Below are 108,753 nucleotides of genomic sequence, written 5' to 3'. Positions count from 1 at the left end.
AAGCAGTGGTATCAACGCAGAGTACTAAATTCATGTGAGCCAGTAAATATATAAATTAATATATTTTTAAATGTTAATATTATATGATACATTCATAAAAAAAGAAGATAATTTATACATACAACATACAATTTGAAATAGATTTATTCAAATGTGTGTATTATTGAGATTATTATTACTGTTGTTATTATTATTAAAACATACAACTTATAAATATAATATAGTATTTCACTGCTATCAATCTTTAACAAATTTGAAGTAGATCTTTTTTAATTATGTCAAAGAAAGTTATGGGAATAGATTTTTTTTTATATTTCAAAATTATGAAGATATTAATAATTATTATTGCTACAAAAATGTAGTAATGAAATAGAGGTAATTTGATAAAAATTAAGGATGAACGGAGCCAATATTTCTTAATTTATTGACTACAGTTTAAATTTATTTTTACCTTATTTAATGTTTACAATTTTTACTTTTCCTAAGTATACCACTCTCTTACTGTATTGAAGTGGCTTTAAGTTTCTTCATTTCTTCTTCTATCACTTCTAATTCGCGCGCATGGGTTCTCATAGTCCTAATAAAAGGAGTTCGATCGGCTTTCCACAGAATATTTTTATCTCTCATAGAAGCATTGAATCCGAGAGCATATTCATTTCCAGGTACCTGTAACAAGAGTAATGATTACATATGATAAATTTAAGTGGGAAATATTAAATGTTAATTTTTTTTGTAATTTAATTTTCATAATATAAACTGAATACATTTTTTTTAACATTCAATTTATTATCTTATAAGTTATTGTATGTATAATTTATTACTATGTTATGATTAAATGGTAATTTATATGGTATATATAGTTGATGAACTTTTATCGTGTAGACAAAACTCCTGTATTCTATATACGTACCGTTAACATCATCATATATCTTTCTTCATCTTGCTCTGCTGTATAGTGCAATTCTGGCACTGTGCTTTCGTTTCTCATATAATCGATATGCAAGAAATATCTATTTGCATAAATTTGTCTCTTAGTTCGAAGTTCCTGAACAGTTTCAAATCTCCAATCTGACATTTTCTTATCTTTCTTATCGTAATCAAAGTTTAACAATTCCATATCCTCGACAATAGTAGAAACATCTCCTTCGTTCGTCCAATCATAGATTAGTACATGAGAATGTGTTATAGCATTGTTCAGATAATCGCGTTTATATATATTTTCGATATCTAGAAGATATTCTGATGTGAAAACCTTTGAATTGACTTCGTATGGGTAACGGGTATACCCCGTTTTTTTATTTTCTCCTGCAAATATTGAACATAGTAGAAATTAACATCAAATATTTTAAATATGGACTATACAAAAGAGAATTAAAAATCTGATTATTCACGACAACAAAATAAAATTACCTTGACCGCATCATCCAAGTAAACGATTAAGTGAGGCCTCAACATCATTAATTTTGCAACATCTACGATATCAGTGTAAAATTTCAATGCCTATGGACGCATATAACAAACAGCGTTTGTCATCGCTTTTGCAAATACATAATCACTGTAGAAAGAGCGATCGAGCACCACTCCTTGACCAGTTGACAGCAAATGCAGTAGAGCAGTAATATACTGATCAAACTTTAATTGGAAATAGTGAAATTGAAACATGGGCACATTGGGATGATACGGATTTGTCAGGAATTTTTGCACATTCCGCCCGCCTTCTACATAGCGTTGAAGAATTATGCTATTGGTGATGGTGAGGCCGGATCCGTTGCTGATTGCTCCGTGGGTGAGGGTTGATCTGGTGTCATCGGAAGCACTGCCAACTTGGTGATAGGCCGCTTGAGTTCTATTGTGGCCGTCTTAAGGGTGATCACTCTGCAGAGACCGTCCGAACCAAGATAAAGCCGTGTGACCCGAGCAAGAGGCCATTCTGATGGAGGGAATCTCTCATCTGTGAGAAGTACAAGAGAGCCGACCTTGATTTGCATAGAAGGATGATGCCATTTCGATATCGCAAGCTGACGTTGAAGACATTCAGCTGACCAACGCGACCAGAAATGTTGGAATTGCTGCTGAATGAGCTGCCACCGAGATAACCTTGTGAGGGGCACTGAGGAGAGAGATGGCTCAGGAATTGTAGTTGGCGCTGCCCCGATGATGAAATGCCCAGGCGTGAGGGCTGCTAGGTCTTCCGGGTCATCTGAAAGTGGGCACAATGGCCTGCAGTTGAGGACTGCCTCGATTTGGACTAGAAGAGTTGTAAGTTCTTCGTAGGTTAGGGCAGTCTCGCCTATAGTCCTTCGTAGATGATGCTTGACCGATTTGACAGCGGCTTCCCATTTACCGCCGAAGTGAGGGGCTGCTGGAGAATTGAAGACCCAAGTGGTGCCGTCATGGGTCAGTAGCTGAGTGAGTTCCGAGAATTCCTTTGATCCCGAGTTGAATAGCCGCTTAAGAGATGTATCTGCCCCCAAAAAATTGGTTCCACAATTGCTAAACAGAGTTTGACAGATACCTCGGCGTCCCGTCAACCGCCGATACGCTGCGATGAATCCTTTTGTTGAGTAGACCGTCACTGCCTCCAAATGAACCGCCGAAGTTGAGAAGCAAACAAAGATAGCTAACCAGCCCTGTGACACTTAGCCCCTCGTCCTCGCCAAGTTTTGGGAGTGAAGGGGCCGGCGTAATCAATCCCTGTGTTGAGGAAGGGACGAGATGGCGTTATGCGAGATGATGGCTGTTGACCCATGAGTTGCTGTGCCCTTACGCCACGTTGTCGAGCACACCGAACGTAGCGGAGAATGTGAGATCTTACTGGAGCTCGGCCACCAACGATCCAGTAAGCCTAGCGAAGATATGTCAAGGTTACCTGAATTCCGCCGTAAAGAGTCCTTAGATGAGCGTCCGATATAATGAGTCGGGACAGATATGAATCCCGTGGCAAGATGGCTGGGTGCTTGCATTCCGGGTCCAATTGAGAGTGCCTGAGCCGGCCTCCGACTTTGAAGATGCCCGAATGATCGATGAAGGCCGTAAACTTGGCGAGAGGATGAGACCTTGACAAGTGTGCTCCGCTTGAGATGGTTCTCAGTTCTGATGAGAAGTACGCCGATTGAACTGACCGAATCCAATATAGTCGTGAGACTTCTAGATCCGCAGGTGTGAGAGGTGTGGCCAGAGAGGACTGTGGTATACCTTCGAGGATCGCGCAACACCGTTGACAGTGAGCCGTAATCCGAAGAAGCCGGCTGAGTGATGAGTAACGATAGAGGAGCTCCCAGAGGTGGTGTTGCCTTACTGTTGAGGAGGTGAGAAGAAGCCCGGGCCGCTCCTCAAGAGTCGCCGCCGAATCTAGCTGTGATACCATGCTTGGCCAATGTTGAGGAGACTGTACTAGCCACGAGGGACCGTTCCACCAAAGATGATGCCGAGAGAGTTGCGAGGAAGAGAGACCGCGAGAAGCACAGTCTGCTGGATTCTCCTTGCCGGGAATAAACCGCCAATGGCCCTGAGGTACGCGTTCTTGAATTGCCGCCACTCGATTCCGAACAAAGTATTTCCAGCGAGAGGGATGACTGTTGATCCAGGTGAGCGATACTGATGAGTCCGTCCATAGGTAGATTGGTATCTCCGCGAGTTCTAGGGTTCGTTGAACATAGCTGATGAGACGAGAGAGTAGAACCGCCGCCGTGAGTTCCAGCCGGGGAATGGTGAGCCTTTTGAGAGGTGCGACCTTGGTTTTGGCGCACACCAGTGTGATGATTGGCTCTGTCGTGTGAGGGGTGACCTTGATGTAAACTGCAGCCGCCATGGCAAGTTGCGAAGCATCCGAGAATCCATGAAGCTCGACCATGGCTGACGGGGTGAAAGACATCCACCGAGGAATCGTGATGGAAATCAGGTCAGTCAGCTCTGAACGGAAGTGCGTCCACCGATGTCGAAGTTGCGGCGAGAGATAGTCATCCCAGCCGACCTTTTCCAGCCACAGTTCCTGGAGGAGCGTCTTCGCTCTGATGATTACCGGAGATAAATAGTTGCGCTACTTCTGAGAGTATAGTCCGTTAGGTGATAACGGGCCGGTTGGAGGCCTTGCTTTGGAAGACGAACTGATCCGAGTGAGGCTGCCGTGTGAGTCCCAAAATCTTGCCCCGAGTGTTATCAAACGAGTGAGGCTCTACTGCGGTGCCGTCCACAGGGAGAGCCTGGAATAGCTCCGGATGATTACTCTGCCACTTCGCCAGAAGAAAGCCGCCCGCCTTGCAGAGGTTTACCAGTTGGTGAGCAATAGAGGTCAGCTCCGGAAGAGTGTCAGCGCCACCACAGATGTCGTCCACGTACCTGCCTTTGAAGAGAGGGGGGACTGCCAGGGGATAGTTTCTACCTTCGTCTTCGACAAGTTGCAGGAGGACGCGAACAACTAAGAAGGGAGTTGATCGGGTGCCATACGTGACCGTCGTGAGTTGATACAGAATGATGTTGAGCTGATCGTCGACCCAAAGGATCCGTTAAAGATCCCAATCGTCTGGATGAACCTGAATTTGGCGGAACATCTTGGTGATATCCGTTATAAAGATGTACCGGTGTCGTCGCACCCAGAGTAAGATATCTGAGATGTCTGGTTGGAGGTTCGCACTCGTGTGCAGAATGTCGTTGAGGGAAGATCCCGTACTGGTGAAGCTGGATTCGTTGAACACCACTCTTAATTTTGTGGTGATACTGTCCTCCTTAAGGACTCTATGGTGAGGAAGGTAGAACACCGGTGATGGTTCTGGAGTGGAAGGGGTAACTCTGACCATGTGCTGAAGCTCTTCATACTCCCGAATGAATGATGAGTACAGATTCTGATAGGTCGGATCCGTTGAAAGGCGCCGTAGTATGCGTTGCAGGCAACGTTGAGCAGTTGAAGAGTGGGGAACGTCGGTTCCTTACACTCGAGAGCCACCAATTTGATGTAAGTGTACCGATTCAGTTGCAGAGAGATTTTCGCTTCGAGATTGGACATGATGAATTATGCTTGTTTTGTCCCCGATGATTTCCAATTGATTAAGTTTCTGAAGAGAGAGTGTCCGATGAGCCGTGCGTCTCCGAGGGTGAGAAAGAGAGGTCCGTATCCCGCGCACGAGACTCACAAGATGGCCATCAAAAAAGGGCGAGCCAAGGCACAGCGTGGCCACGGGAGCGAGAGAGAACGCCCTACGTGTCGCGGAGATCCGTTGCCGAGCGTCCGATTCCGTCCGAGCGTCGCCGAACACGCACGAACTGGCGAATGCGACGGAAATCTGAAGGCGAAAGAGAGAGCACGATGCGGATCGTTCTCGAACTTTCGCGGGTAGCATGTGGAAAGCACACACGCGGTTCTCTTAGTCTTCTCGACCGTAATCGAAGTTCCATTAGTAATGCCAATTTCGAGTATCGAGACGCTGCCACAGCGTCTCAAAACTGACATCACTGGTCTAGTTTCCACCGAAATATTAATTCGCATCTAGTGCAGCGTAGAACCAAATTAAAGTCGATGGAAACACGACTGACCGCGTTCATTTCACTCCCATTTCGATCTACAAGCTTTGTCGGAGTGGCAGCGAATTGACACGAAATTCAGTCGGTGGAAACGGTTGAAATTAAATGGTGTCAACTTTTATTCTTCATTATTTTATAACCATCAATATATAATCGATATATAATCTATATATCGATGTTCGTAACAGTTATCGTTTGTTCGTATTAATCATCAAAACGGAACATTAACAAGAAGATTGTCAAGGATTATGTTTATATACATTCACAAGCAAAAGTTAAGTTGGCTCTACTGAAATATCGATCTTTCTCGCTTCTATTCTACTTCCAGTGGAAACAGTACGTTAAATTCGGTGCGCACCGAAACAGAATCGGATTAACGACTTCGGTGCAAGAAAAATGAAGAGAACAAGAAAAGCTGAAAATTTATCTAGGTAAGCCAAAAAAAAATGGATAGAAGTACAAAAAAATAATAGAAATTTTACTTTTCAGCACAAAAAATATTGGAACACAAACAGATTTTGAAAATTCTGAAATTGCTAAGTTGCAAGAACAATTAAAACTTTTACAGTTAGAAATTGATAATCTAAAGCAACATACGAAAACATCTGATAAATTTGATTTTAATTCTACACAAACAATTTCATATGTCAGAAATTAAAAGTAATACTAAGAAATGCCATAGCTGTAAGTGAAAAGGTAATTGAAATTTTACTTTTTAGCACAAAAAATATTAGAACACAAACAGATTTTGAAAATTCTGAAATTGCTAAGTTGCAAGAACAATTAAAACTTTTACAGTTAGAAATTCGATGCGCAACCGAAACAGAATCGCATTGACGACTTCGGTGCAAGAAAAATGAAGAGAACAAGGAAAGCTGAAAATTTATCCAGGTAAGCCAAAAAAAAATGGATAGAAGTAGAAAAAAATAATTGAAATTTTACTTTTCAGCACAAGAAATATTGGAACACAAACAGATTTTGAAAATTCTGAAATTGCTAATGTTTGGGGGGTTTCGCCGATGGGGACCTCCTCGGTTAGAGTTTCCCCCCTATCGTGAAATGGATCGGAACTGGATCGATCTCTCGTGTATTAGTTATTGCACTGACACAATCTATTTGTTCTTAATGTTCACTCACTGAGTCGCTTTCAGCGCAGCCGAAGGCCTCGCAAGGTCACAAGGAGCGTAAGTTCACTCCCTACTCGGAGGCGCACAGCTATAACGGCGCGAAAGGCGCTCTGATCCCTATCCGGAAGTCATACCGGTCACACACAGCCTTTAGCGTTGAAACTACTTGTCCTAAGTGTATCGTACTATGGTCCGCACTGTTCGAGTTCTCACCTCGAAGTCACAAGCACCAAAAGCCCGCGAAACATTCCGGCTGCGGAACCCTTCGTTCCCACTACCCGCGGGCCTAGCGTCTCGCCGCGGGGCGCGGGCTTCGAGGGGGACCACATCTGCTTGGCAAACACCTCGGAATTCCATGTCCCGAGCAAAACATGCAAAAACGAGGGATTCGGCCGAATACCTCAACGGCTATACTCGACGATCAGCCGAGTTCGCTAACCAAAACGCGAACAGCTAAGTTGCAAGAACAATAAAAACTTTTATAGTTAGAAATTGATAATCTAAAACAACATGCGAAAACATCTGATAAATTTGATTTTAATTCTACACAATACAAACAATTTCATATGTCAGAAATTAAAAGTAATACTAAGAAATGCCAATAGCTGTAAGTGAAAAGGTAATTAAAATTCTACTTTTCAGCACAAAAAATATTGGAGCACAAACAGATTTTGAAAATTCTGAAATTGCTAAGTTGCAAGAACAATCAAAACTTTTACAGTTAGAAATTGATAATCTAAAGCAACATACGAAAACATCTGATAAATTTGATTTTAATTCTACACAATACAAACAATTTCATATGTCAGAAATTAAAAGTAATACTAAGAAATGCCATAGCTGTAAGTGAAAAGGTAATTGAAATTTTACTTTTCAGCACAAAAAATATTGGAACACAAACAGATTTTGAAAATTCTGAAATTGCTAAGTTGCAAGAACAATTAAAACTTTTACAGTTAGAAATTGATAATCTAAAGCAACATACGAAAACATCTGATAAATTTGATTTTAATTCTACACAATACAAACAATTTCATATGTCAGAAATTAAAAGTAATACTAAGAAATGCCATAGCTGTAAGTGAAAAGGTAATTGTTCTACAAGCATATGTGGATGCATGAAGAGAAACATTATTTGCAAATCTTCATGTAGTTGCAAATACAATACATGCAAAAACCAGGTAATATTTATTGTTATTTTTATAAAAATCTGTAAAATGTCTTAAAATATTCTATATAGAAATTAATTTTATTTATTATAGAAATCAGAAAATAATGAAAATATCATTAAAAATAATATAGATGAAGCTGCAAATAATATAGATGAAGAAACAAATAAAAACTCTCAAATAAACGATGAAAATTTGATGGTAAGAAATGAATTAAATAATTTCTTTTCATCTAGTTTCATAAGTTTTATCCAATTAAAAATATTTTTGCATCTTTTTTGCCTCTAATACAATCATATTTTGTATTGCACAAAACGTGTAAAAATATGATGTGAAAAGATATGAATGCATAACATTTTTTTACAGGTTTGTATTTTTACATTTAGTAATATATGGTAGGATAATTTTGCCCATCTTTTTGCAGGTAATGGTTGATCTTAGGAAGCCACGACGATTGTTAGGAGCATCTTTATATAATACAAAAATCGAAAAATCATCTTTTCAAGGTATGTCATTACCTATTATTATTACAAACATTTACAATGTTATTGTTATTATTCTCATCTGTAAATTTCTTTCCTCATCATTTTATTTGTTATACTATATTTTTTTTGAATTTTTAATATGCCGATAATTATGATCTTATTAAAATAAAATCTAGTCAGATTAAAGAAATTAATAAAAAAAATTTTATCGTCTATTATATTTGCTTGTATGTTTGAAGCTTTTGATTCTTTAAATACATCAGATTAAGTTTATTAATTATATTTTCTATATAATCAATTTTAGATATAATGGAAGAAGAAATTGATTGGCAACAACACATTGCGCAACTTATCCGTTGCAGGAAATATAACAGAACCTTTATGCCAAATCGCATCCAGAAACATGAGGCATGCTGTAAAGGGAATATTCTGCAAAATAATTCTTAAAAGAATCGTTTGTATAAGATTGTATCAGATTTTAAAGTTTGACTTTCATGTAAATAAATAAAATATATTTTATGGTTTAATCAAAACAATAATATATATACTGTTTGAGTAAAGTACCCGAGAAGTTTCTGGTTTCGGGGGGTATCGGCCGAACAGCTAGGATCCACGCACACTCACCCTGGTCTGAGCCGCACCTCACAAATATTCCTCGCGCAAACGTATTTCGATGCTTAATTTGCGATTGATAAGTTCCTTGTTTACCGAAAACCTTGAGAAAACCGGGAGAGTGTTCACTTGATCCGATCCAAATAGCAAAACCGAATTCCGAGAGCCTTTGTAAACTTTTCTAAAGGCGACGTGCGTCACGAAAGACCGGTACTAACAAAATGATCGAGAATCTCCGGAAAGGTCGATATCGACGCAGTAGCGCGGATAAGGTCCTGAGAGCCTGCTTGTGATTGGGTGACAGAATGGCGCGATGCTGGTTAGATTGATAGGACAGGCTTCGGGACTGGGTTAAGGCCGCGTACAAGAGAGAAAAGGAAGAGAGAGAGAGAACACTAAAGAGAAGGACCGGAGAAGAGGAGGATATATTATTATTTTAATTTTATATATATATTGTGACGTGACGTTTTTAGGACGTCCGTCACAAGGGCCGAATGGCCCGATCGGGGGCGGTTTTTCGGGGGCCTGCGTCTTCCTAATTTAGGGAGAGAGCGGCCCGATGGTCAGATCAGCGGGATCTGACTTTCGGTTAGAAAAATCGAAAATGTAAGCTCGAGATGAGCCCGTGAATTGGTTGTCGGCACGAGGTCGAGCGGCGGAATCCCATCCGGCGGAAGGAGAGGAAGAGAGAAGAGCGGGAGTCCAGAACACCAAGGACACAGGAGACGTCAGGTCGTAATTGTTAACTATTAAAAGACTTTTGATGGCTAGTAAACATCGCTGCCGGTAATGTATATTTCTTACGGCAGGAAAAGAGAGCGGAGGGCCAAAATAATCCAGCCAAAGAGGAGGCCACTCCACCCGCACGAAGCGAGGGAGTCCCAAAGACGGGGCGACGAGCGGACTTTCAATCCGGAACCTATTCCATCAAATAGGGAAGAGAGCCGATCGGGCGCAGCCGTAAGCCCGCACCTTTAAGCCGAACAAGAAAATCTGGGAAACTCCGGGGTGATAAAACCACCAAAATGGCCGTGATGACAACAAGGATCGCGAGGATCGCAGGACGGCCCTGCGTAACGCGAAAGCGCCACAAGTGGCGCGATAGCGATTTATCGCGCCGGCGTGTCTCCTGCAGGACTCTCGCTCGGCACTGTTCGGCGAGCCGTTAGGAAGGACGCAGGTCGCCCAGAGCGTACGAGCGAGAACGAGATCGCTAAGGGAAAGCCGAGATATTCCTGCCGGTGGGACGAGCGTCGTCGACCGATTTTGTTGCCGAATAATTATAAGTAATTAATTCGGATGAGTCGCGCCCTTAATAGTTGTCGAGCCACGCGATTTAGTGGATTAACTTGGTGAATATTTTTGGTAGATTAAGTCGCACGGCCGACGGGCACATGTCGCTCATCCGAATTAGGTAAAATAGGCTCTCTCTATTCACTTCGCCGCCGCCGACAGTCATTAGTATTATTTTCGCGTTTGTCTGTATAATATGTTGTGAATTATCGGGATTTTTGCGTTCACGCGATCGATATTCCGACTCGCGCAAAGTATTGCGCCACGCGACTCATACACCACAGTCGTTATCGATAGTTTCCGTATTGTTTCTGTGTATTGTTAGCGCGTGTTTATGAGTATTGTAAGAAATTAGAGTCAGGAGGAAGCGAAATCCTAAAAATTCGTTTGAGTCGTACAATCTAGTATTTTCTATTATATCGAAGCGGATTCACGAGCGTGCGTAAAGTAGTTACCGGCGTATTCGAGAGATTTCTTTAGCTGTCGCGGCCTAATTAAGTCTCGTACGGCGGAAATCCTCGCGGCCGAAAAGTCGAGTTAAAGCGCGTAAAACGCCCGGTAATTTGATACTGTTGCGCACGGTCGTGCCGATCTCCGCGGAAATAATATAGCTTATTCGCGTGTAAAATAATTGCTGTCATCCAAGGCTATTATTTATACGAACTGCTCTATACTCTTGTTTCTTTCGTTTTAAATATATTATTGTTATAACCGACCGAATGCTCATTTTGGCTCCCGTGTTCTCGACTCTCAAGATTTTTCCCGTCTCCTCCGAACCCCCCCCCCCCCCTCTACCATTTCGAGTATACTGAATAGCCGCGGAATTTTGCCGTCGCGTTAATCATCGGTCGCGCGATTATCTTTTGGTGTTGCGTTTTTTCGTGAATGGTGCGGCCTGCCGTATCGGGCGCCCAACTTAGTTTATTTGCGATGCCGGGAATTTTTGTGGATCGCGAGATCGATATTCGAAATACGCGCCGAAGGTGTACCGTGGGCATCGGAGAACCGCCCGCCGAATAAATAATTATTAATTAAATAATTTTAAAAGAAATATACGGTTACAGTATATATATATATATATATATATATATAGAGAGAGAGAGAGAGAGAGAGAGAGAGAGATTCTAATATGTATGTGTATATATAATTAAATAATTATATAAAAAAGATGTAAGTAAATAAAATTTAATATTAATTTAATTTAAAGTAAAACGATATAAATAAATATAAATTTAAACATTAAATAAGTCATTTTATTTTATTTTTTTATAAACTCAGGAATTTTATAATCTCAATTAAAAAATGTTTTTGACAGGTTTTCTCCAATTTAAAAAAATTACTAAGAAAGTAAATGTAAAATAATTTTATAATAATTATTTACAAAAGATATTAGAATAAATTTTTTTCATAATTAATTTTGTAAATAAAAATTTAAATTAGCTTACTTTACTTATATATATATATATATATATATATGTGTGTGTGTGTGTCCGTGCGTGCGTGTGTGTACACACAATGTATATTGTATATATATAGGGTGATTCAAAACAACCTTCTGTCGTGACAATGTCATATACTTGACACTATTCTAAGACGATTTTTCCTTTGCCAAAATTTTTTCCGAGGCTTAGTTTTTAAATTATAAGACAAAATAGTTAACATATTACAGGCCGCGTACGCGAGGCAGGCAGGGGCGGCGTAACTCACCGTCCGATGCTAGTGATTACGTGAGGCGCTTGCTGCGATCAACTGTTTGTTACATACGATGGAGTGTATGTGTGAGAGAGAACGTATAGCATATACACACACATACACATTCTCGCTCTCCCTCTCCCTTTCTCTCTCTCTCTCTCTCTCTCTCTCTCTCTCTCTCTCTCTCTCTTATACCCATCGCATGTAGCAAACAGCTGATCGTACACACGCACTCTCTTTCTCTCTCTCTCTCTCTCTCTCTCTATCTATCTCTCTCTCTCTCGCTGATTCTTTTATGTAGTAATTCGTTGCCCTCATACAACTCAATAAGTAATACTTCCGTGTAGCACAACGAGTAACTAGCAAACTTTGTTTCACTCACAAATTGTATCACTTATCGAACTTTTACGAATTAATCCACACACTTTATCGATAAATTGAATTTAATAACGATTATAACGGTTAATCACAATCTACTGTGAGAAAATACTAACGGTCCCGTCCAAGCAGCGCGCCATAGATCACACAGCGCTGCTGCCTCGCGCAGAAGGACGAGGTGGAGGGGATCGTGCTCGTGCGGACAAGATAGCTTGGATAGCGTTGGGTACAGTGTAGCAGAATAAGCGAAGCGAGAGAAATAAAAGAGAGCTTTATATAGTAGCATAGAGGCAATAGGAGAGTTCTTTCTTTTTTTTTCTTACATATCAGAAGTGGGATTCAAAATAAGTACGTGTCTAATTAGCTCGATTCGTGACAACGATTAAAAGTGAGACGTAATTATGGGCTGCCATAAGTCGCGTCACGATTCCGATCGAAGTCGATCGAAGAACAAGAGGCGTCGTTCCTCCTCTTCACCGGAGGACGAGAAAAAACAAAGAGATGAACGTTTTAAACGATTAGAACAGATAGTAGATAGTTTGGACCGACGGTCGCATACAAGAGGCTCGTGCGTACATCGAGGGGACGAGCAAATGATCCCCTTGTTCGACCCATCAAAGGACGATTTAGTAATCGAAAAATGGATCGAACACGTAGATGATCTGGCCGAGCAATACAACTGGGATGATTGAGCAATTATGAGACTGATACCAGGACGTTTGAAGGGCCATGCACGACAATGGTATGACACGCGACCGCGATTAGCTGTTGCCTGGACAGAAACGAAGGAAGCGTTAAAACAGCAATTCCGTAAGTCCGTTCCATTTAGCAAGTTATTTAAAGAAGCCGCTCTTTATGAAAGCGCCCGCGGTCAAGCGCTTGGGTCAAGCTATTGTTTCCAGAAGTTGAGTAAAATGCGTAAACTAGACATAAAGATACCCGATAAATATCTTATTGACGCTTTGGCGGAATTACGGACGAAAATGTCGCGAGGACTGTACGCTCTGCACAACATTTCGACGCGAACGAATTATACGTGTATATGACGACGTTAGGAAATTTACCATCTAAAGTCGAAAAAAATAAATCCACGTCGGTATCTAATTTTAAAAACGATCGAAAGGATCGGTCACTAAAATATGCATCGTCTAATCAATCACGGGTCGTAAATGACGAAAACGCTAAATCAACGGGCGATAAAACTACCGCGAATAATAATTCTATTAAGTCGCGACTCGAACGTTTTAATTGCCGGAAGGCGGGCCATATCGCGAAAAAGTGTTTTATGCCACGCATAGAATGCGAAAATTGTAATCGTTTGGGGCATCGTGCCGAAAAGTGCCCAATGAAGAAAGACGTAAATACCGTAAAGAAAGAGAGAGGTACATCTAATTTATACGAAAGGTATATATTCGTTAATGGACACAAGATTCAGGGTCTGATTGATACAGGAAGTAGCTGCACACTATTGCGAATGTCCGTCGCTGAGAAATATAACATGGTGATATCAGTAGCATCGGATAACGTTTTGAGAAGGTTCGCAGGACAAGTTACAACCAGTAATCGGTCGACATTTTGTAAAATTAGAATTATGGACGCGACGGCACGGGTCAATGCTATTATAGTACCGGATGACTATCTTATTTATGACGTTATCGTCGGTCACGATTTCCTCGAGCAAGAGCATATCATAACTATCAAACGGGGAAATAGGTTAATATTTAAAAAATTAACCGCGATTCATAACGAAAGCGACCATACTAATTTCCTGGATGTGCGGAAAGATGCGGTACGTACGGGTATTATTAATGAGAAAGCGAAGCAATAATGCGCGGATTTGATCCGAGAATTCGAAGATTGTATTGCATGCTCGATAAAAGACTTGGGGAAAACGGAAGCCGCCTCGTTGGATACTTGCAGTGTAGCCAGAAACAGGTCCCGCGGCTCACGGCTCAGCAATGGAGGGGATAACGCACACAAGCGCAAACCGCGTACATGTGCGCTCTGCGCTTCGGTTAGTTTCGGAGAGTAGAGAAGAACAGACATATGTTTCCGTCTTCTTCTCACTTTCTACCGAGCTGGCAACGATGGTTGCGTTCCGATATTCACTGCCAGTACTGAAAATCTATAGTCCACGTCACGTGCACTATAGATTTTCAGTACTGGCAGTGAATATTGGAACGCAGCCGAAAGCAATGTTGATTGCTTGGCTTATTACATACGATAGCGTTAAATGCTTTCTGACTCGTGAACTTTTTATTATGCATATATGTATATATATATATTGTAACCGTATATTTCTTTTAAAATTATTTAATTAATAATTATTTATTCGGCGGGCGGTTCTCCGATGCCCACGGTACGGGAGTGGTGCACTTGGACACAGTATAATTGGACACGGTGCAAATGGACACGTTACAAATGGACACGATATTTTGCACACGGTTCAATTGGACACAGGGCATTTGGACACAGTAATTTTGGATACAGTAGCTTTTGGACACATAAGAAAATACGCATCGTTTACTTGGACACCGCTCAATTGGACACTGTTCATTTGGACACCGTTCGTTTGGACACAGAAAGATGCGCACCGTTCATTTGGACATCGTTCGTTTGGACACGGTTATTTGCCTACCGTTCGTTTGGACACCGTTCATTTGCCCACCGTTCGTTTGGACACCGTTCATTTGCCCACTGTTCGTTTGGACACCGTTCATTTGCCCACCGTTCGTTTGGACATCGTTCATTTGCCCACCGTTCGTTTGGACACCGTTCGTTTGGACACCAAAATTTGATTTAAGTTATACGACGTAATCCACACCAAATTTTTGTTTTAAATAAAAAATAGGTTTGGGTTAGGTTATATCTTCCGGAAGTGGAGCCCCCCCGCAGGGGGGGCGGAACCCACTGTATCCATGCATGACATCCAAATATGCGAAAGGCTAAACAAAGTGCTAAAAGCAATGTAAAATTAATGACATCAGTATCAGAGATATATAAGTATGAATATATTTTATTTTGACAGATATTATAACCTTCAAATGTATCTCCTTTTCACGATTTCATATTTTACATAGATTTACCAGTATAAAGTGTTATAAGAATACTGATTATATTTTCCCAAAATGATTTTTATTTCTCTCCATCTGTTACATATTCAAACAAACAGTGCGCATGTTTCTGTGTTCAAATGAACGGTGTCCAAACGAACGGTGGGCAAATGAACGGTGTCCAAACGAACGGTGGGCAAATGAACGGTGTCCAAACGAACAGTGGGCAAATGAACGGTGTCCAAACGAACGGTGGGCAAATGAACGGTGTCCAAACGAACGGTGGGCAAATAACGGTGTCCAAACGAACGGTGTCCAAATGAACGGTGCGCATCTTTCTGTGTCCAAACGAACGGTGTCCAAATGAACAGTGTCCAATTGAGCGGTGTCCAAGTAAACGATGCGTATTTTCTCATGTGTCCAAAAGCTACTGTATCCAAAATTACTGTGTCCAATTGAACCGTGTGCACAATCTCGTGTCCATTTGTAACGTGTCCATTTGCACCGTGTCCAATTGTACTGTGTCCAAGTGAAGGCCACTCCCACGGTACACCTTCGGCGCGTATTTCGAATATCGATCTGGCGATCCACAAAAATTCCCGGAATCGCAAATAAACCAAGTTGGGCGCCAGGTACGGCAGGCCACACCATTCACGAAAAAACGCAACACCAAAAGATAATCGCGCGACCGATAATTAACGCGACGGCAAAATTCCGCGGCTATTCAGTATACTCGAAATGCTGGGGGGGGGAGGGTTTGGAGGAGACGAAAGAAATCTTGAGAGTCGAGAACATGGGAGCCAAAATGAGCATTCGGTCGGTTAAAACAAAGATAACAATAATATATTTAAAACGAAAGAAACAAGAGTATAGAGCAGTTCGTATAAATAATAGCCTTGGATGACAGCAATTATTTTACACGCGAATAAGCTATATTATTTCCGCGGAGATCGGCACGACCATGCGCAACAATATCAAATTACCGGGCGTCTTACGCGCTTTAACTCGACTTTTCGGCCGCGAGGATTTCCGCCGTACGAGACTTAATTAGGCCGCGACAGCTAAAGAAATCTCTCGAATACGCCGGTAACTACTTTACGCACGCTCGTGAATCCGCTTCGATATAATAAAAAATACTAGATTGTACGACTCAAATCGGTCCGTTGGTCCGGCTCGCGGTAAGCCGATATATGTCTCAATAACAATGACGGTGACCTTTGCGTTGAAATGCCTAATCTCTAGCTCGAATGACTCGCGGAAACTAATAGCGGGCTCAAAGACACCCGATAGATTTCTTGTACGAATTTTTAGGATTTCGCTTCCTCCTGACTCTAATTTTTTACAATACTCACAAACACGCGCTAACAATACACAGAAACAATAAGGAAACTATCGATAACGACTGTGGTGTACGAGTCGCGCGGCGCAATACTTTGCGCGAGACGGAATATCGATCGCGTGAACGCAAAAATCCCGATAATTCACAACATATTATACAGACAAACGCGAAAATAATACTAATGACTGTCGGCGGCGGCGAAGTGAATAGAGAGAGCCTATTTTACCTAATTCGGATGAGCGACATGTGCCCGTCGGCCGTGCGACTTAATCTACCAAAAATATTCACCAAGTTAATCCACCAAAACGCGTGGCTCGACAACTATTAAGGGCGCGACTCATCCGAATTAATTACCTACAATTATTCGGCAACAAAATCGGTCGACGACGCTCGTCCCACCGGCAAAAATATCTCGGCTTTCCCTTAGCGATCTCGTTCTCGCTCGTACGCTCTGGGCGACCTGCGTCCTTCCTAACGGCTCGCCGAACAGTGCTGAGCGAGAGTCCTGCAGGAGACACGCCGGCGCGATAAATCGCTATCGCGCCACTTGTGGCGCTTTCGCGTTACGCAGGGCCGTCCTGCGGTCCTCGCGATCCTTGTTGTCATCACGGCCGTGTTGGTGGGTTCATCGCCCCGGAGTTTCCCAGATTTTCTTGTTCGGCTTAAAGGTGCGGGCTTACGGCTGCGCCCGATCGGCTCTCTTCCCTATTTGATGGAATAGGTTCCGGATTGAAAGTCCGCTCGTCGCCCCGTCCTTGGGACTCCCTCGCTTCGTGCGGGTGGAGTGGCCTCCCCTTTGGCTGGATTATTCCGATGCAGCGATGTTTACTAGCCATCAAAAGTGTCTTTTAATAGTTAACAATTATGACCTGACGTCTCCTGTGTCCTTGGTGTCCTGGACTCCCGCTCTTCTCTCTTCCTCTTCTTCCGCCGGATGGGATCCCGCCGCTCGACCTCGTGCCGACAACCAATTCGCGGACTCCTCTCGAGCTTACATTTTCGATTTGTCTAACCGAAAGTCAGATCCCGCTGATCTGACCATCGGGCCGCTCTCTCCCTAAATTAGGAAGACGCAGGTCCCCGAAAAACCGCCCCCGATTGGGCCATTCGGCCCTTGTGACGGACGTCCCAAAAACGTCACGTCACAATATATATATAAAATATTTTTTTGTTATGCTATATTAGTATAGCATTGGCTATAGTTTATAAGTTTTATTGTGATATAGTAAAAGTAATATATTTACATATAAGGACATATGCAATTTTTTAATTACTTTATATTACTTTAATAATTACTTTATTAATTATTTACACAAATATGTGTTTGTCTAAGATTATAAATATTACAATAATGTAAGAACAAAGTGAATGGACTTCCATACCACCCATGAGGTTCCACTAATGGCGCGTTAGATTTTTTTATTACGTGGATCTTTGCCTGGAGCCCTATTGTACCACATTTTATTCATGTCTTATATAGAAATAATATATTTTACATATCTACTTTATCTTATATCTTATGTGATATCTTTTACGGACAAAATACATGGATGATAAAATTCAAAAAATAAATTTTTCATCAATTAAAATAAATTTTTCCTTTAGACTACCGATATTATTTTTAATGATATTTACCTGAAATATTGTCCAATATTCATTCAACGTTCATTGTTTTTCTCGAGCAGATTACTGCTTGTGTTTACAAATAAACGCACAGCCTGTCATGTCCGCTCGTCTCGATATGCCCAAATCAGCTGACAAAATATTTTTTTCTTGTTATTGTCTCGGAACAATTTCGTTGTTTTTAAACATGTAGAATAGGCTCTCGTCTCTTTTCTCGCCGAAACGTCGACTAGATAAGTAGTACGCGGGCACAGAATCAATAAATAATATCAATTCAAATTTCATTTCAATAGATTATATCAATTCAAACTTATCTGGAATTCTTTACGCTGCTACCTTTCGTTTTAATAATTTTCTCTAAACAGTGCTCTTATATGAAATCTTAATGTTCAGAAAGTTTATTCATGTCCTTTATAGACATAATATATTTTACATATCTACTTTATCTTATACCTTATGTGATATCTTTTACGGACAAGATACGCGGATGATAAAATTTATGGAACTATTCCAATTGTAAGTCTCAAATTTATTTATATTTTTATCTGTTATATTTATATATTTATATTACATTCTTCATTGTATTTATTCATTATATTTATTTATTATATCTATATATATATATATATTTCATTCTTAGAGTCTTTGTTGTTGACAATTCTATATAGAAATGTGTGATACATTAAAAAAGAAACCTAAGCGAAGCTTTTCAGAAGCTTGGCTTAGTGATGATCGATTTAAATTTTGGATACGCAAAGTATCATTTGACGATAGCCTTTTCCATTGTATTATATGTAATAAAAATTTTTCGTGCGGTTTATCGCACGTTATAAGACATGCGGATTCTGCGTGTCATAAAGAAAATGCATTATTATTAAATAATAACAATATAAGTTCAAATACAATAATACGAAAACGTTTTAAACAACAATGGTTAGAGATCGATTTGTTTAAGCCATGGCTACGCGAAGTTATCAGATGACGTTAATTCATTTTTCTGCGCGTTTTGTAATATATCTGTTATTGGTGGTTTGTCTCAAATCTATCGTCACGCAGAATCCAAGCAACATATTATAAAATATAAAGAAAATGAAACAAACAAATCCAGTGAAGATATGAATGTGAACGAATCACTTTTGTCATTTGAAGAACGAAAGAAATCAGCAGAAATTCGCTATGCCGCGTTAATTGCTGATAAAAATATTTCGCATCGAACGGCAAAAGATATTCCTACTCTTTTCCAAGAAATAGGAAAAGATTTTAATGTTTTGAAAAATATGAGTATGGGCCGAACAAAATGTACAAGTATAATTTCAAATGTGTTATGTCCGATTGAGACGGATCGTATAGTTAACAGCATTCAAAACACTAAATTTTCAATTTTTATTGATGAAACATCTGATATTTCAAATGAAAAATGGATGACGTTTCTTGTTCGGTATGTTGATTCGAAAACATTAAACATTTGCTCGCAATTAGTAAATTTAATTAATATTGATGCGAGAGACTGCAGCGCAGAAAAATTGTTTAATGCTTTTAAAGTTGAAATGTGGAAATTGAATATTCCATTTTTAAATATTGTTGCTTTATCATGTGACAATGCATCCGTAATGACAAGAAAACATCTTTCATTTAAAAAAAAGCTGAAAGAGATGTGTAAAAATTTAATTACACTTCCATGTCCTTGTCATTCCACTGCATTAGTTGCGCATGCCGCATGCGCTAAAATACCGGATTATGGCGAGGAATTTAAAAAAAAAATCGTGAATTTTATTAACGGTAGTCCAAAACGTTCGGCAATTTATCAAGAGTTCTGTGAATGTTTTCAGCAAACAAACCTAAAAATTTTAAAGTTGTCTGATACACGGTGGCTTTCTCATCATTCATGTGTTGAAAGACTTCTTGAGTCTTGGGATACTATCAAGTTATTTCTGAATGAAATTACCATAAGCGAAAGAACAAAGTCTGGAATATATTTATTATCTATGATGCAAAATCTAGATATAAAAGCCTATTTCTTATTTTTACAGCATATTTTAAATTTTTTAAATTCATTTAATGCATTTTTCCAAGCTGTGGAAACTAGAATACATTTATTGCAGCCAAAGTCAGTAGAACTTTTAACCACAGTTTGCAAACATTTTTTAAAGTCAGAGAATTTGAATAATTTATGTGATAATATTAAATTTGATGAAAAGGACAATCAAAAATTGTTAGAAGAAGTTTCTTTAGGATCTGAATGTGAAGACTACCTCGATGAATTAATGAAGGAAGGACATGCAGATATAGTTGCAAATGTTCGAAAGAATTGTTTGCAATTTTATGTAACTGCCGCCGAGGAAATTTATAAAAGATTACCAATTAATGATAAATTTTTATCAAAATTAAAAGTTTTCGAACATAACCTAGTATTATTAGATATTGATAGAGAAACATCATTCAATGATGTTTCTTTTATCGCTGAAACTCTTGGCGGGTTTGACGAAAACGTTTTGAAGAAAGAATGGCTTACTTTACATCTAGATTTTACAATAACAGAAAAGGAAAAGCTATTAAAATTAAGCTTTGATGATATGTGGAAACAAATTTGACAAAGTCAGTATTCCACTAATATTGATAAATATCCCAATCTCAAACGTCTTTTGAATGTTGTTAGATCACTTCCAAATTCGAATGCCGATCCAGAAAGAATGTTTTGTGTTTTAACAGATTTAAAAACAAAAAAAACGAAATAAACTTTCGTCTTCCTCTATAAATGCTATTTGTGTTTTGAAATCAGCATTGAAAGCAAGAAAAGAAACCATTCTAAACATGGAGATTGATGAGAAGCATTTATCTCTCATGTCGTCGGACAAATTATATAACACTCCTCCTAAAAAACAAAAAAGCAGTCTTACATTATATGCTGCAGATGTTTGTGATATTGCTGGTCCCTCAACATCTACCGATATGCAATAATAATGTTCAGAAGATAATGACTTATATTTTATGGCCATTATTATTCATATAATGTAATATAATTGTAGGTTTATTTTCGTATCTACTATTATCTAGTGATCGCTATGGAGGTAGGAACGGAGAGTGACTCGTGAGGTTTTTACCAATAAAGTTGATAGTTTTTATAAGATAACATTCTGTATATATTTTCGTGAGATGTTACATGCGATAGTATTGGCGCGAAAAGTAGTCAATCGGAACGTATCGCTGTTGGCCTCCCCGTTTCCGCGTTTGCGTCGCTTGATCGCGATACCCTGTTGAGCCCCCTTGAGTCTGGGTCCCCTGTGTACCCGTGGCTGGGAGCTCCTCAGTTTGGGTCTCCACTGATCGGTATGCCGGGAGAATCCCGGTAGGCAACCACCACGGAATTCGTCCGTCGGGTGATGGCTCTCTCGGCTGAGGCGTTTTGGGTTGCCCGTGACTCTCGTCGGACAACGAAAGGATTATGGGCGAAGCCGGTTGTCGTTCGGTCGTTCCTCCCGTCGTTGGCGAAGGCTCCAATTTTGTTCCTCCCTGGCTCCGCTGTTGCGTCGGGAGTCGTCGTAGAGGAGTGTCGGAGGTGATGCGCACACTTCTTGGCTTCTGTGGTGGTGCGTTATGTAACGTAGATGATGCACCCGAGTCGGAGCGTTTGACGTTTTGCGATGGCGAGACGGCGCCTGAGCTGTGGCGCTTGGCGTCCGGTGTAGGCGAGGACGCGCCGTAGCGTGGGCGCTGAGCGCCAGCTGAAGGCAAGGATGTGCCTAAGTCAAGGCGCTTAGCGCCAGGCGATGGCGAGGATGCGCCGGAGCGTGGGTGCCGGGCGCCAGCCGAAGGCGAGGATGCGCCGGAGTCGAGGCGCTTAGCGCCAGGCGATGGCGAGGATGCGCCGGAGTCGAGGCGCTTAGCGCCAGGCGATGGCGAGGCAGTGCCTGTATTCCTCCTCGCTAGGAGGTGCAGAGGCGTCGGCCTGGTTCGCTGGCGTATGCCGATTTCTCCTTCCAGAGGAGAAATATTCTTCGGGATCTTCGTCTTGGCTGCTCTTGATCTCCTTGATGGCGTAATTCGGGCGACTAGGCGCCGTGTCGCAATGATAAATGTAGCGAGAAATGCGCTAATTAATAATCGTCTTGACTCCACGGGGAGCCTGCTTATCTTCCCTGCGGGTTGACTTTTAATTACGGAAAAGCGTACCCGGCGTATGACGCCTAGCGGAGGTGCCCGGTACTAGCTGTGCGCGGCGTATATGTAGCCGCCTGAGCGTCTTTCGGCTCCCGAGTTAGCTAGCCCGGCGCGCGCCGCGCAGCGGCGGCGCCCGTACTATCGGTGCGGCCGCTTATGTATTTATATGATTAAATTTTCTTCGCCATAGTGCGATTGAACTTTCATCGCCACATAATAAAAATAGTTGCTTTACTTATTTTCTTGTAAAAATATCATGTCGGTAATAGATATTATGTCTCCAAAAGACACCATATTTGTAAAAGGCGCGTCTAAAAATTTTCATGTCTGTAATAGATATTATGTTTGCAAAAGACATAATAAAGTAAATATGTAAAAAAATATTATGTCTACAAGAGACATCAATAAAATGTGGTACAATAGGGCTCCAGGCGAAGATCCACATAATAAAAAAATCTAACGCACCATTAGTGGAACCTCATGGGTGGTGTGGAAGTCCATTCACTCTTTGTTCTTATATTATTGTAATATTTATAATTTTACACAAATATATATTTATGTAAATAATTAATAAAGTAATTATTAAAGTAAAGAAATAAGAAATCGCATATGTCCTTACATGTAAATATATCACTTTTACCATATCATAATAAATAATAAAACTTAATATAGCATAACGAAAAAATGTTTTATATAACTATGTATATATATACATATATATACATAATAAAAAGTTCACGAGTCGGAAAAGCATTTAACGCTGTCGTATGTAATAAGCCAAGAGCCAAGCGATCAACATTGTCTTCGTTGCCAGCTCGGTAGAAAGTGAGAAGAAGACGGAAAACATATGTCTGTTCTTCTCTACTCTCCGAAACTAACCGAAGCGCAGAGCGCACATGTACGCGGTTCGCGCTTGTGTGCGTTATCCCCTCCATTGCTGAGCCGTGAGCCGCGGGACCTGTTTCTGGCTATACTGGATATTTGTTGTACCTCCGACGTACCCGTGGTTTATCGTCCGTATCGTCTAGCCGAAACCGAAAAACGGATAGTACGGGAAATTATACAAGAACTCTTGGCTAATAATATTATACGGGAATCGAATTCGCCATATGTGAGTCCAATCATACTTGTAAGAAAAAAGAGTGGCGAGTACCGTATATGCGTAGATTATAGAAAGTTAAATGCGATTACGATTAAGGATAAATACCCTATGCCATTAATCGAAGAACAAATTGATAAGTTGGGAGGAAATAGATATTTCACAGGACTGGATTTAGCATCTGGGTATTACCAAGTACCAGTGTCAACAGATTCGATAGAAAAGACGGCATTTGTAACACCGGAGGGGCACTACGAATTTCTACGCATGCCGTTTGGTTTGACTAACGACCCGGCCGTTTTCCAACGACTAATGGACAAAGTATTGAGTAATTTAAAGAACTCGATAGCTTTTCCTTATTTAGACGACGTAATTATACCGTCCAAATCCATAGAGAAAGGCATGACACGATTACGTCAAGTGTTGGATACGTTCCGTATAAATCACCTAACCTTGAAACTAGAAAAATGCTCATTCTTTTCAGAATCCATTGAGTATTTAGGTCGCGAAATCAGCGAGCAAGGAGTTCGACCTGGACGACGGAAAGTAGAGGCAGTAATGCGCATGGAAGCGCCTCGATCAATAAAACAAATAAGGCAGTTTCTGGGATTAGCAAGCTATTTCCAAAAATTTATTGAGAATTTTGCAACAGTTGTTGAGCCATTGACGAGACTTACCAGGAAAGACACACCTTGCTATGGGAGGATGCGGAACAACGATCATTCAATACGATTAAAGATAAACTGACGACTCGACTAGTGCTCGCAATATTCGATCCTGATCGACGTACTGAAATACACATTGATGCAAGTGCACTTGGTGTGGGAGCCATATTGTTGCAATAGATAGATGGTAAAATGGCAGTGGTAGCGTATTACAGTAAGCAGACCACTGCTGATCAACGCTACTACCACTCCTACGAACTAGAGACAATGGCGGTGGTATTAGCGCTAAGATACTTCAGAGTACATCTGTTAGGCATGGGGTTCACGGTTGTGACTGACTGTAACGCGTTGCGGGCGACTTTTGCAAAGCGGAATTTATTACCTGTTGGTGGCTCGAAGTACAGGAATATACTTTTGATGTCGAGTATCGCGCTGGATCTAGAATGGAGCACGCGGACGCGCTCAGTCGCAATCCTGTACCATTCTCGTTAGAAGTAGCGCAAGTAGATCTAACTAAGAGTGATTGGATATTGGCCGCTCAATTGCAAGACGAACAGTTATCGCGAATTCGGACAATTCTTCTGGACAAAGGACCGACATACGAGACAAAGCATTACTTTGATGAATACTTAATTAAGGATAACAAAGTGTACCGACGATTAGATGATAAGACCAAGGCATGGGTAGTACCGTGAGATGCGCGGATGCAAATTTGCAGATTATGTCACGACGATGCGGGACATCTAGATGTTGAGAAAACGTTAAAACGTATTAAACGAAATTATTGGTTCGCAGGTATGAAACGCTTCGTGACCAAATATATAAATGCTTGTTTAAATTGTGCGTATTACAAACACACGGCCGGTAAGAGGCAGTGTAAATTGAATATTATTGAGAAGGTCCTGATACCATTCCATACGGTACACGTTGATCATGTCGGTCCTTTTGAGACTAGTCGAAAGCACAATAAATTCCTTCTTGTATTAGTCGACGCATTTACTAAATTTACGATTATAGAGCCGATAAAAAGTCAAAAGGCGAGTTATGTGGTAAAGATCATAACCAATTTAATTTGTTTGTTTGGCGTTCCCAGTAGGATTATTAGCGACAGGGAAACGGCCTTTACATCCCAAGCACTTCGCACGTTCTGCGATACTTATGGAATAAAACATGTACTTAACGCTGTGGCCACACCACGAGCAAATGGCCAATGTGAACGGTACAATAAGATGATTGTACAAGCGTTAGCTACCACGATGGCTGGGCGAGATCCACGTAACTGGGATGTGGTAATTAAACTGAGGCACGACTTTTGTCTCAGATTCAAGATGTTGTAGATCGGTTGGATTTAAACGAGTTACGCCACGACATTAAGGCGCACATTGATCAGGAACAGCTGGCGCAGAAGGAACGTTACGACAAATCACGTCGAGAAGCAACGAAGTATCACGATGGTGATTTGGTCTTAGCACAGATCACAAGCGATCCAGCAACAGGCAGCAGCAGGAAATTACATCCGAAGTTTAAGGGACCGTTTCGAGTCCGAAAGGTTCTCATCAATGATCGTTACGAAGTTGAGGATTTACGGGAAGGGTGCAGACGAAGTCGAACGGTTATCGCTGCCGACCGTATGAAACGCTGGATTACGGTCCAAGGCGAGTAAGCAAGATACTCCTACTTATACGAACTGATCTTGGTTGACGCAACGGCGTTGGCCTTTTCAGTTGTCACGGACTGGTTTCGGCTGGCGCGACGGCGTCTGTCCAAGCTAGTCATTACGAACTGATTCCAGGGGCACAACGGTGCTTCCTGGATAAGTTATTACGAACTGATCTCAGTCAGCGCGACGGAGTCAGTTAATACGACCCTAACTTGGTTGGCGCAACGGCGTTTGACTGACAAGGGGAGGGCGCGACGTTGGGGTCACCGAATTTAAAAAGGTTTTTATATAGCGTAGTACTCTACCAGAAGAGTACTTGAGCAAAGCGACAGGGCGCAACGCTCAGCCATTTTCAAGAAAAATTTATTTAAAAAATACAGAGTTTCTCATACCCGGTTCCGTTAGACTGATTATCGAGAAGTCGGCGTAGGTCGGGCGTTAAGCGCGTGACTATCACGCAGCAGACCCGGGTTCGATTCCTGTCCGTCGCATTTTTATTATTTTTTTTTTTAATACATTCCAGCAACGAATGTTTATTTATATAAAATAAAATTAATTTAACTAACCATTTTTTTTTAATGTGCATTTTCTAAACGCAATTTTTTTTAAATTTACTCCGAAAGTGGGCATAATATTCATTCAACTTAAAAACATTATTTTATACATTCTACCCGTATTTTCTATATAAAATGAAGCAAATAAAACTATTTCAACATAGTTATAATTTAATACAAAAGCTATTTAATTTATCATAATTTTGTTTGGTGTCTAATTTTTTGTCAACTTCGTTATACCACTCCGACCATAATATTTTTGTACCTGATTTGACCATAACTGCTAACGGTACACTTTGAATATAGTTATAATTTATTAATAATACACAATTGCAAAGAAAAATGCGAAGAATATTGTGCCAAAACTTTTATTTATTTTATTATTCATCCTCGTTATCATTCTTATCAACACTTTCTGCAGATCGTTTACAATTGTTCGGATGATACTTGTCATAAAAGCACGTAAAACAAAGGCTTTTCTCACACCATGCGCACTTTACAAAAGATACATCCCGACACGCACAATGCTTTTTCAAAAGTGTAAATTTAAAAAAAATTGCGTTTGGAGAATGCACATTAAAAAAAATGGTTAGTTAAATTAATTTTATTTTATATAAATAAACATTCGTCGCTGGAATGTATTAAAAAAAAAAAAAAAATAAAAAATGCGACGGACAGGAATCGAACCCGGGTCTGCTGCGTGATAGTCACGCGCTTAACGCCCGACCTACGCCGACTTCTCGATAATCGGTCCAACGGAACCGGGTATGAGAAACTCTGTATTTTTTAAATAAATTTTTCTTGACAATGGCTGAGCGTTGCGCCCTGTCGCTTTGCTCAAGTACTCTTCTGGTAGAGTACTACACTATATAAAAACCTTTTTAAATTCGGTGACCCCAACGTCGCGCCCTCCCCTTGTGAGTTAGGCATTACGAGATTCTAGTCAGCAACACGGCTGACAAAATTAACATTCCAAGGAGATGTCAAAGAAGCAAAAATTGGGTTGCTCCTAGATGACGGCATGGTATCCCAACATGATCAGCAGCTATACTAGATGGAACATCGACACCATCAAACGTGCCGGTGGAAGGTGTCGCGGCAACAGAGTAGACGAAATCCCGTGGACGTTGTCTGAGGACAGACACCAGAGCAGAACGGCCGAATGTGAGAAAATACTAACGGTCCCGTCCAAGCAGCGCGCTATAGATCACACAGCGCTGCTGCCTCGCGCAGAAGGACGAGGTGGAGGGGATCGTGCCTGTGCGGACAAGATAGCTGGGATAGCGTTGGGTACAGTATAGCAGAATAAGCGAAGCGAGAGAAATAAAAGAGAGCTCTATATAGTAGCATAGAGGCAATAGGAGAGTTCTTTCTTTTCTTTTTCTTACACTACCGATTACTACCGATTAATTATTAAAATAACTCGAAGAAAGAAACGCGTTATTCGATGCGAAGACTGCGCAACGGCAATAAGTAAGTTATGTCGGTACTAGCGTTGCCGGCTGCCGGCTGCCGAACGACTGAATGTATTACATTACGCGTGATCGACGCGGACGCTATCATGTGTCCTGTGATCGGCTAAAGCCTCTGACATTGTAAATTCGATAGTTTCAAAAACATGAAACTATAAAATATGAAAATATAATGACATCGTCGAAAGTATATATATAACATCGTTTCTTTAATAAATTCAGTTTATTGATAAAGTGCGCGGATTAATTCGTAAAAGTTTGATAAGTGGTGCAATTTGTGAGTGAGAAAAAGTTTGCTAGTTACTCGTATCACACGGAAATATTACTCATTGAGTCATATGAGGGCAACGAATCTCTACATACAATGTAAGAGTTAGTGAGTGAGTGAATGAGTGAGTGAGTGAGTGAGTGAGTGAGAGAATGAGAGAGAGAGAGAGAGAGAGAATGTGTATGTGTGTGTATGCGCGTATACGTTCTCTCTCACATACACACCCCATCGCATGTAGCAAATAGTTGATCGAAGCGAGCACCTCATGTAATCACCAGCATGGGACGGTGAGTTGCGCCGCTTCTGCCTGCCTCGCGTACGCGGCCCGTAATTTGTTAACTATTTTGGCTTATAATTTAAATGGCCATTGGATATTCCATCCATTGGATGGAATTTAGCGCGAGGCAGAGGACGTTCGCGATGCGGGGAACGAGCGTCGACTCTCGGACTCCAAACAATTAACAATCACAAACTCAATAATTATAGAGCAGGTAGTAATACAGGCAATGAGGCGTCTTTCGCACTGAGTTCGAAGTTCGATTGTATGCTAGAAGGTCGGTTGAGAATTTATAACGAGAATGACGAAAGCGCATACGACTCGAGCGAATTAAACGATAAGAAATGCGCGAACGAACGACACAAGCACAAATTACACGAGCGAAAGTCAAAACAGCAGCGCGAATGGTCTATGAGTACTGCGACACGACACGAGCGAGAATATGACACGAAAAATTATGATCGATTACTATCGACCAGCTCGAATCGTCGTCGGCGACAGAATAATTTGTGAGATGTTCCGCGAATTGACCGCCGTGCGAATATGTTCGCGATCGGACGCGAGACAATTCGGAACGATTCTGAGACGAGCAAGCCACTGTAACTCCGATACAAGCGCGAATAAAGAAGAGATTTGATCAAGCTCGCCGAACGTCGACTGGCTCGAAACGTCGTTACAGGCAGACTAAATCGACAGACCGCGGAAACTCGCGCTCTGCCGATGGGAATAACAGGATTTTTTCGACATCGAACCTTCGAGATCCAGCTATTTATCACAGTTTTTCAATTTGAATATCACGCGATCACGCGCTGATCGGCTGATCGACGGTGTTTACTCTCGCTCGTGTTTTGATTTCGGCTCTTACCGTTCAGATTTATCGGTTGATTTATAGTTTATAGTTTAAATTTATTGATTATCTATAATTTATAGTTTAAATTTATTGATTAAATTCAACGTTTCAATCTTGAACACACTCTATTCCTCGCGCATGGTTATTAAATTTTCTATGGATTTCATTCCACATAAAAGCAATGTCGACAATGCGACGGCCTTCAGGCAAACTTTCTTGGATACAAGAAGTGTCTAGAAGAGCTTTATTATCGATAACAAGAGTATTGTTATCATCGCAATTGTCAACATTCTGATTTAACGTACCTGTATTTGATGTTACTTTCAGGCACTGCATTACGTGGGTACTAATTTCCGAATCTGTGTCAGGAAAAGATTCCATTGATTTATTAAAATCAACGGATTCGTCATTAGTACCTTTTGTAAGCTCTGTGCTCTTTTTTACTTGCGTTACCTTTACTAACTGTCGCCTGCAAAAAAATTAATGAATTAGTATGATTTTGTACAATCTTGCTCCAAAAAAGATATGCCACATTTATTATATCATTTTAAACAATTATAAATGATTTCTAATAATACTTAAAAAAGTAAAACCTCTGAAAAATAAGTACAGTCCTTTGTTTATAAAATCTTACATAACTATTACTGAAAATTAATTATGGCAAAATAGATCATATTTTGACAACATAAATGCCATATTTTCAGTAAACCAGAACGCCCATCAAACCGCATCTGGTATAAAATATTTTTCAAAACAACCAGCACACGGATAGATCGTTCTCTGGGATAAATATTTTTTAATAACCATAGCGCTCATGCAAACCGCATCTGGTATTAAATATATTTTTTATATTCACCAGCACACGGATAGATCGTCTCTGTGATAAATATTTTTTAATAACCATAGCGCTCATGCAAACCGCATCTGGTATTAAATATATTTTTTATATTCACCAGCACACGGATAGATCGCCTCTGGGATAAATATTTTTTAATAACCATAGCGCTCATGCAAACCGCATCTGGTATTAAATATTTTTTATGTTCACCAGCACACGGATAGATCGCCTCTGGAATAAATATTTTTTATAAAGACTTCTTAAAAACTAAGCCTTGGAAAAAATTTTGGCAAAGGAAAAATCGTTTTAGAATTGAGTCAAGTATATGACATTGTAAGGACAGAAGGTTGTTTTGAATCACCCTGCTTTCAATTCAACTGTATATATATATATATATATATATATATTGAAAGCATCACAATTAGAGCCTGAAATAGACATGTAAAGTATTAGTCAAAGAAGAGAAATAAAATAATTTTGTTTATAAATTATATAATAAAAGTTATTTATTTTCTTAAATTAAATTCTCTAGGGACAAGACTTATTGTTAATCTATTTAACTTTTTTTGATATAATGGTTAAACTTATTTTTGAAAACAATGAGAAACGTGAAAATTGATGGTTTATTTGGATAGAGCTGCTTTTTGCAATATAATGTTATCAGAAAACATTAGAATATCTGTCATCAACAAATAGTAATTCAAATTTGAATCAAAATGAGAAGGAAAAATTGATTAGTGATACTAAATTGCAGATTTTATTATAGGAGCATATAAAAGTGTATAATAACTTGGCAGTTGATTAAAACAGAAGCTTACAGTGCAGTTCTAGAAAATGTGAAACATGAAGGTGCCAACTATAAAATGTTAAAGCAGTACTTAGAAAATTGAAAAAATCCTAATTTTCTTTTTATTTACTATCTTTAATTTTTTTTTAAATAAGTTTTATATATTCTTGATTTATATTTTATATGTAGAAAATTCAAATATGTGTCTATATATATTATGCGTATCATAGGAACAATGCAAATATGTATATGTGTATATACAGGGTGTTTCAGAACAACCTTCCATCCTTAAAATGACGTATTCCTAATACGATTTTAAGACGATTTTTCCTTTACCAGAATTTGAATTGAAGCGTAATTTTTTAGTTATAAGCAAAAATAGTTAGCAAATCATGCGTCGAATACAGAAGGCAGGCAGGAGCGGCGCAACGCGCCGCAGCTGACCGTCCGATGCGTGATTACCACCGCATGAGTCGCTAACTATTTTACCTTATAACATAAAATTATGCTTTAAATAAAATTTTGGTAAAGAAGAAAATGTTTTAAAATTACGTCAGGAATACGTATTTAAAATAACGTCACTTTAGCGAAAGCTGTTCCGAATCGCCGCTCATCGGATGCTGCGATCAGCTGATTGCTACACGCGATGTGTGTATGGTGGAGTGTGTGCGTAAAAGGAAGGAAGAGACAGATAGAGAGAGAGAGAGAGAGAGGATGAGGAACGGAAGGAGGGAATGAGGGAGAGACGTTTATACACACGCACGCACGTACGCATACACTTTTTTTCGCCCTCTTTCTTTCTTTTACACAACACTTATACACTCTCTCATTCGGTCACTCATTCACAAACTTACTCACTCACCTGCTCACTCACAGCGTAGCGAATCTTCATACTACGTATTATCGTTAACTGCTGCACGATTATTATTTAGCGACGGACCGCGGAGACTGCGCGATCACATTGTTACGTTGCCTAGCGATGCGAGAAACGCGACATGTACCGTGCAAGTTGCGACGTGCGTGTGGCCGTTATTGACGCGAGATAATATTCTTTCTTCTTTGTCTTAATTAATTTAATTACTGAATTCCTTCAATTTTAAATGGCAACCAATTTTGTTCCGTGTCAGCATACAATGCCTTCCTATATGCCTCATCCCTTTTGGCCGCTGCTTCTCTTATTTGATCCAAAAACCACTTTTTCACTTCCCATATTCTCGGAATTCTAAAATTTTTTCTAGGTGCTGTAGCGTCCAACGCATTTACTATACTATCAACAAATTTCTTCGCTCTCACACTGATATTCATATCTTGGTTTTTCTCTAATTTATTTTCCACTAATTTAATAAATTCATCTATATTAAAGTCTCTATAATTCCTAACACTAAGTTCTCTGTATTTATTATCAAATTTATTCGCATTCAGTTCAACTTTTAGCCACGCATGGTCCGTTATTTTAGGTTCATGCATTACCTGCACTTCTATTTTATTATTAGCAAAAATTAAATCTATAATTGTTTTACTATCTTTCTCTGTAATTATCTATTAACTATCTCTATCTGTAATTCTCGTCGGTTTATTTACATATTGTTTCATGCCTAAGCTCAACATTGTCGTTTGTAACTTCCTTGTATAAAACGAATCTAACATAATATCTATATTAAAGTCTCCTATTACCATACATTCTCCCCGTATTATTAACTCTTCTATTATATCCTCCAGAAATCTCACGAAATCACCATGCGATGCACTCGGTGAATAATATATTACCATTATTATTCCTCTATACAATTTTTCTTTCACCTCAATCGCAGCACACCAACAATTCGATTCTAATTTTTTTACTAATACTATTTCATATTTAACATCATTCCTTATATATAAAACAACCCCTCCTGTATTTCTATTTTCAGCATCGCATCTAATTATACTATAACCTGGTACGTTCACTTCACTGTCTTCAATTTCAATAATCAATCTTGTCTCTGATAACACTATGAATATCGGATTTACTTTCTTCATAATCTGATGTTGTATCTCATCTTTATGCGCCATCAAACTTTGCGCGTTTGTATACAATATTATTTCCGCTTCCTTCTGTAGTTGCTATTTCGCATCTTCCCAGCCGGCTCTCCTCTTCTCCTCCTGTATCGCCCTTTTAAATGTTGGACATTCTGGGCTGAGGGCGTCGTGTTCATCACTTATCTTCAGGTTGTATGTTCGAATTTTAAATATATACAATTTACACATTTTTTCTTTGTTGCCGTACATTCAATCGCTTTATGATTTCCCGCACATTTGTGGCATGTTTCATCTCGCGTACAGTTTTTTGCAATATGATAGTATCCCCAGCATTTAAAACATCTTTTAACATTAATGTGATTGAATATAGGACATTTTCTCCATCCTACATTTAGTTTCTCTTTTTTCAACATCAATTCATGCGTTTCTTCATCTACTTCAATTATTATCGAACCTTCTTCTTTATCTTTTCTTCTAAGTTGATTATTATCATTTCTTTTTTCTTTAACTATTTTCTTCACTATTCGCATTTGGAATCCATCATTTATTGCATCAATTCTATTCTGCTTCTTGATTGTAGTTATTAAGTCATCCTCATCCAATCTCATTTCTTCTTCGCTGACATTGATAATTTTTATTTTGGGCTTCATCTGCAGTGATTCCGTAACTTTGAAATTTTCTCCTAGTTTGTCCTGCACTGTGGCTTTCAACGTTTTCATTTCTTTTCCAGTTTCACAACCCATGATCACTATCCCCTTGCTTCCTTTTTTTAGCTTCGTTTTTCCCATCGCCATGTTTTTGATATCTACCTTTTCTTTTATCAATTTTTTTGTAACTTCACTCTCTTGTTGAATCTTGGGTTTGATAATTATAACATTCTCTTTCTTTTTCTCTTTAACCGCTTCACTATAGCTCCTTTGTATTCCTCCTGTTGATCCACCTACTTCTCCCTGTATCATTCTTTTCAACTCTTCTAGCAGTTCCTGCTTAACATTTCCCAATTCTTCACAAACTATTTCCTTGACCATCATTTTAATTTCCTTCTTACATGCTGTTTCATCCTTTATTTCTTTTACAACTTTTACCAGCCAATCTATTTTTACGTCAATAGTCGATGATCCACTCGCTCCTGATATTCTATTTCCACTACTTGGCGTCGTAAACGAACCTGTAGATCCTGTAGATCCTAGCCTGTCCCTGCCGCCCCCGGCCACTGCCGATGCCTTCTTCGTGTCTGCTTCACTTTCAATTGTAAATCTGTCAAATGGGCCAGAACACGGTACCAATTCTTGATTTTTATCGTAAATTCTATGCTTGCTTACACATCCTGGATGGTAAAACAGCTTAATACGATTCACCTGATAGCAAGACTTGCATGTCACCACCTGATTTTTTAATGCCTGTTTACATGCCGAGCATCGATATTCAGCATATTCATCGTCCATGCCGATAATTTTCGGCCGAAACCGCTAATATCAGCGTAAGCGATCAGTCACCTCTGTTCCACTGTCACACGTCAGCACTTTTGTGTCCACCTTTAATATCTACCTTTCGTGTGAGACTTTGGTGTCCCAGACAGAAAATGCACTTCTCACGCCCACAAAACAGCATATCCCGGCTAGATAACGCTCATGGCTAATGCTGGTCTATGCCGCTATGACTTGAATAACTTTCTATCACTCCCCGTAACTATTTAACCGTTTAAAAGTTATTACTTTTGCGGAGCGATGTTTGACACGTCTTCTCCACAGAGAGAGAGAGAGAGAGAGAGAGAGAGAGAGAGAGAGAGAGAGAGAGAGAGAGAGAGAGAGAGCGGGAGAGAGAGAGAAGGGGGTGAAGAGAGGGGGAGAGAGGAAGAGGGGGAGAGCGGGAGGAAGAGGGTGGAGGGGAGAGAGTATGTATACATATTCTTATTTCAAACTGTACAATAAAATATCTTCAAAATTATAAACTCTAAAAAAAAAATTATAAATTTTAGAAAAAATATTTTAATTCCAGCAACAATATATTCTAATATTGTAGGTTTTACAATATTGTTGGAATATATTAACTGAATTTCAGTTGGAACACATACATATCTAAGAACATTAAAATTGCTTAAATTAAAAATCCGACTCAAAAGAGTTAATTAAAACGTTTAAAATATATCAAAATAAATTTGCACAAGCGCATAATAAAATCGCCATATTGATTTACATAGCATGTTCATTGATCCAGACGGTCTTATGCTATGCATATCCAGCTATGTCAATTTGTGTGTGATATGCTTTACCCTTACACGAAGCGTACACCATTATGCTGCATGTGATGGCATCCTTAGAGACGGTAAAGCGGGGAACACACACTTTTGCATAATCATAAGCATAAGGAAATTGATTGGTCCATTTCCAAATTGACTAATCAAATTCCTTATGCTTATGATTATGCGCTTATGCAAAAGTGTGTGCTCCCCGCTTAAAAGCCCTCACACACAAATTGGCATAGCTGCATATGTATAAAACTGTCTGGACTAAGGGAGTAGGATAGTAAGGCCGGTTCTGGCTCAGTTTTGTGTGAGTGTGAGAGAGAGGGTATCGTTGGGGAGTAAGAGAGAGAGATAGTTTCGGAGCAGTTTGTGGGCGCCCGAGGGATGGAGAGCGGGCTGGGCGGGTGCATGGGGGGGTAAGTAGGGTGAGAGGGGAAGCGCGGTCGGGGGGAAGCGGTGGGTACGAGTCGCCGAGAGCGCTCGAGAGATGGCGTTCGGGGGTGGCGGTTCCTCCCGATTCGCGACCTTGACGCGACTCGCGCTTCTAGCGCGCGGTCCGCCGTCGCGATTCTTTAGGGGGGCGCGCCGCTTCTAGCGCGCGATCCGCCGTCGCGATTCTTTAGGGGGGCGCTTCTAGCGCGCGATCCGCGAGCGGGCGGCGGGCGTCCGGCGTCGAGGGGCGGGGGATCGTCGGTGGGCGGTCGAGCGGACGGAGGGGCGTCCCTCGTCGCTCTCCTCCTCTCGAGGCGCGCGTTAGCGCGAGCGCGCTCGTCGCATTTCGGGGGCGAGTTTTTTTCCATTTTTCGGCGACGTCGCGCGTCCGGTGACGAGAGCGAGTATCCGGTTCGGTTAATCGGGGGCGCGTCCTCGCTATTTTCCCCGTTATAAAAGGACGCCGCGATGGTCTCGAGGTATTAGTACGTTCGAGAATATTTCGCGGCGCGATGAAGCGCGCGCCGAGCGCTTTAACGAGATTAGCCGGAAGAGCGGTGAACGTTCGAATCGGAAGTATCGAGGATATATGGAATTTGGAGATACCGAATTGTTTGAAGAAAGAACTACGCGAACGTTATATAGAGGATCGTTTGTACTGTATAGAAGAGATCGACTTCGCGGAAGAGTTCGTGCGAGGGGCGAGCGAGACGCGATTCGACGAACCTTTCGCGAACGTCGGAGCCGATGGCTATTTGCTCTATCGCAATTGGAAACAGCGATACGGAATTCCGAAATTTTCGTGGGAGGTGAATCACGTCGTGCATTGTTTCTTTAAGTTCGGTTGCCGATTCGAGAACGGAAAGTATTTCGAGGAGAACGAGAGTATTGCGCGTATTGCGCGCGTAGCTCGAGTTTCGCGAAAAGCGTATCGACGCACGTGACGAAAACGGTGTATAGCGAGATGGTGCCCGCTTGCGATCTCGTCGACGAGGTTTTCGACGTGTCGAATAATTGGTGCGCCGGCTGCGAGACGAGAGCTTTGTTCTACATCGAGAATTACGACGAGGAGGAGACGTGGTTTATTTGTAAAAAATCTTGGCGTTCGTTAGACGACGAGTGACGAGATGGAGGCGCGCGATCTTCTCGATAGCGCGCGGGACGTCGCGACGGGGGACGCGTATCGCGCGTGGGCGCGACGGTGCGACGAGTGTCTCGAGTCTCTGCGGGAGAGATGTCGAGGAGAGCGCCGAGGGAGATCGACCGGAGCGATCAATTCTCTTATCGCTCGAATCGTTCGATTAACGGGCGCGAGAGACGATCTGCGTCGACGTTCGAACGCGTGGGAGGCGGTGTAGAGGAACGCGAGGGATTCTCGTGGTCCGAGATCGAGACGGCTTTCTCTAGACGCGTTTTAACCGGCGCGGTTATTAATTTCGATTATATCGAACCTCGACGATTTCTCGAGGACGCTAGAGATACCGTGCTCGATCGAATACGCGATGTTATGAATAAATATAACGGTATTAAGGTCAATACCGTGTTTATTGGCGAGTTCGTTTCGGGCGACAAGATCGATGTTAAGACTATTGTCACGAAGAATTATCCGCTTCTACCTCTTTCCGACTTGCGAGAGTGGTACGAGAAGCGAGTGGTCGACGCTACTCTAGCCTCGTTGGAAGAATTTCAGGAGCGCGATAGCGGATGGGCGTTATCGCGAATATTCAATTTAACTGTGAACGTGAACAGATACAATCCTATGCACGCGGGATGTCACGTCAAATTGCCGCGAGAGATCGTGTTGAAGAAAGCGGTGATAAACGTGCAATCTAATGACAATGCGTGTTTCGCATGGGCGGTGGTCGCCGCTCTGTATCCAGCTGAAAAAAACGCGGGTCGGGAATCTTCGTATCCGCATTACACGACAGTGCTGAATCTGAAGGACGTTAAATTTCCTATGAGTTTGAACAAAATTACTAGATTCGAACGTATTAACGACATATCTATTAATGTGTATACCGTTCGAAGTAAAAAGGAGGGAAAAGGCGGTTGTCGCGTTGTTCCTTTGCGTCTCACTGACGATAAAAAGGACAGACACGTTAATCTGCTGTATTTTAACGATACGACGCGACGAGATGACGCGACGCATTTCGCGTGGATCAAGAATCTGTCGCGACTCGTCGGCTCGCAACTGAGCGGTAGACGACATAAGTCGCATATATGCGATCGGTGAGTATTAATTTAAAAAATCGTCGCGCGATGTTGATAATGCGCGAGATTTAAAATGTGCGTTATGTTGCAGATGCATGCACTATTTTCGAACGAGCGATAAGTTATCGGCTCACAGCGTGGACTGCGGAAGGATGAACGAGTGCGCTATAGTCCTTCCTACCAAAGACGACAAATGGTTAGAGTTTCGCAACTATAGTAGAAAGGAGCGACTTCCATTCGTGGTGTACGCTGATCTCGAATGCGTACTGAAGAAGAAAGAGGAGAGGAGAACGTCGAATACATCTATCGTTCAGCATCAGAAGTCTATAGCGCCGGATATTACGCGCGATGCGCGCTGGATGGCGTTAGCTCTACTTACAGAGCTTATCGCGGTGAAAATTGCGTATTGTGGTTCGTTAAAGAACTGCACGATCTAGCGCTTCGCGCGAAGACTATTCTCGATATCGATGCTCCTATGACGAATCTTACATCGGATGAATGGGAGAGATTCGCAAACGCGACGCGCTGCAGCATATGCGAGAAACCGTTCGAATTGGGAGACGCTCGCGTGCGCGATCACTGTCATCTGACTGGACGGTACAGAGGTCCGGCGCATTCGAATTGTAATTTAAATTATAAGGATACTTACGTAATTCCCGTATTTTTTCACAATTTATCGGGTTACGACGCGCATTTTATCATTAAAGATGTAGCTAACGCTTTTCCCGGCGGCGTGGAAATATTGCCGATAACGAAAGAAACGTATATCTCTTTCACGAAGAACGTCGAAGATGCGTGGGACGAGGGAAGGTTCGGAAAACGCTTGAAATTGCGTTTCGTGGATTCTTTCAAATTTCTAAGCGCGAGTCTCGAGAAATTGGCGTCGTATTTAGACAAAAGCGAATTGAGGATCGCGCGTTCGGAATTTTCCGATCTTAGCGACGCCGATTTCGAGCTTCTCGCGCGAAAGGGTGTATTTCCGTACGAGTATGTCGACGATGTAGATAAATTGTTAGAGACTCGTCTACCGCCGCGCGAGGCTTTTTACAGTTCGCTAACCGGTGACGCGATATCTGAGAGCGATTACGCGCGCGCGATAAGAGTCTGCGATTTCGCGTCGAAACGTTAGGCGATTATAGCGATTTGTATTTAAAGACCGACGTTCTTCTATTGGCCGATGTTTTCGAAAATTTTCGTGACGCGTGTATGAGAAGTTATAATTTAGATCCCGCGTATTATTACACGTTACCGGGATACACATGGGACGCTATGTTAAAGTATACGAGTTTGCGATTCGAATTATTAACCGACATTGATATGGTGATGTTCGTGGAACGCGGAATACGCGGCGGGCTAAGTCAATGTTCCAACAGATACGCGCGCGCTAATAACAAATATTTACAGTCATACGATCCTTCGGAACCATCGTCGTATCTCATGTACTTCGATATAAATAATTTGTATGGATGGGCGATGTGTCAATCGTTGCCTTACGAAAATTTTCGATGGGTCGATAACGTTACGAGCGTTGACTTAATGTCCGTGACATCGGACTCGCCTATCGGTTATATTCTAGAGGTCGACCTTGCATATCCGTCCAACCTTCACGATTCTCACGCTGACTTGCCATTCTGCCCGACGCGCGATAAGCCGCCCGGAAAACGAGACGAGAAGCTTCTCGCCACACTGTACGATAAGAACCGTTACGTAACATATTATCGCAATTTGCAGCAATGCGTTAGACACGGATTACGCATTACGAAAATACACAGAATATTGCGATTCGCTCAATCTTCATGGCTGCGCGAATACATCGAACTGAATACACGATTACGAATTAACGCGAAAAACGAGTTTGAGAAAAATCTATTCAAATTAATGAATAATGCCGTGTTTGGCAAAACTATGGAGAACGTACGCAATCATTCGAATGTTCGACTCGTGACTCGATGGGACGGGCGATACGATTTATGTAGGTATGTGTATTCTCGATATATCTAAGATTCGTTTATACGAATTTCACTACGAGTACATGTTACCATTGTATCGAGATAAGTGTAAAATAATGTACACCGATACGGATAGTCTCATTTATCGCGTCGAGTGCGAGGACATATACGAGAATATGAAACGCGATATCGACAAATTCGATACGAGCGATTACGCAATGGGTAATGCGTATGGAATGCCTCTCGCTAATAAAAAAATACCCGGTGCGATGAAGGATGAGAACGCTGGCGCGATTATGACCGAATTTATTGGACTCAGAGCGAAAATGTACGCGTTGCGAGTCGCCGGTAAAAGCGATACGAAAAGAATCAAGGGTGTTAAGAGCGGCGTTGTCGCGAGAACGATAACGTTTGACGATTACGCGCGCTGTCTTCGACAGGGGATCGAGATGAAGCGCGAGCAGTTTTGTATAAGATCCGAGTTACACGAGATGTATACAGTATCGGAATTGAAGATCGCGCTCAGTCCGCACGATGACAAACGATACACGATATCGGGAACTACGGATACGTTACCGTGGGGACATTATAAAATACCGTTGTAGGGAGCGAAAAAATACTATACGTTTCTTAAAACATTTAAACTTTAGTTAGTAAAAATACCGTTGTAGGGAGCGAAAAAATACTATACGTTTCTTAAAACATTTAAACTTTAGTTAGTAGTTTATTGTTAGTATAAACATATTTTATAAATAATATATTACCATTGTATTTTCGATATAATTCACGGTTGCGTCGAAAAAACATCGGTAGACGTTCTACGAATCGTTTCGAAGAACAAATTTGCGCGAATAATATAATTTGAATATAATTTGAATATAATTTATTGTAATAGATTTTAATAAAATAATAAAAATGAATCGGTTTTATTTATAATAGATTTTAATAAAAAATCGTGGAAATGTTCGATCAGTCTTATATATAATAGATATTATAAAATCTATTATAAATAAGACTGATCGTACATTTTCACGATCTTTCTATTATGCTCTCGGAAGTGTTTTATATAGAATAATGTGAAAAAGATGTTAATGCGAGTTTTAGTATTATCATAGTGACGTAATAAAGAATGTATACAAAGCGCGAGAAAGAGTACGTATAAAGTTTGAAAGAGAGAACGCAGGATACGGCGGCCGCGTAGCGGTGCGAGAGAGAACTCGTATAGAACGCGAAAAAATTCGTATATAACGCCAAAAAACGAACTTTTTGTGTTTTTGCGATGTAAAAGTCGTGGAAACCACCATTCTGTCCAAGTCTTGGCAAATCTCGACTCGATTTGGCAAATTCGCGTTCTATCTCATTGGCATCGAACATATATTATGCTACATGCAAACGAGACAGAATGCGAGAATTTGCCATAAATCGAGTCGAGATTTGCCGCGAATTGGACAGATCGATGATTTCCATGACTCTTTATTATATTCTTGAAAGTGTTATATATAGAGCAACGCGAGAATAAAGCCACCGCAAGAATAAAATTACCGCGAGATACGACGTTCAGTTAAGAATGCGATGAAGAATATATATAAAATATAAAAAAGAGTTCGCATAAAGCGCAAAAGAGAGAACGCAGGATGTGGCGGCCGCGTAGCGGCGCGAGAAAGAATTTATATGGAGCGCAAGAGAGAACTCGTACAAAATTACGATTGTTTTATAATTATACGATTTAAAGATTAATAATGGTAATCACTCTAATCGATTATTTAAACGGTTAATCGATTTTCGCAAGTCTTAATTTTAATTGTATTGTGTTATTATTTTTTTCTTTGTTTTATAATTATACGATTATTTTAGTTTTAACATCTACAATTTTTTCTAAGATTTTCTTTGTTATAATTATATGATTATTTTAGTTTTAACATGTCTACAATTTTTTCTAAGATTTTTTGTTTTATAATTATACGATTATTTTAGTTTTAACATGTCTACAATTTTGTATAATATGTATAATATGTATAATATGTATAATATGTATAATATATATAATATGTAGTTTTATTTAATAAAAATACATTTTTATCATAATACAGCTGTTTTATTTATCCAAGAATTGTGCGATTCGTCCATTCCTAACCATTTCACGTAAATCTTGTCACCCTTTCGACGCAGCACCTTTTCTACGAGATACACGTCGGGATCGCCAACGCGCAACAATTCGTGCTCGTAGAATCCTCCAGCGATCGGCTCGCCGCGCGAATCCTTTAATAGATACGTTACGGGATTAGTCCGTTGTATCTTAGTTATTCGAAAAATCTCTGTAGTCCAGTTGGGTGTGAAGCCTTTCTCGAAAATCGCCTTAAATTTACTGATGCGTACCGGATCGGCTACTTTGAATTTCGCCGGAGCCGCGATTTTTATATTGCTGTATACAGTATTTAAAAGTTTATCGGCAATTTTTGGAGTTACGTCGACAGGTCTCATATTTATAGTGCGATGTTTTCGCGTGTTATATTCCTCGACGAGTCGTGGTAATTCGTCGATCCACTTGTACGTTCCATTTAGCGTGAAGTACTTCCACATAGAATTTTTAAGCGTACGATTGAATCGTTCGACTATCGACGCTTTCATCACCGAATATGTCGAATAATGATTTACTTCGTGCTTCTTCGCGAAATTTCGCATATCGGCATTGTAAAATTCTTTTCCTTTATCGGTCTGTAGATTTTTCGGACACCTCTTAGAGTCTCGTATTATTTTAGATAACGTTCGAGTAACCTCGTTCGCGCTTTTACTCTTAAGCGGTACAGCCCATGCGTATTTGCTTAATACGTCGATAACGGTGAGTATGTAGTTGTGGCCTTTGTTGAATCTCGCGTAAGGACGCATCTCGACCACATCCGCTTGCCATAGGTCGTCGTACCCGCGCACCGCAACGCGACGACGCGAGAAGTTTCTTCTCGCGGGCGCGTGCAATTCCTCGACTAGTCTTCGTTTTTTAACGCTCATAATTCTTTTTTCTTTCTCTCGAGAATAACGTTGAATTGAATCTCTTTTTCAAGCGGTTCGCCGCTCCCGCTAATCTCTCTTTCGAGCGGATCGCCGTTCCCGCTAATCTCTCTTTCGAGCGGATCGCCGCTCCCGCTAATCTTTCTTTCGAGCGGTTCGCCGCTCCCGCTAATCTTTGCCAGTTCTCTCACTCTTCCCGATAGCTCGTCCGCGTCTCTCTTCAATCGTGACGTTGAATTTTCCAATTCTCGTATCTTCGTCTCGGATTTCACCGCGGAATTTGCCGCGATACGCGATTTTTGACTTAGTTCCCGTATTGCTTTACGTTGATTTAACATTACTTTATAATCACTCGCGTTTCTCGTCGAGGACTCCGCCGCGTTGAGCGATATAGTTTTTTTCGCGACTTCGATTTGATCGCTTAAACTTTTAATTCGTTTATCTAAAACATCGATCCGTTTATCTAGAGCGTTAGCGCTCGTTTCTATTCTCGAAATAGAATTTTCCACAGCGTCTATTCGTTTACTTAGAACGTTATCGCGCGTTTTTATCTCGGAAACGAAACTCTCCGCGACGTCTATTCGTTTACCTAAAGCGCTATCGAGCTGAGCGAGTCTCGTGAACAGTAGAATGACGCCTTGCCCCGCCTCGTTCGCGTCTTTTCTCAATTGCGATGTGATTCCCTCGACGTAGCTTTTGCTTGTCGCATCGGCGTCCTCCTCAGGTTGAGCCAAGCGTTTTATCTTACGCTCTCTCGCGTCGTATTCGATGGAAGAGCTTAGACACAGCGCGTTATCGCGCACGTAATTTCGCAGAGACTCGATAGCCGGACGTAGTCTTCCGGTTCTCGCATCGTAGCCTCGATTTTTTAAAGGCGAGCCAAATTTGCTCACGGACATCGCGAATTCCGCGTACGACTGCGACGGTCATCCACGCGACAGTTCGATTTATACGATCGCTCCTGTTTCGCGAAGCTCCTCGATTATCGATAGAATCTCGTTTTCGTGAGCGTTGTTGCCGGCTCGACGCGAAGCGTCTAACAATCGCAGACGATCCACTAATTCATTTGGATCGTCCCAATGGACGTAATCAATTTTATTGTTCGTGACACGCATAGTCGACGATACGCGACCCGCGCCTGTTTTTTTCGCGCCGCTGTTGTGAATAAGCGGAGCGATAATAAATTTGTATTTATATCCTTTATTTCCTAAGACAGATTTTTTAGCGTCATGATCACGTCTATGAGCGTTCGTTGTTAACAATATACTTCTGTATGTTAATTTATCTTTTTCTGTATATATGAGACTATTAGGAATTTTCATAAAAATTAATTCGTACAAACCGGGAGTACCGACATATTTAATCTCATCTATAAATATGGAATCATTCGCGTCTACGTCAAATCGCTTATCGCCGAGCATCGCACTTTTCTCGCCGATGTAAATTCCGTAAACGTGATCAATCTCGTTCGGCGCTTCTCCGCCGAGAAGAGTCCCCATATATTTTCGCCCTAACGGTCCTAGTCGACCGTGTGATATTTCGCGATCTTGAGAAATTCGCGAAATTTGTCTAACGGGTATTTCGAGCATCGAGGGCGATTCGAGACTCTCGGATTCGAACGTTTCATATTCTTCGGTTTCGTTTCGCGCGAATGGATCTCTTTCGACGGAAGATTCATTTAATGGAGTAGAAACGGCGTTCAATCGTCGTCGAGCGCGTATTTGTTTCGCTTTAGGTTTTTTCCAAACGGGGGTTAGTGCTTCGTCCTTCCATTTTTCCTCGACGCTCGTCGAAGGTGAAACGTCGATCGCGTCTTGTTTTATCGTTTCGCGCTTAATTTCGTTTCGCTCTGTCTCGTCTCGCTCGGCGCGATTAGCGATGCGCCGCAGCGGTTCGACGATTGGTTTGAAACGACTCTCTATCGCGATCTCGCTTTCCATTTTTCCGGTCTTTAATGCTCTGTGTTTTTTACGAATCGATGCGCGCGTTTTAGCTATCTCTTTTGCTGTCTTTTCGCGTTCACCGATATCTGTCGAGGCCATTGCAACTTCTTCTAACTCGCGAGAGAGCGATCGATGCGTTCGACGTATTCGCGACAACTGATCGCTCTACGGTACAATGAAGTCGTTAAATCCTCGTCTGTATCTACCAGCGCGGAGCGCGCTATCTTTGTCGATCACTAAGAAACCATATTTATATCGCCAACACGCGCGACATAGCGCGTGAAAATTCTCGTACGACATATCCGTGTTCACGTGATCGTTGTATGCGTGACGTAAATTAGTACCATCCTGTTTAAAGAGAATTAACAGATTAGCGTTATCTCGAATAAAATGTTTCGGTATTTTAGCATACGTTTGGCACAGATAGAAGCAATCGACGTTCGAGTGTCGACCCATAGCGAAATATTCCCTGATAGTATTTTGTTTGTCGCACGCTACATCGTCGAACACGAATATCGAATTCGGGAGAGCTTCGCTGGGTGAAATAACGTCAAAGTTATTAGAAAATGTGAAATAACCTATATCTTCCATCGGTGTTAATAAATTTTCTAAATATTGATATTTAGGCTGCTGTAACGACTTCGAGTAAACATAAACGTTCTCGAAGCGTACGCCATGCGGACTCTCCAACAAACTTATTAATGCGTTTGTTTTGCCGCAACTAGAAGGCCCGCAAATGACGCAGCGAATAGCGCTCGGTAATAGACGACCGTGTCTACGCGTTTTTTTCGATGGTCGCGTTTTATTATCGAGGTTCGTCACCTTTATCGCGATCGGTTGCCGCACGAAGCGCATTTCTCTTGCTGCGCGCGTGCGCGGTACACTCGCGTGAGGCAGGGCGAGACCTTTTTATTTATATACGAATAGATCGCCATCAATCGCGCAGTAGCAAATTGCGCGCGGTGAATCGAGATGTTTATTTTACTAATAGATGGCGACGATATTCTCGATTTCACCACCGATCAATTGCGGTATATTCCGAAAATAATTTTATTAAAGCATTTCGGTCGCTACGTAGAACGATTGTGGGAGAAACTGCCTGAATATATAAAAGTAGATCCGGAGGTGCAGCGCTACCGTGGATGCCTAGGGCATTATAATCGCCCTTGGCAACGAACACACATCGACGGTCCGGCGCCGCTTGTTAAAGATTGCGGCGAATGCAATTCGCGAAACAGCAGTACGGTGTGAGTCATGGCGCTGGCTTGTTGAATAGAGCGATAAACGCGCTCCCTTTTGAACTACATATACCTGGATATCAATTTTGCGTACCGGATACTCGTCTTGCGAAACGACTCGCGCGAGGCGATCGAGGTGTCAATCCTCTGGATGCAGCCTGCCGCGAGCACGATATCGCGTACTCGCGGAGCGGCGAGCTCGCTGATCGACACGTCGCTGACCACGCGCTCGCCAAAAGAGCGCGCGAACGCGTCGCGGCTAAAGATTCGACTCTCGGCGAGAAAGCCGCCTCGGCGGCTGTATGAATGGCTATGAAATCGAAGACAAAACTTGGAATGGGTACAACGAAAATCAAGAGAAAAAAGAACAAAAGGAGAATAATCGCTACGAGAAAAAGAACGCTTCCGATAGCGAAACGCGGCGGCTTTTTACCCCTGCTACCGTTATTGGGAGCTCTCGGTTCTTTGGCCGGTGGAGCGACAGGAATCGCGAAAGCGGTGAACGATCGCAAAGCAGCGCGACGACAACTGGAAGAGTTGCAGCGCCATGATCGCGCGATGGAAGGTCGCGGTTTATATCTCGCGCCGTACAAACGTGGGAGTGGCGTATCCTCAACGAGAAGAAGAGCTAAAAAAAAACTTCGCGTAAACAAACGCTAGAGATTCTCCCATCCGTCGGAGCAACGACAAACGAACAATTAAATCGCGCGGCGATACTCTCGCGCGTACCTCACTTTAGAGGTGTGTTTATGCGCAACGCGCTTCCGTCGCAAGCGCGCCGCGATGAGAGCGGCATTGTGAATTTAGACGACGCATCCGGACCGGGTACTCATTGGGTGGCGTACGCGAAAAAGGGGGACGACGCAATTTACTACGACGGTTTCGGCGATCTTCGTCCTCCGCGCGAACTCGCGCGTTATCTCGGGCGCGACGCGAACATTCGATACAATCGTCGCTCCGAGCAGACGCGCGATCAAAATATTTGCGGACAATTGAGTCTTCGATTTCTCCGAGAAGTCGATTGGAGGAAGCGTCGACTATAATATCAACCGTTATTCGTCAATCGAACGCAGTTTGATCGCTCTCGCCAATCATGTCGCTGACTCTCACTCTTTCCGGACGAAGCAGTATTCTCGCGGCAAGTTATTTTCCGCCTCTCGATCTAAACGACGACGATTACGAATTAGGTTTAACCAATTTTGAAACTTATAATACGATACCGAATATAAATTCCACGAATAATAAATTTTACTTCGATAATAATGACGAGATTATCGCGATTCCAATAGGATCTTACGAATTAAGCGCTATAAACGCGTATCTAAGAGCGGCGATTCGTCATAAACGACGAGCGAGAGAGGAGGAACGAGAACGCGAAAATGAAAAACCGAAAACGAACGATGACGATTACATATACGATGTTGATGACGATTATTTCGAAGACAATGAGAATGGCGATAAAAGTGAAAATTCTATAACGCTTCGCGGTAACGATAACACTATGAGAAGCGAAATTAAATGCGCATATCAAGTAAATTTCACAAAACCCGATAATATCGGTTCGCTCCTGGGTTTCTCATCTCGTGTATTACAACCGAATAAATGGTATGCATCCGATAAACCAATAAATATTATGGCCATTAACCTTATTCGAATAGAGTGCAACGTTACAATAGGAGCGTATCATAACGACAAATCCGCGCATACTATACACGAATTCGCGCCTAACGTTCCACCCGGATATAAAATGTCGCAAATTCCAACGCAGATCATTTACCTTCCGATCATCGCACGGACCATTACCGATATAAATGTGCGTGTTGTGGACCAAAACGGAAAATTGATCGATTTTCGCGGCGAAGAAATTACGATTCGTCTACACGTACGACGAAAACGATAGAGAAGCGCGCGATGCTCGTAGTGAACGGATCGAACACGAGAAACGCGTCTATTATCACTGTCGCGCCATCTCTAAACGCAGAAAAGAGAAGAAAAAAGGGAGGAAGACTAACCGCCGCCAACAAGACTTTTCTACGCTCTTTGGGTTTTGTCGTGCCGAGAACCGCTTCTTCGTAAAAAGCGGAATGTGCGACATTTTAAGTATCGGTGGGGAGCCAATCTTCGACGATCGCATCGTCAAGATCGAAACTCACACGTACAACCCTTACGCCAATACTACGTTCGGAAATAGCGATGAGATACGAATTCCTATACAACAACAAGATTTATATACATTACCTTGCGACAGTTTTATCTACATTGAAGGCAGACTCGAGTCGAAGGAAGCATCGAGCGCGCAAGAGGAAATCGCATCGGTAACGAGATTAGTAAACAATTGCGCGGCGTTTATGTTCGAGGAAATTCGCTACGAGCTCGATGGCGTAGAGATCGATCGAAACAGAAACGTTGGAATAACGAGTACGATTAAAAATTACGTGTCGCTGACAGTCGAAAGAAGTAAAATATTAAAAAACGCTGGATGGGACTTATTAGCAACAACTCATTCGTCAATCGGTGATTTTAATTTTTGCGTACCTCTTAACGTGCTATTAGGTTTTTGCGAAGATTACAAGCGCGTTGTGATCAACGCGCGACACGAGCTTATTTTAATACGAGCGCGCAACGATAACAATTGCGTTATATCGCGCGAAACACAAGAACCTAAAATCGTTTTGTTAAAAATACAATGGCGAATGCCTCATATAGTATTGAATGATGTTAATAAATTAAGATTATTGCGCACGTTAGATAGTGGACGATATTTGAGCGTCGCTTTTCGCTCATGGGATCTTTACGAGTTTCCGCTTCTACAGAGCACGACCAAACACTCGTGGGCCGTTAAAGCGGCAACACAACTCGAGAAACCGCGATATGTTATCTTCGCGCTACAATCTGGAAAGAAGAACGTTCTGTCTGAGGAGCCTTCTTTATTCGACGATTGTAAACTAACTAATGTCAAACTGTATCTTAATTCCGATTTTTATCCTTACGATGACATGAATTTAGATTTCGATAAACATAAAATCGCCGTATTATACGATATGTATTCGAAATTTCGAAAAACGTACTACGGATGCGAAAACGACGAAACACTCTTAAATCTAGATAAATTTTTAATTCACGGCCCACTCGTAGTCATCGACTGTTCTCGACAGAACGAGTCAATTAAAAGCGCCACTGTGGACGTTCGCATAGAGTTCGACTGCAAGGAAAACATCCCCTCTAATACCACAGCTTACTGTCTTATTATTCACGATCGAGTGGTAGAATACAATCCGCTTACTAACGTCGTGCGCAGAATCGTGTAAGCGCAACGATACTCGAAAAAATATGGAGACAGAATAAAACGCTTAAAAAAATCTAGAAAGAAACACTTCGAGTATCGCTAACAACGACGATGGACACACCGATTTTTGTCGATCTTCAAGGTTTCGTAGTTAACGAAAAATTCGTCGTGAAAGAAGTAGCCGTGTTAAGAAATGGTGTAGAATTGACGCATCACATCTTTCGCTCGCCGATGTCGTGGGATTTGCTCACGAGAGCGGAAAAATCGCGAGCGTGTTGGTTGATATCGAATCATCATCAGCTAAAGTGGAACGATGGACACACAAATTATGGGTCGATGAAAAAACTCGTTCGAGATGCCATATGTCGAGGATCTAACCCTGATTCGACGGTGCAGATCTATGTCAAAGGTCACGAGAAGAAGAAGTGGTTAATCGAGATCTTAGGAAACGTCGCCGACGATCGCGATATAACCGTTTCTGTCGAGACTATCGACGCCGATTACGAAGATATCGAACGTCTGGAGACTCTGAACGCTTCGCGGGCCTTTCATTGCGGATACCACGCGAAAAATTGCGCGTTAGAAAACGCGTGTAAATTGCACGATTGGTGGTTTGAGCGACGCGATCGTTTGCGCAATATGAGCGATTGATTTTATATAAATTTAAGTTATATAAATTTAAGTTATATAAATTTAAGTTATATAAATTTAAGTTATATAAATTTAAGTTATATAAATTTAAGTTATAATGTATCAAATTAATTATATATTTAAAATTTTAAATATAATTATAATGTATTAAGTCAATTATATAATCTATAAGTTTAATCATAAATATGTTATATATTGTTGCAAACTATACGTTACACGAAAAAACCGCGTTTTTTCTTTATCGCGGTCGCATCCTTTATCGCGGTCGCGTAACAAATTTAATTATAAATTTATAACTGTCCATAGATATTATTTTATCGCGATCGCATAATAAACTTAATTATAGAAATTTTTATCGCGATCGCATAATAAACTTAATTATAGAAATTTTAATTTAAAATAATCTATAAGTTTAATCATAAATATGTTATATATTGTTGCAAAATATACGTTACACGAAAAAACCGCGTTTTTTCTTTATCGCGGTCGCATCCTTTATCGCGGTCGCGTAACAAACTTAATTATAAATTTATAACTGTCCATAGATATTATTTTATCGCGATCGCATAATAAACTTAATTATAGAAATTTTAATCTATTTTAATCTATTTAAATATACTATTTAAATATACTATTTAAATATACTTAATACGGATACAGATGGTTATTACGAGAAGCGCGAGAACGAGAGGATACGGAAGAAGAAAAGAAAAGCGTAAAGAATCAACGTTTCGCTTAATGTATAACATTTATTCATAAAAATTATATCTTACAAATGCGCTTTATTAACGCGTAAAATTACTCCGTGTCGAACGCAGTAATCTGTTCGTTGACCGTCGCCGATTCGGCCTCGTCCTCTATTGATCGTAATTCGCCGATCGGTCACGATTCGGGCTCCTCATCGATCTGTGATGCGACGACTCGCCTAACTTCGGGAACGGCGAAGGGCTCCTCATCGATCTGTGATGCGACGACTCGCCTAACTTCGGGAACGGCGAAATCGCGCTCGCCGCGTCGACGAGCGTCGCGCAATGCGCTATGAACGCTTTGCGCTTGTGCGAGCATAGTTTTCGTTCTATTTATTAAGTCATAAAGCGATTCTCGCGCTGTTTTTACACAGCTCTCTATTTCTTGTCTAAAATGCAAAAATAAAAATTAATAAAAGTAAAAATTAATAAAAGTAAAAATTAATAAAAGTAAAAATTAATAAAAGTAAAAATTAATAAAAGTAAAAATTAATAAAAGTAAAAATTAATAAAATTTATTATAATTTGTTATAATTTATTATAATTTATTATAATTTCAATTAGATACTTACATTAAATGTGCGATATCTATGTCTTCGTTTAACTGAAAAGCGAGTCTAAACGAATCCGGACTATTATCGATAACACCTTGCGCTTCCACACGCAAATCCGTAGCGAGGTCTCCCAGAACATAGGATTTTATCGCAATTAAGTCCCCGTTTACATTAATATAATCGGCCGCGTTAATGATCTGTTCGATTCGTTCCATATCGAACAGTTCACGACCGATTTTAATTCTCGTCACTTCACGTTCCGTCGTTTCGCGCTTCGTTATCTCGCGAGCGAGAATACTTTAACGCTTCTCGAAACGATCTCGCGTTTTATAAAGATCGACGCGCGGGATGTTGCGGTACAATTTATCGATCGCGCCGCATCTTCCTTCCGCGACCGTTTCGTTGCCGGAAAGGAGATATCTCTACTCGCTCATCGTGTCCTTTTTAGAGGACAAACGAATAATAAAAATAGGAATAACAAAAACATCCGTTAGATAATGCGCATTCCGAATACCTTGCAAACAATGAGATCATCATCGCCGGAAAAAAGTATCTAGGGATATTTAAAGGTATCTCTAATTTATCGTTACCGGAAGGAGATATCTCTAATTTATCATTACCGGAAGGAGATATCTCTAATCGCTCATCGAGTGTCCTTTTTAGAAGACAAACGAATAATAAAAATAACAGAAAACATCCGTTAGATAACGCGCATCGTTGAAAGAGATATCTTTAATCGCTCATCGAACGTCGAAAACATCCGTTAGATAACGCGCATCGTTGGAAGAGATATCTTTAATCGCTCATCGAATGTCCTTCTTAGAGGACAAACGAATAATAAAATAGAAAAAACAAAAGAGGAACTCGAGCGCGTCCGCTAGATAACGCGCATTCCAAACGTTCGACATTTTTTTAGAAGACAAACGAATAATAAAAATAACAGAAAACATCCGTTAGATAACGCGCATCGTTGAAAGAGATATCTTTAATCGCTCATCGAACGTCGAAAACATCCGTTAGATAACGCGCATCGTTGAAAGGGATATCTTTAATCGCTCATCGAATGTCCTTCTTAGAGGACAAACGAATAATAAAATAGAAAAAACAAAAGAGGAACTCGAGCGCGTCCGTTAGATAACGCGCATTCCAAACGTTCGACGCCGAAAGAAACGCGTTTCCCTCTCCTTCTCCCCACCCACGCACATTATTCGTCACCGATAAAAATAGGCGTCTCGCGGAACACGCGAATCAATCGCGCTCGGCGTCTCTCAACAGTTTACAGCGTTTTTTCCGTTTCGCGCGATGACTAACACGAGGATGGTTCTCACTCTAGCGACGATGCTCGTCGCTACGACGGTCGCCGCGCCCTTCGACTCGGAGAGAATCGAGGCGCTTCGTTTTCTGCGCGTATACGGTTTTCTAAAAGACGATGGAGAATCACTGTCGTCCGATAACGCGACATCTCTGCGTCGCGCGCTATCGCTGTTTCAAGAATATTATCAATTATCGGGAAACGGCGCGTTAAACGCCGTTACGCTTCACCTTATGCGTAAACCGAGATGCGGTCTCGCAGATATTCCCGATCGCGCGTATAGCCCGATCGCGCGAAAATGGCCGAAGACGCGTCTCGCATGGAATTTTCAGATGGCTAGCGAAGAAATCTCGCGAACGGCCGAAACTGCATTCGCGTTATGGGCGGCGAACTCATCGCTAACTTTCGCACGGGACCCGTTACACCCCGATATATTAATATCGTATCGAACGGGCGCGCACACTTACGCGAATCGCCGAAACGTCGGTATTTGCCCGGCGGCCTTCGACGGTCCGGGAGGAGCCCTAGCTCACGCGTTTTTTCCCTCTGGAACAACCGACTTCACATCGGAGATACACGTCGACGATTCCGAACCATGGCACGTGTATCTAAACAAAAATCCTCCCGACACGCATCATCTGCTACAAACGCTAACGCACGAGATCGGCCACGCATTGGGTCTACAGCATAGTATGCGCAATGACTCTATAATGTTCCCGTATATACCCGATATCGAGAATCAATTTCCAGTTAAGTTGAGCATAGAAGACATTCTCGCTATACAGAATCTGTACGGATCTCACGACGACGGAAACTATCCAACGGCGACTCCCGCGACCACCGCGGCGCCCGCGACGACGAGCGTCGCGCCGACCGACCCAGCGCGCGCGGATCTCTGCGCATTACGACGCGTGGACGCCGCGCTAATAATGAATCATCGATTATATATAGCTAATCGCCGCAACATATGGTCGGTCGACATGACCGAAAAGCGTTACGGTAGACCCATGACGCTCACGGATTACGCGACGTTTCTACCGACGAATTTTACGCGTCTATCCGCCGCGTATCGAAGACCCTCGGGCGATCTCGCGCTATTCGCGAACGATTCGATCTACCTCGCGGAATATCCCAGTCTTAAACTAAAATCGGGCTGGCCGAGATATCTCCACGATATCGGACTTCCCCGAAACGTTAAAATCAACGCGGCGATAAATACGCACACGGGACGAACCTACGCTATATACGACGATGATAAAGTCGCGGAAATCGACGAGTGTCACATGATAGTCATTAGACACGCTCCATTAAAAGATATATTTCCCGGAATTCCGTCCGCGATAACGTCGGCCTTCCGATACATCGATGGCAATCTATATTTCTTCGCCAAACGTCAGTTCTACGCCTTCAACGAATTTACAAATACCGTAACCTCGGCGGGTCCTTTCGATCTACACGCGCTCGGCATCGAATGTCCTACGGATGGACTGCTAAGGCAATTGCGCGATCTACTTAGTCGCGTCTATCGTCTCAGCGACACGATCGAGAAAGAGAGAATCGACGATGAGAACGACTAGAGCGACCCTACCGTTATTTTTTTAAAATAGAATATATAAGAAAAAACGCGCGAAAGGGGAAGAAGCGATCTCTACGCGAGTATATAAAGACCGTCCATCCATTAAGCGCTTCATTATTGACGGAGAACACCGAAGCTAACGCGCGAAAAAGAACAAACGAGAAAAAACGAGCGACAATGTACGCGACAATGGGGGGGCAACCGCAGCAGCAACACTCATTCGACGATCGATCGAGACTAACCGAACGAGACCGCGAAGATAGCGCGGAATACGCTAAAAAAGCTAAAATGGACAATGGGTAAGACTATCGAACATTTATTCGAACTAATAATTCGCTAACACCGTTTCTCTCATCGCTTATATCTATTTTTTTAGATCGCGATCGAACGCCAAAACACGACGCGGACGTCTCGATCGCGCGACCGCTCAGAATCTTAGGAAGACGCTATCCATTGACCAAAACCGCATATAAACATCTGGAAATTAGCGTTAACGTCAGCCGACCCTCTTTCGTAGAAATCGTCCTCGGAGATTGTCACGGCAAAGAGATCTCGCTAACGCCGGATACGTGGAAGGAACTGCTCGATCTACGACCCACGCTCCTGTCGCACTTTCGCTCCGACGAGCGCGACGAGGCGCGCCCGACGCCAATACACATCGGACAATTGACGCTACGATTCGGCAAACTCAACAATCTCCGAATACTTCGTCTCGAAACGCCTAAAATTCGCCTAGCCGTATCGAAGAACACCGTCGTAAATATATTAAATCTGGAACTTTGCGTCAACCGCATCGTTGCATCTTTAAGCGGTTTAACCGCGCGCGTGGACAACAAGCTAATTCGTTTCCTCGACATCGCGGCAGGCGCTCGCGATGAGGCGCTTATTCCCGCGATGATACGCGAGAGCGATAACTTCGACCGCAACGGTATAATCGATTGCGAACTGCAGGCTCTGCTCTTCGGAGAATCGTGATACGCTCGCTCGCGTACTCGTATCGTCGTATTATTAATATATTAATATATTTAAAAAATTTGTAAAAGAAAACAATAAAAACACCTCTCCTCTTTTGCTAGAACGACGATATCTCTTTATTTTACGACCTCTCGAAGATTCGCCATCTCGCTAAAGCGACGAGCGCGCTCGCGCTAACGCGCGCCTCGAGAGGAGGAGAGCGACGAGGGACGCCCCTCCGTCCGCTCGACCGCCCACCGACGATCCCCCGCCCCTCGACGCCGGGCGCCCGCCGCCCGCTCGCGGATCGCGCGCTAGAAGCGCCCCCCTAAAGAATCGCGACGGCGGATCGCGCGCTAGAAGCGGCGCGCCCCCCTAAAGAATCGCGACGGCGGACCGCGCGCTAGAAGCGCGAGTCGCGTCAAGGTCGCGAATCGGGAGGAACCGCCACCCCCGAACGCCATCTCTCGAGCACTCTCGGCGACTCGTACCCACCGCTTCCCCCCGACCGCGCTTCCCCTCTCACCCTACTTACCCCCCCATGCACCCGCCCAGCCCGCTCTCCATCCCTCGGGCGCCCACAAACTGCTCCGAAACTATCTCTCTCTCTTACTCCCCAACGATACCCTCTCTCTCACACTCACACAAAACTGAGCCAGAACCGGCCTTACTATCCTACTTAAGGGCTATCACACACAAATTAGCATAGCTGCATATGCATAGCATAAGACCGTCTGGACCAATGAGCATGCTATGTAAATCAATATGATGATTTTACTTCGATGCTCATTGGTCCAGACGCTCTTATGCTATGCATATGCAGCTATGCCAATTTGTGTGTGATAAGCTTAAGGGCTACCGCACACAAATTGACATAGCTGCATATGCATAGCATAAGACCATCTGGACCAATGAGCATGATTTGTAAATCAATATGGCGATTTCATCTCAATGCTCATGGTCCAGACGGTCTTATCCCAGACAGCACAACGATGTCCTTAGGACGTCCAAAAGACATCCAGGACATACATGTAGAATATCCTCAGGATATCCCATTGTAATCCTCAGATCTCCTCTGGATGTCCTGAGGAAGAGTAAATGATAGCCGTATATTAACCTCTGGAGAATCTAGGGAGATCCTGTGGAACATCCTAAGGATTTTTATAGGATATAATAGGGATATTTTTCGTATGTTTCAAGGAGCAAATTTAAAAATTTAAATATAAATTAAAATTATGTTTTGTTATTTACTGCCAATATTAAAAATCTAATATTAAAAATAGTTCACCGTTCTTTAATATTTGAGGCTTTCGTGCTATACATGAATATTTTAGGTTTGGATCCCGGGTTTGAGTAGTGTAATATTTTCTAAACAATCCAATATCTGAATTCCCTATGTTGGGATTGCATCAGAAATTGAACTGATAGAAAATAATTACATTTGTAATTTCCTGTCAATTGACAAGAGCAACTGCTCTTTGCAAGCTTTATATAATTCTCATGACCAAATCTCAAATACGAGTTCGCGTGTCGCATAACGGTAAACCAACGAGCGGTTGAATACTATTGTTTGTAAAGTTTTTGGAATGTTGCGAACAGTAACATTTCTCATGAAATATTAAATAAATAATAATTTTGGATATATGAAAATGTGCGCATCAAATTCAATTATTAATATTAAACGAAATTAATGTTAACAATTAATTGCACATATATATGTCCTCTGGAAATCCAAAAGACATCCAATATAATAGACAGGGCAGATATATCCTACAGACATCCAGGGGTTATCCAGTGGACATTTATAGGACATTAATACTTATTATAATACTTAAGATTTCTAAATTATATTAAATAGCCGACACAACTAAAAATAATTATGTATGCATATTAAATTTTTATAAATATATTTATAATAATATCTTAAAACATCCTACAAATGTCCTGAACCGTCCTGGACATATTCAGGATGATCCTGAGGATGTTTTGTGCTGTCTGAGATGCTATGCATATGCAGCTATGCCAATTTATGTGTGAGGGCCTTAAAGCCTATCGCATACAAATTGGCATAGCTGCATATGCATAGCATAAGACCGTCTGGACCAATGAGTATGCTATGTAAATCAATATGGCGAGTTTATTTCGATCATTGGTCCAGACAGTCTTATTTTATGCATATGCAATTATGCCAATTTGTGTGTGATAGGCTTTAATCTCATTTAAATTGCACAGATATTTGGATAACATATCTAATAATATGTACGCCAAATTGTAATAATTTCTTATGGCCAGAATGCATATGCATAAGAAAATTGAGTAATCATGTGTCTAATATAAATTCACATTAATTAGTCAATTGTCACAAAATTAGTCAATTTTCTTATACATATGCATTCTGCGCTTATTCAAGTTTGTCTAGATATATCTTTTGTAATATAGAAACTTTAGATAGGCGCATAATCTTAACAATATATTGGTATGTGAATACGTGTTTATTTTAAATATAATATGCCAGAATTTAGGAAATTTGTGTATCAATTTATGTATATTTTATTGTTTAGGTTATTGCATCAACAAGATAACGATATTGAAGTCATAATAATATATTTAAGTTGCATAAAGCTATTTTTCAATATTTTGTTCATTTTTATTGTTTTTTGAGTAACAATTAATTCTGTGTGTAATTGCTGAAACTTATTCTGTGGAAATAATTCAATATTTGAAGTACTGTATACTATTGCACTAAAATATTTCGTTGACTAATTCTATCAATGAGACAGCACATCTTATGGAGTTGCAGTTTATAAAAGCACGAGTCCACTTGTATATTCTTGTAGGAATAAAAAATAAATCCATTTATAAAGCACGGAATTTTTTAAAGCGAGAATTTATTATTAATGTCTCCGCTATTAGAATCTTGTGAAATGTTATAGAGTCATCAACAATTATTGTGTTTTAGAGATATCTGAAAATCAATATTTTCTTTTCTACTAATACATGTTCAAAGATAAGTTATTAAGATCGAATATATTCAGATTAGAATAGTGACATGATTCACAAGTTAAAACACATTATATATTATATGTATGTAATTGGGGACTAAATAACTTTCACATAAAAGTTTTAAATATAAATTTTACTTTCTTCTTTTAGATTACATCAAGCATACAATATAATAATGCTACTTGTTCATTTTATATTTCAATATTACTTTTTGCAGATCTTATATACATAGTTTCTTATGGTAAAATGTACCTTTATTACAAACCATGAATATTCGAAACGTAATGGTAACAATATTCACCTTGTAAATTTATTTGATTTAACAGAAAGCATTCAACATATGTTACCAAATCTGATTTGTTATTATTCACATACTAGAATATATGCCAGAGGCGATCAATTCGTGAGCTGGTTGTTATTTCACACTAGATGCGATGTGCATTTGTGTTAAAAAATATATGCCAGAGGCGATCAATTCGTGAGCTGATCGTTATTTCACACTAGATGCGATGTGCATGTGTGTTAAAAAATATATGCCAGAGGCGATCAATTCGTGAGCTGGTTGTTTTGCATGTGCGTTATGCTAGTTATAAAATATTTTAGAGGAATTTATGTTGTTAAAACATTTTATTGTATTATATAACTAATTTTTAATAGCACTTAGATAAAAAAATGTATAAACAAAAGACTGTACTTATTTTTCAGAGGTTTATTTTTTTTCAAAAATATATTAAATTATATATATAATATATATTATTATATATAATATTTTATTTCTGTAGCTATGTTTTTTAAAAAATATTCATCCATTAATTTTTCTTTGCAGGCGAAAATTATTGAAGCTAACCCAAGAGGCAAATGACTTCCGGCACACTAGCATTACTGAGGGTACTAACGAATCTGAAAATTTGCAAAAATCGGTTGAATTACTTCCCGACATAATGGATTCGATAATTAGTACCCAAAAAACGCAGTGCCTCGAGTCAACTTCAAATACAGGTATGTGTGAAAATGTTGAATTTTGCGAAGATAACAATAATTTTGTTATCGAAAAGGGCCTTCTGGATACAAATCGTATCCAGGAAAGCATGCCTAAAGGCCGTCGCATTGTCGACATTGCTTTTCTGTGGAATGAAATCCACAGAACATTCGATAATCATGCGCGAGGGATAGAGTGCCGATTTAAAGATTGGAAACTCATTAATTCTCGTCGCCGTGGGTTAATGACGCAGTTGTTCTTCAAGTGCCAAATGTGCAATTATGAAGCAAACATCTGGTCAGAACCCACAGAGCCAGAAACATTGGACGTTAATACGGCTGTTGTAGCAGGAACTGTTACAGTTGGAATCGGCTTTGCCCACCTGGAAGAGCTGTGTGCAGCCATAAATATTCCATGTATGTCCGATAAAACTTACATCAAATATCGAGAAGATGTAATTAATGATTTTGAGAAAACAGCCGTGGAAAATATGAAAATGGCTGGCGAAGTTGAAAAGCAACTCGCTCTCGAAAGAAAAGAAACTACAAACGGTATTCCGTACATAACTGTTGTAGCGGATGGTAGTTGGATGAAGAAATCGTACGGCAACGCCTACGATTCTCTTTCCGGTGTTGGTGCCATACTTGGTTACCGCACAAAAAAAGTTCTATTCGTCGGAATCCGCAATAAATTTTGCACGATATGTGATATAGTGGAACGAAACAGAATCGAACCAAGAAATCATAAATGCTACAAAAATTTCGATCGTAACACAAGCTCCACAAGTATGGAGAGCGACGCCATTGCAGAAGGCTTTAAAAGTAGCCTGGAAATGCATAGAATGATTTATAGAACGGTTATTACCGATGGTGATAGTAGCGTATATCAGACCATCGTTGATACTAGACCATATCGCGAACAAATGATAACCGTGAAAAAAATTGAATGTACGAATCATTTGCTTCGCAATCTATGCAAAAGTTGAGTGCTGTAGCAGAAACAACTCAGCCAAAAATGCAAAGAAAGCGTGGTTTCGTGCAGCTACGAAATGTTGTAAAAAGCAACATTTTGAAAATATGAAAAGAGGTGATAAAAGTAATCGATTTGCAAAGAGAAAGAAAGCAACCTGACCATTAAAAGGCAATGGAATTACAAAAAGATATCTTAAATATTCCTAGCCATATATTTGGTGAACATAAACGATGCAACGAACGCGGTCGTATATGTGACCGTGAAACAAAGAAAAATTATGTACCATATCTCAAGTTGCACGGTCTTTACTAAAAAGTAGAGAGTGCTATCGTATATTTAAGCGCTTATTCCGATAGCTTGTTGCTGAAATTCACCAACAATCCTGCAGAATCGTTCAACTCGATAATCTGCAAAGAAATTGGTGGAAAGCGCATCAATTTTGGTAACCGAGGCTCCTACAATGCTAGAATTGCGGGGGCAGTTGTGCAATATAATACGCAACAGGTTCTCACGCAAGTGCATAAAAGCATATGTAAAAATGTTCCTCCCATTGTCGAGACTCTGAAAAAGCGACGATAAACAAAAGTTGCAAGAACCAGAGAATCTCGGGAAATGAATGGAAGGCAAAAGAAATTTAAACGGGAATCTGGAACAGATCGTCATTACGGCCCGCAGTCACAAAAACCAGATCTTCCACCCGATGTTTTCAAGCAACTTCGAGAAAATCATTTGGAAAAGTTGTTTGAAAATGGGAAAAATTGGAGACAAATTAAATGTGATACAATGGAGCAAAATGAATCTGATTTGTAGCATTCATTGACACGAAATGTTGACAGCGTCTAATTTTGGAATCATATGTCGCATGAGACCGACAACGTCTTGTGCCGCGACTGTGAAGAACATTTTATTTCCTCCCTCTATCGATACCGCGGCTATGAAATATGGTCGCAAGATGGAAAAAATTGCAAAAAAAGAATTGGCCGTAACACTAAACAAGGAGATTAGGAGATTAAAACTTGCGGATTATTCATTCATATTGAAAATCCATGCTTGGGTACTTCTCCTGATGGACTCATAAGTAGTATAGCTAGGCCGATTCTAAGCCATGGTCCTCTGAGGGGGGGTAAGGGGCGAGGAGAAACCGGCGCGGGGGGTATGACGACACGGGGGGGCGTTACGGGGGGTATGACGTCACTAGGGGGGTGACGTCACGGGGGGGTATGACGTCACGGGGGGGTATGACGTCACGGGGGGGTATGACGTCACGCGAGGGGACCGCGGCGGAATGGTTGGCCCGGGGTCCGCGGAGAGGGGAGGGGGACAGCGGCGGAACGGTAGGCGCGTGGTCCGCGGAGAGGGGGAGGGGGACCGCGGCGGAACGGTAGGCGCGGGGGTGCGGGGAAGAGGGAACGCGAAGGTACGATGCCGCGAGTAGGTGTGACAGAGATAGCGCGAGGCGTCCGCAATCACTATCGAACGACAATCGAACGGCTATGAACGGCTATTGAACGGCTATTGAACGGCTATTGAACGGTTTTGAACGACTATCGAACGGCTTTGAACAGCTATCGAACGACTATCGAACGGCTTCGAACGGCTATCGAACGGTTATTGAACGACAAAACAATTATTTATACACCATTCAAATATTAAAGTCTATGTGCATGTATTAAAATGTAACATCAGTAGCCTGATAAGGTGGTTGACGCCGCTATCTAACGTCACGTACAGAAATTTAATACACGCGTACTGGGATATAAAAGAGGAAAAGGGAAGAATAAAAGAGAATAACATATATTTTAACAATAGTTTATTCTAAATAATGTTTTGGTGAATTTTTATGATGATTCGTCCACCAATTGAATATTTTAAATACATTTTGTAAAGCGCAATTTTTCAAATGTTTTTCATAACACATAGTATTAGTAACATCTAGCTTATTTAACGAAGTGATATCTTCATAGTCCGCATCTAAGATCTCAATAATAACGTCGTTTCTCGCATCATCGTCAAGTATATCGACGAGTGGCCTTCACTTGGACACAGTACAATTGGACACGGTGCAAATGGACACGTTACAAATGGACACGAGATTGTGCACACGGTTCAATTGGACACAGTGCATTTGGACACAGTAATTTTGGATACAGTAGCTTTTGGACACATAAGAAAATACGCATCGTTTACTTGGACACCGCTCAATTGGACACTGTTCATTTGGACACCGTTCGTTTGGACACAGAAAGATGCGCACCGTTCATTTGGACACCGTTCGTTTGGACACCGTTATTTGCCTACCGTTCGTTTGGACACCGTTCATTTGCCCACCGTTCGTTTGGACACCGTTCATTTGCCCACTGTTCGTTTGGACACCGTTCATTTGCCCACCGTTCGTTTGGACACCGTTCATTTGTACACAGAAACATGCGCACTGTTTGTTTGAATATGTAACAGATGGAGAGAAATAAAAATCATTTTGGGAAAATATAATCAGTATTCTTATAACACTTTATACTGGTAAATCTATGTAAAATATGAAATCGTGAAAAGGAGATACATTTGAAGGTTATAATTTCTGTCAAAATAAAATATATTCATACTTATATATCTCTGATACTGATGTCATTAATTTTACATTGCTTTTAGCACTTTGTTTAGCCTTTCGCATATTTGGATGTCATGCATGGATACAGTGGGTTCCGCCCCCCCCCTGCGGGGGGGTTCCACTTCCGGAAGATATAACCTAACCCAAACCTATTTCTTATTTAAAACAAAAATTTGGTGTGGATTATGTCGTATAATTTAAATCAAATTTTGGTGTCCAAACGAACGGTGGGCAAATGAACGGTGTCCAAACGAACGGTGGGCAAATGAACGGTGTCCAAACGAACGGTGGGAAAATGAACGGTGTCCAAACGAACGGTGGGCAAATGAACGGTGTCCAAACGAACGGTAGGCAAATAACGGTGTCCAAACGAACGGTGTCCAAATGAACGGTGCGCATCTTTCTGTGTCCAAATGAACGGTGCGCATCTTTCTGTGTCCAAACGAACGGTGTCCAAATGAACAGTGTCCAATTGAGCGGTGTCTAAGTAAACGATGCGTATTTTCTTATGTGTCCAAAAGCAACTGTATCCAAAATTACTGTGTCCAATTGAACCGTGTGCAAAATCTCGTGTCCATTTGTAACGTGTCCATTTGCACCGTGTCCAATTATACTGTGTCCAAGTGCACCACTCCCATATCGACCAGCCATTCTCGTTTTTCGCATCCTTTAATGTACACGATAGGAGATGCTCCATTTTCCTCTTCCGTCGCACCCATTACAGCTCTCGTAATCAAACGCCTAGCGAAGCTGTCTGGAACGTTTTCATCCCCCCATTGAAGTCCATGGTGATGTCCGATTAACCATGAAGCTTGGCATTTCTCAGATTTTGTAAGCGCACGCCATGGTACGGGACTTGCAAAAATGAGAGAGAACAGATCCATTTCACAATATCGCTACTTCTTTCACGACAAAGTTTCTCCCGATAATGAATCCCTGCAGATCCACAAACGTTGGCGCGATTATGCTGATAATATTACCGTACGATTGCAAGAACGATGTACGACTGTTACCGATCGTCAAAATCCCAATCTTTATATATTTTGACATTGGAGGGGATATTTGCTGATTTAGGTAATTTTACGAACTACGTTGGTCAATGGGCAATATTCGACAACGCGATCGTGTAAGATGAGACAATAGGCGGTAGTATTTGTCGGTATATCCTCCTTGCATTCAAACTCTAATCTCACATCCACGGTGGAATTTTTGACAGACTCGTTTTGTCGCGAGCAATCGATAACTGCGAGAGGACCGCAATGTAGAAATTTTGAAATGTTTAATAGCACATCATCATTATCACACCCGTAATAAGATTTGCGAAAACGAGAGTACATATCGAACAAGAGAGCGAATCTATTTTTATCGAAATCTAAATTCAAATCATCGTAGGGATAAAATTTCGAGTTTAGATAGAGTTTAACGTTGGTCAATTTGCAGTCGTCGAATGTAGTAATATCTTTTGACACAGCATTTTTTCTGCCAGTCTGCAGCGCAAAGATCACGTATCGCGGCTTCTCCAGCTGAGAGGCGGCTTTCACGGTCCACGAATGCTTGGTCGTATTATGCAATAGAGGAAATTCGTATAGATCCCAAGAGCGAAAACTGATATTCAAGTATCGCCCGCTTTCCAACGCGCGCAGCAAGGATAGTTTATTGACCTCGCTCAATATTACATGTGGCATACGCCATTGTATCTTGAATAATTCGATATCAGCTTCAGCCGAAGCATGTCCAAATATGCAATTGTTGTCGTTGCGCGAACGTATCAGAATTAAATCGTGACGAGCGTTGATCACAATTCGCTTATAATCTTCGCAAAAACCCAATAGTATGCGGCACGCAAAAATTGAAGTAAGATTCAACAGCATTATGCGACATATTCCACGCAGCATTCCCCAAGATTTTACCTTTCTGATTGTTAGAGAGATATAGTTTTTAATCGTGGAAGTAATTCCAACGTTTCTGTTGCGGTCAATCTCCACACCGTCGAGTTCATATCGAAGTTCATCAAACATAAACGCGACACAATTGTTGCCCAATACCACTCTTTCCTCTTCAGCTACTTTACGCACCGTCAACTTTCCTTCGACGTATAGAAAACTTTCACATGGTAACGTGTAGAAATCTTGATGTTGTATCGGTATCCGTATCTCGCGCTATATCCAAGCGTTGTGTTGGCGTATGGATTGTACGTATGAGTCTCAATCTTGACGATACGGTCATCAAAGATCGGCTCACCTCCGATATTCAAGATGTCAATCATATTGTTAAGTATTTCGTACGACGAATCCCAATGATTTTAAAAACTCGCGATTCAACGCGCTCAGCTTCTTTTTAGCGTAACGAGATATTTGATTATTGTCACCCGATACAGCAGTCACTCGTCTTCTCGCAAAAATATTGTCCCTCGCAAAGATATTGTCTGTCGCGTGCTCCGTGCTTCCGTTCAACACAAGCATTTCATTTGTCAAACGCGTTATTTTTGCCGCCGCCGTATATGCAATCTTACGGTAATTTCCTCTCCTTGAAAATCGAGCAAATGTCCTTCTTGATCAACAATGCGTATCGTTAAATTAGTAATCCTCCGTGCGACGATCGGTAGATAAATGATCTGTGCTGGCGTTTCCGATATTTTATATCCTGGCGGCACGCTCGGTGAAAATTCATGTATCGTGTGTACGCGCATGTCATTGCTATACGCGCCAGTGGTTACGCTGCATTCTATACGAATAATAGAATTAGAATTAGAATTAGAATATCTTTATTGTTCCCCAAAGGGGTTACAAATATTTACCTCCCTTAGCGTATCACATATATTTCTTTAATCTAACTTATACTACTTAAACTACTTAAACTAACTTATGCTATCCTTATTCTATCTTTCCTTCCTGCCTATACACACACACACGCTAAATTCCTAACCCTTCTTAATCTATTTTGGACCTCCGCTTCCGGTTTTTAGTCCTTTGCTTCACCTTCTCTCCTCTTTCCTTCCTTTCTCAATCACTCTCTCTCATTCTTTCACTCCCTCTCTTCCTCCCCTTCCCTCCCCTCTGACTTATCCTCCCTTCTCCTCAATACTTCCTTCATCCATTCTTCTCCCTCCCCTTCCTCTCCTAATATTCTTTCCACCGCCTCTTGCCAGCTTTCCTCCCCCTCTCCTTCTCCTCTCCCGCATCCCTCCCATACATGTTCCCATGTCTCTCTCTCTCTATTACACACCCTACATACTTTTTTCTCTTCACTTTCCCAATACCTACTTTCCCTCATTTCATTACCTAGCCTAAATCTTGTCACCCTACCCCACCTCCTCTCCGACCAACCCTTTTTCAAATACTTTGGTATTCCCTCACTCTTTATTCTCTTGTACCATCTATTAAACCTCGACTCCTCTATTCTTTCTTTTCTCTCCTCCCTCTGTAACTCCTTGTCTTTCCTTTCCACTTCCTCATACTCTATCATCTCTCCCTCTCCCTCTCTATTCCATGCCAATTCCTCTAGCCCTTTTTCACTGAAATATCTCTCTCTTTCCTTCTCCCATTCCGATATTCCTCTCTCCTTTTCTGATCTTTTCTTGATTTTTCCAAACATACTTTCGCTAAACCCCCTCCTTTCCCTTCTTCTAGTCTTTTTTCGAAATTCCATGCTCTTCTTGCCGCCCTACTTCTAAGTTTATCTCTTTTTAATTCCTCCCTTACCATGTATCCTGGTGTTCTCCTGTCTACTCCTAGTAACCACTTTAAGAATCTTTCTTCTACCTTCTCTACTCTATCCCTCTCCTTCCAGCCCCATACCTCCGCTCCATAACTTAACACCGTCCAAACTAATACATCAAAAAGCCAGATCCTCTTCCCTATATCTTTTCCAAATTTTCTCTTTCCTATACTCCATACTTGCCCCATAATTCCCACCGCCTTCCTTACCCTGTCTTTTACATGCCCTTCCTGTCTACCATTTGCCTGAAACACGTATCCTAAATACTTTATTTCTTTAACCTCCTCTATCTTCTTCCCTTTCCACATCCACTTTACTCTTTTTCTCCTACCCCCTCCCTTTCTAAATACCATGACCTTTGTTTTTAATACGTTCATCTCCAGTCTCTTATTGTCCATATATCTTTCCGTCCTTGCTAACATTGCCCTCATCTCATCTTCCTCTTCCGCTAACAGCACTATATCGTCTGCATATGCCATGGAGAATATCTTCCCCTCTCCCAACTTAACTCCACCCCAAATTCCCGTGGCAATTTCCTCCTCCATATCTGCTATTACTATGTTAAATAACATCGGACTTAATGGGCAACCCTGTCTCACTCCTCTACCCGTCCAGAATTCTTCACTTATTTCCTCTCCTATCCTCACTCTACTCTTTGTCTCCCCTATCACCTCTTCTATCCTTTCTATCAGTCCCTCTCTAACCCCTCTTTCCCTTAAGGCTCTTACCAGCACTCCCCTGTCTACTGAGTCAAAAGCCGCTTTCAAGTCTATAAACACACTTATTAATTTCTTTTTCTCCCTACTAATCTGTCTTTGCGCCAGATAATTCAATACATATATATTGTCCATCACCCATCTTCCCTTTCTAAATCCTGTCTGATTCTCTGGTATTATACCTTTCTCTTCTACTTCCTCTCTTAACCTTTCTGCCAGAATCGATGTGTATATTTTATACAGCGTTGACATAAGCGTCACTCCTCTATAATCCGTGACTTTATCTCCTTCTCCTTTTTTCACAATCGGTGTTATTATCCCTTCCTTCCATCCCTCTGGCCATCCCTCTCCTCTCCATATCTTGTTACACGTTTCCCATACCCATTTCCTTATATCTTCTCCCCCGTATCTCCATACTTCATTTGGTATATTATCCAACCCCATAGCTTTGTTTAACCTTAAATTACTCATAATCTTATTTATTTCTTCCCACTCTATTTCCCTCTCCATCTCTCTTCTATTCCTTCTCCCTCTTCCTCTCCGAACTTTTTCCTCCACTCCTCCTAATAGCCCCATAAAATACTCCTTCCATTCCTTCATCTGTATCCCTTCCTCTACTCCTTTCCTTTTCCTCCTCTCCCTATTAACTATCTCCCATACTTTACTTTCCGTTCTCGCCTCTCCTGCTTCCCTTATTAATCTTTCTCCCTCCTCTTTCTTTTTCCTTTCACACATCTCCTTGTATTCTCTCTTTTCCTCTCTATACCTTCCTCTCTCTTCTTCTCCTCTCCTCCATTTCCTCAACTTCAGCCTTACTTCCTTCTTTTTCTCTATACACTCCTTATCCTTATATATAGAGAAAGCTAGAAAAGCAAGTGAATTTAGGCCTATAAATATGTTACCAATATTTGAAAAAGTGTTAGAACTAGTAGTTAAAAAGCAAATTGAAACATATTTGGAAGATAACTGTATTATAACAGAACATCAGTCGGGCTTTAGAAAACAGTATTCGTGTGAAACAGCGATTCAAACAGTCATTGATGAGTGGAAATTGATAGTTAGTGAGGCAAAAATGGTAGGGGTAATTTTCATGGATCTTAAGCGAGCCTTTGAAACAATAGATAGAGAAAGATTATTAGAGAAATTATATCAATATGGAATTAGGGGAATGGTTATAGAATGGTTAAGATCATATTTAAAGGATAGAACACAGCAGGTTCAATTTAACAATAAATGGTCTAAATTAATGACCACAGAATATGGAGTACCGCAAGGATCTGTATTAGGACCTTTATTATTTATAGTATATATAAATGATATAATAAAAATCTGTCCAGAAGGATGTAGTATAAAAATGTTTGCAGATGATACGTTAATATATGTAACTGGAGAAAGCAGCGCGGAATTAGAGGGCAAAATGAATATGGCATTTACTATAGTAGAAGAGTGGATGAATATAAATAAGTTAAAAATGAATGCAAGAAAAACGAAATATATGATTGTTAGAAGTATAAGAAAAGAACTGCGAGGTAATATAACATTGAAATGTTTGGATGGAACTGAGATTGAACGTGTGGAAATAATGAAATACCTAGGCATAATTATTGACGATAGACTACGATTTAAGGACCACTGTGATTATATGCTAAAGAAAATAGGGAAAAAAACGAGTTTTTTGAATAGAATAGGTAATTATATATCGGCATACACTAGATGTATTGTATATAAGACAATTATAGCACCTCACTTTGAGTATTGTGCGACGCTGTTAATTGATATGGGAGAAACACAGCTGAGTAAATTGCAAAAAGCACAAAACCGGGCCATGAGGATCATATTGCAATGTGATAGACATACCAAAGTGGAGCGTATGCTGCAAGCGCTGCAGTTTATGTCCATAAAACAGAGGCTATATTATAATGTGTGTATATTTATTTTTAAGGTTTTAAGGAACATGTTACCGGAGCAATTAAGAAATAGGTTAGAAATTGTGGGAAATGAGAGTGAAAGGCAAACACGACAAGCTGGGGATATTGCAATAAAATATCGCAGAACAAGGAGTGCGCAAAAGAGTATGTTTTACGAAGGAGTGAAAATGTATAACGCCTTGCCAGCTGAAATAAAGCGGAATGAAAGAATTGTGCCGTTTAAGCGAATGTTAAAGGAGTATATTGTAATTAATGTAAACTAGATTTGTATTACAAATAGCTGAGAAAGCTAATAAAGATCAATCAATCAATCAAAATCCCACCACCCCCCTTTCTTTTCTCTTCCTTTCCGTCCCCCTTCTCGCTCTCTTCCAAGGCCTTCTTTATCCTTTCATTCATTTTCTCTATCTCCTTTTCCGTCCCTCCTTCTTCCCCTCCTATATTTATTTCTCCTATTTCCCTCCTAAATTTCTCTCTCCCCTCCTCATTCCAAACCCCTCTCCTGCCTTTCTGTCTCCCTTTCCTTTTCTTCTTCCAACTGTCTTCTCCTTTTATCCAGCAAATCACCGGGTGATGATCCGAGTCTATGTTCTCTCCTATCTCTAATCTTTCTATTTTTTCCCATATCCCTTCATTTCCTAATACATAATCTATTGCCGTGTTTCCCCTCCCCCGGTATACGTGTATTCTCCCTTTTTCATCTCCTTTTATATTCTCATTTATTATACTCCATCCAGTTTCCTCTAGCACCTCTACCAATCTCCTCCCTTCCCTATTACTCTTCTTATCTTTGGAGTTCCTATTCTTTCCAATTTCCTCCTCCTCCCCCAAATTTACCCTTCCTCCCATTTCTCCAGTTCTGGCATTAAAGTCACCTCCTATTATTATTCTCCTTCCTTCCTCCTCTCTCTCTTCCATCCACTTCTTTAAACCCTCTATCTTCCTCTCTAAGTCCTCGTTCACATATACTCCCACTATTCTCCACTCCTCCCCTCCTCTTTTCAATGTCCCCGTCATCATCCCTTCCTCCGTCATTTCAATTTCTCCTATCTCCATTTCCCATTTCCTTCTTATCCCCATTATCATTCCTCCCATTGCTCTTCCCTTTTTATTCTTTCTACTCGCGTATTGTACCCCCCATTTAAAACCCTTCTGTAACTTGTTTTTTACTTCCCTCCATCCTTTCTCGTCCACCCATGTCTCCATGAGTACTATGAATCCTATCCCAAAAACCCTTATCTTTGTTTTTTAAACCTGCTACATTCCAGAAAGCCATTTTCCATATCTCTTCCTCCTTACCGCCCTCCCCCACGTCTCTCTATTCCCCCTCTCCTCTCCTTCCCCCCCTTATTACTCTTCCACTTGTCCTCCCCTCCCTCTCCCCTGTCTCTATTACTAGTCCCCTCTCAACTACCTTCCCCCTTATTCCCCCTGTCACTCTCTCCTATAACCTACTCTCTCCCCCTTCACTTCCCCTCTTTCACTTTTCAATACTTCCTCTTCCTCATTCCATTTCCACCATTTGCCATCTATTTGCAATCCCCCATTACCTATCCGTACCCTCCTTCCTTCTCCTTCCTCTTTCCTGGCTATCTCCCTGAGCCTCCATCTAATCTTTCTTTCCTCCCATGTTAAATCATCCTCTATCCTTTCCTCTCTTCCCCTCAACTTTTTCTTATTCTCCATAACTTGTCTTTTCTGTTCCATGCTCCCTAACGTCACCACCGCCATTCCTCTCTCTCCTTCCGTCATTATTCCAACTCTTTTCACACTCTCTATTTTTATATTTACTCCTAGTATTTCCAAGATCTTTTCTACTCCTCCTCTTACGTCTCCTTTTTCCACTTCTACTCTCCTAATTACTATATTTCTCTTTCTATCCTCTCGTTCCTTCCGCTCTAATTTTCTTTCTATTACCTTTATTTTTGTTTCTAATTCACCTTCTCCTACTACCCCTGCTCCCTCCTTGCCCTCCTTTCCTACTCTTCCTTTCCCTTCCTTTATCCATTTTTCTAATTTCCTTTCCAGATTTTCTATCCTTCCTCTCATTTCCCTTCTCTCTTCCTCCCATTCCCTCTCCCTCTCTCTAAATTCCTCCCTTATCTTTTCCAATTCCTTTTTTATCCCTTCTCCTTGCCCCACTAAACCATCTTTGATCTCTCTTAAATCCCCTCTTATCTCTTCTCCTAGCAATTTTATCCCTGTTATTATGTCCTTTCTTAATTCCTCCCTCAATTCCCTCTCCCATCCCTCTCTATCCTCCTCCTTTCTCTCCCCCATTGCTTTGGTAATCTTACTATGATTTTACTTGATCTAGAAATAGACTCTTCTCCGTTCTTATCCTCTCTCTCTCTCTTCTTCTTCAAAAACTCTGATATATCTCCTACACTTCCTTTTCTCTCTTTCGAGTGCTTTATCCCACCTTTCTCCATTCTCCCCTGCTTATCTATCCTTGTTTCCCTTTTTCAGCTTTTTGTTTTGTTTCCTTTTCTCTACTTATATTCTTTTTCTCTTCTCTATTTGACTGTCCTTGTTTCCTCTCTATCTACTCTCTTTGCTTCGTGCTCTGCCGCTCACTAGCGCTACCCCCACTTTTCCCTATCGCGCGCTGTTTCCCTAGCGTTCCGTCGCGTCTACCGCTCTACCTATTCTATACTCCGTGCCCACTCGCCCCTAACCGCCGGCTCGTAAATGCCCTTTTATTCCCTTCCCTTCTCACTCCTAGTTCTCCCTTCACTCTTTCACTCGCTCTTTCACCGCCACTCGCTCTCACTCAACCCTTCTCTCTCGTCACCCCTCTAATTCTCCTCTCAACCACCGTCAAACAGCACCTTCCACATACACACGTGTCACACTCTACGTACCGGAAACGGAAGTCCTATACGAATAATATTTACGCTAATAATATTTACCGGTACATCCGATTCGTGCCATTTCCGAGGATGTAATATACGATTCGACGAGAATCCCAACAACGATCCAACGTTGCCTGGTTTACTAAAATTTATTCTATAGATACATTTGATTTCACTTTTTGGCGTATTATGATTAGCGCGAAGCGTTATTGGATATTCATCGTGTTCTTCACCATTGTTATAGCCCGAACAGGCTATACACGAATTATTAAATATATTATTCTAAATACATATTATTTTATATGATTGCCCAACGTGTAACGCGAATACAGATCACGTTACGTTGACCGAACAAAGCGCTGACAACGCGAGCCACGCGCTAAGCCCGAGCGACCGTGCAATCATTTCATTGCGAAAACGCGGAAATCAGGGCAAGCGGAAGAAGGACATTGCGAAAATGCAACGTAGAAGCCCTACTTAAAAGCGAAATAAAAAGGAATAAAGAAATTGCGAAAGTGCAAGCAAAGAAGTTCTACTTAGAACTTCTTAACTTGCATCCGGATATTGCCAAAATCAAGCGACACGACACACAGCCTTGTCGCTAAACGACCCCCTCCCGGGTAGCCAAAGGGAGTTAATAAAAAGGCCCACCGCTAACGAACGGCGGGCAGTCTTGATCATTAATTAATATTACGCGGGCAATCTTTATTCCTTTACGCGAGCAATATCTCTAACAACCGCGAGTGTCAAAACGAGTATCAATAATTATTATAATATTGAATAGCCACGCAGTCGGCAGAAATATATACGAAGAAGCGAGAGGCGAGTCTCGAGACCGAAACTCGATTCTAGACACGCGCACGTTAAGATATCCGTTATCGTGATACGCGACGCGAGCGAAAGTGCGGAAACATTGTAATCAAGTCACAAATAAAATAGATATTAATATATTTATTTAACTGAAAAGGTGTCAATCTTCAAACAAATAAAAACAGTGAAGTTCTCAGGCGGAGCCCGAATTCCCAAATTCCTTCCGGCAAACGATCCCAACTACCGTGCCTCTCCGGAGGCACAACAGCCATCAACAATATCGTTGGAATCAACTACGCGTCGATGTCATAAAATTACGTGTCGGAGATATTCGTTTATAGCGTGTAATTCGTACGATCCCTCGGGAATCGTAATTTCCTTATCGTCGTTATCAAAATAAAATTTATTATTCCAAGAATTCACGTTCGATATCGTATGATACGTTTCAAAGTCCGTTAAACCAAGCTCGTAATCGCCATCGTTTAAATCTATAGCCGGAAAGTAGCTTACAGCAAGAACGCTACTCTTGCCGGTCAACGTAAGTGTGAGCGACATGCTGGAACACTGTCAAACGAATACTGAGTCGCGACGGTGAATTGTCAGGCTTTAAATTCATATCGATCATCGACCGTTTGAAGAAATCGAAGAGACAATTGCCCACATATACTTTGATTATAATTTTGATAGGCCATGTGATTGTATTCTATATTTGCAACATTCTGTCCAAAATATCGCACTAATTCCTAGGGCGATCGCAGATTTCCAAAACTATCGAAATATACTACACGATCTCCCCTCTTTGCATACGCAACCCAATGAGTACCGGAACCATCGACGTCATCCAAATTGACGATACCGCTCTCATTTCGTCGTACACCGTTTATCGGTAAATTATTGCGCATGAAAACACCTCTAAAAAATTGTATATGCATACGTCTTGCAAGCTGTTCCAATTGTACATTGGTTGTTACACCGGCAGGCATTTTTATTTTGACATTTTTTTTTCTTGGTTGCTGTTGAGAACCCTCGTCCACGCTTGTATGGAGCGAGATAAAGTCCGTGACCTTCCGGCGTGATTATGACGTTGCATTTCTTCGAGCTGACGTTGCGTCGCCTTGCTATCGTTCACCGCTTTCGCGATTCCCGCTGCTCCGCCAGCCAACGAACCGAGAACTCACAATAATGGTAAAATTGGTAAGATACCACCGCGCTTGGCTATAGGAAGTATTCGTTTTTTCGAAGTCTTTTTCTTCATCGATGATTTTTTTGTTTTCAGCCCCATACCGAATTTTGTCTTTGCCTTCATAGCCGCCCAAACAGCTGTAGCGGCTGCTCTTTCGCCAAAAGTCGAATCTCTCGCGGTAATACGCGTTCGCGCTTTCGTGGCGAGTATAATATCCGCAACGTGTCGTTGACCGAGATCGTTGCTTCGGGAATAAGGTATGTCGTGCTCGCGACACGCGGCATTCAATGGATTGATACCTCGATCGCCTCTAGCCAATCGTGTTTCTAAATGAGTTTCCGGTCCGCAAAACTGATATCCTGGAATATGTAATTCAATAGGAAGTGCGTTTATCGCACGATTTAACAAACCGCTACCTCTTATAATTTTTGTTGACATTTGTCACAATTTTTTATTAACGGTGTTGGACCGTCGAAATGTGTTTGCTGCCGCAACAAATTATAATGTCGCGTGCATCGACGATACTGTTGAACCTCTGAGTCAGCTTTTATATGTTCGGGAAGCTTGTCCCACAATTGTTCCACGTAGCTACCAAAGTCTCGCAGTAAAACAATCTTGGAGATAATCTATAACTGCTCGGTGGTAAGCTCGAGAATATCGCTGTCAACCGATAGAAGAAGAAACATTTTTAAGACTGAGCGGTTTCGATTCGGTGCGCCTCTATAAATAGGGCCCCGATGACTCATTTTCCAAAATCTGATTTGAGATTCGCGAGAGCAAACATGCGGTTCGCGCGACAAGCGACGATAATCAAAGTGATAAATTTTGACGATAAAACACGAGTAACGTCCGAGAAAGAAATACGCAAGCATGGAAAGATGCTGCCGACTACTATACGCGGTATCATTTGTGGTCCTTCGAATTGCGGTAAGACTAACGTGTTGATAAGTTTGATAGAAAGTCCACACGGTGTACATTTCGAGAATGTGTACGTATACTCGAAATCACTTCAACAACCGAAATATCAATACTTGGAAAATTTGTTATTATCGATCGATGAAATTGGTTATTTTACATTCTCTAATAATAGTGACGGAATTCCACCGAGCGAGGCGCTTCCGAATTCCATTTTTATCTTTGACGACGTGGCGTGCGATAAGCAAGATACGATAAGAGAGTACTTTGCAATGGGTCGACACTCGAGCGTCGACTGTTTCCATCTTTGTCAAACGTATGCCAAGATACCCAAGCATCTTATACGGGACAATGCAAATTTACTGATTTTATTTAAACAAGATGGTACAAACTTGAAACATATATACAACGATCATGTAAATACTGACATGTCTTACGGCGATTTTCGCGCATTCTGTCAGAAATGCTGGCAACACAAGTATGGATTTGTAGTGATTGATAAAGACAGTTTACAGACTAATGGAAGATATTGAAAAGGATTTAACGATTTTGCAATACCGTAAAGTGGTTAGTCGCTATCGATACGTCGATCGAGCAACGTCTAAAAATTTTCGTCCGAGCGCAACATGACGACGACGATTGACAGTGACGATCGTGAGAAGATTGCGAGAGAGATTGTAAAAACGAGCGAATCAATCCGCAAAAAATATCGTTTTTTAAAAACCGGTGGAGGAAGACGTCGCATTGGAGAGGCACTTTAAACCAATTATCGAACCTCTAAAACAACTTGTCGAAAATACAATCAATGTGGAATCTAATGTGAAGCGAAAATCGAACCATCGAGTATGCTCGAAGACAAGCATCTGAAAAAAGAGTTTGGAACAAAGCGAACAAGGTCAAATATATCATTGAACGATTCGCTAATAACTTCTACTCCAAATCAACCGAAACGTAAGCGAATGAAACAATTATCGAATGTGGTTACTTCTACTCCGATAAAAGATGTACAATCGAGTCAAATATTGCACGAAAGATCGTCTCCGTATGTGGAAGAAATTTTCGAAACCACACCTGAAACGCTTGTGACGTCAGTTTAACATCAATTACAAACGTCCGAGGGTCAAAATATATTGCGCACACATCTGGGTCCACTAGGGCAAAAATATGTTGGAGCTATTTTGAGCCAAGATAAAAATAACAGTATGGATTATGTTTACAATGTTAAATTTTGCAACGAAGGAATGATGCTTGGTGATAAAATTTTTGATGTGGATAAAGATGACAATATAATTATCGGTGGAATAAGATACGTGGGAACACCAGGTCTCTATGAGTTGATTTTCAAGAGAATACCCGACGGTGACGTATACAATGATTATGATAAAATTAAATACAAAAATATATTACTGGCGACAAATGCGCATAGACGTGGCAATGATATGCGTAATCCAGTGTAACAAGGGATACAAGTATAAAAATATAATAGCACCATTAATCTCTACTAAAAAAGCTGGAAGAGGTATAAACATACCGCGCGCTATGGCGTTAAAAGATAATAAGATCGATTACGTGCATTGGAATGATCCCAACGAGTTGGTACATCGCTTGCGATTGCTGGAAGCTTCGCGTCAAGCCGGCAACAATGCCCACGACAATGAAATATTATCAATTATCGAGGAACTTTACGAAGCTGGCCTTATTATAAATTAATCTATGCGTCTGCGAAACAAGTCAGTCTGTTATTATTGTTTGTATCGAAATGTCGATTAATAAATTTGGATTATCGTTGGGAACACCCAACAACTCATACTATCAATGGAATGGATTACTAAGAAATTACGTGCGCGGTAACGCTCTGTGTCAGACAGCCTCCGACTTGACGCAAGATCATGCAAGATACGACACGTAGCGCAACCGGAAGATGATACTGATGCAGCAAACAAACAGTACGTGGAAATACGTGTCAAGCTTTTGGAGGACAGACAGGAAGAACTTGAGAAAAAAATAATCTCGCTCGAGACGAATGTGCAAACGCTGCAAATAATGATGGATGAAATGCAGAAAATGCTTCGGTATGCAACTCACTCGCAGACTACATCTAATTCAGCGCAGGAGAAGAAAGATATATAAAGAATATATGTGGAGGAATTATCTCATTATTGCAAATTATGTCTCGATCAAATATGTCGCAAAAGACCTCTGAAAAACAGCTGCTCGTGGAAGAATTGCATGCTCCAGTGAGAAAAAATTTCCCACGTAGACGTGTTATAGTACGCGGATACGACGATTTGTGGCAGGCGGACGTGGTCGAGATGCGTCCATATGCACGATTCAACAAAGGCTACAACTACATACTCACAGTTATCGATGTGTTAAGTAAGTATGCGTGGGCTGTACCGTTCAAGAGTAAGAGTGGAAACGAGACGGCTGATGCTATCGCAAAGATAATTAGAGACGATGAAAGATGTCCGAAAAATTTTCAAACCGACAGAGGAAAAGAATTTTACAACGCAAATGTACAGAAACTCGTGAAGAAACACAGCATTAATCATTATTCGACGTACTCTACCATGAAAGCCTCGGCTGTGGAACGATTCAACCGAACGTTAAAGAGCAATATGTGGAAAATGTTTACGTTTAATGGAAATTACAAGTGGATCGACGCGTTGTCCCGGCTCGTTAGAGAGTACAATGCGCGAAAACATCGCACTATCGGTATGAGACCTATCGATGTTACCCCCGCGATCGCCGATAAACTTTTAAATACAGTATACAACAACGTAAAGATTGCGGCACCGGCAAGATTCAAAGTAAGCGATCCGGTACGCGTGAGTAAATTCAAGACCATCTTTGACAAAGGTTACACGCCAAATTGGTCAACCGAAGTGTTTAAAATCGTTAAAGTGCAGAGAACTAATCCCGTGACCTATGTACACAAAGATTTGCACGGAAATTCCGTCGCCGGCGGATTTTATGAATACGAGTTACAACGCGTTGCCAATCCTGACATACATCTCGTGGTAAAGATAATACGCAAAAAGGGCAACGAGGTTTATGTGAAATGACTGGGATTTGATGCAACACACAATTCTTGGATACATAAAAATAATATATTATAAATATGTTAACAATAATACATAATATTAAAGATATTTTACAAATATATAAACAAAATTGTATACTTTATAAAATATACATATAATTTACAATAAATATACATATAATTCTAATTTACAATAAATATACGTAATTTTTTATTTACAATAAATATACATGATTTTTATTTACAACGGTATTTTGTAATGTCCCCACGGTAGCATGGGGATTTGGTGGTTTGAGGTACGATATACCGCTTGTCATCGTACGAACTTAGAGCAATTTTTGTCTCGCGAATAGTGTATACTTCGTGTAATTTAGATCTTATACAAGACTGCTGATGCGTCAATACAATCTCTTTGTTCAAACACCGCGTGTAATCGTTGAACGTTATCGTTCTCGCGACGATGTTACTCTTGACGCCTTTTACCTTTTTCATGTCTTTTTTACCATCTACTCGCAGCGCGTACATTTTTGCCCTAAGCCCGATGAATTCGGTCATGATGGCGCCATTATTTTCATCCTTCATTAAACCCGGTATCTTTTTATTCGCGAGCGGTATACCGTACACATTGTCCACCGCATAATCGCTGGTATCGAATCTGTCGACGTTGCGCTTTATATTCTCATATACATCTTCACACTCGATGTGATATATGAGACTGTCGGTGTCGGTGTACATGACTTTACATTTCTCTCGATACATAGGTATCATATAATTGTGGTGAAACTCGTACAAACATATCTTGGATATGTCGAGTATACACATACACGTAGATTGGTTTATTAAATTTCACTTCGAGATTGCGCAATTCAACGGCGATCAGATTCTCCGAAAACACGCTTCTACTATGAAAATTTGGTTTTGCGATCATCGCCTTTGCGCCATATCTTCCATTCCAATGTGTCACGAGCTTAATATTAACGTGATTGCGCACATTTTCCATCGTTTTGCCAAATACCGCATTATTCATTAATTTATATAAATTTTTTTCAAAATCATTTTTCGCAAGTGTTCGGAATTGTGTATTAAGTTCGATATAACTCCAAAGCCATGGAGATTGCGAAAACTGTAATATTCGATGTATTTTTGTAACGCGAAGTCCGTGTCGCGTGCATTGCTGCAGGTTGCGGTAATGTATTACGTAACGTTTCTTATCGTATAAGGTTGCGAGCAGCTTATCCTGCCGCTTACCAGGTGGTTTGTCGCGTGTCGGGCAAAACGGTAGGTCAGTGTGTGCATCGTGAACATATTGCGGATATTCGAGATCGATTTCAAGGATGTAACCTATAGGCGAATCGAGCGCGATCGATGATGTATCAAAATTGGATACGTCGTCGACCCATCGAAAATCTGCATAGGGCAATGGTTGACACATTGCCCATCCGTACAAATTATTTACATCAAAGTACGTGAGATACGTTGAAGGTTTCGATGGATCGTTCGACTGCATATACTTGTTATTAGCATGTGCGTATCTGTTGGAACATTGACTCAAACCACCGCGTATTCCGCGTTCAATAAATAAAACCATGTCGATATCCGTAAGCAATTCGAATGTAATATTTGTTTGCTTCAACATGGCATCCCACGTGTATCCGGGAAGAGTGTAGTAATACGCGGGGTCGAGCCCATAACTTTTAATACAACTCTCGCGGAAATTTTCAAAAATATCTGCTAATAACAAGACATCAATTTTGAGATACAAGTCGCTATATTCGCCCAGCGTTCGAATGGAGAACCGCTTCCACACGTTCTCGGCGTGCGCATAATCGCTCTCGGATATCGTGTCACCGGTCAAGGAACTGTAAAGTGATTCGCGCGGTGGTAAACACGTATCTTGCAACCTGTCGACGCAGTCAATATATTCGTACGGAAAGACGCCCTTCCGTGTTAATAAATTGAAATCATCGTTTGGTAAATTTTGAAAATCAGATTTTAAAATTGTGAGTTTGTCATTATTCAAGAATGATGCCAATTTATCGAGACTGGTTGTAAGAAATTTATACGAATCGATAAAACGCAATTTAATATGATGTTTTGATTTCTCTTCGGCAAGTTTAACATTTTTCGTAAATGATATATATTTTTCTTTTGTTATCGGAAGTATTTCAATTTCCCTTTAGCTGTAGCTATTTCCTTGATAATGAAGTGCGCATCGTAACCGGATAAATTATGAAAAACTATTGGAATGCAAAAAGAATCTTTATAATTTAAATTGCAATTTGAATGCGCGAGACCTCTGTATCGCCCGGTCAGATGGCAATGATCGCGTACGCGTGTATCGTCTTGTACGAATGGTTTCTCGAAAATGTGACATTGTGTCGCGCTATGAAAATTTTCACATTCATCATGTTAAATTTACCATGGGGACATTAGCTGATAAAATATTTTTTACACGCAGTGCTAAATTTTTTAGCACTGTTTTTAGCACTAGTTCTTCGACGAACCATGATATGCAATCGCGATATCGCGACGAGAATGATACGCGGATAACGAATTATCATACGAACAATGTACATAATATGCTATGCTAAATACTTTGCGATGTTGGTAGTTTCTGTCTTCTTCCTCTCTTCTTTAAAACGCACTCCAGATCGGCGTATACGATGAAAGGAAGCCGTTCTTTCCGATTATAATTGTTGATCGCGAACCACTTGTCCTTATCGCTCGATAATCGGATAGCGCACTCGTTCAACTCTCGACAGTCCACCGTATGTGATTGTAACTTGTCGTTCACGCCAAAGTAGTGCAAACATCTGTAAAAAAAATAATTTTTAATTTTTGTTCAAAGATTTCTGTAATATAATTTATTAAATATATACGTACCGATCGCAGATATATTTCTTGTGTTCTTTTTTGCTCAATTGCGAGCTCACGAGGCGGGATAGATTCTTAATCCACGCGAAATGTCCAACGTTGTTGTCTTCCACGTACAACAGGTTGACGTGATTGTTTTTTTTCAACTCACTCAGACGTATCGGGACAATGTTTTTTTCCTCGATACTATATACATTGATTGAGATATTGTTGGCATGTTCGAATTTTTTAATTTGATTCACATTCACTGGAAACTCAATGTCCTGGAGATTCAGCACTGTCGTGTAATGCGGGTACGAAGATTCCCGATAAACATGATCTTCAGCTGGGTATAGAGCGGCGACCACAGACCATGCGAAACACGCATTGTCATTAGATTGCACGTTGATTACTGCTCTCTTCATCGTTATTTCTCGCGGTAATTTTATGTGACATCCCGCGCGCAATGGATTATATTTATTTATATTTACATTTAAATCGAGTATTCGCGATAATGCCCACCCGCTATCGCGTTCTTGAAATTCTTCGAGCGATGCTAGAGTGGGCTCGACAACGCGCTGCTCGTACCATTCGCGTAAATCGGATGTGCGAAAGAGTTCATAGTTTCTCGTATTGATACTTTTATTTGCGCGTTTATCACCCGTCACAAATTCACCATTGAACACTGTATTAATTTTCACATTAAAGTGTTTTTTCAGCATGGTTTGCACGTGTTCGAGCACAATGTCTTTAGCATCCTCGAAAAATTGGCGAGGCTCGATGTGATTATGATTTATAACCGCATAGTCAATATGCGGCTCTCGAACGCCGTATCGATCTCTCGCCAAATCAATCCGTGTTGCCGCGTGCTGCATTCTGCACCCGCGTGTACAAAACGCGTGCGTAACGAGTGCTTCAATCCCTCGAGTCGTGCGATTCGGGCAATCAACGATTGTCGAATCTCAATCGATAATCGTGGACGTTTGATTCGGCTTTGCTCTTCCAATGATTCGATATATTCGTCGCATCGTTGCTCCCACGCAACGTACTCCTCTATCGAATTTACCCATGCAGATTGCTCGCGCAGAATTCGTTCGGCATTGTTTTTCGCCATATTTCCAAATTTATGCCAAAAATTTTTGCTAACAAGATGTGCTTATTAACAGCTCTTGTCTCGGAACTCTATGCAAAAATACTGACAGGGTGTGCCTCTTTACCCCGATTTTATATTCTATCTTGATGTCTCTTTCTATCATGTGTATCAACTAAATCTTTATTTCGCGATTTGTCACGTACATTTTGACTAATGTCGATTATTGCATTTTGTCGTCTAGAGATGATGTCAAATCCCAGGTGTATCGCAAAAGTTTCAAATTACATGCAGCTGTCCAATGTTAGTGCAATTTAATCATGAGGATTATCCTTATATTTTAGGATATTGTCATGTTTTGACACGCGCGTTTGAAATCTGATATCTATGGGTGATGTCATCGCGAAGCAGCCGCACATCGGCGCTTGAAAATTTTATATTACGTTGCATTTTTGTGCATTCGGCTAAATCTCACACCTGGTGAAGATGTCATCGCGAAGCAGCCATATATCGGCGCTTGAATGGAAAAATTGAAAAAAAAATATCGCGTCATCAATAATCCCCACCACATTGCAATTTTGCAACGCTAATACATATTTTAAATATGTTTAATACGTTCAGTGCATGCATGGATTCATTGCATCGACCACTTGTGCGAAAGGTTCATATAAAAATGTATCCCACTGAAGGAAGCCGCATGAATTATTACGTTCCGATTCAAGATGCTGATGAGACTTCACCGTGTAAGAAAAAGAAATGTAACAAGTAAGTTAATTAACTTGAAGAATTTTTATACATTTTAAATATTTTTATACTTTTTAAATATTTATATAAATAATATTTTTTTACTCCCTAGCATATCATCCGAGCCTCGTCGCGCGGTTCGTATACTCGGAAGATGATACGCCTTAACCCCGACGTCGTACAAATATTTGGACATTGGAATAAACGTTGGAGCTGTATCTTGCGTGGAATTGGTTCTTGAGGCAATCAAATAATATTGCCTTTTGAAACGTGGAAATCGCTAATGCAGAAACGTGCGGATATTGAACGGCTTCTACAATCGACTGAAATCCCATTGCGGATTCGAGATTTAACATTCAAAGTGGTTAAAATATCTGATTCAAATATTATAAAAATAGGATTATCCAATAATTCTTTATATATGAAACCGCCAACTCTATTCTATTTATTCGATTTTGAAAAATGTATAAATCATATGTATTACTGATTATGTGAAAATACGCATATCGTAAAAAAAAAATTGAAACAATTTGTAACTGTTTTACAACAGAATAATATCGCTAATGTATGCGACGCTGCAAAAACTATACATGAAAGTGATATGTTTAACAGCGAATCGCTCATAGATTGCGAGTTATTGACATGTGCTGTAAATGATATTCTTCACGAGGCTTGTAATAAATAAGTTATTTTACCAATTATCTGTGAATTTAATTATTTATCCCATTCTTTATGTATGAATAAAACGATGTAATAGATATGCACAGTCTGCAAAACTTAAATCTTTCTCTCGACACACTCTGTTAAAGATGTAAAAAAATGATGAGGTAGATGAGATGTGATACTCCAGTTAGAAGGAGACAAAAGATATGAAACTAAAATATATATAATCGAGAGGAGTGTGTAACGTTATAATACGCAATCGTCTTCATCCTTACGACGATCTTAACAATATGTATTATGGCTGATCAAGAAGTTATTGTTATTGAAGATGAGGATGTCATTCTCGAAGATGACAACTTGATGGAAATTGTGAATTTGTCGGATGATTCATCAGACGAAGACCGCATACTTTCGGAGGATTCCGATTACAATAGTGATTGCAGTAGTGTTATTACGGACATAAATCAACGTACTTTAAACCGAGTTGAAATAAATAGTTTAGGTGCGGTAAAAATGTGCTGTATATACTTTTATTATAAAAGTGAAAACAATAAAAAAATTTGCACATGCTGTGTTATGCGTATTTTAGACTTATTTTCGAATATTCGTGTTGTGCGACAGCATGAAAGTGCAATTTATGAACTAATCCTGGGATCGTTTTGCGGAGAATGTGGAAAACCGCTGTACCAGATAATGCCCTGCAATATGTGCCCAATTTGCACTGTATAAGCTGGACGAAACTTGTGTTGTGAAAAGACTTAAATAGGAAATATGGAGGCCTCCGAACATTTTGCGGAATTAGAACAATTTCTATGGGAGGATTTCATACAGGTGAACTCGGTGTGTGCATGTGAGTTATGGGAAAGAACATGCCTTAAATGTCTTGAGTGGTTGGAAGAACAGTACCGACACGAGATGTTACAACAGGGGCATGGAATTCAATCGCTGGCTAGCCGAATCGCGCGACTTGAAAGTTTAAGACATTCGTTACGCAAAAAATACAAACGCTTAGATGTCCGTGTCCCGGCGCTATCGACAAACACTCCTCTCACTTCAATTGTACAAATGGTGCAAGGTCAAGCAATCGGCTTGAAGAAATCTCGTACAATAGATTTGGATCATTGTCTGCGAGATCATTATACAGTGATGTCCAAGGATTGGGATTTTGATATGTAAAACATAGCTGACGTCTTGTTATGGGTGAGAACAACATTGAAATACTCGAAGAATTAATTGTATCTATTTAAAAAAAAAATTAAATTTATATTAATATAATGTTTTTCTGTTTCAGAAGGAGCGCTCCCTATATATATATATATATTTATTATTTTTATATTTTTATATTTTTATTTTTATTATCATTTTAATTATTTCTTATTAATTTAACACACACATACACGCACACACACACACACACACACACACACACACACACACACACACACACACACACACACACACACACACACACACACACACACACACACACACACACATTTGTATATATATACACATTTTTTTAAATAAAATTATTATTATATTTTAAAAAATATCGAATTATTTTAGCACCTTCTTCTTTCCTTTTTCTACATGCATGCCTCGCGCTATCTCATCGGTACATGCCGAACGTCATCCTTTTCCAACACCAATGCGGACGCAATCTTTCTCCCTCGTGCCTGTGATCGCCTCCCGCTATCCTTCACGCACCGCCTCGCGTATGCTCTCTCTCTCGCACCGCCTCGCGCTATCCCTCTCTTACACATTGCGGACGCCTCGCGCTATCTCTGTCACACCTACTCGCGGCATCGTACCTTCGCGTTCCCTCTTTCCCGCAGCTTCCGCGGATACCGATCCGCCGCGGTCCCCCCGCGTGACGTCATATCCCCCCGTGACGTCCCCCCCGTGACGTCATACCCCCCGCGCCGGTTTCCCCTCGCCCCTCACCCCCCCTCAGAGGACCGTGGCTTAGAACCGGCCTAGCTATACTATTCTCATAGATGAAAATAGTCTGGTAGAAATAAAATGTCCTCTGTTAGCTGAGCATTTAACAGCGGAAGAGGCCATAAAGACGCTGCCTCAACTAAAAGGCATCTTTGAGAAAAACAATCCAGATAAAATGAATCGGAATCACCGATTTTTCTATCAAGTTCAAGGCCAGTTAAATATAACGCAGCGAGATTATTGTATTTTCGCTGTGTGGACGCCAAAAAGCTTGAAAATGATACGTGTAAATAGGGATAATGTATTTTGGAGTTATCAAATGTTGCCCTTTTTAACACGTTTTTATTATGATTGTATGCTTCCAGAAATCTTGGATAGTCGGCATAATAGACATATGCCAATTAGAAATCCAAGATATATAATAGAAGCTCAACAAGAAGTAGCCAAAAAAATAATAAATCGGAAAAGTCTTCGACAATGTAATATAGAAGACGAAAAGTGCAGAACAAGATGACGATTGCATCGTTGTTAGTTACTCACAAAATAAAGAAGAGCTAACTGATGACGACATGGCAAGACAAAAAGAATTTCTCGATAATTCGATTGCTTTTATTTAGTAAAAGATAACGTATTACCTGAATATAGCAAAATAAACGACGAATCATTAGACCTATTTTTACGCGTCATAAGAGATAATTCTCCTTTTGAAACACAAAATGTGCTATATTTGGAATATTCTCATATAATTGAAGCAAGTCGTAGTGACAACAGCTTACAAATTATTAGAGGAAATTGCAGTGATCATTGGCGATGTATATTTTTTGACGGCACCAAAATTCGAGTGTACGACAGTCTATCCAGTTGTACATATGATAAATTGGTGTCTAAAGAAAAACATTATATTCATCGTCGTTATCCACAAATAAGTGCAAATAATATAATATTTGAAAATGTTCAAGTACAACCTGATGGCACATGTTGTGGAATTTATGCTGCAGCTTTCGCTACAACTATAGTCTTAGGAGGAAATCCTTCTAATGAGAAATATTCCAATAACGTGGAATACATGAGGCAACATTTTCTTAAAATTGTAGCAGAAAATAAATTGCTGCCTTTTCCAAAATAAAAAAAAATTATCATTATCTGATAAATTTATCATTATATTGCAATGAATATCGTTGGAAAAAGATGCCTCAATGCAAATATCCCGTTTGCAATAAAATCGGAGAGACGAAAAAAACATATTGTGGTTGCGTTCTCACGGGATTGGGCGATGGAGGGGCCCATTCTATCCTCGATATCTGATATAATATCAAAATATTATATCATATAATTTTCTGTTATCTCGATATGCTTTTGAAGCAGAAAATATATTGTGACTTTGTAAATATTACAAATATATAATTATACAAAGTTTAAAAATTTGAATAATATATTTTGCATTATTATATGCTTTCGATTATATCTATTTACCAAACAAGTCATAAATTGTGACTTGTAGTAAATTATACACAAATATTGCTAATATCCTTTATATATATATATAATAAATATCGTTGGAAAGAAACGCCTAAATGCAAATTTAAATCGGAGAGACGAAAAAAAATATATATATGATTGCGTTCTCACGGGAATGGGCGATGGAGGGGCCCATTCTATCCTCGATACATATATACATATATATATATATATATATACTTTGAAAAATAATTTTCATAAATAATAAAAAACTAAAAAATGATTTTCCTGTAAAAAATAACTTTAAAAGTTAAAAACCTTTAAAAAATCAAAAATCAAAACTAAATATGAAATCAAGTTAACTAGCCAAGTACATAGCAACAGTTCAGTTTGTAATTTGAAATAATATTTGTTTGATAAAAGCAGTCTTGCATTTATAGAAATATTATAGATGTTCTCGAGAAAATTTAAATGCGCTTTATTTTTATAGAATTACGTTGTTATATCCCCCCCTCCCAAATAAATATTATATATAATATATAAAATAGCAGTATTATATTGCGGATTTTATTACAAATGGAAACATCATAAAACTACTTAACTCTTAATGCAATAACGTCGTTCACATCGATTAATTTCGAGTTTAAAAGTGCCCCGTGCCAAACTGATCGAGTTGTTTTGAAGTTAATCATAAGCTTTATCAGATAGGCCTGTAACGAAAAAGTTTAAAATTAAAGTGACATAAAAAAACTTGGCGTGCCCGAGTCGCATTATGTCATTTATTTTTATTAATATATTGATAATGATTTCTGATAATTAACATTGATAATGATTTCTGATAATCTTTTGGAAATTTTTATTACAGATCGGGCATGCCAAGCATTTGTATGTCACTTTAATTTTAAACTTTCTCGTTACAAGCCTATCTGGTAAAGCTTATGATTAATTTCAAAACAACTCGATCAGTTTGGCACGGGGCACTTTTAACCTCGAAATTAATCGATGTGAACGACGTTATTGCATTAAGAATTAAGTAGTTTTATGATGTTTCCATTTGTAATAAAATCCGCAATATAATGGTGCTATTTTATATATTATATATAATATTTATTTGGGAGGGGGGGACATAACAACGTAATTCTATAAAAATAAAGCGCATTTAAATTTTCTCGAGAAAATCTATAATATTTCTATAAATGCAAGACTGATTTTATCAAACAAATATTATTTCAAATTACAAACTGAACTGTTTCTATGTACTTGGCTAGTTAACTTGATTTCATGTTTAGTTTTGATTTTTGATTTTTTAAAGGTTTTTATCTTTTAGAGTTACTTTTTACAGGAAAATCAGTTTTTAGTTTTTTATTATTTATGAAAATTATTTTTCAAGGAAAAATATTTTTAAAGTTATTTTTTAAGGATAAATATCAAACTTTTTTTACGTACAAGTTGGGATTTTTTTATATACTTGGAGTATTTTTTTTATCTTTGTGAGTTTTTTTTGTGGGATCTCATTGTTTTTTGTAAAAATTTAGAATTTAACATTTTTCCTGCAAAATATAAAATACTACATTATGCAGTATTTATATGGATGCGATTTTTTTTAATTTATTCAATAGAAAGGAAATTTTTTTTAAAAAAGGAAGTATATAAACAGTATATATTTACAAAGCTTATACCATATTGAATATAAGTATTGAATACAAGATTATAAATAATCTTAAGTATCAAGCACTTATCTATCTTATTTTTATAGATAATTTTAATACAGAAATTGAACTCTATACAAACCTGTTCGGGAGTCGACCTCGACGAGATCGCCCGAATCTTGAGAGAGACGCTCAGAGATGAGCGAGAAGCGGTGTGTAACGCGAATCCGTGGATTCGCTGGAGGACAAGGAGAGTTCAGAAAAGACTCGAGTGCAGATTGTGTTAACTATTCGTTTTATTTAGAATAATAGGAGCAAGCAACGGCACGTATTCCGCGATTCCGACGGAAATCTTCAAATTGTCCTGTTAATTGCTGCCCCTTTTTTCGCGGTTCGGAAATCTTGATTAAGAGCTTCTTGCTAGAAACTCTCGCGAGAACGGAAATCTTGCACGCGGATGCCGGATGGAATTTAGCGGGAGGCAGAGAACGTTCGCGATGCGGGGAACGAGCGTCGACTTTCGGACTCCAAACAATTAACAATCACAAACTCAATAATTATAGAGCAGGTAGTAATACAGGCAATGAGGCGTCTTTCGCACTGAGTTCGAAGCTCGATCGTATGCTAGAAGGTCGGTTGAGAATTTACAACGAGAATGACGAAAGCGCATACGACTCGAGCGAATTAAACAATAAGAAATGCGGGTACGAACGACACAAGCACAAATTATACGAGCGAAAATCAAAACAGCAGCGCGAATGGTCTATGAGTACCGCGACACGACACGAGCGAGAATATGACACGAGAAATTATGATCGATTGCTATCGACCAGCTCGAATCGTTGTCGGCGATAGAATAATTTGTAAGATGTTCCGCGAATTGACCGCCGTGCGAATATGTTCGCGATCGGACGCGAGACAATTCGGAACGATTTTGACAATGAGACGAGTAAGCCACTGTAACTCCGATACGAGCGCGAATAGAGAAGAGATTTGATCGAGCTCGCCGAACGTCGACCGGCTCGAAACATCGTTACAGCTACAGGCAGACTAAATCGACAGACCGCGGAAACTCGCGCTCTGCCGATGGGAATAACAGGGTTTTTTTGACGTTGAACCTTCGAGATCCAGCTGTTTGTCACAGTTTTTCAATTCGAATATCACGCGATCACGCGCTGATCGGCTGATCGACGGTGTTTACCCTCGCTCGTGTTTTGATTGCGGGGCTCTTACTATTCAGATTTGTCGATTGAATTTGCGGTTTAAATTTATCGATTAAATTCAACGTTTCAATCTTGAACAAATCCGTATAATCCATAATAATAATATAACTGAATAAATATCAAAATATAGAAAGCAATAGGAAGGAAATTGTTTTTATTACGAAGATGGACTTGTTTCTTATTCATACATTTAATATGAATATGACACAAATCCATTCTCTTGAATAAACGCATACATTTTAACAGTATATAATTCCTTCTAAAATGTATTCTAATAAATGATATAAGCAAAAAAGATCAAATATTTTTTGCATTTATTGATTTATTAAATATGTTTATATATTGCGGAATAGTGCAACACAAGAAGAAAAGTAATAAAGTAGTTAATAAAGTCACTAAGAAAATCGCGAAATAGTGCAAGGAAGGGAAGTGATTTCTTTTAATCAATGTCATATTAAGCAAAGTTGATTATATTAGCAAAACTGAGCAAATGTTTACATTTGAGTAAATCTGTGCATTGTCAATTAACATATTTGTCATAAATACATTGTTGAAAAATGATTATGGAAGATTTTCGCGGACTATGTTTTCGAAAACGATAAGTTAATAATTATACTCGCGAACGCGTATTTGTATATAATGTTTATTTAATTTTAGATAAATGTAATTAATGCATAATTAATATTTTTAAGTTAACATAAATATGACTAAGCAATGAGTTTATGTTAATAGCAAAATAAATTTTGTGAGAATTCTACCAAAAATATCATAAAAACAACAGCATTAAATACACATTTTTAATTGGCATAAAACATAATGAAATGATGAAATCATATCGAAGCACTTCTATAATCTACAAACATTTTGTAGATCTGGAATTATTCGTAACATTTAATTTTGGAAATGTATAAATCTTTATTTAGATTTTATATATAAATATAATCAATGCGTAATTAATATTTTTAGGTCATTTACAGATAGCTAAGCAATGAGTTGCATGTTATATTAAATAAGAAAACAAATTTTGTGGGAATTTTATCAAAAATATTACATAGACAGTTGAATTGAAAGCATCAGAATTAGAGCCCGAAATAGAAATGTTGAGCATTAGTCAAGGACAAGAAATAAGGTAATAATTTTGTTTATAAATTATATAATAAAGATTATATATATATATATTTATATATATATATATATATATTTATTTTCATAGACTAAATTCTCTAGGGACAAGATTTACATATTGTTAATCTATTTAACTTTTTTTGATTTAATGGTTGAACTTATTTTTTAAAACAATAAGAAACGTGGAAATTGATGGTTTATTCGGATAGAGCTGCCTTTTGCAATATGATGTTATCGGAGAGCATTAGAATATCTGTCATCGACAAAAAGTAGTTCAAATTTGAATCAAAATGAGGAGGAAGAATTGATTAGTGATACTAAATTGCAGATTTTATTAGAGGATCGTATAAAAGTTTATAATAATTTAGCAGCTGCGTTGATTAAAAGTCTATGTTGTAGCTTTAGAAAATTTGAAACATGTTTCGAGATGTCAATTACAAGATGTTGAAACACTACTTAGTACTAGGAAAAATATTGCAAAAATTCTAATCTTTTTATTCACAATATTTAATCTTTTTTAAAATAAGTTTTATATATTCTTGATTTATATTTTACATATAGAAAATTTAAATATGTATATATATATATATATTGTGCATATCGAAGGAACAATATTGAGACACAAAGGGGAATATGTAAAATTATGCAATTTCTCTCTATTTATCTCTCTCCACTGAATCCAAAAATAACATCCAGAAATGAAGATATTTACTACAGAATTAATGACTTTAAAAGATAAAATTGCTAAAGACGTAGAAAAAGAAAAGCATCTATTTTTACTTAATTACTTACTTTTATCATTTGCTTTTATTAGCACCTATATTTACTTAATTACTTTTATCATTTGCTTTTATTAGCACCTATATTTACTTAATTATTTACTTTTATCATTTGCTTTTATATCTTGTGATGGATTTCTAGTATCTTCAACTACACCTAACATTTTACGATATAGGTGCTTATCTTTTTCTACATATTTAGCAATTATATTTATCGTTTAAGGTCATTAATTCTGTAATAAATATCTTCATTTCTAGATGTAATTTTTGAATTCAGTGGAGAGAGAGGAGGAGATTGTATAAGCTTTTGCATATTCCCCTTTGTGTTTCAATATTGTTCCTATGATACGTGCAATACATATATACACATATTTGCATTGTTCCTATGATACGCATAATGTGTATACACACATATTTGAATTTTCTACATATAAAATATAAATCAAGAATATATAAAACTTATTTAAAAAGATTAAAGATAGTAAATAAAAAGAAGATTAGGATTTTTGCAATACCTTTTCTAAGTAGCGCTTTAACATTTTGTGGTTGGCACCTTCATGTTTCATATTTTATAAAACTGCACTGTAAGCTTCTGTTTTAATCAACGCAGCTGCTAAATTATTATAAACTTTTATACGTTCCTATAATAAAATCTGCAATTTAGTATCATTAATCAATTCTTCCTCCTCATTTTGATTCATATTTGAATTACTTTTTGTTGATGACAGATATTCTAATGTTCTCTGATAACATTATATTGCAAAAGGCAGCTCAATCCAAATAATCAATTTCCACGTTTTTCATTGTTTTAAAAAATAAGTTCAACCAATATCAAAAAAAGATAAATAGATTAATAATAAGTCTTGTCCCTAAAGAATTTAATCTAAGAAAATAAATAACCTTTATTATATAATTTATAAACAAAATTATTACCTTATTTATCTTCTTTGACTAATGCTTAACATTCCTATTTCAAGTTCTATGACGCTATAACTGTGACGCTTTCAAACTGTATATAATGTAATATTTTTGATAGAATTCCCAAGATATGTTTTGCTATATTAACGTAGATATGTAACTCATTGTTTAGCCATTTATAAGTAACCTAAAAATATTATTTACGTATTAAATACATTTATATATAAAATATAAATAAACATTTACGTTTTCAGAACCAAAAGTAGCAAGTAATTCCAAATCCGCAAAATGTTTGTATACATTATAGAAGTGCTTCGATATGATTTTACACAAAGGTAAAAAAAAAAAAAAAAAAAAACGCCAATTATATAAAACCTAAAAAAACCTCACAAAGGTAAAAAAAAATACACCAAGTATATAAAAAAATCCCAACATGTACGCAAAAACAGTTTAATATCTATCCCTACAAAATAACTTTTAAAAAAGTTTTTCCTTGAAAAATAATTTTTATACAAAATAAAAAATTAAAAAAAGATTTTCCTCTAAAAAATAACTCTAAAAAATAAAAATCTTCAAAAAATCAAAAATCAAAACTAAATGAAATCAATAGTTAACTAGCCAAGTATTTAGAAGCAATTCAGTTTATAAACATTTGTAATTTGAAATAGTATTTGTCATAAAATCAATCTTGTATTTATAGAAATGTTATAGACAGATTCACAGATTCATGGATTTCTATGAAATTAAAACACATTTTATTTTTATTAACAGAAATGTGATTTTCAAAATAAGTTCAACAATTTTGAATATTGTACAATATATCACAAATTACACTATTATAGAGTTTATTAAGGGTATTATATGCTATAATATCAAATCATATTGTTGATGTTAAGTGCGATTAAAATTCCTTTGATTTGCAAAGTATATCTTACAGGATGTATAATTCAAAAGAAAATTTTTTGTAAACTCAAAGTCGCATAAAACAAACTTACACCAAAGCAAAGTATAAGAACTTGGCGTGCCCGGGTCGTATTAAAATATATCGTCCCAGATTTGTATCGTTCATACAATATTTCATGTTATATGAAAATTATTGCATATATATTTTTAGAAATTAAAATAATTTTATATATTTATAATATATACACGTCTTAATGCGACCCGGGGAACGCCAAGTTTTTATACTTTATATATATATCTACAATGTATATCATTTACGGATAGACCTTAAATATTACTCTATATGTTTGTGAATATTATTCCTTTCTTTCATATGATTCAATATTTTTCTATCAGGGTTGTAGAACTTATAAAAGGACATTACAGAGAGAGGTATTTAAAACTTCATCCAAAAGGATGAAGGTGGATGATATATTTTACCGTATATATCAACCAATTCAGCGAGATAACAATGATGAGAATAATGATGAATCTATTGATTTGGATGAAAATGATGTACGCAATGGCTTTGATGAAGCTAATTTTATAGAATTTATAAATGATAATGAGAATATACAATTCACCAGTGATAAAGAGCACAATGATAGCGAAGAGGATACAGATATTCAATCTAATGTCAGCTTACAGAGTGAAAGACAGGATAATAATTCCGATAATAGCGAAGATGAAAATGAAAATGTTCTTATTGTTAATGAGGATGAGAAAGAACAGTATCTTATTCAATTAATTCGAAAGTGGGCTTTAAATGGTGGGCATCTTTCTATAAAAAAACTGGATAATCTACTTAAAAAATTAAGTACTATTTTTATTCATATACCTAAATCATATAAAATTCTGTTGAGTACTCCAGTAAATTTAGAGATACATGAATTTAATGATGGATCACAGATATGGTATAAAGATATCAGAAGAAATTTGGATATTATATAGCTGGAATCATATTTACATATGTATGGTAGAATCATAATTGATATTAATATAGACGGATTATCACTATTTAAATCCTCAAAAGCGAAGCTTTGGCCAATTTTAGGCTACCTTACAATGACTAAATATACTCCTTTCATTATAGCTATTTATTTTGGAAAAACAGATCCTCAAGATTTAAATACTTATCTTGAAAAGTATGTGAATGAAGTAGAAGATCTGCTCAATAATGATTATGTTTCTAATAATAAGAGATATCCATTTCAAATAAGGCATTATATTTGTGATGCACCTGCTCGCTTTTTTGTGAAATGTTGCATGTGTCACTGTGGCTATGCTTCTTGTGAGAAATGTACTGTTGTAGGCGAATGGATTGAAGATAGAGTGACATATATTAATCTAGATGAAAATCCAAGAACTGATTATTCATTTCTGCATCAGACTCAACCTCAACATCATCAAGATCATTCTATATTGGAAAGGATCAATATTGGAATGGTATCACAATTCCGATTGGATAGTCTTCATCATGTACATCTGGGTGTCTTTAAAAGGTTGATCACAGCTTGGTGTAAATGGAATGGTTTATGGAAACTTCATAAAATTACTGTTGTTGCAATATCAAGAATATTAGAATTTCTTTCAGATTATTGCCCTCAAGATTGTAACAGGAAGTCACGATCATTAGAAGAATTGAAATTTTTCAAAGGAATAGAATTTCGTAGATTATGCTTGTATAATGGTATCCTAGTTTTTAGGGACTTTTTGAATGTAAATATTTACAAGCATTTTCTTTTATTACATTCAGCTATATATATATTATCAAATCCTGTTCTGGTTCATTCTATGAATGATTATGCAAATCAGTTATTAAGAACATTTATTACACATGCTGCTACTATATAGGGGAAGAAGTTTGTAGTATACAATGTTCATGCATTATCTCATTTGGCAGAAGAATGTGCCTTACATGGCCATTTAGAACGTTTCAGTGCATTTAGATATGAAAATTTTCTGAAATCCATTAAGGACTTACTTCAATCTGGATACAAGCCTTTACATCAGGTTGTCAATAGAGATTTGGAGAGAAATGTATCTGTACCAGTCATATTAGAAACTAATACCCCAAAAATTACATTATCTAAAAGACAGACACCGCAAACTGAAGTTGTGCATGGAGAACACTATAAGCGTATTTCAATAGATGATGTTATTCTCTACAAACTGGGAAAAAGGATTCATGCTTCATAACAATTATTGACGAAATAATAATACTTGAAGATATTGTTTACAGTGAAAACTTAATATTTTTAGTGGGAAGAGTATTCCAAAAAACTAAGAATTTTTACACATATCCTCTTCCTTCATTTATTCTTGGAATCGTGTCTGTCTCTCAAATAAGTGAAAATATGAGAATTTTGTCAATATCTGAAATAAAAGCTAAATGTTGGCTTTTGCCAGATTGTGACTCTTTTTTATGTATGCCATTATTGCATACATTTTCAGTTTTTCAAGCATTACAATAATCTTAAACCGCACTCTTCACAGTCCAAAATTTTTCTATATAAAAGTATGCATGCATAATTTTATTATTTATATCATATAATTTAAAACTAGCTAAAATCGCTAATGTTTAATCTTGTAATTTAGTTTGCAGTATTAAAGTTTGCACGCGAAGATGATAAAAGTGATGAGGAAGAAACTTATTGGCCTCCATCTAATCAAGATGCTGGCAATTTTGTTAGGAAGGAAAAACCAGTAGACCGATCTTGGTCAAAATATTCAATTGAGGTCCTAAGGTATTACGGTAAGTGAATTTTGAAATCACTTGAATTATTATGTAAACATTTATTATTTATTTTTTCTACTATCCTAATTATTAATCCTTATTATTTATTTTTATATACTATCCTAATGTTTATTTCCTCCATTTTATTGCAGATATCTATATAAAAGCAAGAGGTGCTGTTAAAGGTTTTGTGGAGGAAGGTTCAGCCTATGAGACTGAAAAAGAAGCTGGAAGGGGAAAACGAAAAAAAGTACGAAATCAACTTTTTGAAGACACCGATTCTGAAGAAATTGTAAAGCGTAGCAAGAAATCATTTCCAGCACCGCCAAATATTCCTTTCAAACGTGTACCGGTCAGGAAGGATATAATACAAAAACCAGAAAACGAGCTTAATAATCGTCTTTTTCCAATGACTTCCTTTCCTCCTTCAAAAGTGAGTCATATGTTTGTAATAAATATTAAACTTAATTTAAAAAAATCATATTGCAAGTTCAAAAATTATTTGTTTAGGCATGCTCAAAAAGCAATGTTTTTGAGAAACTAAAGAGGACATGGGAGATGAATAACAATACTTTTGTTAGTCACACTATGTTAATTGCACATGAATCCAATTATAACAGTGACAGAAAATCATTTCGTAAGGACAAAGTACAATCACCTATTAAGGAGACATCACTAGTAACTGCAGAAAGTATCCTGCCACAAAGCTGTGTTTCCTCTTTGGATGTAGATGAAGAGAACTTTGCATATAGTGAACAGAATGACACACCAAATAAGAAACGCCAGTGTAGAGATACTATGCAGCATGTTCCAAGTTCCTCTGCAGTTTTTCATGGCTCTCCTGCGCAAACGAGACGCTTTCAGTCTCCTGAAGTCTGGATTTCATCAGCGCATTCTTTTTACTTTCCCAGCAAAAAATTCTTCTGAAAATCCTGATGTTGATAAGTTTTCTTATAAAATTTTATAAAATATGATTTTTTAAAAATGTATTATATTTATTTCTTTTTTAATATTGGTGAAAAAGATAAGATATTAAAAGTGGCAAAGCTATGTGAGAGAATATATGTTCGATTAGAAGAAATTAATAAGAAGACAGATACAATCATTATGAATCAAGGCAGCCTCAATAGATCTCTTCTTCCGAATGAAAAGAGACTTCAAAAACCTATAAATCTTCCAGCTCTGCCTGTCAAGACAGAAGATCAATTGAATTTATTGGAAACATTTTTAGAAGATGAGAACAATTTTGCAGCTGTGGTGAGCAAACATCTATTTTTATGTCGATATATATATATATATATATATATACATATATATATATATATATATATATATGTATAATCATTTATTTACTTTTATATTTAATCACTTTTTAATATGTACTAATTGTATCTAATGTGCCATTTTTCAAGAGAAAAAGCCTAAATTATTATTTAATTACCCTAACAACACACCTTCTCCGGAGAACATTCGGAGAGTATCCAGAGGACATCCAGAGGATATTAAACATTCTCTGGATAACCTCTGGATATCCTCTGGACATGTGTGCTGTTAGGGTAGTGTATTAGTATATCTGAACTCTTTACGGAATTGTTTCAAAAATGAAATGTTATTATATAATAATACTTACTGTTTTTAACATGTTTAGCATCGTACTTAGATAGCCAAGTGTCTGTGAGATTGCTGTCATGTTGCCAATAATAATGCAGTTGTTGGCAACATGACAGCAAACAACTGTATTATTGTTGGCAACGTGACAGCAATATGCAATAATCAATATGATTAATCAGGCTTGGTTATTTGGGATATATTACCTAACTATGAAATTATTTTTTCAACTTTTCTCTTTCCCTCCTTCTCTCTGTTACAAATGCTAAAAGTTTAGTTATGAATCAATTATTCTCAACAATTGCAAGCTCATGAAAGCATTCTGGAAGTGCATCATTAATCATATTTTATATTTCCTTGTAAAGAATATTATTTTTCCATTATTTTGAGATTATATCTTGATATCTTGAGATCTTATTTTTGATCCTATTGGAAGAACCAACATTATATTTACAAACTCCATATAAAATTTTCTTTATAAATTAAGTAAAAATTCATAAAACTATGTTATCCTTTCACGCACAATTAAACAAGAATTAACTAAGAAGTAATGTTAAGGATAAGAAGTTAAACATAAGAAGATAATGTTAAAAATATGAAGTATGTTAAATCATTTAAATTAAATAAAAAACAGGAAGACTTGGTTTAATGGAACTTTAGTTAAATGTTGGAACATATAATTAATTAATAATTGCATTTTTAGCATTTTAATTTGAAAGAGAGAAGTTGAGAGATAAAAGAATTTATGGCCAATTGATGATATAAGATATTTTCTATTGTTATTTATTTCTATTCTTATCGTATCTCTCTCTTTCTCTATTTTTTCTAGTGCGATTATTTCAGTTCTTTTGTCACATCCAAGGAGGTAGCCAAATCTACTGTCAAAATTGCTGTAAAAGTTCTTACAAACTCGATGGCATCCACAATGAGTTTTAAAGGGCAGAACACAAAACAAACCTTTTATAAATTGAAGATATGGGAGGCCATACAAGGTGAGAGTTATTCATGATATATTTTTTATACAGGTTTTAATATTATGCAATTACCTGATTTAATTTCCTGACATAAAATAAAACAACATCAATGTGATCACACATCAGAATAGATATTTTTCTGAATTATGTTTTGTACTATTGATTTGAATGTGATTCCATATATCTGTTTCAGGTTCATTGTTGATCAAATTTGATGATACAGAACTTTTCGAAGCAGAAGAAACCATGAAAACATGGTTGGCCAATGCCCCATGGCGTAAACAAGATAATGAAACTTATGGGAAAAGGTGTGCAAACAGAAAATTAGAAGTGAACACTGCAAAGTAGTTGGGCAAAATGTTTATGTTCAGATTCAAATATAACATTAACCTTATAATGTTATTATATCTTGACGTCGCGAACATTAACCTTATAAAGTTATTATATCTTGACGTCGCGATGCTACCGCGTACTGCTTGATACGTATCATATACGTATGCACGCACATACACATTGTCTCTCAAGGCGTATTTGCACACTCAAGCGAATAATCGTACATGAGCGCTGCAAACGCGCCTTGAGGGACAAACTCGCTTTGCGTGTGTGCGTGCGAGCATACGTACGTGAGAGTCTGAAACTTATCTTATTATGATAATGATGAAGAACGAAAAATGTCACATTTCTGGTATACGATTATCATTCCTCAGGATTGACTGCACTAATCTTATTCAAACTGGTCGCAATCGAAAACTTGCATCCACATTGTATAAGAAAAGTGCCGTCAGATTTTTTATTAATAGCTTGGTTTCTGAGGAATTTTAATTGAAACTTTATTAGACATAAAACTCCGGATAAGCTACTTGGTAGCGTCGCGGCCCCTGTACATAGGCAAACCGTTGACAAGCCAGAAAGAAATTCTTTCATACATATAGTAGCAGCATGTATAATAAATATTCTTAATAACTGATTTGCATAATCATTCATAGAATGAACCAGAACAGGATTTGATAATATATATATAGCTGAATGTAATAAAAGAAAATGCTTGTAAATATTTACATTCAAAAAGTTCCTAAAAACTAGGATACCATCATACAAGCATAATCTACGAAATTCTGTTCCTTTGAAAAATTTCAATTCTTCTAACGATCGTGACTTCCTGTTAAAATCTTGAGGGCAATAATCTGAAAGAAATTCTAATGTTCTTGATATTGCAGCAACAGTAATTTTATGAAGTTTCCATAAACCATTCCATTTACACCAAGCTGTGATCAACCTTTTAAAGACACCCAGATGTACAAGATGAAGACTATCCAATCGGAATTGTGATACCTTTCCAATATTGATCCTTTCCAATATAGATCCATCATTAAATTCATGTATCTCTAAATTTACTGGAGTACTCAACAGAGTTTTATATGATTTAGGTATATGAATAAAAACAGTACTTAATTTTTTAAGTAGATTATCCAGTTTTTTCATAGAAAGATGCCCACCCTCTAAAGCCCACTTTCGAATTAATTGAATAAGATACTGTTCTTTCTCATCCTCATTAATAATAAGAACATTTTCATTTTCATCTTTGCTATTATCGGAATTATTATCCTGTTTTTCACTCTGTAAGCTGACATTAGATTGAATATCTGTATCCTCTTCGCTATCATTGTGCTCTTTATCACTGGTGAATTGTATATTCTCATTATCATTTATAAATTTTATAAAATTAGCTTCATCAAAGCCATTGCGCACATCATTTTCATCCAAATCAATAGATTCATCATTATTCTCATCATTGTTATCTCGCTGAATTGGTTGATATATACGGTAAAATATATCATCCACCTTCATTCTTTTGGATGAAGTTTTAAACACCTCTCTCTGTAATCTCCTTTTATAAGTTCTACAAACCTGATAGAAAAATATCGAATCATATGAAAGAAAGGAATAATATCCACAAACATATAGAGTAATATTTAAGGTCTATCCGTAAATGATATCCATTGTAGATATATATATAAAGTATAAAAACTTGGCGTTCCCCGGGTCGCATTAAGACGTGTATATATTATAAATATATAAAATTATTTTAATTTCTAAAAATATATATGCAAAAATTTTCATATAACATGAAATATTGTATGAACGATACAAATCTGGGACGATATATTTTAATACGACCCGGGCACGCCAAGTTCTTATACTTTGCTTTGGTGTAAGTTTGTTTTATGCGACTTTGAGTTTACAAAAAATTTTCTTTTGAATTATACATCCTGTAAGATATACTTTGCAAATCAAAGGAATTTTAATCGCACTTAACATCAACAATATGATTTGATATATAGCATATAATACCCTTAATAAACTCTATAATAGTGTAATTTGTGATATATTGTACAATATTCAAAATTGTTGAACTTATTTTGAAAATCACATTTCTGTTAATAAAAATAAAATGTGTTTTAATTTCATAGAAACCCGTGAATCTGTGAATCTGTCTATAACATTTCTATAAATACAAGATTGATTTTATGACAAATACTATTTCAAATTACAAATGTTTATAAACTGAATTGCTTCTAAATACTTGGCTAGTTAACTATTGATTTCATTTAGTTTTGATTTTTGATTTTTTGAAGGTTTTTATTTTTTAGAGTTATTTTTTATTAATATTTTTAGGTTACTTATAAATGGCTAAACAATGAGTTACATATCTACGTTAATATAGCAAAACATATTTTGGGAATTCTATCAAAAATATTACATTATATACAATTGAATTGAAAGCGTCACAGTTATAGCGTCATAGAACTTGAAATAGGAATGTTAAGCATTAGTCAAAGAAGAGAAATAAGGTAATAATTTTGTTTATAAATTATATAATAAAGGTTATTTATTTTCTTAGATTAAATTCTCTAGGGACAAGACTTATTATTAATCTATTTATCTTTTTTTGATATTGGTTGAACTTATTTTTTAAAACAATGAAAAACGTGGAAATTGATTATTTGAATTGAGCTGCCTTTTGCAGTATAATGTTATCAGAGAACATTAGAATATCTGTCATCAACAAAAAGTAATTCAAATATGAATCAAAATGAGGAGGAAGAATTGATTAATGATACTAAATTGCAGATTTTATTATAGGAACGTATAAAAGTTTATAATAATTTAGCAGCTGCGTTGATTAAAACAGAAGCTTACAGTGCAGTTTTATAAAATATGAAACATGAAGGTGCCAACCACAAAATGTTAAAGCGCTACTTAGAAAAGGTATTGCAAAAATCCTAATCTTCTTTTTATTTACTATCTTTAATCTTTTTAAATAAGTTTTATATATTCTTGATTTATATTTTATATGTAGAAAATTCAAATATGTGTGTATACACATTATGCGTATCATAGGAACAATGCAAATATGTGTATATATGTATTGCACGTATCATAGGAACAATATTGAAACACAAAGGGGAATATGCAAAAGCTTATACAATCTCCTCCTCTCTCTCCACTGAATTCAAAAATTACATCTAGAAATGAAGATATTTATTACAGAATTAATGACCTTAAACGATAAATATAATTGCTAAATATGTAGAAAAAGATAAGCACCAGTAGATAGTGGGCACTATGGGGCGTCAAAACAAACCCCCACTCCTCGGCCACTGGCGCCGACCCCCTGCTGTGTCGGTTTGGGGCCCTCCCCCCTAAGGGTGTCTGTGGAAAAAAAGAGTGGAGGGGACTCGTGGACGTCTATGAGACAATTTTCCCGTTAAATTTTTCTTTAAAATTTTTAAAATTTTTAAATTTATTTTATTGTTTTTATTTTTTCGGTCGCGTGAACATGCTCGGGCTCGAACCTGGGTCCTCCGCCTCTCCAAACAGGGTCCTAGTATGCTGAACTAGCTGAAAACTTATTAAAATAGAAGTTAAACGTAGTATTTGTGGAGAGTAGTCCAGCGCTAAGATAGGGGTCCTGACAGTACGATTGGTTCTCCCCATAGTGCCCAGTCCTCCGATTGGTTCCGTCGGTTTCGTCGATTTAAAAAAGCGGGTTGAAAAAACGAGCCAAAAAATAGTGCGTGGGAGAAAGCGGGCAAGATGTCTGCCGGAAAGCAGACGGGGACAACAACCGACAAAATGGCGACCGTCGAGACTGGAGATGCGTCTAGACATAAGGCACCCAGCCTCCCCTCCCTTTACGGAAAACCGAAAGATATCGTGCGGTATACAACATCGTCCCATCGCCCCCCTTAGAGGAAAACCAGGGGAGATGTACGCTATATGTTGCCCGCCCTCTTCCACCCTTTCCTGTTGAAAAGAGAAAAATTGGATAAGGTACCGCTAGAATAAACTAGATGCTATGACGTGGTAACGAACACGTGCGTGCATGTACGGGTACGCTTGTCCGAGGAGAGTGAGCCCCGCTGCACAGGTAGACATACGGTAATAACATCGCTGGAGACGATAGAAAGGGACTTGAATTATATACGGGTACCTGAGACTGTTTGACGCTGAGGCTTATGGCATAGTCTATGACGTCACTGAGACGTCGGGAAGAAAGGAAGGGAAGAAAAATATTTTCACATGGTTGCTTTAAAATAAAAAACATCATTATTTATATTATGCGGAATATGGAACATTGTACAATGAAAAATTTACATATAATTTAATATTTATTTACAAAAAGATTATTTTCACCGCTGCGAAAAGTACACAAAAGTATATTACATAATATAGCAATAAAAGAGAGAGTGTGGAGAAAAAATAGAAAAATCATTGTTCAGATACATAACCATACGGTAGCGAATTTCGACTATCGATAAATCTACGTTTTAGTAATACAGGCGCGCATACTTTAGTTTCGTCCCGTGTTACGATCTCGTGAAACGCGGTACGACGAATTGCTCTAAAGCATAGATTTATCGAAGTTTTTGGCAATTCTTCTCCGTTCTTTTCATTTTCCTATGCTCTCTCTTTATTTAACAATAAATTCTTAACTGCGGCATAAAGCAAAAAGCAATTTTCCCTGCACACGATATGGGAGTACCGGGTGAAATAGGTCGCGTGGTGGGAGTACTCTGCAACGTATGAGTCCTTCAAGTGTATCGAAATTATAATTCGGTGCCCTTCCGATTATTGCGGAACATTCCTCGCTGACGTAAATATCCGGATGGCCGATTGGGAACAAAGAGAGTACAAAGAGCTCACGTCCACGTATCGTATTTTCTCCGTACCCGTAATCTCATAACGAGTCACGATATTTCCCGTGCGGCCGCCGAAAAATGCATCGCAAGGATCGAGCGGAGGTTGTTTCCACCATCGGATGATTTTCGAGATATTCGCGCATTTTGTGATTATCGCGTCATAATTTACCAAAATTATTTTTAACAAAAAAATTAATTGTTCAACCAAATCTTTTTTCATTGTCAATATTATAGATCTAAATTTACTTCCGCGATGTGAAATATCATCCGCTAAGTCTGCATATTTTTCTTCCTATATAAGATGCAAAGATCATCAAGTGAATTATCTTTTCAAATAAACATATTCAAATAATCATCAAACAAGAGAGTCTTTTCAAATAAACAGTAAGATGTATCGACTCTATCTGCGCACGTACAAATTCGATACTATAAAACACAGACAAATAATATTGTTTTCTAAAATAATAAATTATTGTTTATTTTACAATCACCAAAACAATGAACGGCTAAAAGCACTTATTAAGAATAAATTATTTTACTTTAACAATAAATTTGTATTTTTGTATAAATAAATTGAATCAGCAAAAATTTTTCTATTTCACCGAAAAAAAAGAAGTTTTGTTGTAACATTAAACTTGTTAAATTCGTTAAATTTAACAAATTTTTAATTTAATAAAATTTTTATTGGTTAAATCTGTCATATTTAATTTTTAATATTAAATTTGTTTCTTTATTTTGTTATAATATTAAATAATTCATTATAATAGCAAAATATGGACATATATGCAATAACAACAATTGTATTACTGATTAAAATTCTTTTTCTCTATTAGATCAAAAAACATTTTAATAATTTATAATGATATGCTTATGAAAGTATACTCTATTTAACTATTGAAAAAAAGTTTTGTTTTCTTACGATATTAAATTACTATTTATACACACACATTTACATCGCAAAAAATATAACCGATACTTTAATATAAGATTTTGTTATACTATTAGTAAGATTCTTTTCATTCTTACCTCTAAAAATTCGGGTTTATAGATATTAATGAACGGTTTCATGCCAACCCTAATTATAAAAATACCTTCTTTAGAATGAAACATATATTGCTCAAGCCATTGTTTGCGTTCTACGATAAGCACATAATTAGATATTTAGTATTACTTTGTTTTTGTGACAAAATTTACTAATTATTATACTGGTTTAAAGTAAATGACAATTTTTTTTTTTCATTTTTTAATTCCTTTAAACTTTTTACTAAAAATATATATAAACAATATTTGTAAAAGCATATAATAACAATATCTTATGTATAAGATTTTTCACCATAGTCCGTTTGCTTCATTAATTTAAATGCCATGCCAAAAGGAAATCTACCGATCTGAGGAATATTCTTGAGCTTTTGTCGAAGAACGTATTGATGATGTACTATCGATATAATTGCGGGAATTATTAAAACTATGAACAAGGCGCACAATGTCAAAAAGATTATGTCCATTTTTGTAGCCTGTAAACATATTAAACAGCCCAAGTTACCAAATATGTAATGCATAAATTATTATAAATACTTTGTAAGATTGAATTTTACACTCACACATTGACAAATATTTTATTGACACGATGTTTATATCATTATTATCTTTATTAATTCAGAAAATTATATAAAGATACTTTATTAAAGAAGATTGAATATAATGTGTATATAAATATATATCATCGATGAAAATTGAGTATAAAATTAATGTGTTTGAGAATATTTCGTCGGCAAAACATTTCTCGATTATTTCTATGTAACTCGTCCAAATTTGGAATCTGTGTTCATTAATCGAAAGATTCACGAAATAAATTATTTATATTCATGCAATAAATTATTTATATTTTATTTTTCTACCGTATTTCATTGAGATCTTGAAAAAGTTTTGCGGTTTAAAACGTATAATTATTCTTTTTTACTTCCTCATAGAGGAAGCTTTGTTTTTGTGACAAAATATTTTTTCGAATTTTTTTATGCCAATGTGTTCAAAATGTTCCAAAACGTCAAAAAATTATATTCCTAAAAAATGTATGTATCTGTGTATGTATGTATGTATGTACAGAATGTTTATACAACCTCTAACTTCCGCAATTTTTGAGATATCTGATCAAATTTTTTTATATGGATAGATTATTATAAAAGGATGGTTGGTTATGAATTTGGTGACAGAGTCAGCATCAGTGAAAGAGTCCATTTTCTATAAAATTTTGAATTTTTTGAAAAATGTTTGTATACGTAATTATACTCGGAAATAATTTTCGCAAATTCTGAGATATCGGGTTAAATTTTTTTACATAAATAGAGTATCATCAAAAACGCTGAAAGTGAAGATAATTTCCAGCACGTGCAAAAATGTTTTGGTCAACAACGGAATATTAGTATTGAAACAGCTATCAAGTCATTAAAATGCATTACTGACAGCTCCGTTCTTTTAAACTGTTTATCAATGTTTCTTGTGTGTTATCTTTTCTTATAATAAAATTAATTAAGTTTTTCTTAAATGAATTTTTATATTACTGAAAATCTATAATCTACAATGTAAATGTATAATTTATAATTATATAAAAATAAAAAAGTATGTAAATTAGAAAATAGCATATTGCTTCTTTATCTTCTATATCTTTTTATTTCGCTCACAAAGTTTCCTCTATGGGGAAGTAAAAGTTGAAAAACCCGCTTACTTTAAGGAGCTTAAGTTTTGTGAGATAAAATAAAATAATTAGAAAGTAATGCGCAAGTTTCTAATTTGCATGATTTTCAGCTTGTTTAACAATAATTTAAAGATATGATATATATACGTGTTCACAAAATATTAAAGCAATATTGAATTTCAAATTTTTGATTAAACGTACATTTGCGCATAAGCGCTCCATCATTACTGTTTAATTGAAATATATGTACAGTATATAACCGAGTTTCAAAGAATTATAATTTGCAAAATTAAGTATCCGCCCGTATTTTGTTTCATGAGTTTTATTATTAAATTATTACATTTTAACTTTGCACGAATTACTTTGTGTCTTAAAAAAAATAAAAAGCAAAACCACGAATTTTATCTAAATGATACTGAAAAAATGCAAGATTTCGGTACTTACTGTTTGTTACGTCGGAGCAAACAATAATGTTTTGCCAAAATATTTGTCACTTTCAGCAAATATCGCTGCGCTTTACTACTAATTATAAATCATAATTTATCGTGCTTTATATATAAATATAGTATAACTAAATATAATAAAATAACCGAGAAAAAGAGAGAGGAGAAGAATAGATGCTTTAAAAAAGATGTTTTAGAATAACTTTTTTTTTAAAGCAGAATATTATATAATTGTTTTTACTTCTTCTCGACACAAGATTCGATCACGAAATGATGCATCTTAATCTTTATTATTCAAGTCTTAATCTTTATTATTTTATCTTATCTTATTTTTATTTTTAATTCTCGTTTTGCGCGACTCGAACCAGCAATATATAATATGCAATGCAATACACACAACGAAACCGGATCACTTATCTTATATGATTTTTCCTCGCAAACATTTGAAATATTTCTATACGATTGTGTGAACTACCCTTTTATAACAATGAGGTACGAGATAAAAATGATAATTGTTTGCATATACATAGTATATCTAACAATAAGTAATAATATACAGGGTATAACAGAGCGCCGTATCAGCCGTTTTTTGAAGAAACAACGCATTTTCGTGAAAAATGTTTCATGCAAAAGTTGTAGAGCTCTAAGTGGCGCATTATATAATAATATTAGTATAACCTTGAATAGCACCGTCACATAATGACATCACGTTTATAATTTGCGATCTTCTTGCGTATTCAGCTGATCATGATTGTTACTTGCCAAATCGGTTACGATAATATTTTATAAATACTTGATTCTTGCTTTATTCTTGACAGAAAATTTTTTACGATCGGTAATTACTATTAAATTATTGTTCCATTAGTGATGTGTGCACACGTATTAAATAATATACAATACATTTATTGCAATTTTACATTTATTAAGCGTATTTTGTTGTCTAAATGCGTTTAATTGTTTATTATTCTTTTAATTAAAATATATTTACGTATTTAATTTAAATACTTAAAAATTTGAACTAGAAAAAAGATCGTATATTACAATAAAAATCGCGCACGTATTACGATAAGAAAATATAAGGGTTTGAATAAGTCAATAGAATTAAAAAATTAAGTAGTTAAAAAAGCTCAAATAATGGATGAGAATCAATAATAAATAAAAATCTAGATCAATTGAAGCCCGGACGCTGTACTTAGAGCATGAACAATAATTATTATCTATCTTTCTTTAGGAATACATTAACTATGTGTTACAAATAGTTCAAACATTTTGACCCACTTCGAGTCCTTTTAAACGAAACTCGGATAAAAAGATTAAGAATTAAGAAGATGCAAGCGGTAAATCTATTTAAAGCATAACGACGTAATGATAAATATAAATGGATAATACGGCACAATAAAATTATACATTATAGCTTAACGCGCTTATAATATGTGCACTCATCATTCAATGAAAGAAATAGAAATAATTTCGGTCCTATTAATAATCAGACTTACCACGCGAATAATAAGTTCTCGTTATGAATAATTTGGCGTCTTCTCCTATTCGACAAAGGACCATCATATTATTCATAACGAAAACCTATTATTCGCGTGATAAGTCTAATTATTAATAGGATCGATATTATTTCTTTTGTCGGTGCTCTTCAAGGTCATACTAATATTATTATATAATGCGCCACTTAGAGCTCTACAACTTTTGCATGAAACAGTACTCTGCGTTGATACCACTGCTGATACGGCGCTCTGTTATACCCTGTATATTATTACTTATTGTTAGATATACTATGTATATGCAAACAATTATCATTTTTATCTCGTACCTCATTGTTATAAAAGGGTAGTTCACACAATCGTATAGAAATATTTCAAATGTTTGCGAGGAAAAATCATATAAGATAAGTGATCCGGTTTCGTTGTGAGTACTCTGCGTTGATACCACTGCTT

General features: G+C 38.5%; 2 protein-coding genes and 3 pseudogenes across 2 annotated transcripts; 4 read left to right on the top strand and 1 right to left on the bottom strand.

The window, feature by feature from the left end:
- Positions 1-21,348: 21,348 nt before the first annotated feature.
- Positions 21,349-24,377, bottom strand: LOC138943818 (serine/arginine repetitive matrix protein 2-like). The gene is made up of 3 exons (XM_070314754.1): positions 24,223-24,377; positions 21,576-22,315; positions 21,349-21,422 (listed from the first exon to the last, which is right to left on the bottom strand). The coding sequence occupies exons 1-3, from the start codon at positions 24,375-24,377 to the stop codon at positions 21,349-21,351; spliced, it is 969 nt and encodes a 322-aa protein (XP_070170855.1).
- Positions 24,378-36,739: 12,362 nt separating this feature from the next.
- LOC138943817 (uncharacterized) lies at positions 36,740-37,845 on the top strand (annotated as a pseudogene).
- A 130-nt stretch (positions 37,846-37,975) lies between these two features.
- On the top strand, positions 37,976-40,377 carry LOC138943816 (uncharacterized). Its single transcript, XM_070314753.1, has 6 exons — positions 37,976-38,145; positions 38,205-38,446; positions 38,531-38,834; positions 39,038-39,511; positions 39,596-39,737; positions 39,826-40,377. Exons 1-6 carry the CDS (start codon positions 37,976-37,978, stop codon positions 40,375-40,377), a joined length of 1,884 nt encoding a protein of 627 aa, XP_070170854.1.
- A 12,136-nt stretch (positions 40,378-52,513) lies between these two features.
- On the top strand, positions 52,514-86,181 carry LOC138943815 (uncharacterized; annotated as a pseudogene).
- Positions 86,182-95,541: 9,360 nt separating this feature from the next.
- Positions 95,542-98,430, top strand: LOC138943814 (uncharacterized; annotated as a pseudogene).
- The last annotated feature ends 10,323 nt before the right edge of the window (positions 98,431-108,753 follow it).

Source organism: Polyergus mexicanus, unplaced genomic scaffold (assembly GCF_030449975.1).
Source record: "Polyergus mexicanus isolate NDT 795.1 unplaced genomic scaffold, iyPolMexi1.0 SCAF_44, whole genome shotgun sequence".
Classification (NCBI taxonomy): domain Eukaryota; kingdom Metazoa; phylum Arthropoda; class Insecta; order Hymenoptera; family Formicidae; genus Polyergus; species Polyergus mexicanus.
Note: the sequence above shows the minus strand (reverse complement) of the source record. Positions and strands in the feature narration are given on the sequence as shown.

Coding starts and splice junctions, on each gene's coding strand:
- LOC138943818 (XM_070314754.1), bottom strand. CDS start 24,377: ATGGCTCCCACACCAAGTGCACTTGCATCAATGTGTATTTCAGTACGT. Junction 22,316..24,222: donor AGCAAGGTGTGTCTTTCCTG/GTAAGTCTCGTC, acceptor TACGCCATCAAG/GAGATCAAGAGCAGCCAAGA. Junction 21,423..21,575: donor TGAGGAGCTCCCAGCCACGG/GTACACAGGGGA, acceptor AAATATATACAG/AATGTTATCTTATAAAAACT.
- LOC138943816 (XM_070314753.1), top strand. CDS start 37,976: ATGAACGAGTGCGCTATAGTCCTTCCTACCAAAGACGACAAATGGTTA. Junction 38,447..38,530: donor AGGTCCGGCGCATTCGAATT/GTAATTTAAATT, acceptor TTATCATTAAAG/ATGTAGCTAACGCTTTTCCC. Junction 39,512..39,595: donor GAGAAGCTTCTCGCCACACT/GTACGATAAGAA, acceptor GAAAATACACAG/AATATTGCGATTCGCTCAAT.